The sequence below is a fragment of the Equus quagga genome, chromosome 17 (assembly GCF_021613505.1).
Source record: "Equus quagga isolate Etosha38 chromosome 17, UCLA_HA_Equagga_1.0, whole genome shotgun sequence".
NCBI lineage: Eukaryota > Metazoa > Chordata > Mammalia > Perissodactyla > Equidae > Equus > Equus quagga.
Genome location: NC_060283.1, coordinates 38,488,639 through 38,632,817, shown reverse-complemented (window position 1 = coordinate 38,632,817; position 144,179 = coordinate 38,488,639). Strand labels below are relative to the sequence as shown.

Below are 144,179 nucleotides of genomic sequence, written 5' to 3'. Positions count from 1 at the left end.
TCGCTGGCTCTGGACGGGCTGACGGTCCCTCCTGGGGGCTCCCTCGCAAGTGCCTGCCCGCTCTGCAGCGCGTCCTGTTCACTCTGCCTTTATGCCTGAACCTCTGCCTGGAGTTCCAGTTTTGAATGATGAACGTCTTAGTGGAGATGATGCACGACGGCTTCATGCTCAGCAGCCGGCTCATGGAGTGCAGCATGCCCGCGTACATGTCGCTGATGGTCACGTCGCAGATGTCCTCGGCCTCAAAGGACTGGCTGCTTGAGAGGCTGTTACCACCGGCCCCTTGTAGCAACAGACTGTCATTTCTAGGCACCACGGCCAGGTCTGTGGAGCAAGAATGAGAAGGGCCACTCTCTCTGGGAGATGACGCTGGCTTGATCGGGCTCCCGGGACTCTTTTCAGAGATAATATCGCAGCATCCTGGAGAAGAACACACACACGAGGTACAGGTGTGTTACTATTCAGACCTGTCCGCATGCAGAGGTCACGGAACCAAAGAGTGAGTCATGACCGTAATGTGTTTTGTAAGCAATATAAAAAGAATAAAAGAGAAAAACTCCATAAATACTTGGGAATAGACTCCTCAGATTTCTTTCTGGCTATCAAACTTAAATTTCTACTCTCCACCTGAACTTCCCAAAAAGACTCTTCCTTCCCCACATGATGGTTTAGAACTTGGTCACCTTTTCAAAACTAATTAGATGCCCGAAAATAATGACGCCGTTTACCTACAGGGCTGGGTGGGGAAGGCATAAGTCCCGTGAATACACCTCTTTATACGGCTTTGACCTGTGCATCATGTTAAATGCTTCCATATTAAGAAAAAATAAAAGTAAACCAACAAGGATAGGGATAACTCTAAAAGTGAATAAGGACCAAAAAAATGAACCTCACTGTGTATCAAATTGATAACAAATGAAAGAGAAAAAAGAACCCAAGTAACTTTGAACACAACACTCTGAATGTGCTCCCTGGGTGGGATATTGTCTACGGGTAACAGAGCGGAAATCTTGAACCTTCATCAGCAGATTGAAGCAAGTGGCCACTGGTGCCGTGATTCTGAAATTACTTTGAGTTGCACAACTGACCAAATGAGCGTACGTTATTGGCGCTGGTGACAATGGTGGGGGGCAACTATAGAATCAGGGGTGGGGAAGACAAGTGCTCAAAAACCAATGGGGACAGGTCAGAGGACATAGAAGCCAGCATGAAAGGTGCTCCTTTAGGCTAAATCTGGGATGACTTGAGCATCACGCTGAATACTGGCAATGGATGCTAACATGTGAATTAAAAAAAAGGTCCATGAGTTCTTACTGATTCTAGAAAAGTAAAAAAAAAAAAAAAAAGCACGTGAGAGAGATAAAGGAAGGAAAAAAAAGAAATGGAGGGGAGACCGCACTTCTTTAGAGAAGAATGCCAACAAATGCACGCAGAAGGAACGGCAGAGCCAGAAAAGGACTGGTTTGCAGGCACCAACTCAGGTAACAGTCATGACTGGACCTAAAACCCCGGGGTGGGAGGTTTCTGGGGAAAAGGCCTCCAGGTAATCTGAAGGGATTGCCCTCAGGCGACTCCAAAGAGAAGTGAGAAACCTGGCAGATCCCTCCTGGACTCAGCGACCAAGCTCAGGAGTCACCAGCAACAGGACAGACTGACGGGACATCCTGAGAGGACGCAACATCACCTGTGTAGTATTTTTGCCAAAAATGTTTAATGTGAACTTAATCTAGAGGAGACAATCAGACAAGTCCCAATGTGGGGCACATTCTGCAAAACTATTGGCCAGGACTGTCTGAGAGTCAATGTTGGAAAGACAGTGACGGTGACGGCAGCAAGGCCAGGGAGCCCACCTGGACTGAAGGAGAAACTGAAGCAACGATGATGCCCGGGTGGCTCTGAACGGGTTAAACAAACAAGAAAGGCTCCAAGGGACACCACTGGCACAACTGGGCACACTGTATTGTGTCAATGCTAAATTTCTGGCATGTGCCAAGTTTACTGTAGTTGTACAGGGAGATCACCTGTTCTCAGGAGACACTTGTGAAGCATTCAGGGATAATATAGATAGGAGTGCAAATAAATATATGTGTGTGGGGGGGGCGGTGATAAAGCAAATGTGACAAAATGCAATTGTCAATGCAGGTGAAGGATGCTTATTGTATGAGTCCTATGTTTCTGGAGATTCAGAAACTTTCCAAATGGTAAGCTGGGATAAAGAGCTGTGCCAGAGTCCCAGAAGGAAGAAGCATTGCATTTTTTAACTCTTCATAGTTTACTATGCAGTGCAGGAGTCTCTGCTGACGTTGATGACACACGCACAGGGGGCGCCCAGCGTAAGGGGCACGGCTGCTCTACCAAAAGTGAACGGGTCACGGTTTATGACAAGTTTCTGTCACACTCACCATGGGCAGGCCTGGCGGGCAAGGTCAACGAACGGACCAGGGTCCCACATGTGTCCTTTCCACCTCCATAACTGGCACGCTGAAATGAAAGCGAATGGCTGTAACAGAGGACTGTCAGGAGTTGACTCCGTGCACGAAGATGCTCCCCCTGCAATGCCACGCCCGCAGGACGGCGTGAGAGGCTGCTCCCCTCAACCACACTGTGCCTCCCAGCTCGGCAGCAGCGGTAACAAGCCTGTGACCACAATGACAGTGGCCAGTTGTGGTGGGAAGAAGCATCTTGGTAAACTCCTAAAACTTCGTCCACGTGGCTTCCAGGGTGCCCCCCCACAGAGGGCCACCAGTCTCTGCCAGGAGCCCCCTCAGTTCCTCCTCCACCGTCACACTCTGACAGCAGGAACACTGGGGCCAGGTGGATGGTGGGCAAGGAAAACCCGCCCTGAGATGACAGAGCTGTTCCCAGCCCCGGTGTCCTCCCGGACTGACAGGGCAGCCAGAGGCCACTGTCCGCTGCCCTTCCAGTCCCTCTGCGGTCCTCAGAGACGGGCTTTCCAGCGGTCAGCAGCACAGTAAGAAAATAAATCCATCCCTCTAAGTTTGCTGCCTTCGAGATGAATTATTTGTTCCACAACACATACTTCCGAGTTAATCGGTATTGAAATCCCTTTTATTTAATGAAAAGATACTGACAGGACTCGGGACACTAGGAGTTGGCATCCTTATGGCAACTTCCAGCTTTAGCTTTCCAGCTCTTCTTTGGGCAAAGCTCGGGGAGACCGGCTGCCTGGAACTTGGAGGGCACTGAGCCTGGGAGGGGGCCGGCGAGGCCCCCACATCTCCAGGGCCTCACCGCTGCCCCCAGCTCGCCTCACCCCAACAACACGGCTGTGGGGCAGGTGGGACAGGCACCTTGCAGCCAACACCAGCCCCGGTCACACCAGGAAAGGGGGTGGTGGGAGGTATGGCTTCCCTTATTACGCAGCTTAAAACCCCTCCCCCCAGGGGTCGGGGCCCAACGAGATTTCTGTGAGCTGCCCCAGAACAGAGTGGGCAACAGAGGGCGCACCCCCCTGGTTTCCCCGATCTGACGGCCCTAGTGGACCCGAGGGTTTACTCCAGAAGAGCAGACACCTGCGAGCCTGTGAATAAAAGAGTTTGGAAACAATTGCTCAAAATGCTCTTTACAGGCTCTGTAGGGAGTGAACAAGAACTTGACTGCATCGCACTCAACATGTCTCCAGTTCATGACGTGATTGTATAGAGACATGTCCTGGCAAGCAGGTTACCTGGAAATACCCTTCGTCCTGCAGGAGGATATCCACTTGGGTCAAGTACTTCCTTCTCAGCTCATTTTTCAAAGGGTTCCGAGGCACTGCAGGCTGATAAAAGAGAGAAGTCAGTGTTCGTAAGAGCTTCTAGGTATGGCTCTCTCTTGAAATCTGGAACAAATGGGCAAGCTCGTTAAGGTGCAAATCATTATACGAAGTTTCCAGTCACTTTCCCACCTCCTGGTGTTAACAGTGCAGAGTGGTCCAGCCCCTCTGAAAGTCCACCCGACCCAGAAATCTGACTTTAGGGAATTTACCCAGTGGTAATAATGCAAAAGAAAGTAAAAAGACAAAAAAAAAAACAAGTCTGGAGAGGTTTATGACAGCATTACTGGAATAGAAAAAAATTTAAAACAGTCTGAATATTCTTAGTTGAGTTCAGGACTCAACCAATAGAAATGACCCCACGTGGTATATTTTTAAGAAAAAAAGTCCAGGGTCCCAACTCAGGGGGCAGGGATGGTTGCCTCTCCCTCCCTCATCTGCCACCCACTGGAGACAGGGGGTCTCAGCCTCACTCTGCCCTGAGTAGGGCTGAGTCAGGGATGGGGACGCAGACGGCGGGTAACACACACACACACACACACACTGTTCTGTCTGTTACTGTTGGGGCCACCTGTATCCCCTTCACTGTCAGCCATACCTAATACTTCAAAAAGTGCCCCTCTCCCCCCAGAGTCATCTCATTCTAGTTAGACACCAAAGTCACACGTGGGTGCATGGGCTAACCTCTCCACAAAAAGCGATTTTAGAGGAAAAACCACACGCTAGCTATCTGAGCATCTGCCATGGGGCCAGTAAGTCGCTCTAGTGGATTATGTTCTGTGTACTCTCGTCTATTCCAGCAGAGAGCGAAGGTGAGAATCAGGTCCTGTGAGGAGACAGGTGGTTTCTGGGACCACTGGGACCCTCTGGGAGACAGACGTGGAACAACGGCCTACCCGGCTATGTGACCTCGTGACGAAACGGGCTTTCAAGGGCTGACCTGGAAATCCTTCCTAGAACACCCTCCTTATAACACTGCCTCTACGGGGTGAGGCCGACTCAGAACCCAGCTTCCAATGTGTGCGCTGGATCAGGCACACGGCACACTGTGAACCACAGCTGGGCTCGTTGTGTGCACAGGGACCAGCATCCAACAGCTGCGTAAGTTCAGAAAATCAGGCTGGAACCGGGGGCAGTCAGGGCGGGCAAGGGCTAGACTGGGAAGGAGCGACTTGCTGCCTTGGGGGACGAGAAGGGGAGACCAGAGACTTGAGGGGCGGGATCAGCAAAGAGCGAGCCTCAGGGGAGGTCTTCAAGGGGGATGCACACTTGCCCCCTGGCCTCGACTGTCCCATCATTACAAAAGGCAGGTCTCACCACCAAGGCCCCGGCAGCCAGGTCTTCCTGGTATACAGTTCCATCAACATCGTCACTTTTCGAATCTAAGAGTGAAAAAGGAAATCTCAATCAGAATTTTAAAGAAAGCTTGCATTCTTCTTTCAAGGATAGTTTCCGTATCACTTGAGTCTGTTCGACAGTAAACATTCCTGTTGCTTCAAGGCTGCTCCCTTCAATGAGGACACAGCCGTCTGTCGCTGTCCTGGTTATCAGGCAACCTCCCAGAACAGGAAGACGCCTCAGGTGGAGGGAGGGAAATCAGCCTTCATGTCACCTCGAGCTCTTTCAATGGCCTTGGATCCTAGAAGGCACTTCAAGATGTTCCAGCTTTTAAAATGCACCTTAGAAAAAGTCCTAAGGAGGAGTCTAGACTTGAAATGTTGTAACACAGGCATGTCAGGCCAGTCCCTCCCGACCTTGCTGGAATTTCTAGCACGGGGCCACTCACCCTCTCCCAGGGTTGCTGTGCAGGCCGTGGGAAGCTCGTGACCTCTGGCTGCGGCTTGCTCGGGGTCGTCTTTCCTGCCTACTGTCCTCACATGGGAGTCCTCAAAGTGCAGAAGGCGACAAAGACATGCTCGTGTCAGTAATAACACATTTCAAAGCCACTGTAAAGTAACAAACCTACATCCTTCCTTTAGCATGAGAGAAAACAGGAGGTTCACAAAGCTTCTCTTCTAGTACATTCCGGGATAAAAGGTTCCTAGGAGGTGGATAGTAGAGGTTCCCCTTGGAAAAGGAGCAGAGCTTTCTTCCTCCCGTCGTGCCCAGGGCTGCGATGTCAGAAACCACTCGGGTGGCGTGTGATGAAGCAGGCGGGGGAGAAGCGAGGGAAAGGGAGCGGGCCTGCCCGGCCCACGCGTGGCCGCAAACGGAAGCCAAAATGCAACAGGACAGGTCCGTCACTGGATCAGCAGGTTGATCCAGAGGCCCTGGGGGCCTTTCCCTGATCTTGCTTGTGACCCTGCACGTGGGAGCCAATTTTAGCCTGAGCTCCACTCCCAGGGGTGGCCAACCGTCCTGACCAGGACTCATGCCACGGGGTGGTCAGTGGGCCACCCCTGGGGAGGCTGTGCTTCCTCTGGTGCCTGATCAGCACCACTGGCCTCACTAATAATCATGACAAAGGCCATCAGTGGGTCCCCACTAGCGGAATTCAAGAATTCGGGATAACAGACTGGCTACAATATTTTAGGAAGCCCCCAGCCTTGCAAGCACAGGAGTGAGGAGTGGGGAGCCCTGTCCCTTGAGAGGCAGCCCTGAGGCGTCATCTCTGAGGGGATTTGGGGTTGCCTGGGGACACTGTAACTGCATCCCGCCTTGGGAATGTTGCCCCCTTTGCCTCAGGTAATTTGGGCCTGATCACCTAGACGGACGGGCGGGACCTGGGGGTGGTTACAGAGCTGTTTTGTGGCTGCTGTGTCTGGATGAGACAGAAGTTGGCTTGAGGAGGGGGAAGCAGCCCTGGGCATGGCCTCTAACGATCGGCCCTCTGGGGTCTACAAAGAGAACCGGGCCTTGCATTGGGTCCAAACTGGCTTAGGTCAACGCATAGTCCATGGGCCTGCCTCCCACAGCCTCCAGGCAGCAACCTGGGGACGGGGGGCATCATGAGTATTCGGTTGTCTGGGAAAAGGAGGAGGCAGGGGGCTGGCCCCGTGGCCGAGTGGTTAAGTTCGCGCGCTCCGCTGCAGGCGGCCCAGTGTTTTGTCGGTTTGAATCCTGGGCGCGGACATGGCACTGCTCGTCAGACCACGCTGAGGCAGCGTCCCACATGCCACAACTAGAGGAACCCACAACGAAGAATACACAACTATGTACCGGGGGGCTTTGGGGAGAAAAAAGGAAAAAATAAAATCTTTAAAAAAAAAAAAAAAAAAGAAAAGGAGGAGGCAGATCCTGGCAGAGCCACCCACAGTAACTTCAGTGAGTGGTCATCCCAGACTACACCCAGTTTCCTAATTCCGGGAAAGGGGCCTATAATTCTATAGACCCCAGGTAGGGGTCCTCCTACATTTAAGCAAAAACCTTAAATAAATATCCAGATGACAACATTTGCCCCCTGGACCACGCAAGCACTGGTCGGATTGGTGGGCATCACTATTATGTATAACTAAAGAGGACATATTTTTTGACCTAATAATCCCACTTTCAGGCATTCACTGAACAGGAGCGATACCAGCACTGGGAAGAGACAAGACGATTCTCTGAGGACTGTTTGTAACAGGGGCCTTACAAATAAAGTTTTATTGGAACACAGCAACACACTCATTCACATATCATCCACGGCTGCTTCCCCCTCACAGCACAGAGCTGAGCAGCTATGAAAAGGGCCATACAACCAGCAAACCCTAAAATACTTATCATCCGGCAGGAAAAGTTTGCTAATCTTGATTTATAAAAAAGGAAGTTGCAAAAGGCTAAATGTTTATCAACAAGAGAGTAGTTAAAAAAAAAAAAGTGACTGAATTATACAATGGATGATGGAGGAGTGTGCACAATATAAAGTAGAAAAAAAGAGTAAAAAATATGTGTATTCATAAATATATGTTTTATAAACAGGAATTCCATTATACTGAAATATCACTAATGACCATCTATAGAAGTCAGGATAATTTTAAGTAGTTATATATATTCCTAACATTTCTATGACTAATTATATTGTATGTTATTAAAACAATTAATCAGGAAGAAAATTTGACTTCCCATGTGCTGTGAATTGCTAGGGAAGCCCAGTGCTGTCTTAATTCTTGGGTGCAGGTTCCTGGACCAGTGGACCATGAGGAAGAACCATGTGGTATCTGAGAAGCAGTGATGAAGAGAAACCAGACATCTTTGCAAAAGTTACTCTTGCAAAGACTCCCTGGGTCTCACAGAAGGAAGGCCACCTGTCTCAGCACCTTCCATAAACCTAACAGACTGCACAGCTGCAGAGTCCATGGACAAATTAGGGGAAAGCCCAAAAAACCCTGGGTCTTTTGAAGGCAGAGCAATGCGCCCTAAGGAGCGTGACCTGCATACGGTACCCTGTCCCTAATGTCTCCTCCTCTAAGCCCCTTCAGGAGAGGAAAAGAGGCCTTCTTCTTCCCTCGAAGGACCTGGCTTTGGCTTTTGCTATAAAGACTCAACAAAGTAAGCTCGCAGCTGTGGCTGAAGCTCGGGCTGGGAGAGGTCCATCCAGTTGGCCCAGGCTTACCTGGGGGGTCCTGCTGTCGGAGCCCCGGGACCTATGGCAGAGGAAACACAGGGGCACAGAAGAGCTTAAGCATCACACAGCTCCTCCCCGCACTTGGCAAGCAACAGAGCAAATGCTTGTCAGTAAAGCCTCACATACAGGAGAGGAGGGTAGTTAAGGCGAGAAAACCATGCATGGCACCAATGCCCCCAGCAGCTCACACTTTCATTCACACCAACATTCCCCCTCGGCAAGGCATGTTGGCAATAAAATTTGACCTTAAATACCTGGATGTGTCCTTCGTTTCTTTCCTTTACAAGTCCTCCACCCCAAATTCTCAACCCTTAAGAAAAGAAACCCAATAAAAATTACCACTTAAGTAACCCCAAACGCTGAACTTCTGTTCAATCAGCATTCAAAGAAATCTAAAGGGACCGGCAAAAGAAAGATATCATAGTAAAACCTGGCCGTATTTTTGATAGTCTGCGGTTTTTCATCTTTGTGATATTACTAAGAAGGGATCATTGGGTTGCAAGGCTTGAGATGGTTGTTACTCATCATAATGACAGCAAACATATACACAGTGCTTAGTGTTCCAGGCTCTCTTCTAAACCCTGTCACAACCTCACTGATGTCTGACTCCTGGAGCACTCTGACTTCCCTATGGGAGAGGCACCCACCGAGTTCACTGTGCAGAGGGAGACACGGAGGCAAGGAATTCAAATAACCAGCCCAGGCCACTCACCCACGTGGTGGAGCCAGGCTGTGAAAGCTGGGGAGGGCCTGTGTGCTCCTGACCACTGCACCATGCAGCCTTTCCAGAACAGACTGATGCTTGAGCAAACGAGTCTGGAGTCAAATCAAGGCTTTGCCCCTTAGGGTAAGTGACATGGGGCAGGGCCCTTAACCTCCCTCTGCTGTATCTCCCACTGAAACAAGGATGATTCTAAGAACAGCACCCACCTCGAAGGGCTGTTGAGAATCAAAAGCAGGAGACCGTCAGAAGCGAAGGGCACATGGGTAGCTGTCAACCCACGTGATCAGCTCTTACTTTCCTGCTATCTTCATCATACTCAGTGCGGGAGTGTTCGTTCCAATCCACCCCCACGGTGGGCCTTAAGTTGGGAATTCAGGCTCCAGGGGTGATCAGCTAGCGTTTATCAGAAAGGCTATTCCCTAACGGAGTGCCTCTCCGGGTTAAGGAACAGGTCAGGGGACCTGTGCCCTCAGCACCAGCCAGGAGCTTGTGAGAACGCAGCCCTACTGAGTCCGCCTCCAGCACTGCTGTCTGGGCCCCAGGAATCTGGATTTTAACAAGTTCTCCAGGCGGTCTTAAACATGCTAAAGTACAACTACTCTCAAGGTAGGTAGATGTTTCGACTACCGTTCTCATCAAACGAGTCAGAAATGAGTTATCGCTGGGGAAATGAGTGGTATTCAAGATTGGCCAAAATATTCCAGACGCTGCCCATCCTTGCAAGAACAGGCCATAAGAACATAGTGAACCCATTGATGGCACCCATAAGGATGATTCCTACACAGCCCTGGGTCCTGCCCTCAGGTAAGATTTGTCATCATCTGGCACAGACAAAAGCATAAAGAAACCTGCAGCTGGAGTACCTTAGCTTCTGTCTGTGTCAGCATGTCACCCAAGGTATGGCTGGGCCAGCTAAAAACTCAGAGAGCTGGGACGTCTTTTAATTTAAGGAGCAGATCTTATAAACCTTTTTGCGCCTGTCTGTCCGATGAGCAGAACAGGAACTGAGATTTGCTTTCATTAGTAATAGTGAGCTGATAACAAGGTTGAATGGGAGGGACTGACCTCACCTGGTGCAAACTTTCTCCACCTGGTTACCAGAGAATCCACGAGATTTAAGTCAGTTTGCAACATGAACCATTAAACAGAACGGCTCCTTCTCCCTATATTCAGGTCAAGTTCCAAGTACTCAGAAGCTCCAGGAAGACAGTTACTGCTCCAAGGCAAACAGGACACATAACGGTCAACAGGAGTGTTTCCCAGTGTTCCAGGAACTTCACAAGCACTCAGGGAACTGTCACAACAGCCACACCAAGTCGCTATTATTGTCATCACCTTCCCATTTTACAGATGAAGAAACTGAGGCACAGCCTGGCCCAAGCTGACAGGATAAGTGGCCAGCTGGATGCAACCCAGGCAGGGGATTTTTAACCAGCAGGCATCTATGTGCCTTCAGAATTCTGTTTTAATAAGTAATTCTGTTGGAAGTAAGTAATCTGTACATTCAAAGGAACTAAGAATGTCTTAGTTCCTGTTAGACGAACAGGGTTTCTTTTCATAAGAGAGCCGGGACTGCATTTTAAACTCTAGGAAAGACACTATTCTGTTCACACTTTTCACCGTAAATATTCAGAAGGGAAGGATGACTGTGTACCCTGGGGCGTCTCGTAGGTCAGCGTGGACATTTGCACCAGCGGGGCATCCTCGAAGGGCTGGTTGTACTGTGGAAGAGGAAGGGGCGGCTAATTAGGTCTCAGAGCATCGAGGAGCCCTTGACCCGGGCTGAGGAGGCGCCAGCGCGAGGCTCGAAGTCTGGGGGCCCCCAACCCCTAGTCTCTGCCCCCAGACTCCCGAGCCTGCCTCCTCCTCTTCGTCTCCCCAACCCCGCCTCCTCCTCCTCCTCCTTACCCTAGCCCCAACCCCGCCTCCTCCTTCTTATGCAGCCCCTAATCCCGCCTTCTCCTCCCCATCTCCCCAACCCTGCCTCCCTCTCCTTACCCAGCTCTGAATCCCGCCTCCCTCCTCCCCATCTCCCCAGCCCCACCTCTCGCCTGTCGTCAACCCCGACTCCTCCCTCCTTACTCCAGCCCCCAACCCCGCCTCCCGGCTCCTTACCCCCAGCCTCCAACTCTGCCTCCTCTCTCCGTAACCCCAACCCCGCCTCTACCCTCCTTACCCCAGCCCCACATCCCTCTCCCCAACATCAACTCTTCCCTACTTATCCCCAGCCCCCAATCCCGCCTCCACCCTCCCCGTACCCCTAAACTCCCCTCCTCCCTCCCTGCCCAAGCCCCGCTTCTTCCTCCCTCTCCACCTCTCTCCCCTCCGGGCCCCGCAGGCCTCGCGCCCCGCCCCCTCCTCACCCCAGCCCCCAACCCCGTCTTCCCCTCCTCCCTCCCCCCCCAGCGGGCGGGTGGGGGTCGCACCTTCTCTATCAGTCGCTGCATGCGCCTCTGGAAGCGATAGCGGCTGTCCCTGAGCTTCTGCTGCAGCGCATCCTCCCCCAGGACGTCGCCCTCCATGGCGCGCGGACCACCGAGCCGGACTCCAGCAGGAAGGCAGACCTAGGACCCGTCCCCGCGCTGCGGTTCAAATAGCGACTCCGCCCTTCCTGCCCGCCCCTCGGGCTTCCCATTGGCTGGCGCGGAGAGGCCGGGCGCTGATTGGGCCTTTCAAACCTGCGTACGCCGTTCTCTCCCGGCCAATCCGCGCCCGAGTTTCTGGCCCCGCCCCGCCCGGGGCGCGCGTCGGGCTGCAGGGAGAGTCCAGAGTCCAGAGTCCCGGGCCGCGTGTGCGGAGAGTGATGGCGTGGTCGCCCCTCTCACCGCTCCTGTGCCCGTTAATCAACAGTGCCACACCAGAGCCCTGTGAAACACATATGAGACGTCGCTCCGGGCTCTTCCCTGGTCCGGCTTCCACACCCCGCCCGCCTCGGGTCCCTGCTCAGTTACAAGAGATGGGAGTTTGGGGGCGGGGCGGGGGGGGGAGGCGGGGCGAGGGTGTTGGGCGGGGAGTTGGCGAGGAAGACACCGCCAAATTCGAAAACCAAAGGAGGCAGGAAACTGAACGTACGTTTAGAAAGAAGAAATGCCATAAACGTCACAGAATCCAGGGAAATAGAATATTGTCATTAATCTCCTGGCACACCATTTCCGTACATATTTTTTATTGCATACTCGGCCTCTTCATGGATATTAATTTTCTAATATTTTTCTAGAGTATAGAAAGATAATTCAGTCTTTCCTCAAGTATAGTTGATCGAATTTATTTTGTAGTTTTATTCAGCTTCATATCTTAGCCATATTTATGTGCTGGTGCTGATATGATTACCATGGGATGTGAGAAAAAAGCAGAGCATAGTTCTAAGCACCATTAGGTCCCCTAGATGGGGCTCCTCACCTCCTCTCAGCCTGCACCCCAATGCTACCATGCCATCCAGCAGAAATTAGGGGAGAAGGGAGGAAGGAGAAGCACCCCAGGGCGCATGTAGTGTAAGGGTCCAGGAAATGTACTGTGATGGACACAGATGTGCCGCCCAGATTTGCCTGCAAGATCCCCCAGGTGCTGGGAGGGAGGTCAGGAGCAGCCTTTGTCTTGCCTCAATTGCAGAGGGTCCCTCCCCCACGGTCCTGCAGCCCCAGGGCAGACAAAATCCCATGGGGGATCCATGTTGGAATATGAAGATGTGTCATTTTGGTTCAATGTGGGGACAGCCCTGATGCTCCTGAGCTCTCCACGGAATCAGCTGAATCATCCTGCCCAGTCTCGGTTCTTTCACTTCCTTCCACAGGTGTGGATCCCGAGGGCACTCCCTAATGAACATCCTGACGGCTAACTCCATCTCCCAGTCTGCTCCCTGGAGAACCCAACCTGTAACGAGGACCTTGCTGCAAGTAGCCACGGAATCTACACGCTCATTTTGTAGCTTGTCTAATCTTCACTAAGGCTGAGCTTTCTTCTTCCTCCTCCCTGGGGAGAGTCGAGAAATTTAACATGCTGTTCCTTCCACTCTGTGTTTCCACACACAATTAGTTTTCAAACAGTTAACTCGTCACATCGAGAGACTGACACCTTGGAAAAGATTTTCTTTTCCTTCTCTTTTAAGTGTTGGACAACTTTCTCTTTTATGACTCTCTAACAAGTATGACAGTGACACTTCAAAATTGGCCTCCCGTAGGGCTTGCTGCGCACTCGGAGAAACCCACTCCCGGGTTTCAGGGCTTCCCTGGATTGCTTTCCCGACTATCCAAGGATCTGCCTCTGTCTCGGGGCTCATGGGCAGCTTTGGGAGAAAGATTTCTCAATTTCAAGTTCTTGTCTTTAATTGAAGATCCAAAAACATACCCACTTTGGCCAATCCCCTCTGAGCCAGCTGAAGTCCTTGAATTGGCTCTTATCCTTCAGGCCTGGGGCTCTCCCAGTCCTCTGTGGCTTTCCCCATCCTGTGGTCCAACGTGGTGGCCCACCTAAGGAAGAAGGAGCCCTGCATGATGCTCCTAATTTGACACCATCCCCTACAAACACCCCCGCCCCACCTTAGCAGCCTGAACACGCGACTTCAGGAACCCAAACCTGCTACTCAAACTCCTTCCCCGCCGCTCCCAACTCCTGCGTAACAGGGAAAGATCACAAGTCAGCTCCTTCCCTCGGATGGATGGTGGATGCAGTGCCTCAAGGTCTCAGTGGGTTTCTATAGGCAGCAGAGACGAGGGGAGTAGAGGATGAGCGGATCCCTGTCGCAGCATCGCCCCTTCTGGCTGCATCTGCACAGCGCCTTCTTCTGGCCTGGCCAGAATTTTCAACCCTCGAAGTGCTGTTTCAAATTACGTACATAGGAAATGATTCTCATGGGAATTATTTTATATCTGCTCTCGTAAAATGTGCCTGAATTTTATAAAATTTTATATAATATCTGGGTATTTATTCTGCATAGAGTTTCCATGTACATAATTTTGTGTTGGAAAGCTGTGGAAATGTCACCACCCACTCCGTGGTTTGAAGCACAGCTTTCGGCTGGTCCCAGTGTTCACATAGAAGCTACTATGTAACAGTGAAGACCTTGGTTGGAGATGAATTATTAACCACAAGCATCAACCCTCATCCGTTAGGCTGCCAAGAAAAGAGTTTGCTCTCTTCTGTCGCTCCAGGGCTGATGGAAACGAAGAGACTGAAATAGCTGACAACAAGACTTTCCAAAAGGTGTCAGTCAAAGCTCACAAAACGTGTTTATTCTTCGATTTAATGAGTCTACTTTTTGAAATCTATCCTAAGTAATTAAGGATGTTGGCAAGGATTTAGCTGTAGGATCTCTAGTGAAGCACTTTGTAAAGTCCAATGCTAGAAAGATGGATGCGTGAATGGTGGAAGATATGCATGCATTCCGTTAACAATAATTTTAAAGAACTGTATTTTTTGGCATCTAAAATGTAACCCTTTGGAGGTTAAAAACATATGTATTTTACACTTGCATTCTAAAAATATGCGTCATATGTTTTAAAAATCTGAGTATGTACATAGCAAAATACTTCCAGTGTTATCCCTGGATGACAATATTATGGATTATTTTTAAGACCAGTTTACCCCAACTGCATTTTCTAGAATAAACATGTATTCTGTAATTATGAGAGTGTGTTACTCATGGAATAAAAAACACAGCGGAACTGATCATGTGTTTTTACCTTGGTTCTACAAAATTATTTATCCACGTAAGCCACACATGGCTTCAAACATTCTAAAACTGCTCTCCTCCAGCTGATGCGATACAGAGTGGAGGCAATGCAGTTCAGCTGTTGGGGATGCTCCTTTCTTTCTATGACAGCTCTGGAGTTCCTATGGTCCTCACTTAGAAGCCTTCTAAGGCATCCTCAGACCAATAGGTGCACTCTCTGGGCTTCTTGTGCCCAAACCCCATTTGACCTGCATATCTGCTGCCAGGTTGGTCAGCCTCAACAATGATCTGAATTCTCACCAGTTTCATTGAGCTCTCATTGCTGAATTTATTTTGTTATCCTAGGATTTGTATCCAAGTAGGTCTTTGCTTAAAGCAATTAGTTCTAGGCCTTTGTATAAGATCAGTAGACCTTTTGGTTTGCAGTGGAAACATTTGGAAAATATCCTTGCTTATTCTCTTGCTGCTTACTTTGTGCGTGTGTGTGTTATGTGTGTGTGTAAGTATTTTGAAGTCTTATTTAAATTGTTTTGTCCTAGATTATGTTGTGTCTATTGATTGCATAAAGGAGAGTTCCATAAGAAGCCTATGGACATGGAAGTTGATTATTCTCTGCTCCAGTCTACTCCGACCTTGAAGACAAATGATTGGAGGTCCATTAGCATGGTGAACAATTTGTGAAAAGGCAATTAGTCGAACTTAGCCTTGGGTGCCCTACAAAACCTTCATGATGTCATCCACCATCTTGTCAACTTGTGAAAGAAGGTCCCTTTGCTCGGTCTATATCTTAGGGCGAGCAATTAGTGGGTCATCGGCTGCACAGCCCTTCTTAACCTCTGCTTGGCCAGGGAACAGGAGACAAGATTCAGGGGCACGCTCTGTGGATGGACTGTATTGACCCATCTTCCTTGTGTGTATTTTGGTTGTGCCAAAATCTCAAACTCTGCAAGAAATTCTTATTCCTATATAAAGTCTTGCTATGATCCCAGCTCTTCCACTTTTTTGGGGTAAATGGCAGAAAAGAATGGCCATTTTAGAGAATGTTTGCTGTGTCACAATCAATAAATTCATATGTTTAAGAGGAACTCAAGAAAAACTAGGAGAAACCAACCTTTCAATAGTTAATGTCTTTGTTTGGTGTGCTGGGGCCTAAAACACAATTTGTCCAAGGATGCGTTCATCTTTGGAGACCTGTCTTACTCGGATCTGTCCAGTTTTATCTGCACTTCTCATTTCTTCCCCTTCAGTTCCTTCTGTTCTCTCCTCTGACCTTCTAAATGAGCAATCCCTTCCTCAGGTTTCCTCAGGAGAAGAGCAGTCACATAATGTCTAGACCAGAAGGCAGATCTATATAAATTGAATTTAAAACCTGGTGTGGAGCTGAGTTAAGGGTTTGTCTTGGTCAACCTGGACTGCTATGACAAAAGACCGTAGACTGCGTGGCTGAAGCACCAGAAATTTATTTCTATGAGAAATAAATGAGTTTTGGAGGCTGGCAAGTCCAGGTCAAGGTGCTAGGAAGGCAGGTTTCATTCTGAGGCCTCTTCTCTTGTCTTATAGGTGGCTGCCATCTTGATGCATGCATGCGTGACTTCTTTGTAGGCAAGAGGGGAGAGAGAGAGGGAGAGAGGGAGAGAGGAAGAGAGAGGGAGAGAGTTTACCTCTCTGCTATCTCTACTTATTAGGGCACTGATCCTATCAGATCAGGGTCTCATCCTTATGACCTCATTTTACCTTAATGACCTCCTAAAGGCCCTATTTCCAAGTATAGTGACATTTGGGGTTAGAGTTTCAATGTATGAACTTGGTGGGGGGACATAATTCAGTCCTTAGCAGGGCAATAAATAAGAATTTTCCTGTGGTTCTGGAAGATGGACAGACATTGGCAATAGGATCTTTGTTATATACTATCATCCTGGATGACCAGATATGTATAAATTAGTTCAATTAATTTTAACCCCTCAGATGGAGAAAATGCTTAAAAGCAAGAGGATAAGAAACGGAAGATTTAAATAATCTATCTGTGAAAATTAAAAAAAAAAATTCCTAGCAACTGGAAGAAAAACCAGGAAATCTGTTCTGTAAGGCCATTTTCAAAGTCTTTCCTGTAAGCGTAGGTTGGACAAAGATTCCAAATTGCAATAAAATGAATATAAATCAATGAGAGACTTTAAAATTAGGGTTTTTTTCAACAGTGTTCTAGGAGAGAGTCGACAGCTGAAAATAGGTTCAGATTTGAATGAGGAGGCTTAAATGAAAAGAGATTGTTCATAGAAAGTTGGGAATTTAGAAGATCTCTAATAGGTAGCTGAGTATTTTCATAGAGCTCTAGAAAAAAAAGCTAGAAACGAAAATAAATATATAGTTCTCTAGATTAAATAATTGGCCTCCCAAATGAAAACAAGAACATAAGGTCCTCTATGTTTTCTAAGAATCAAAAAGGTATAAATAAGGACACTTGCAGGTTTCAAGGAGAGAGCATGGGGAGAGCCAATGCCTTATGTTAACTAAAACACAGGGATGATGGTTCAAAATCTGTGCAATGATGCCTTTCTCAGGAAGGTGTCGGCACCCCCAAATTCCCCGTCCTTCTTCTAATCTCCTAAAGAGAATTGGCTATAACTAGGGATGGTCAATACAGTTCTTTTTTGGATAGGTGTGGCACTATATCTACAGGAAGTCCCAATGGCGTGGAACGTCATCTCCTTCAGCGTCAAATTTGAAAGTTGTCTGAAAAGCAACAAGGAAGGCAAATTGACTAGCAATGAGTAAAAAAGAGAACAGAGAGAGATTTGGTCTTAAACTAAAAATGTCTGGTTGTGCCAGACTGTCAAAGAAGATGAGAAAAGACGAATGTGAGGTATACAGTAAATTGTAGAAGGCTTGGGGGAAGACAAACCTGATTTATCTTGGCTTACTCAGACTATTCCCAGAGTGGAAATTTGTAACCATCCTAAGCCCTTTTCCAGGTTCCAACAAGAGACCGTCATTAGAAGAACACTCTTTTTTTGCTCTAAGACACAACCCGTACAAGGTTCAATGGGTAGAATTTTCTCTGAAAAGCTACGACAGGAAGATTATTTTAGAAGTTTAAAAAAATTATCTACACATTATTAAATTTTAGCTTATCAAGACATTAGTGTGCCTGCACTATGAATAATTCAAGAAATAACCAAAGAATTGGCAACGGTCCCACAAAGTATCCATGGGCCATAGACTAATTAACTGGAGCAGAGCCCATAAATGTCCTGTGCATTCTTCCTAGATTATTATCATTTTTTTGAATGTCCATGAAAGGGTAGGCTATGCCACAGGCCTGAGCGCTTGAAGTTGTGTATGTATAAATTGTATATGTATAAGCATAAGTATATGTTTAAAAATGTATGTATTAAAAATTTTAAATTGCCTGTGTGACTCACACTGTATTTCTAGTGGACAGCACTGCTCTTGGGAGTATTACCGCAATGACATGGCACCATCAACAACTCATTGTCCTTTATGGTCCATCCCTTCATCTAAGGTAACCAAGGCTTCACCATGTCGCATCCAAGCAATTACAGACCTCTGCTAAATTAGTCAAAGCATCTTCAGAGCTTGTCCTAGGATCACCTTTAAATCCACTGTTAACATATATAGTAAATCCTTACTGCTAATGGAAACCACCCAACATTTTTCTGCTAGTTAATTATTAAGAATGATTGGTACTCTCTCCTCACATTACTGTATCCCTCTGTAACACTCTCAATTCACCAAACTTATATCACTCTTACTCAGTGAAGGAGAATCTCAGACTTACGTTCTGTTGGTTCAGAAAGTATCCATGCCCCAAACAGATCTTAGGACAGTCCTATACAAAATCCTGATTTAATGTTTTTAGTTTGTGTTATCTTAAAAATGAGTGAAAAGGGAGGATACCAGGCAATCTAGGTGATAATTACTCTTCTTGCCTAATTCCAGCTTTTATTAGAGGCAATCGTCTTCCCAGTTCTATAATACAGCTTTCCTAAGCTATTGATCGTGCAGGCGGTTTGAAGGACTATTGACTTGTTGCCTTGACAACTCTTAGAGAGACTCAGATAATAGCCCTACCTATAATTAATGCTACGGATGTGGATTCTGACGAAGGTACATGAAGCCAGTTTAAATTCCTTACCCCAAATAGTTACAGATTAATAGAATAACCAGATTTTATTTTGGCCAGTTAAAAGAGAGTCTGGGCCATAGCAAATGCTTCTTCTTGTAGCTGGGTTAACCCTTCAGGCAAGTTGGAGCAATCTATGTGAAAGCTAAAGAAAGGCAATGTGAGCCATCTACGATCTACTCCGGAAGTTATTGGCATTTCTTTTCTTGGGAAATCTTCCAGTCCCTCCTTAAAATATTTCTAGCCGTGTTTTTTTATCTCACAGTAGTTTGAGGTTGGTTGTCCAGAGTCTACGCACGGTCAGCAGTCTGCTCTCCTCGGAGAGACTGTGTCTGGCCAGGATAGTTCTCTGTTACCATGATCCACAATACAGTCAGCTCTGTCTTTCTATTTGGGATATTGAGTAGTGGTCTTATCCTGCTTTCACAGTAAGTTTCCCTGTTATTTTGTCTCTAAATGAGTTTGTTCAGGAATAGGCAAAAGAAATGCAATTTGGAATGTGCATGCCGTGGCAAACCTTAGGCAAGTCCAGAAAACAAAGGAAGGGAGATGCTTTTGTAGAGAAGAAGGGGGAGCCGGGAGGGGCTGTTCTAAAGGAAAGCCCATTGGGGGAAAGTGGCAGTTCAGGGCGGACATGGCTTCTCGTTGGCTGGGCTTTTGCGAGAAGGCGGCAGAAATCTTCCTTCAGTCATAAAGTAGTTTTACTTCTTGTCCAAGATGCAGACATTGATCTTTTTCTGTTTAGTGTAATTGACGATGTCCGAAAGGATGCAAGAGCTCCCCTTACATGCCTTCCCGACTCCAACTTAGCTAAGGTTTCTTTTATTAATTTCCATAACATTTTTGTATTCTACACGGCTGAAGCCCTAATTGGAAGATACACCTCCAGTGGTCTTTCTGTTAAGATAGTAAAAAAGTCTACATCTTTTCTGTTTTATTTTACGTGCAATTTGTGGGCTAGAACCTAAAGAATTCCTGACTCCAAAGGCTAATGTTTATGTCGTCTAAAATTTATTTAAAAATATATCAGCATATACGATGTACCATAAATACATGGGTTAGTTTTAATTTTTACCCTTGGGGTCATCAGTTGCCACAGTCAGGAATACTTTTCTGGGGAGTCAGTTTATATAATGCATATTTTTCTAAGTCATCATCCATTTTGTCAATATTTTCAAATTTATTGGTTTAAATGAGTATACACCATTCTCTTATATTCTAATCTTCACTGTATCTGTAGTTATAGATTTCACTTGATTTCTAATGTAATTTATTTATGTATTCTTTTAAAGGAACTAGTGCTTATTATTTCTTGATCTACCCTACACATTTTTATTTTCATTTTCTTCAATTTCCTGGTTTATCTTTCTTTCTTTTTTTTTTTTTTAAGGAAGATTAGCCCTGAGCTAACATCTGCTGCCAATCCTCCTCTTTTTGCTGAGGAAGACTGGCCCTGAGCAAACATCCATGCCCATCTTCCTCTACTTTATATGTGGGACGCCTACCACAGCATGGCTTTTGCCAAGCGGTGCCATGTCTGCACCCGGGATCCGCACTGGTGAACCCTGGGCTGCCGAGAATGGGAACGTGTGAACTTAACCGCTGTGCCACCAGGCTGGCCCCCTGGTTTATCTTTCTTAACTTCTTCCTTTTACTTAGGTTCATTTGCTCCATCTTCACTTCTTGAATTGAAAGCTTAATTCATTTGCTTTCATATGCCCTTAGTGGAGACACATGAAACGCAGAGATCTCACTAAATTTTATTAATAAAAGTTGTTTTAAAATATTTTATACTATTTCCAACCTATATATTACCAATCACTGAAATAGTTTAGTAATATATTCCCAAGAAATTTTTGTCATGAAAGTTAAATATTGAAATAATTTCCTTTTGGATGCCTGGTTCCAATCCACCACACAACTTCCATATGACCACGCCATGAGTCACCTTAGAGCTTCTCTGTGTCCTCCTGGGTTCTGGCTTCTTTTTCCAGATCACTCTCTGTTCCCCATCTCCTATTAAAGGATGTGACTCCAGATTTTTCTTTTACTGATGGCTTAGCATTTGATAAGATTTGAAATCTCTGATACATCATCATTAGCTGGTACAGTGACATAAGGAAATTCTTTGACGTGACTCTGAAAATAAGGCCGAAATTGTTTGAGCAAATGTCAAACCGCCTAATTTTCTCCACTTTGACAGTCTATAAGTTGCCTTATCATCCTATTCTTCCTTCAATTAAAATTATTTCTTTCTCTTATCTTGTTCGTTTAAGAATAGTTTACAGGTACTCAACGCTAGCTCACTAGCTTCATATTCTAATATGCGTCAGTCCGTCAAGTTTTAAATTCTAGTCATCATTAATACCTCAGATATTTCATTTTCTTGTACTTTCTATACAGAATGGCTTTCAATTTTCTTTCATTATGTTTTTTATAGTAACTGAGCTTAAGTACTTAGATTCAGAAATGCATGTTATTTCACTACGAATTACGTTACCCTTTCTCTTTTGTGTTATCGTTAGGAAATTTTACAGACTCAAAAAGGTTTTGTATCTTTATAGTATTTATCTACTTTATAGTATAGAGGTACTTTGTGTTATTCACGATCATTTCAGTATTGTAAAGGGGTCAGGAAAGTCTTTCTGAGAATGACACCAAAGGCAAAAAATAGAAAGAAAAATACATTTTTTAAAAAGGTGGATAAATAGAAATGAAAAATTTTTTATGACAAAATACCTAAGACGAATTTCATAGTCAAACAGCAAAATGGGAAAAATTGTTCCATTATTTGTTACAAAGGATTGATAATATTAACGTATAAGGAGGAAGGTGCGAACCCCAAAAATGAAAAGGGAAAAGTCCATAAATTGACAATCAACAAAAGATGGAGTACAGATGGCCCATTAACATATAAAATGTTCTGCCTCAAAAACTAGATTAAAAGCTTTGAATCATCATTTTAAGCTATCAAATTAGTAAGGATAAACAACATTAGCAAGTATTGATGAGGGCATGAAGAAGTGAATATTTTTTCATACTTCGGGAGGGCATTAATTTTTGCAATGCCTCTGGAGGCCAATTTGGTTGTATGTATAAAAGAGCCTTCAAAACATGTTTATTCTTTGATGTAATGAATCCACTTTTTGAAATCTATCCTCAGTAATTGGGATGTTGGCAAGGATTTAGATGTAGGATCTTTAGTGAAGCACTCTTTATAAAGTTCAAGAACGGCTGAGTAAATGGCGATAAATATGTATCTGGATTCCATCAACAACAATTTTGAAGAACTGTATTTATTGGCATCTAAAATGCACATGATTTTTTTAGCGTAAGAGGAAGTTACAAACGTACTATATATCTGCATTTAAAAATATACATTATATATTTTAAAATTTTTAGTATTTACATATCAAAATGTTTCCAATGTTATCTCTAAATGATGGTATTATGGGCTATTTTTATTGTTAGTTTTCCTTAGCTGCGTTTTCTAGAATGAACACGTACTCTGCAATTACAGGAGTAGATTATTCACGCGATAGAAAGCACAGTAGAACTGCTCATAGCTTTTTACTTTGGCTCTACAAAATTAGAGGCCATTTATCCAAACATTCAAGCCTGCTGTCCTACAGCTGGGGAACGTTTTCATCATAACGATACCTCACCTCCAGCTTTTACCCAGAAATGTATTTTCCCGGGAAAAGTAGGTCTCCCACTCTCTTTGGTGATGTTTCTGCCTCAGTATCATGTGGTGGGAAATTGCTTTTTATTCTTCACCTTAGGCTTTTTGCAATACAAATACACTTTTAGGGTCATGATTAATGTGTTTTAATGGGCTATCCATTTTAAAAATCAATGAAAAGAATTCACATTAAAAATAGAAGGCAATTAGATTGATTTGGATGACTTATTTTTAATCAACCCCGTTATTTATGGATCTGAAAACTCTCAGGAAATTTTTCTCTGGAGCATTCAAGGATGAGCTCTTCTGTTATTACGAGTGAATAATTTTAAAACAAGAGTCACCAGGTTAATTGATAATTTGCTAAATGACCTACCTTAGAAAGGTTCCATATCCTTAGAAGTGTTCCAATCCTTAGAAAAGGATTACCCCCCCTTCTTCTTCTTTCATCAACCCTTTGCAGTCCCTTTTCTGTCCCACGGTTTACTGGAATATGTTTGAAAGGTACGGAAGACACTCTCTTCTGTTTTTTGAAAAGTTTTAGTGTGTCCAGTCCTTATTAAAATGAACTGTTAATGTTAATAGTGTTACCTCTTCTCTCAAATATCTTTATCTTTTTAGATCCAACCACCATCTCCATTGCTTCTAAGATTATTTGCGAGAAATAAGAATCATTTCTGCGTCTTTCTCATTTATCAGTTATTTCTTAACTTTGTTATAAAATGAACAGAATTTAGGTTTTCCAGGAATTCTCACTTGTTTTCTCATCTTCTGTATTTTTTTTTTCCTGAGGAAGATTCTCCCTAAGCTAACGTTTTTTTGCCAATCTTCCTCTTTTTGCTTGAGGAAGATTTGCCCTGAGCAAACATCTGTTCCAACCTTCCTCTGTTTTGTTTGTGGGTTGCGGCCACAGCATGGCTGCCAATGAGTGGTGTAGGTCTGCACCCGGGAACCAAACCCAGGCCGCCGAAGTGGAAGGCGCCAAACTTAACCACTCGGCCGCGGTCTGCCCCCTCATCTTCTGTATTTTTTATATCTTGATTATATCCCAGATTTTTTTCTAATGCTGAATAGGGATATGTATTTTAGAACTATGAATTTTCTTAATTCTATAGTTTTGGAAATATTTGACAGTAAAAAATAATAACTCACATTCCAATCCCTACTCCTTTCACTGGTCTATAAGTAGTGTTTTTACCACATATTGAATTTATTTTGAAAATATTATGTTCTTCATTAGCAGTCACTCCTCTGAAGTTAATAATATAATTTGCTAGTGTTCAGAGGAGAAGAAAGTATAGAAGCCAATGTCTTCTTTACCTGGAACATTCTGTAGTTATTTGCGGTAAGTAAGTACCATTGAGCCTGGTCACCCCGAAGGAACTGTGAGCTCTGGTACCCTGAAGAGTCCTTGAAACTTAAGTTATAGTGTGCTTAAGAAAGTGGACATGCAAACTAAAACCAAGACAATGCCCATCATTAAGGCAGTGATGGATAGCATCGTCCCCCGCCCCCGAATGGATCCCACTAATGTTTACTGTGGGTTTATGGTTCACCAGCCTGGGGCATTGTGACGGTTAATTCTATGTGTTGACTTGACTAGGCCACTGGGTGCCCAGATATCTGGTTAAACATTCTTTCTAGGTGTGTCTGTGAAGGTGTTTCTGGAAGAGATTAGCATTTAAGTCAGTAGACTGAGTGAAGTAGAGTGCCCTCCCCAATGTGCGTGGGTCTCATCCAATCTGTTGAGGACCTGAATAGAGCAAAAAGACAGGGGGCAGGTTAGAATTCACTCCCTCTGCCTGACTGATTCAGTTAGACATTGGTCCTCTGCCCTCAGATCAGGACGTATACCATCAGCCCTCTGGTTCTCATGCCTTCAGACTCAGAGCGGAACCACACCACCAGCTTCCCTGGGTCCCCGGCTTGCAGAGGGCAGATCGTGGGAGCCAGCTCCTCATAATAAATATCTTCATATATATGTAGATATATACATACACACATGCACATATGTATATATAATATATATTTTGTATATATTTATAATTTATATTTTATTTTAAAAAGCTTGGCATCACACATATTCAAGTATTACATCATAGTCATTCCTCAAAAGTGGCATTTTCAAGTGTTAAGCATTGTTAAATATCATAAAATACAACTGTTTTACAATGTAGTAGAGGCACGATTCAAAGCAGTGTGTCAATTGTAAAGAGCGTAATCAAGTTTCAAGCATATTTAAAGGAAAGCATCTAGACAACACTTATATGCACACAATTCATTATGCATATGTGTGCGTGTGTTCCCTGGCGGCTCATGCACACTTGACAGCACCTGCAGGTCCTTATCCTCAGCATCCTGTGTTGATTCCTGCTCACCTGCAGCCCAGCCTGGAGGGCTTGCGCCTCCACTTCAGAACACCGTGCTTCTCCTGGTCCTTCCGGGGCTCTTCTCCTTGAGATGGAGTACGCACCCTCCTCACTCACTTAAAAAAATTAACTAAAATCCATACCTTATTCAAATTTCCTTAGTTTTTACCTAATATCCTTTTTTTCCCTGTCCCAGGATCCCATCCCACATCGCAATTACATTTGCTTCTCATGTCTCCCTAGGTTTCTCTTGGATGTGACTTTCCTTGTTTTTAATGACCTTGACAGGTTCTTTTTTTAGAGCACTGTTTTTGTTTTTTTGCAGGGAAAGATTCGCCCTGAGCTAACATCTGTTGCCAACCTTCCTCTTTGCTTTTCCTCCCCAAAGCCCCAGTGCATGGTTTGATATCCTGGTTGTCAGTCCTTCTAGTTCTTCTAGGTGCGCCGCCACCACAGCATGGCAACTGACAGTGGTTCTGCGCCCGGGAACCGAACCTGGTCTGCCAAAGCTGTGAAAGCACTGAACTTTAACCACTAGGCCATCAGGGCTGGCTCTGACCTTGACAGTTTTGAGGAGCACTGCTCAGATATTTTACAGAACATCCCTCAACTGAGATTTATCTGACTTTTACTCATGATTCGACTTGAGTGATGGGCTTTTGGGAGGCAGACTACAGAGGTGAAGTGCCATTTTTTCCCCATCGTGTCAAAGGTACACATTATGACTTGTCGCTGTTGATGTTGAGCTTGCTCAGCTGGCCAAGGTAGTGTCATCAGGTTTCTCCACTGTAAAGTCACTCTTCTCTTCCTTTCTCTCCCTTTCCTGTTCTTTGGAAGGAAATCACTATGTGCAGCCTATACTTAAAGGGGTGGCGAATTGTCCTCCACTTCCTTGAGATACTCCTTGAGAGGTGTCTACATTCTTTGGAATTCTTCTGCGCGAGCGATTTGTCTGTTCAACCTCATTTGTTTATTTAATCATTTATTTATACCAGTATGGACTCGTGGATCCTTATTTCTATGGATTATAGTCTAACACTGCTTTATTTTGTTGTTTAAATTCTTCCAACTTTGGCCACTGGGTGCTCTTTCCGTTGGCTCCTTTGCCCCTTTGTCATACCCCGTCAACGTGTTTGTTTGTTTGAGCACTTCCTAACTTTCTGGCTCTACCCGACATTTTGGCTCATCTTGTGTATTTCTTGTCCCAGTCTTAGACTCGACCATTTCTCCAAGGAGCCTCAGTTCCTTTTATTGGAGAATAGTTTTAGAAACCAAGATCTAGGCACTTTGTAACCAAGGCCACCCTGAGCAATTTTTCTGAGCCTCAGTTATCTCATCTGTCATGTCAGTCTCCTAGCGTTGTGGAGATGAAATAAAACAAGCTAGGTAAGAGGTGGCATGACGCTTGGTATAAAGTAGAATGCTTGCTAAGGAACATAATTTCATAACTATGCACATGTGGGACCAGAGAGCAGGCAGAGAGAGAGAGAGGTTACGTCTAAATCATATCTCAATGCCATGAGTGACTGTGACAGGAGTGTGTCAATCCAAGGTATATAGTTAGGAAAGAAAGCTGGGTGGAGGCGCCATTTTCCAATTAACATCCCAAGTCTCACGGTTTTTCTGAGGTTGGAAAGAACTACAACTTATTTCAGAGAATAACTCTTGGATCAGCTTTAAAGTTTTAAAAAGCCAAATGGAAACCAAATGAGTATTAGTGCAAGTTCAAGGGCAGACATTTCTAAATGGCCCTGGAACAGGGCCTTGAGCTAAATTACTTTCCTTCTCCTCTTTTTGAAGGGCAACACTTTTGCATTTTCCAGGTGTCTGCTTTGGGCTTTCTCTCTTGGCTTTTACAGGACACCTACCGTGTTGCAGATGGAGCTTAATGGATCGTTTGCCCCAGTGAGGTCTAGCTATATCACACTTCTTTGCCACAACTCTGAATGACCGCGACTGGGGAATGTTGCCTTTCAGGCTGTAGCTTTCCTCTCTCCAGGAGTGTGAGGCTTTTACTAACTTTTCTGATGGCTTTGAGGATTATGGCAGGGACATTTCTAAACCACTGTCTTTCCTTGGGCTGCATTCCCTCAAGCAGGTGCTCTGTTGGAGAGATGAGGTTCAGCTCCAGGCCCATTTGTTGGATGTTACTATATTCACGTTGATGTCTACTTGTTCTTTAATTGAATACAACTCTCAGGAAGGGGAGAATGTCTGTTAACGTCACAGAGAGGGTCATTTGATGTGAAACTAACATCCTGGAAGTTGGGCTCATATATCCCATTGCTGGGAAGAACATGGAAGCTATCAGACGTTGCAGGTCAAGAGGGCAGTCACGACTTCGTCGGGCCACCCAGAAGAGCCTTCATTGCTACTTACCTACACTGATCTTATCTACAACTCCTCTGTCTTGGGAAACGTGGGTGAGAAAGTTTGAGAACATAGTCATCACACAGCTGCAGCTATACGTTATGTTTACAAGGAAACACAAATAAATGGTTTTTCCTTCTTCCTGCCTATTGGAGGGGACAGAACAATGGACAGTGCCATCACTAAATAATAACAATGACATTAAATATACTTTCTTTTGTTAAATCTTTTCCCGTTTTTTTTTTTTTTTTGAGGAAGATCAGCCCTGAGCTAACATCCGTGCCCATCTTCCTCTACTTTATGTGTGGGACACCTACCACAGCATGGTGTGCCAAGCGGTGCCATGTCCGCACCCGGGATCCGAACCGGTGAGCCCCAGGCCACTGAAGCAGAACGTGTGCACTTAACCGCTGCGCCACCGGGCCGGCTCTAAATCTTTTCCCTTTTTGATGAGAGATTTATCATTACAGAGGACCACGTAAAATATCCATGTACAGTCGAAAGAATACTCACAAAGCAAACACTCCTGGAACCTCACAAAGATCAAGAAATGGGACATTGCCAGCATCCCGGAAACTCACTGTGTGCCCCCGCCCACTTAACCTCTATTCTGACTTTGTGATAATAACATCCTCACTGTCCAGTTTTGCACATGTGAATACATCCTTACACAGTACCATTATTTTGGCCTGTTTTTGAGCTGAACATGTGCTTTATGGTTTCCTTTGTAATGTGCTGCCATCTCAGGCTGGTTTCCGGGGAAGAGGACTCTGAGAGAGAGTTTAACAGGGACTTTTATTTGAGGGTTCAACTTGGGATCAACCCCTGTGGAAGGGAGGGGTTGGTAAAGGGAGTGGACAGAGGGAGACGTCGGCTGCGATGCAGACCCAACAGTAGCCTTGGCTGACCCCACGCGAGCTGCGTACTGGATGGTTCTTCAGATTGTCCTGCGCTGGACCAAGACGGCCATCCGTTGGATGCCTACATTGATCAGTCATTGGATCTGGACCATTCCAGCAAGGGGCATGACTTTGGGCCGGGTGGCGGCTCTGCACAGCTGAAGCGATCCTGGAAAGGGCTGCAGTGAAATCCTCTGCGTGCCCAGCAGCTCCAGGGGCGGCTTCTCCATCAGCACAGGAGGACAGTGCTTAGGGCCACCGTGCATTTAGGGGTCATGAAAATATTTTAATTTCTTTTTTTTTCTAAGCACTCATTAAATGTTAGCAATTATTCTTTTATTACACACATGGCTATGACACAGTCCCAGCCTCCAGAAGAGTATAGGTTCTGAGGTTTAGATCTAAGAGTGGGCTCCAAAAATCTTAGATGTGTGATTATTTTTTTTTGCAGATTTAGAGGTTTTGCTTTGAATTCTTTTTTTTTCAATTATTTTATTGAGGTCATATTAGTTTATAATATTGTGTAATTTCAAGTGTACCTTATTATGTATCAGTTTCTGTATAGACTGTGTCGTGCTCACCACTGATAGTCTACTTTTTAACTATCACCATACAAATGTGCCCCTTTATCCCTTTTGCCAACTGCTGTCCTCCTTTTCCTCTGGTAACTACTAATCTGTTCTCTTTATCCGTGTCTTTGTTTATCTTCCACATATGAGTGAAATCATATGGTGTTTGTCTTTCTCTGTCTGGCTTATTTTGCTTAACATAATACCCTCAGGGTCTGTTCATGTTGCTGCAAATGGGACAATTTTGTCTTTTTTTATGACCGAGTAGTATTCCATTATATATATATATACCCCATATACTTTATCCAGTGATCAGTCACTGGGCACTTGGGTTATTTCTACATCCTGTCTATTGTGAACAACGCTGCAACGATATAGGGGTGCATAAGTCTCTTTGAATTCTTGGTTTCACGTTCTTTGGATAAATACCCAGTAGTGGGATAGCTGGCTTGTATGGTATTTCCATTTTTAATGTTTCGAGAAATCTCCATACTGTTTTCCATAGTGGCTGCACGGGTTTGCATTCCTACCAGCAATGTTTGCGGGTTCTCTTTTCTCCACATCCTCCACAACATTTGTTATTTTTTGTCTTGTTAATTATGGTCATTCTGATAGATGCGAGGCGATATCTCATGGTAGTTTTGATTTGCGTATCCCTAATAATTAGAGATGTTGAACATCTTTTCATGCACCTATTGGCCATCTGTGTATCTTCTTTGGAAAAATGTCTGTTCAGATCTTCTTCCCATTTTTAAATTTTATTTTATTTTAATTTTTGGTGAGGAAGATTCACCCTGAGCTAGCATCTGTTGCTGACCTTCCTCTTTTTTGCTTGAGGACGATTAGCCCTGAGCTAACATCTATGCCAATCCTCCCCTATTTTGTATGGGAGTCACCACCTCAGCATGGCTGATGAGTAGTGTAGGTCTGCACCTGCGTTCCAAACCTGCGAACCCAGCTCGCTGAAGCAGAGTGCACTGAACTTAACCACTAAGCTACACGCCCTGTGCGCCTCTGCTCATTTTTTGATCTGGTTGTTAGTTTTTTCTGTTGTTGAGTCGTATAAGTTCTTTATATATTTTGGAAATTAACCCCTTGTCAGACATATGATTTGCAAATACTTTCTCCCAGGTGGTGGGTTGTCTTTTTGTTTTGCTCATGGTTTCCTTTGCTGTGCAGAAGCTTGTTAGTCTGATGTTAGTCCCAAGTGTTTGTTTTTCCTTTTCCAAGTGTTTGCTTCCCTTGCCTGAGCAGACATGATATTTGAAAAGATGCTGCCAAGACCAATGTCAAAGACTGTACTGCCTATATTTTCTTCTAGGTGTTTTATGGTTTCAGGTCTTACTTACATTCGTCTTTAATTCATTCTAAGTTAATTTTTGTGAACAGAGTAAGATAATGGTCTACTTTCATTCTTTTGCATGTAGCTGTCCAGTTTTCCCAACGCCATTTATTGAAGAGAATTTTCCTTTCTCCATTGTATGTTCTTGGCTCCTTTGTCAAAGATTAACTGTTCATAGATGTGTGGTTTTATTTACGGGCTTTCAATTCTGTTCCATTGATAAATATGTCTTTTTTTGTGCCAGTACCATGCTGTTTTGATTACTTTGATAGCTTTGTAGAGTATTTTGAAGTCAGGGATTGTGATGCCTCCAGCTTTGTTCTTTTTTCTCAGGATTGCTTTGGCTATTTGGGGTCTTTTTTGGTTCCAAATAAGTTTTAGGATTCTTTGTTCTATTTCTGTGAAGAATGTCATTGGGATTCTGATTGGGATTGCATTGAATCTGTAGATTGCTTTAAGTAACATAGACATTTTGACTATGTTTATTCTTCTAATCCATGAGCATGGAATATCTTTCCATTCTTTATGTCTTTTTCAATTTCTTTCAATAATATCTTGTAGTTTTCGATGTATAGGTCTTTCACCTCTTTGGTTAAATTTATTCCTAGATATTTTATCCTTTTGTTGCAATTGTAAATGAGATTGTATTCTTGCTTCTCTTTTTCCTAGTTCGTTATTAGTGTATTGAAATGCAACTGACTTTTGTAAGTTGATTTTGTACCCTGCAACTTTGCTGTAGTTGTTGATTATTTCTAATGGTTTCCTAGTGGATTCTTTATGGTTTTCTATATATAGAATCATGTCACCTGTAAACAGCGAGAGTTTTGCTTCTTCTTTTCCAATTTGGATTCCTTTATTTCTTTTTCTTGCCTAATTGCCTTAGCCAAAATCTCCAGTACTATGTTGAGTGGGAGTGGCAGGAGTGGGCGCCTTTGTCTCATTCCTGTTCTCAGAGGGATGGCTTTCAGTTTTTCACCATTGAGTATGATGTTGGCTATGGGTTTGTCATATATGGCCTTTATTATGTTGAGGTACTTTCCTTCTATCCCTATTTTATTGAGAGTTTTTATCATAAATAGATGTTGGATCTTGTCAAATGCTTCCCCTGCATCTATTGAGATGATCATGTGATTTTTATTCCTTATTTTGTTAATGTGGTGTATCACTTTGATTGATTTGTGGATGCTTAACCATTCTTGCATCCCTGGTATAAATCCCACTTGATCATGGTGCATGATCCTTTTAGTGCGTTGCTGTATTTGGGTTGCCAATATCTTGTTGAGGGTTTTTGCATCTATGTTCATCAGTGATATTAGCCTATAATTTTGCTTCTTTGTGTTTTCCTTGTCTGGTTTTGGTATCAGGGTGATGTTGGCCTCATAGAGAGAGTTAGGAAGTATTCCATCTTCTTCAATTTTTTGGAATAGTTTGAGAAGGATAGGTATTAAATCTTCTTTGAATTTTTGGTAGAATTCTCCAGAGATGCCATCTGGTCCTTGACTTTTGTTTTTTGGGAGGTTTTTGAATACTGTTTAATCTCTTTACTTGTCATTGGCCTATTCAGATTCTCTATTTCTTCTTGATTCAGTTTTGGGAGGTTGTACAAATCTAAGAACTTATCCATTTCTTCTAAATTATCCAACTTGTTAGCATGGTTTTTCATAATATTTTCTTATAATCCTTTGTATTTCTGTGGTATCCATTGTAATTTCTCCCCTTCCATTTCTAATTTTATTGATTTGAGCCTTCTTTCTTTTTTTCTTAGTGAGTCTGGCTAAGGGTTTGTTGATTTTGTTTATCTTCTCAAAGAACCAGCTTGTAGTTTCATTGATCTTTTCTATATTTTTTTAGTCTCTATTTCATTTATTCTGCTATAATTTTCATTATTTCCCTACTTCTGCTGACTTTGGGCTTTGTTTGTCCTTCTTTTTCTAGTTCTGTTAGGTGTAGTTTAAGATTACTTATCTGAGATTTTTCTTGTTTGTTGAGGTGGGCCTATAATTGCTATAAATTTTCCTCTTAGAACTGCTCTGTATGATATAGAGAAAATGGAAACAGCTTCTTTGTTAAAAAAAAAAAAGAGGGGATATGATTAAAAATATTATGGTGGTTTCCACAATAGGATAATAAGTCTTAGAAATACATTTATTGACATAAAAATAGCCACGAAATGTTAAAGTGAAAAATGCAGGTAATAGAATAGTGCCCCTTGAATGATCCAATTTTGGAACATACACGTTTACTAAAATCCGGAGACCTATCCAACAACACGTGAAGGGCAGTTTTTTTCTGTGTGGGATTATAGGAGACTTAAATGTGCTTTTCTGTCCTGCTCTCTTCTGATTTCTAATTACTTGTGTACAATTTAAAAAGTTATTAACAGAAAAAGAATGTGGGAAACTACGCAGCACATTTTAAAGAGCTTTCGCGCAAGAATGGCTGGAATACCAGGAAAATCAGTGATGTGGGAGTCAAAGGTCATCCTGAAGCCCCAGCCCATGAAGATGTAGGTAAACTAGCTGGTAATGCACACGGAGTAAGAAAACAGCCACATACACTGAGTGTCACGTAATGGAGAGGTGACGTAAAGAGATTTCCATCCATCAGCTCGGTGGGTCCCAACGCTGCTTGCACATTAGAATCACCTGGGGGACTTTTAAAAATAGTGATGTCTGGATGGCCAGCCTCCACCCAGTTATCCTGCTATCATTGGTCTGGAGTGGCCTGGGCATAGCATTTTTAAAAAGCCCTTCCTCACCCCCGATGACTATTATGCAGAGTTGAGAACCGCAGCATTAATTCATTTTCTATCTCACAACCCTAGAAGGAAGATTCAGTTATCATCTCCAGTTTCTAGATGAGGGAACTGAGGCATGGAGAGGTTAAGCAACTTGCCTCGGGTCACACAGCTCATCTGTGATGAACGTGATTTGGAACACATGCAGATTGGCCTTAAAGTGGACCCTCTTAAGCAAGGTCCATATGGCCTAGATGCTATACTGAAATGCCAGACGCCTGGGTTTAATTTTATCTAGTCTAGCATTTAACTGAAATATGGGTAAATAAAAAGGCACGGCATGTTCAAAAGTACTTTATAACTGATAAAGAACTATTTAAATATGAGAAATTATTATTTCTGGTCGTATTATTTCCCATTTACAATCTTATTCTTTTACTGAATGAAATCTATGATTTGATCAATCCCAGGTCCTTTTTTCTTTTTTATGAATAAGGTCTTCAAATCTACTCTTCTGGTAGTAGGTTATTTTTACCAACTATCCACATTTGAAATGAAACTGAAATTTTAGAGTATTTGGGGAAGGAATCTAGCATGTGAATCATATGGACAAAAAGAATTCAAGTCCTGAGATTTGAAACCTATGAGGCATTTTTTCTAAGCTTGTCAATGAGAGTGGTTTCCCCTAGGTCCACGTAGGGTTGGTTTGTTTGGTAGGTTTTTGTGAGCTTCATTAAATACCTGACAAGCACTCTCTCCATATGACAGCTCTAGGAATACAAGAATGCCCTGAGAACACCAGGGTGCAGAAGACATCATCTCTACCGTCTTAGAAGTCCCAAAACAGCGGGGAAGCCTGAGAAAGGAAGTGGCAGTGATGATCGCCTGACGTATGACTCAGAGAAGCAACAGGATGGAAGAGGCTGGTGCCAACTGAGAAAGGTTCTTGAAAAAGGAGTTGCTCTAGTTGGGCCCTTCACAGCTGAGTGGTAGAGTTAGCCAGGCAAAGAAGGTGGGAGAGAAAACGCCTGCATGAGCGAGCGAGCCAACATGCCAAGCAAGGAGGAGAGAAAGAGCGTCAGGCTGGGGGGGCATCAATGGTCTTCAGCCTGATGGGAGCACGAGCATCAAAGGCAGTTCTGGAAAGAGAAGATATGCCTTGGCCAGCCAGCCTGCTCGCTTTCAAACAGAGCAGGAAGGCTGAAAGGAGTTTGTAAGGCGGGTTGGAATTCAGTAGGTTGAACCCATCTGGCAAATGGTTTTCCCAATTAGTGGGTCCACGCAATTGAGCTCATCTCGAAGTTGAGCAATCTTCCCTAACACTGCCAATGCTCCTGCCTCTATCTTTGGGCCGTCTTCACCATTTTCCCCTAATTCTTCTTCCCTGACACTCAGGAAGTTTCTGTTCTGTATAGAGCAGACACCTTTGTTATCGTTAGAGATCCAAGACCAGAAGACAGCATGAAAGTAAAAAGAGAATAGAATAAAACAGCTGTATGTTAACTATCACCAGCTGGACCAGAGTTTTGAGCTCACGTTGCCTAGAGGGTTGACGAGACGTCATGAAGAAACCTGGGGAAAGTTTGATCGTATAATTATGGATGTGGCCCAGAGACCCAATGAGTCATCCAGTCAGGAATATACCTGGGCTGGGACAATTCCTAAGATGCCCATCGTTTCAGACCACCAAGGACGTTGTCAAGAAAAGCATCATTGCTGGAGTTGGGGAAGCTAATGGCAAAAAAAAATTTGTAAAAATTTTCACTGTCACTCTAGGGAGTCGAGAGGAGAGGAAGTAACTTCACTCTAAGGATCAGGTTGATTTTGATCCCAAGAGCTTATTTTTTCTTTGCATGTCAGTCACGGGAGAGAAAAAACCCTCGAAGTGGAATCTACAGTATGTCCCTTTAAAGAACACATTAAAGCCACAGTCCTAAGTGATTTTAAGCACACAGCATCACAGGACTGGATAAATAATTGATATAAATTAATGGCCAATGAAAGAAACATATCCGCATTGATCTATAATTACTGGAAGCAACCTCATATATTTTTCATAAAAGTGTCGTTTCATTGCAGGTTTTTTTTTTCTCTAAAATTCAGTGTATTTAGAATTTAAATTGCCTTAATAATTGCTTTCAACTGCTTTCACTGGCAAAGCTTCTCAGTCAATACGGGCATCAGAGAAGTCTGTGATTTGAGTGTTCCTTTCTTATCTTCTGATTCTGCCCGACTCTCTGAGCTGGAATGGGGACACCAAAGAAGGGATGACCAGGAATAGCTGTGGGCACACTCCAGCTGCCTGTCACTCTGAGCATGGCTCCCACCAAGCCTCAGGGGGTCGTCATTGCTTCAGAAGTTTGTGGGAGCAGAAGCCAGGTCCAGGGTTGGGCATGAGAGTGAGTTTATAGTCCAACCAACGGGTGGTTCCATTGGGTGCGGTGTAAACATAAGAATCTGCAATGAAATGAACCTTTTAAGCAATGATTGAAATGTCAGCTGGTGTTCTGAATTAACTTCGCCAAAACAACCATTCAGACAAAACAAGAAGAACAGAAACCCGGTCCTGCTCTGGAAGCTGACTTTTGTTAGGAAGAGCGTGGTTTCTGGAGTCAGACAAACTTAAGTTCAATTCCTGGCTTGAGACTTACTAGCTGAACCTGGGCGAGTCACTTCATGGTTTTGAGCCTCAGTTTCCTCGTCTGGGAAATGGAATAATGATTCCCACTCTGTGGGGTGGTTTAGAGGTTAAATGAACTGACGTATCTAGGGCTTTTGGGGACAATGACTAAAAGTTGCTATTTGACAATCAGGACAACTGAAATTGATCATTTGAAAAGATCTGTCTCCAAGGGGTGCATGTGCCCATGGGTGCAGATGGTCCAGAGCAATAAAGAGTAAACGCTTTCTGGAAAGTTTAGGAAATCATGAAAAGACTACGAAAAATTTTAATAATCAGACTTACCAAGGAAGATCTAATTCATACAATATATTTCTTTTGATGTGTTTTTGAACAAACAAATTGCAAATTTTCTATGTATGGAACATCAGAAAGTCCTATTTCCCACCATTAAAAATGATTCCCGGGGCTGGCCCCGTGGCCAAGTGGTTAAGTTCGCGCGCTCCGCTGCAGGCGGCCCAGTGTTTCCTTAGTTCGAATCCTGGGCGCGGACATGGCACTGCTCATCAGACCACGCTGAGGCAGCGTCCCACATGCCACAACTAGAAGGACCCACAACGAAGAATACACAACTATGTACCGGGGGGGCTTTGGGGAGAAAAAAGGAAAAAAATAAAATCTTTAAAAACAAAAAAATTGATTCCCTATCAGTGTAGACATGCGCTGGGCACCATCCAATATTATACCCCAGCCTGAGCGTTTGGCTAATGGTTAACACAAACAAGAATTCCAGAAGACAAGTGTTTGGGAATAAACTCACTTGTATTTCTTCTTGTCCTTCTTCTTCCTCTTCCTTTTCCTTCTCCTCACCCCCCTCCTTTTTCTTCTTTTGTCCCTGATTGGCCTGGGAAATTGAACCTTCAGTAGCTTAGTAGGAGAAAGGGAATTTTTCTTATTTTGATTTTGTTGTGAAGCATTGAACATTATATCAAGGCCACTGGGATAAAGATGTGGAGCCTACGATCAAAGCGAATGAGACTCTTCATTTGCTCTACAGTTTCCGGTAGAGACTGGCTAGATGTTCACAGACCCCATTTTCTTTTCTTCCTTGTCACACAGCAAGACTATATTTTGCAGCCTCTCTGTAAGGTAGGTATGGCCATGGGGTTGAGTTCTGGCCAGTGTAATGTATTTAGAAGCGATGTTTGTCACTTCCAAGCCAAGCCTTACAATTTCCTGCTATTCCCTTTGATGGATTAATAGATAATCTCACAGAGGACTCCAAGGCCCAGGGGACACCAGAGCCACAGAATGGTGGGGACTCATGCCTGAATACTATGTGGATAGCTGCCTGCTGAACACCCACATTCAACCTGGACATGATCAAGAAATTGACTCTTTTTGCATTAATCCTCAGAGATAGGGGTTGCTTGTTACAGCAGTTAGCCTGCCTAGACTATTACAGAAGTAGCCTCCAGGGACTTCCACACACACACATCCCCATTATCTCCTCACTGTAGCCTGCTGAGGCACAGACATTTGCCCAAGGTCCATGGTCAAGGTCCCAAGTCCCATGGACTCTCTGAGCAAGAAGGCAGCTTTCATTTGTTGATTGGTAGACTGATGAGTATGATTCCATGAACATTTTTTCATGTCCCTCTTTGTGTGAAGCACTGTCTCAGGTGTTGGGGACTTAAGATGAACTGACCCTCAAAGCTCATTTAGTTGAGCTACACTGAATGCTTGCATTCCATCTATACTAGAGTCAAAAGTCAACTCTCTGCCAGGACCAGGTACTGATATCAATGTGTTAGTTGGCTTGAGCTGGATTTACGGGAAACCGAAGTGTGGAGGCATCAGCCAAATGGGTCCAAATAAAGGATCCTGAAACACTGTGCTGGGCTAACAGAAAATGGGTTTGGATTGGATTCACCCCACGAGCCCTCAGTTGGTGATCTCTGCTCCACAACGTCCCCAGGGATGGGCTTGTGATCTGGGCTCAAACCAATCATTGGCTTAGATTCAGTGATGACAGTCATTGGTGAGGGTGGACACATGACCTGACTCAGGCCAATCAGACATGTAAAGCCTCCATTCCAAGACTTCTGTTTGTGTGGTCTGGGAAGTGGACATACTATTTCCCCCATTTTCCTTGCGCATGAGATGATGTTAGACTTCGCTGCTGTGGCCATCCTGCAACCACGAGTGAAAACCATGTCTGAGAACAAAGCCCAGATAGAGAAGGCTGGACCCAAGAACATGACAGAGGCCAGGTCCTGGGGATGTTATCTGAGCCCCTGACCCAGCTGCTCCTTAAGACAGTATGCCCTTGTTACTTTCAGGTTCCTGAGCCAATGGATCCTTTATTTACTCAAGCTAGTGTGTGTTGGGTTGGGTTTCACTTACCTGCAACAGAGTGAAACTGATGTGCTGCTCTCTTTAAACGAACTGGTGAAGAAGATTTCTCTGAGCAACTTCCAAGTCTGTGTATCCGTGGTCAGGCTCAGTGGTTATACTGGGATTGCCAAGAATCCTGACACATTGATGAAAGAGAAGGTGAGAAAGGAGGAGTAGGAATGGATGAGAGATAGAGAGATAAAGAGAGAGAGAGGAAAATACCCTTTAAGGAAAAAGAATCAGGTTGTGAAGAAAAGTCCTCATACGCATTTCCGTTCCACCTTGCAGAGTGAACAAGATGGAGCCTGTTGTTAGTCCATGTTTGATGACTTTCTGGTACCTTACTCTAGAAGTAGAGTTGTTTGTAGACAAGAGTCTCCTGATAAAGGAGACTTCTTACCTTCAGATGAAAGTAAGAAAGGAACTCAAGTTCTAGGGAGGTGGAAGCACGGGCAGAGAGCCTGTATGTGATCTTAGTTTCACAACATAATACGCAGCACTGCCATTAGACCTAAGCCTGGTGGTAGGCAGATGAGATGACTCCATCCATCGATCAGCCAATATTTACTGGGCACGGGCTGTGCCAGGAACCGTGGGAGGCAGGGGTATCGTGCTGGCCGCCATCCTCTCTAACGCCTGCGGTTTTTTACACCTGAGATATCATATCACACAGGAACTAGTTTTCTAATTTTTTGTGGTTTATGGGAAAATGAACAAGAAGGCATTGAACGTGTTTGAGTCTTGTCTATTTATCCCATTCCTCGATTAGGGAAAATTTAGTCAGGGGCCAAAAAAGTGAAAACACACTCCAATGCACTTACAGTTCCCAAGACTCCACATTGATGTGTGTCCAGTCTTGGGTGTTAGAGTTGTAACTTTTTTTGTGTAAAGGCTGAAGATGTATGCATTGGGGTTGATCCTTACTTAACCCACACTCTGCAATTGATCCGAGATGATGTGCTCAAAAGAAAGTTCAAGGATTTCTTCTATTGCCTTTGTGGCTCTAACTGTTGGCATCCTGTGGGTCTTGAGTACAGATTCAGGCAGCATTGGCCCTCTTCCTCACGTCCTCTGGTGCACGCTGGGAAGCTGGCTGCTGTAGCTTCAGCTATGCTTGATTGAGCACCGCCCCGTGCCAGGTGCATTCTTTCATGAACTGAGGCAACAGAATGACAATCCCAGCAAACAAAGAGAGACCAGGTGCAAATAGAGCATTTCCAGACATGAAATATTGATTTCTGAGACAGCTGCACGCAGGCAGAGAGGTGTTACTGATTTGGAGCGTGGGGCTGCGACTTCTAGAACAGGCACCAAAGCTGGTGCTCAGACTCAGGTCTTTTGACTCTTGTTCACCAATATTTTTGGCAAAGAAATGCCACTTGCAGCAGAATAGACCCATGCTGCCTGGAGATCCACCACCACTGCCCACCTTTTCTTTGTTGCCATCATTAACATAATAATGACCAATAAAGGCAATAGTAGCAGAGTCAATAAGTAAATTGTACAGTAGAAGTGTTCTTAATTAATCTCCACTCAGCTGAGTTCCCAGATGTGAATTGATACTGTTAATCTGTTCCATAAAATCTGCTGAATTTGGCCCAGAATTCACCAAATTCTTGCTGCTACTAAGTCACTCCTTAGAAAGCCTTTGAACTTCTTTCACCACTAAGGGAGTCTGATAAAACAAGTGTCAGATATGTTTCTTCCAAAATTCTGTTCCTGCTGGATTTATTTGATGCTATAATGACATAAATTAATTAAATACCCCTAAAGAGATGAAAAATGAATGTGAAAATGGAGTTGCTCTTTCTATGAACTGTATTCATTTTCTATTGCTGCTGTAACAAGTTATCACAAACTTGGTGTCTTAAAACAACACAAATTCCATATTTTACAATTCCGTATATTAGTCTGACATGGGTCTCTCATGGGGCTAAAATCAAGTTGTCGGCAGGGCCATGTTCCTTTCTGAGGCCGTAAGGGAGAATCCATTTCCCTTACTTTTCCAGCTTCTAGAGGCTGCCCACTTTCCTTGGCTCATGGCTTCTTCCTCCATCTTCGAAGTCAGCCTTGCAGAATCTCTCCGACTGCTCCATCGTCACATCTCTTTCTCTCTTACTGAGTCTCCTGCCTCCCTCTTCCCCTTAAGAGGACTCTTGTAATTACCTTGGCCTCCTTGGATAATCTGGGAAAATCTCCCTATTTTAAGGTCATCTGATTAGCAACCTTAATTCCATTGGAAACCTTAATTCCCCTTTGCCGTGTAACTTCTCATATTCATAGGTTCTGGGCGTTAGGACGTGGACCTCTTTGGGGGGCCGTGATTCTGTTTACCATAACAGTTTAAACTGAATGCTTCTCAAGAGTCTTTAAATTTTTGCTGCTCTTCAAAGAAACTAATATCGTACTAGTTCTGATGGTGTTGGTAAGATGGTTCCTAATGCAACTGCAAGGAGCACAGGGATCATGAGTTAGAGGTCATTGCATGTAATTCCCCGAGCAAGGACTGGACAGCTTGGTTGAGTCCTCCTCCTCATATCCTATTGTCCAGCCTCTTTACATTATAAAGTCCATCCCTCCTCTCCATCATTACCATCACTCTCCCCATCACTTGTTGGGACCAAATTGTTCCTTCGTTTCCATTCCTAACCTGACCGCTGGGGAGACTCAGGATGACCTTCCTAAAACACAAATCTGGCAATGACCTTGTAATAAAGAGAAATTCCAAGTTGCTCTGCCAGGCTCACAAGAGGCACCTGCCCACACACCTGCTGGATCTCCTCTCCCACCCTCAGTCCCCACCTTTGTTCCAAACTTCAGCCACGCCTGTCTACTGGCAGGTTCCCATCCTCTGTTTCGGTTCCTGCTTCTATAGGAACATGGTGGAGGGCAGGTTTATCATTCTCCCTGGCTGTGTTGCTGCCCCTCTGGTATTTCAATTATCCATTTCTCTATCTTCCTCTTTGGCTAAATTGCGACTCCTACAAGCAGGTCCCAGGTCGTACTAGCCTTGGGGACCCCAATGCTCGGAAATAGGCTGGTACATGGTTGGCACTCAGTCATTGTTGGGCTGATGTATGACTCAAAGAATGAGTAAAGGAAGAAGTCAATGAGTAAAGAAAGAAGGTAAATATCAGAGGGTGCGTCTGACCTCACGTGACAAGGAAGAACTGCCATTGAACTGGTCATCCTCCACGGAGAGGGCTGCTCAGTGGCAGCCGCTTGAGAGCAGCAAAATGCACCCATGAATACAATATCAAGACCTGTCATTAACGTTTGATGTGCAGGGATGGCTGGTCATGAACTTGGGCAGTAGAACTGCTGCCAGCCTAGGATGAAGGAAGTCACCACATGCCCAGAGAAATGGTCAGATTTGGAGGACACCGAATCAGAATTGGAGGCAGAGCTGACAGCGGTTACTGATGGATTGGGTCATGGGGGAAAGAGGGGAACCAAGGCTGACAACAGGGTGGTGGTCAGCGGGGTCACGGGCTGCCATGGGGGAGGTAGCGTAAGGGATGGGGTGGCTTGGACTCAGACACTCTGATGGGGACCTATTAGGTCTGAGATGCTTATTAGACATGTAAATGGAGACATCAAGGACAATCCTTGGAAATTCATGAAAACATAATTTCTCCTACAAAAGTATGGCTGAAAAGGGTGGCTGAAACAGTCTAGAGCTTTCTTTGAGTTCTATTAGGGCCAACCTGCCTCCCTGTATCTCTTAGTCTCTTATCTGAGTAACTCTGCATGTGTGTGTGTGTGTGTGTGTAGGTGTGTGTTTGCATGTGTGCATGTCTCTATGTACATGTGTGTACATGCACACATGTATCTGTATCAGAGAAGATAAGCCAAAGGATCGTGGAAACAGACAGCCCGGATTTCACACCTGGCTTTCCCGGGTGCTAGTTACGGAACTTTGGGCCAGCGACTTAACCTGTCTGTGCCTCGGTTGCATTGTCTGAAAAACGGGGATGGTGTTCCTAGGGGCACCTGCCTCCAGGTGTGTTGGGGGTCTGATGAGTCAGCACACGTCAGGCATTTAGAACGGTGCCTGCCACAGAACAGGCACTCAACCAATGTTAGCTAGTGTCCCAGGTGAGTGTGTACACGTGTATATGTCGGGAGAGTTTACGATTGCAAAGTTTGTAAAAAAAAAAAAAAAAGCAATTCTTCATTGAGTGAATGGTCCCATACTTTCCTACTTGACATCTCATTGTTATAGAATGGATAGAAGGAAAAAAGCCTAGCAGAAAGCCTATCCTCGGTTGTTGGATGGAATGCCTCACCAAACCAGACCAGCATCCCGAACCATTGACACCTGTTTCTCCCTTACCTAACATGGTTTTCCCTGGACTGAGTTCCTGTGTGGGGGCTTTGCCTTCATCGTGGTTGAATTTGCAGCCCCTAGCCCCAGGGCCTGGCAGCCAGCCAATACCAGTCTGACGAATGGGGATGGGCTTCTAGGGGTCAGCCTACTGTGGTGCCCACTTTCCTGGTGGAAAATGTCTTTCCCGTCAGGTTACTTTTAGGGCAAATATTCAGTTATTATCTGGGGTCTCTTGGTTATTTTTGTGTCTGACATTTGAACCCTCTTCCACTCAGGGGCCACTCTGTGGGATGGTAATACTTCTAATAATCCTAATGGTCCACTGCTTTTCATGTTCTTTTTTCCATTATGCTTCCTCCCCTGTAGCCAACACGCTTTTAAGTATCATTCCAGCATCCCTCCCCTCTTGGGGTGGGTTTCTTGTCCCCCAAAGCAGAAGGCAGATGAAGCAGTTCTGCTAACCCAAGGGGGCCTGGAATGTGTTTTCCTCCCCACGGTGTTACCACATAAAAGTGGTCAGAAATCACTCAGAACTGATTTTGTCTCCTCAAGCAAAGTTTCGGTAATTTGGATAAAAGGGAAGAAATGGGCTCCTATTGCCCAGAACTCTGAAATGGGATAGAGCAAGGTCAGATAGGCCAAATTGACTACTATGTGAATATTTAATACACAAAGTAGTTTCATTTTCTCTCACATTCAGGAGCTGAAGCACGTTTGGGCTGGAGTCAAAAATATTTCCTCAAAAGACACCCCCCCCACCCCCGACTCCATTTGGTTTGTCTATGCGAATTGCAGATTTTTAAAGGCAGTTTCCTCTGAGACTCTTTGAAATGATCTACTTTAAGTCTCAAATCCTCTTTCTAGTTCCTTGTTCATCAACATCGTTGGCGAGCTTGTCTGGTGGTCCAGGAGCGTCTGTGCATTGCTGTCAGAGAGCACACAGACACGTACGAGGAGCTTCATCTCTCAGTGGCAGGGCACGTTCACGGGTTCTTTACTCTGCGTTGTGGCACTCGAGCTGAGAGCTTTACACGCAGTCTTATGGTTAGAGGTGAGGTTGGGGACCTTTGTCCAGGTCACCCAGGAGTGTGGACTTTAATTCAGAGCTGTCTACCAGAGATGGAGTGCTTAATGGTATTCTGCCTTGTTCTGAGCGATTTACTGTAAAAGCATAAGGCAAATTGTCATTATTTACATTTGTGTTGGTGAACAGCAAATACTTTGGTCTCTGACTCTCATTTTTTCTTGGTCCTTGACACTTTGGTATCTCTATCATCGCTATTTCTATCTTTAGTTCTCTCTCTCTCTCTCCCTTCATCTGCGTCCCCATTCCCGTCCTCATCCCCGTCCTCATCTTCATCTCCATCCCCATCTTCATCCAAATCTCCATGCGCATCCCCACTCCCATGCCTATCACCTCCATCTCCACCTCTATTTCTGTCTGTATCAACTACCGTTCATTCTTATTTCCAGTCCACGTCTGTGTTCTCATATGCAAGGCAACTTGGATGCCTGGCACAGAAAAATCATTGAGGAGCTTCCTTTAGCCCCTTTATGCCTGACATAACTGAGAAAGGCTCCCCATGAGCATGAAAGTTTCAAACTCCTACTACTTAAGATATCACTCAATAAAACCTTGATCTGTAGGGTCAGCCCCAGTGGCCTCGTGCTTAAGTTTGGCGCACTCCACTTCAGCGGCCCATGTTCAGTTCCCTGGCATGGAGCTACACAACTCATCTGTCAGTGGCCATGCTGTGGTGGCAGCTCACATACAAAAGGAGGAAGATTGGCAGTGGATGTTAGCTCAGGGCAAATCTTCTTCAGCCAAAAAACCAAACACCTTGATCTCTAAAGAGGCGTCGAGTCCACAGTTTCCTGGTGAGGTCACCTACAGTGGATTAGGGAAGATGTGAAGTTTAAATAAGGGACCCAGGGCAAGCCAGGCTGAGGCTGGCCAATGTTCAGATACCTTGCACTCAGGCCTCAACAGAAGCTTCTCACTTGAGACCAGAGGAGAGAACAGTGCCTGAAGGAGGTGTCTACACCTGATTCTGTCAGAGAGACCAGAGTTCTGGGGGCTGGGGAGACATCTCAAGAGCCCCAAATCCAGAGGGGCCCCCTTCACCCTAGGCACAGGTAGTCCCTGAGTTTACCTGGGGGACCATCTTCAGGTGAGTGACACTTTCTCTTGATCACTTTCCTTGCTCCTGCCTTGCTCATTGCTGCTGGTTTTGGAGCTAACCATGGTGCTGGCTGGAATCTGGTTCTTCCTGGGTCCCTGCTATCCAGAGAGTGACTGTGGACCAGTAGCATTGCTCACCTGGCAAGACCTTGTTGGAGATGTAGCATCCTAGGTTCTGCCCCAAATCTGCTGAACCAGAATCTGCGTTTAACCAGATCCTCGGGTGATTTGTGCATACAAGAAACTTTGAGAAGTGCTACTTTTTATTACTCTACTGCAGAACCCCTTGGGATGTGAAAGGGAATGCTAAAGGCAGAAGGGAATTGTGGAAGATAGGTGTAGATGCATGGAACTGGTTTACATTAGGATTGATCTCTTGAGTGGTCTAAGAAGGGTTTCATAATTTTTTGCAAGGGTGGGTGATGCGTGTTGGAAGCTGCACATATGCTAGGAGCTCTCCATTAAACTGTTGCTTCTGGGGCCTGTAAATGCATTCTTTGTCCTGTTTGTTGATGTGCTACAGGGTACTATGGATCTGTACGTTGGCTGGAAACTCCTCCAGGTACAAAATTTTTGTGGTTCAGAGGAGGAGTTGGGGTGGAAGCCACAATTCCTGTGGAATGGTGCATTCTTGATGGAAGAGTTGCCTAAGTCATCAGCAATTCTGAGCTGGTGAGACATTGGACCAGCCATGCCGATGGAGGAAGTGTAGCCAAGGATCTGATTTCTTTTTGACTGCCAGTGTGACAGTCATGTGGATCATGGTCATGCTTTGGGACCTGTCCAAATTGTGCACCAAAGCAAAGGTCTAGCACTCGTGTGCAGGCTTCCTCAGCCAGCCCCAGTGGTGGAGCAGATGTCCTACACTTGCTGCCCTGAGGGCTTCCCAGGGTGATTCTGGGAAGCCAGGAGCTGTGGCCAGTCCATGGGTTTAGAATGAACACACTCACTGGGAAGGACTCAGGTCTTAACACCGCATCTATTGCATATTGGACTTCTCGTGTCGTGGTAACCTTTCTCCTTAATGAGCTATGCGTATTTCGAAGTTCACAGAAGGTCAGTGGCAGGCATGGTTGGAGGATGCAGGTGGTAGAAGCCGTGGAGCTTGCAGAAGCAAAGGGTAAGCTGTTAGTTCTCCTGGAGAAGGCGAGATCTGGGTCTTCCGCCAGGAGAGGCCAAGAGCTGGGGTGAGTGTAACACCCCCTCCACCCTGGTACTAGGGAGGGGAGGATTTGTGAGTTGATGTGTCACCCATTTGGTGTGTTCATCAGCTGCATCTGTCTTCCTATGTGTCACGTGAGTTTCTGTACCTCCTGCACAAGGCCTAGCCTAAGAGACACCGATGCCCTTGAACAACCTGAGTTCTAACATGGGGGCAGGTTCCACCTCCATTGGTTGCTACCACTGTGCACAATTTTCTCCTCTGCTTGGCCAGGGCTAACATTCAGTGGGAGGAACAGAATGGGCCCTGATGGTCCTCCCTCTGGCTGCCCGATTTTGGGTTTCTGGCAGTGGGAAGGGGCCTCTTCTTGCAGTGTGGGCCACTCAGCTAGTACCTGAGGCTCCTCTCCTCACCCAAGCCTCCGGGGAAGCCTGAGTTCCAGGTCAGGAGGCAAAGCTGGGCCTGACTTGGGACTCCAGCTTCACGCAGACAGTCTGGGGCAGGGAAGCAAGTTCACAGGCTTTTGCAAGTGCAGCCTCCACACTAAGGGCGGACTCGATGTAATGCCCAAGTGGGCCTTTCCTGCCCTGGACCCGAGGCTGCCTCCTTCCAGCCAGCCCCAGTGGCACAAACTTGGCCAGAGGGCAGGGCTGCCATGTGAGGCTATGCACAATCTCCAGGATTGGGGACAGCCCGGCCTGAGTGCCTGGAGAGGAGGTGACCCCCAGTGGGCCAAGAAGCTGGGAGTTGAGAGAGGGAAGATGAAATTAGAGTGAGCAGGTTGGGGAGATGGAAAGAAGCTGTAGCGAGAGCCTTGGCCACCTGCTGATGTCTGGGGTGTGTTCCATGGCCTCTGTGTGTCTCCTGTAGGGCTAGAGGGTGGCGGCCACCTGGCTCTGGGATTGCCCAGGTGCTGGAGGTGGGCTGGGCAGTGTTGGTTTCAAGAGAGGGTCTTTGGAGGCACAAGTGGCTAAGAAATATCTCCCATGACTCATGGGGTCTGCAGTGGCTCAGAGCCACCATGTTACAGTAGGAACCCAAGCTCTGGGTGAACAGTTCTAATGTTGACCTTTTCCATTCCCTGTAGACAAGGAGCCTTGGGGGTAAAATCAGGCAGCGCCCCCTATGGAGTGAGGTCCCTTCTCTGTATGGTTGCCCAGCTCCTGCCAGCTGGCCTCTGCCCCAGGCCAGCATACTTGCCGCCACTCCGTGGGCTGTTTTTCCTTGCTCCTGCCAGGTGATGGTGCTTCTTTCGATGGCACTTGTTTCTTCAGAGCTGCAGTTCTCAAAATCTGGAGGGTGGTTAGGCTCCTCTGATTCCACCTGGAGACGATGGTTCCACAGGTCTAGGGTGGGGCCAAAGCGTCATTTTCAACTTGTGCCCCTGAAATGTTGATGCAAGTTGTCATGGGCCACCCACCCAGAAACACTAATGGAAGCGCATTGGGGCACACTATGGATGCGGGGTGGGCTTCACACTCTTTCAGCGGGGGCTCAGCAACAGGGAGAAAGGTCCCTTCCCCCTGCCCTCATCTGCCAAGTGAAACCGCAAATACCTGGACACTCGGTTGGAGGGACAAAAGAGATCAGAGGGAGGAAGGACACTAATAAGGATGGAGCATCCACCATGGCTGGTCCTTTCAGGATTCTCCCCCAAAATCCTGACACAGCCTGAGAGGCAGGTGTTAGGACCCCATTTGACTGAGCAGGAGCTGGGGTTCTGGGGGTTGAGTGGTTTGTCTGAGCTCCCCCAGTTAGCAAAAGCTTAGAGCCGGTGTTCCAACCCACAGCAGTCTCATTCAACATTTTCAAAAATTATTTTCGTTGCGGCAAAATACACAGAACATAAAATTCATCATCTCACCCATTTTTAAGTATACGGTTCAGTGGCATTAAGTGCATTCACATGATTGTGCAATCGTCACCTCTATCCATTTCCAGTTCGTTCCATTTTGACATGTTTTCTCACAGCACAGAAAATAGGAAAGCAAAGCTGAGAAGCTGGGTCTGCAGATTCAGCAGGGAGCATGCTGACGGGCTCTGCTCGTCTTAGTGGGACAAAGAAGGGTCTGGAGGAACACGCCAGGCTAGCATCATTATCCACCTATGAAACCTGCTTTGGGGTGTAGTTGGATGAACTGTCTTTACCTTGGGCACTGCTTTTGCTCAGGGAAGCCACCTTCTGGTGCTGAAGGATCATGCAGCAACCTAACATCGAAAAATTCTTAAAAAAAAAATCTCATGTTTTCCTTGGTAGAGGAATTTGGGCATTTTGTTAAGTCTTGGATAAAATGGCAAACTTGTAGGTTATACGCCTGGACCTCTACCTACACATCTCCATACACTTACACCGACACATCTACACCTATACATCCGTATCTGGACCCATACATCTGTATCTCTCTCCACCTCCATCTCCGTCTCTATTCCTCCCATTGCATGAGGGCGTTTATTTACAGAAAGGATCTACTCACTTAAGACTTTCAGGACCTACTGAAGACATTTGAATAGAACTTGTTTAAGCCAGATGATACTTTATTTGTTGTGGATCTAACAAATTTGGAATTAGAATGAAAATTGGGATGGAACAAAGAATTTGATGGTTTAATGATCAGAAAATGAATGAGAGAAGTCCACACTAGCTTAATTAGTCTCGCTGCTTTGAGACCAGGACAGGGTCACTTGACTCCCAATATTTCTAACAGTTACAGCCAAAGCCCATTTTGCCGCTCCTCAGATGGACCCGCTCGGCTGTGCAGTGCTGTAGACGGAGGCTGGGCTGGTGGTGGTGGTGGTGGGGGGAGGGCGGTGATGATGCCAAAGGCCCCCAAGGGAATTCTCTACTCTTCCCTTGGGTATCCATGGTGGTCCTGGCTGTCCCGAGGGAGGGATTGACAACTCCTTCTACACCTGACCATGGGGGCTATATTAGTCTGCTAGGGCTGCCTTAACAAAGTAACAAAGTACCACAGACTGGGGGCTTAAACAACAGAAATTCATTTCCTCACTGTTCTGGAGGCTGGAAGTCGGAGGTCAAGTCAGCAGGTTGGTTTCTTCTGAGGCCTCTCTCCTTGGTGTGGAGAGGGCCATCTTCTCCTTGTGTCTTCACATGGTCTTCCCTCTGTGTGTGTCGGTGTCTTCATCTCTTCTTCTAAGGACACCAGTCATGTTGGATCGGGGCCTACCCTATGGCCTCATTCTAAGTTGATTACCTCTGTAAAGACTCCATCTCCAAATACAGTCACATTCTGAGGTACTGGGGTCCAGGACTTCAAATGTAAATTTGGGGGGGGGGCACAATTTAGCCCACAACAGGGGCCGAATCCAGCGTTCTGGGGGAAGCAGCAAGGATGAGCCATGGTCGCAAGAAGCATACAGTAGGAGCAGCTTCCAGGCCTGGAGCTTGGACCTGTCCTCTCCATGCTCGGAAGGCACTGGCTTTCCCGAGACCTCATAGGACTGCATCCTCCTGGAGACTCTCCTTTCCCGCAGCACTGACCCCTCCGGTTCATGCTGCTTGTGATTTTCAGCAGACACGGATCTCTTGCTCTCACTGTTGAGGATCTTCAGGGGATCACCCACCAAATCAAATCTGGACCCCCAGCCCAGGACTCTGAGCCGTCATTCGTTTGTTCTTCAGTGCCCTGACGTCCTTCCCGTCCCATCTGGGCTTCTTCAACACAGTCCCTCTACCCAAGTGCCCAAGCCAGCCTCCTTACCCATTGGTTCTTTCCCTCCAGGTATATTTCAAACCCAAGATGAAATTGTATACCCTGTTCTGTAACCTACATCCATCACTTGGCAACATGTATTTTGAAACTTTTTCTGTAAATATAGCTCAAATCAAGATGTGTAATGGCTCTAGAATGTTCCATCTGATGAAAATATTTTTCACCCAGTTTCTGTCATTCCCACTTCATGCTCATTTCCCCTTCTGCCATCAGCTTTCTTTCTGCCAGCCTGGGATCATTGCTCTGTCACTTTGCACAAGGAGTACTCCTTCATGGCGTATAAGTGTGCAGGTTGCACTTCAATCTCTACAGTGTTCTAGCTTTCAAGTTTTTTCCACTTCATATTTTTGGTTTTCAAACTAGATTCTAGGATCTGCTTTCCAATTCCTTTATGTCTCTGAAAATACCTGGAAGGATGCTGCAGACTGCAGGCTAAGGAAAGAGAGGACCAGATCTATTAGCTCTGTCTGTATGTGCATGTGCATGGGGTCTAGTGGAGGAAATCTTAGGGATATGAGAGTTTTTAGTTCTAGGATCTGCGTGAAGGGTAGTTTTGAGATTTCTCCAATTGTCTCTCCATTTTGGCTAGATCACTTCTCACATGGGTCCTCCTTCAGATGCAGCACCTGTCATTTCCAATTTTCCACAGTCCTTACTATTCCCTATGGCCTCACACTTGGTCACTCCATTCATTGTCGTGACCTGGCTGACCTAGAGTATTTGAGTTTGTGACCCCTCTCCTAAATTTTTTGTTTCTCTTTGTCAAAGAGTTTTTCTCTCTGAACTGAAGATGCTCTCTGTAGAAGCCAGCAATATAATTAATTGCATCTTATCTCTCCTTTCAGATCTTGCTCAAATCCCTCTGCCTTTAGAAAATTGTCCCTTGACAATCGTGTTTAATCTCTAACCCCTTTGCATTTGTATGTCCTGTATAATCAATTTAAAAATTATAGTCCCCTTTTTCTACGTGCCTGCAGCATACACTTCCTGTATAAATATATAATAGAAATAAGTAATAGCCAACACTCAAGGAGCATTAGCTATAACAAAACTATTTAAATGATGTTTAAAAAACATTTAAATAAAATGACTCAAAGTTGCCTGCTGGCATTTGTTACTTTCCTCTTCTACAGGAGTTTCATGGAGGCAAAATATAGTTTAAAAGGAGCATGGACATTGCTATAAATTAATAAAGCTGGCCTTGCTGAGCCTGCATGCCACCTCCATCCCCTGCCTAGCTAGCCCAATAGCGAATATACATTAGTATGGAGAAAGTTAACAAAATCTACAAAAAACATGGTTTGTTAAATTTCCTCTATTTAAGCACTTTTTCCTCATCTTAATTAAAAGCTTATAACCTATTAATTAATTTTGCCCTTTCTTTCCATAATGAACATTTCCTATTTCATTTGTGGTTTTTAAAATGTGCCACAAATTGCAGAAATTAAATTTTAATACGATTTAATACTACGGCAGTACTGGCAAGCCAACAGCGGGAATTTTGTATTCTTAGTTTATGAGCGTTTAAAACATCCTGTTCTATAATTATGCATTCCTCACTCATATTCATTGCTAAATTGCTATCCTGTGCCGTGGCTTTAAGAGTCTTCTTCCAGGGGCTTAAGTTTTTTTGTTCCTCCTCTTAAAAGAACCTCAGGGAAGAGGGCGGGGCTGAGAAAGCTCAAGTTATAACAGCTCTCCCCTCCTGCAAGGAGAGGAGACAAGCGGAGTCTTTGGAGGCAAGCAAATCCAGCCTGACCAACCTCCACCGGTATGTTATTCACTTCTGCTTTTTGTCTCCGTAAATGTTGCGATTGTTGTAACTTGTAGAATTGATACGTGTATAGCCTGTTTGAGAAGCGCTTGTTCAGTTTTTCTATGAAGATTTGAAACTAAAGGAAGACAAAATTTGAAATTTCTCAAAAAGCTGTGGGGATGAGCAAAATATATATGAGATATATTTCGTAGTCACTTGGCCTTATTTAGAAACTTTTGCTAGATTTTTGAACGATTTAAAGTATAATTACAGCTTTTTTTTCCCTGATCGACAGAGTCACAAATTTCCTCGAATGAGCTTTAATAATAAAGTCGCTGGCATCTTAACTCTGCAACTATCTAAACCAATCCTATTATCTCAAGCTTTGGGGAACATAAAAAACCAAGTTTTTCTTAAATAAAGACCATGGTGAAACATAAATTAACCTCAAGAAAGAATTCATTCAAATAGTCAATATTCTTTGATAGTAAAAGGAGAAAAGTGCATTTGACTTATTTTTGCATACTGTGGTTCCTTTAGTTTTGTCAGCCTCTGAAACATGCTCGTCACTTGTATTACTTAGAAGCAGGAGAGAAACATTGAGGGGTTGGATGAATAATTAAAGGTTTTATTTCTATTTAGTTTTGAATCCATTATTGCCAATGCTGACTTTTTCAGTGTGAACATTCTTAAGCTGAAAGTAAGGACATGGTTCTTCCTTAAATCTGTGCCGTATGTGCTGATACAAACATACTTATTGTGATAAGAGTTTCAGCTTGTCAATATCTTGAGCGTGTAAAGAACTTTCTTTCAAGGTTGTGACTTTTGATTTATAACTCTTTAAAATGTGGAACAAAGTTGTTATCATCTATTATTCATTTTTTTTGTCTTGCTTGAGAACTGATGCTATTCTTAGCACCTTTGAAGACAATAGGGCATCGTAGGGCTGCCTTGCCTCTCTCCATATTCTAGGAGACTCAGCAAATAGCACGTTTGAGCATCATCTGCTGCCTGAGTCCTACCTCCTGTCTCTCACCTCTACTCTTTTGGGTGGGATACACTGGGACCAATGACTTCAGAAGCCTTCACTGGCTTTGGCCATGTTCTCAGCTTTTATCCATCAATTCAAATTTTAAAAGGGTGGCTGACAAAAATGTGGCACTTACAAAAACAGGATCATGCCTATAACAAACCAAATCTCAGTTCTTCTCTAGGGGTGCGTGAAATGTGGGGGCGAAGGTAAACATTAACTCTTGCGGGTCCCTGTAACTCTTACATGCACCACTGCAGGGCTCGTGCCAAAATGGGAATTGAGAAGATTTCTCCCGACGGTGTCGTTTATATTTGAAGCCTCTGCAAGTGTCACACTCATCATTACGGTGAATAATTGATGGGCGCGAAGAGTGGAGAGATGTCTGGGGTTTGGTACGGGCCCTTTGGAGCATTCTCATCAGAGCACGAACAATTCAGTTCCTCTCGTTCAGTGTTACATATGGAGAGCTTCTTATCTACCCATTTTTACCCTAGAGAGACTTAGAACTATCCGTTTTGTTTGAAAATGACATCTTAGGACCGATGGGACCACAGCGACAGGCGGGCTAGAAGGTAATTTTAAAAACATGCCAAATGTCGTTCTTGTCCTAGGACAATAACATAGCAGACTGATTTTTTTTTCCCTTTTTTTGCAATGGGCTCAGGATACACTAGTATTCTGTTAATGGGTGACTTCTAGATTATTTAAAATTATTCACGAGCATCAATAAGAAAATAGCATTAGGCCAACTTCTGCCTTAATCAACAAAATGAGGTTTCCAATCCTTTATTTTTTTTTCATGGTGTATTAATATAGTAAAAATGATAATCTGTTTTTTTCACAAAGAGGTATTAAACAGCACAAAGTAGCTTGAAGTTTAAGGATGGCTCTCAGGCCAGCCTATTGGGATTTGAATCCTGTATCCTCCACTTATCAGCTGTGTGATTTGGGGGAAGTTATTTAACCTCTCTGTGCCTTGGTTTCCTAATCTAAGGAGGAAAATAATAATTCATGTAACTCATGGGGGGATTGAAAGAGCTGGCACATGTAGGGAGCGTAACACTGTGCCTGGCTCACAACAGGCATTACTTAAGACCTAGCTGTTACTTTTTCCTGGTGTTTGGCCCGTATTCCTGGCCTGATGAGGGTGCATGTTTCCTGTGCTAGCAGGACAAATTGTCTTGTTCATAAATTCAAGGTGTAACCCCAGAAGAACACTAGACCAAAATTTATATGGTACCACCTCTTAAGCATCCCGTCAATGACATACATGCTCGTGTTGCAAAAAGATTCGATTGTAAGCTTTGAGAAAATTTGATTGCAGCCTAAGATGAGGGAGATATTGGTGTTAAGACAAATAACCCCTAAGACATCAGTGCTATTCATAGCATCCTGGTTTAGCCCAGTGGTTCTCTAAAGTGGGACCCCTGACCAGCAGCATCAGCAGCATCTGGGGGCTTGTTAGAGATGCAGAATCTGTGGCCCACCCCAGATGTGTCCAGTATTTTGGGGGGGAGGCACTGGTCTGAGTTTTGGGGATGCCCCTAGGGATTCAGGGTGATCACATGTGTCCCTGACCAGCAAACTGGAGAAGCTGTCAGCCTTTAGCACGGAACTCCTGTCCCTCCTGATCCATATGGCGGTCAACATCTTCACCATCCATTGCAAAGTCTGAAAACGTGAATGGCGTTTCAGAGTTCATCGTGATTTTAATTTTTACTGAGTTAACCTACGTGGTGGGTATTAGGGTTCCACTAATTTTATCAGACTCATCTGCGATCTTTGAGAATAAGGACCATAAATAAAAATAATTGCAATATTGGTGAAAATATGAAAGCAAAGACAACAAATAGGTCCCAAATCCGGCCAAAATCTCAGATATTTCTATCCTGTGGGCCCATCCTTTGGGCCTGCCATAGAACGGCTTCCATTGAACTTGACCTTAGTGATATATCTTCAACTTTCATTCAGGACTTTATAAGAAATAGCCACACAGTTTGACGCGGTGGGTCTTGCATGGTTATGTCAAGGGTGTTTCCCACTGTGTGGCCCAGTGTTCTTTTTACAAAGGAGTTTTTTTCCTCTTAACTTATTTTGAAATAAGAATAGATTCATGGGAAGTTGAAAAACCAGTACCGAGAGGTCCCATGCACGCAGTTTCCCTCAATGATCACATCACATGTAACCATAATATAATATCAAAACCAGGAAATTGACGTTGATAGAATCCACAGGCTCTATTCCGATTTTACTCATTTGTGTGTGTATAATTTTATGCAATTTTAGCACAAGCAGATCTGTGTAACCATCACAATCAAGTTACAGAACACTCCTGTCGCTAGAAAGATCCCCTCTTTGATCCTTTGTAGTCACACCCATCTTCCCCACCGCCTGCCCCTAGCTGCAGGAGCTCTTTGTGCACCAGCCTCTGTATCAGAGCACGAGGATTTGATCTTGCTTGATGGATGCTGCGAAGCTTGCACTGGACCGTGTTCATCCTCGGCTTTGGCTCCTGGCAAGATTAGGGTGCAATTTCTAGCAGCCTCCCACAAACAGCCTTGTGTCTGTCTCTGGGTCCTTTTGAATGTAAATCTGTTTAGCTTCTCTGAGCTACTCCCAGTTTTTCACCCCACACGCAGCCCAGGAGCTGAGCAGATGAAACACAAGTTTCTGTACCGAGTGAGGGAGGGGAGAAGGCCGAATCACCACATTGCTTTTATTTGCTCTTGTTATGAAGCCCTAATACTAGTAATGGTAGTAATGATAAATGCACTAACATTTATGTTACTCAAAGACCTTGCCAAGCCTGCTGTCGGCTTGTCCTCTTTAATCCTCACAACAAATCCACGGGGAGGCGACACTTTTTTAGAGATCAAGAAATTGAGACCCAAAGGGACTAAGGTGCCATTCGGTGGTGGAGCCCAGCCTCTTGCTTGGTTTTTCCTGACTCCCAACCCCCTGCTTCTGTTTTGTTTTGCTTTTTTTCTGTACCACCACGGTCTTCATTTCCCTCCCAGTTTGATTATACAAATAGATGTTTCTTGATGTGTTTACTTGAATCCCTCTTGGCATTGTATTTTTCATTATTAAAGACAAATCCTTCTTTCCTTTTTGCCCAGACTTTTGAATTTCTGGCTTGTGGTATGATGCTAGAATTTTCCTGACACATTTGCCCATCCTACGATCTTTTAGAAGTAGAATAACATAGTGAACTGAGTTTGTGAGTTACGTGAAATCATCCTCATCAGATATCATAGTCAACATCATGGCGTGTGCTTGACGGCCTTTACTGGTGGATTCCTATTAGGGAGGTCCCCTCGGTGGGGTTAGTCTGCATTGAGCGCCATCATTTTCTTGACTTCATTTTCTTACTCCTAACTGAGGGTTCCATTACGTTAGAGAAATACGCTCAGATAGAGTTTAAGATAAAGCAAGAGGATGGTCCCAGACTCAAGCATTATAGACGTGAGATTAAGCGTTATACTCCACCTCCCTCCAAATGTGTGGAATGTCAGTGCCTCTTTTATGTGAATGCCAAAAACTGCAAATTGGATCCATTGAAAGAAGTAATATCCAAGAGGTAATTTTAATGAGGTTTCAAAGTTGTCGTCTCACTTTTCCAGTTCACTCCCCTTCAGGACCAGATCTTCTTCCTGAGGTTCTGGGGTCTTCTCTGGACCTCCTCTCACTCTCCGGGCCCTCCTTGGCGCCTCTCTGACCATTCACTTCTGTCATTGGCCCTACGTCCCTTCTCCTAATGCCCTATCTTCCTTCACACTCAAGCCTTAGCTCCTGAATATGTTTAGATGATTGATAAACGGTCTACCTGGAATACTCATCATGGAAGACATCATAAAGAATGCCTCGACTCATAATTAGTCAACTTGAACACACCTGGCCTCGGAAAATCAGTGAGAAACTAATACCTAATGCAGGCATTTGAGATGCCAGAACAGGGCGACTCGCCACGCATCTTACACGGTTTTCTCATTTAACTGAAATGTGATTAAAAAGTAAAAATACGCTTTTTCCATTGCGATGCAATGAGCAGTATTTCATTGTGAGGCAAATGAAATCATTTCCTGACCGTCAGGGCCTGACTCAGAAGCAATTTGCTGTATGGGGATCACAGTAAAGACCTTGCCAGATTGATTTGTGGTTTTGCCATAATGTATGTAAAGTAGCAATTAATACTCTGAGCCTCTCTTTGAAATGCCTGGGGAGAGAAGTAAAGGAAGCTCTCTTTGTTTTAAACAGCCTAGACCAACTGTTCCGAGAGAGGTTTAAAGAAGCTTCTGGTCTGTGTGGGGTGGGAGAGTTTTGAGCCTGGCCTGGACGGGCGATCTGGACGGAGGGGTCGGGGGCAGTGCTGCTGAGTGGTGAGTCTTAGGTCTTTCCACGTCCAGGGCTTAGGGCAGCCGGTGGGGAAGTAATTTGCAAATCGAAGGAGGATTTGGAGGGTGGGAGGGGGTGTGATCTATTCATTTAAATTGCTCAACAAATATTTATAGAGATCTACTCTGTGCGCTGTGCTAGACACGGTAAATCTGGTCCCTGCCCTCAGCAAGCTAACAGGGCCAGACAGGTCATGACACAGGTCAGGACACTCACGACTTGGTGGGGAGTAGAAGATGCTACAAGAATAGGTAACTTGGCACCTTCCCGATCCTGGTATCGTAGGGCACCTCCTGGAAGAAAGGATGTGCAAGTGAGCCCGGGAGGATGAGCAGCAAATAACCAGATGGAGAGGGTTTGAGGAAGAGGGTTCCGGACAGAGGGTAGGACCGCAGATGGGAAAGGCGGGGCCTACGTGAGGAGAAGGCCCGGAGGGAGACGGACGGACGTGGGCACTGTCAGGCTGGGAGCAGGGCCCAGGTGGCAACTGTGGGCCACTGGAGAGGCTGGTGAGGGGAGAAGGAGGTGGGACTGCCGCTTGGATGTGATGGTGACAGGGTAGGGGAGTCACGAGCAGCTGGGAGAGCTTGGTGCCAAGAGGAGACATGGGGACACAGAGAGGTGAGGTTGTAAGAGAAGGATGGTGCTTTCGCTTTAGAAATGTGCTGTGTCTGTGGACAACAGAGGATGTCCTGTAGGCCGTGGGTGGCTTTTGTCTGCAGCTTTGGAACTGTGTCTGAGTTAGTGTTTGGGAGACACTGTGGATGGCGAGCTCCTGTAGTGCGGGATGGGAGCATCTGAGCTTCAGAAGAGCAAGGGGGCAGCCCCGGAGCGTCTCCTCGGCAGCTGAGGCATCTGTGATGCTGGGCTAATGGCCTGCTCTGGAGCCTGAGAGGGAACTGCCAGCATCCCTGGGGCTGACGTGCCAGCTCCAAGTCTCAGGGTGACCTGAAGCACCCTGACCCTCTGGCCCTACTGCTACGGTCCATCAAGCTCCTTCTCCCCCGTCGCTTGGTTGGCTCAGGGCTGGGATTCCTCTCCCCTGCTGATGGCCACGTCCTCTCATCCTCCAGCTGATACGAGCTGCTGGTAGTTTAGTTTGGAAGTTTCTTTTACTCATTTACTTGGAAGTAGCTATTGCGAACCTCCTTTGTGTGGTAGTCTGTGATGCATGAGCCCCCCTGGGAGAGGGGGTGCCCAGGAGGGCCCTGCCCCAGGCGTGAGGGTTAGGGAAGAGCTACTGAAGGACAGACAGTCAAGCTGGGTCTCGGAAGATGAAGAGGAGGAGACAAGAGGAGCAGGGGCAGGGGAACCATCACCCCGTGGGGTGGCCAGCAGAGCATGGGGCACTCTGCAAATGGCGGAGGGGAGACGGTGGAGGGTAGGGGCTTTGTGACAAAGCTTTGCATGGAGCCCTTTTACTGCTTGTAGCCTAGACTTATGCCTCCCCCTATTCTCCACAGGAGAAGAGATGTCCTTTGAGGGATCCAGGCTCAGCATGAGAAACAGGAGGAACGGCATGCTGGACAGCACCCGTACCCTGTACTCCAGCGCGTCGCGGAGCACAGACGTGTCCTATAGTGAAAGTGTAAGTCGGAGTGGCGCCCAACCCCTGCCACCATCATGTTAGAAGGCATGGCTTTGGCAATTAAGATTATTTGGGGATCAATACTCCTTTAAAAAGATCATATCTCAACATATAGTATTTTCTTTTGTGAGCTATTTTTGTCGAATGTATAAGCATTTCCTTGTCTGTGCCATTTTTCCAGCATTCCTATTTTAAAGGTTGTTAATGTAACCATAATAAGTTATTAAATAGTGTATTTGTTATGAAATTCTAAGTGCTGCACTTTTAATAGTCATTTACTATTTTATGCTTGGTGTTCTTGCTTCCAGTCCTGTCGATTCACTTCAGAAATGATTCTTGAATCTAAGTGCTTTTCTTCAACTCTGTGGCCAGGGTCTCAGTTCGTGTCCACTTCTGTTCCTGCCATAGCTTCTGGCTCTTCTCTGGAGCATCCGTCTCTCTCATTCCAGGCTGGCATCCGTGTTGCCTTCAGGACGTATAGATGCACCCAGTTATCGCTTACTGGATGGGCGGGACTCAGCTGGGGGGGCTGCCTCTCCCACCCCTGTCCTTGCTGACACCTGAGTTGTTCTCATAGGTGTTCTGCTCACAGGTCATGGGGAGTACCCTCCTTTGTCCGGAAATGAAGACAACCTTGCAGTCTGACACCACGGTTCCCTCTTGACTAGTGTTAGACCGGGATAGTGACTAGCTTTGGAAAAAAGAAAGAAGGAAGGATGAGGAGTGGGGGTGCTTCTGGGGTGCTGGGCATGTCAGGATTTTGATCTGATTGGTGGTTACGTGGGGGCTGACTTTGTGATCCATCAGAGAGTTGTAAAAAAACAAACAAGCAGACAAAAATTCTGTCCCTCACCCTGCGTATTTAAGGAGGATCCGTCTCTTGGGGGCCGCCCCTGAACTGGCCCACCTGGACACGGAGCATCTCCTTAGATTTTGCACCTGGTCTGATGTTAGCCCTGTCCCTGTGAGAAATACACAGTGGGCAAAGGACAGTGGTGGCCTCTCATTGCTTCCCCCTCGTGCTGTCTTCCTTCATCCTCAAGCAATGAAGGACCGCTGGCTGGGCAGGAAAGCCCTTTCTAGATGGCACGTGGACCCAGGCCTTGATGTCTCTGGGAGATGGACAAAGGCCGGCTCGCTGTCTCACCAAGCTCCTGTGGGCTCCCACGGGTACCCTGGAGGGCCTTCCCACCCACTCAGAAATGTAGGCGGCCCTGTGGATAGAACTTCTGGGACCACCCAAGGGCAGCTCAGTTCTGGGGGGTCCTGTTTGTCCCTGAGAACACACACGTCTGCAAAGTGCATTTTCCGAGGGAACTTTTAGCAACAAAGCAGTTTTTATTTCCACCCCTCGTTCACGATCATTGATTTCACAAGCTCATGCGTCTGTGGAGTTTTCTTCCTCTGTGTTAAGTAGACTTAAAATTAGTTAAGAGGAGAGAAAATATTACGAGGAAGAACGGGCATTGCAGGTTTTCAAAATTTTTGCCTTAAGAGGAATGTAGAAATTATTTGTGCTTTTTACTTTTTTACTAGAAAACAATGCACAAATGTAAATTTTCAGCTTAAGGAAGAAGAGTAAAACAAACGCTCCGGTACCCACACCCAGCCTAAAGGAACAGACTATCACCAGGCCTTCAGAAGTCCTCCATGTGCCCCCCAGATTGGGGTCCCTCCCTTCTGTCAGAGGTGACCACTGTCCTGAATTCCGTGTCACTCATTCTTTGCTTTTATTTATAATTTTATCATTTGAATATCTATCCCTAAACAAGTTGTTTAGCTTTGTCTGTTTTTGATGTATGGCGTGATACAATGTCTCCCTTGTGAGTTTGATTTTGGGAAGCATCGTGCTTTGAGATTCGCCCACGTGGATGGGTGCAGCAGTTGCTGGTTCATTTCACCGCTGTGCAGCGCTCCATCGTGTGCAAATGTTTATCCAGTTCGAGGAGGGTGAACGTTTGGGTTTCCTGCTTGGCTCCTGGGAGCAACGCCACTCTGAACATTCTCAGCCGTGTGAGCCGGGCTCCCTGGAAAACATTCTTTTGGTTGAGGCTTGGTGGGTAAAGGCGAACGCCTTTCCCTCCTCCTAGGATGAAGTTTGTGTCTGGGTTTAAGACATAGGATTTATGGGGAAACTCCTTCAAAGGGCTGGGAGAAGGGGACAGGCGGCCCTTGTTCTCTGATGTCTCAGGATGTATGCTGGGTGGCAAGAGGGGAGGCTGCTCCATGCGCTGTAGACTTTGCTCCAAGAGAGAGTCTGCCCCCCATCCCCTTTCTGCCATGCATGCCTGGTGATGGCCTTGCTGTAGGGGACATGGAGTCAGGGGTGGCTTTGGTGCCGGTGGCCTGACTTGGGAGGCCACACTTGCGTGCAGTTCTCTGAGAACTGCAGCTGCCAACGCCCGGTGACCCGAGGGAAGTGGATTTGGGCTGCCAGCCCCTCCTCTCCGGGGCAAGACGGCCTCCTAAAGCTGACAACCCACTGCCAGGCACCTGAGCTAGCAGGCTGTTCACAGGACAACCCTACCTCTCTCTCCACAAGGTCCATTTCTAGGGGCTCAACCTTACTGGCAATGGCAGGTGATTTTCCAGAGTGGCTGTACCAATTTACTCACCCACCCACAGCGGGCATGAGGCCCCGCTCCTTGGGCGCCCCACCATGTTTGGTGTCAATTGCCTTTTTAATTTTTCCAGCCCGGTGGGTGTGCAACGGAATGCCATTGTGGTTCCGCTTCACATTTGCCTCATTGCTGATGAGCTTGAGTTTTTCACACATTCATAGCTTAGTCGCGTGTCCTGTTTCATTCAATGCCTGCTCCTGTCTTTTACCATTTTTCCATCAGGTTGTCTGTCTTATTCTTAGTGATTTATAGTCCTTTATATATTCTATTTACCAATCCTATGATATTAATCCATGTTGCAAATATCTTCTTCCACTTTGAGGAGTGTAGGTATTTTGGAAGTATTTTTCATCTGTTTCCAAATCGTTTGCATCTTTCAACTAAAGGGAAGCTTTAGGTTTATAAAGGTTTTTGGTTGGTGGTCAGAATGAAGTCCTGGATATGCCTTCCACCTTGCCCAAGCAGAAGCAAATACAACCAAGGAAGGAAGTTTTGGAATATATCTTCTTTGAAAAGCAAGCACAGGAAGAATGGGTGCATTGAAACATTACTTATGCTCACCTGTCAACAAATGGTCATGTTCCTCCAGTAGCCTTAGAGATGGAAACACATAATTCGCATGTCTATGATGACATTTATTACAAGACAACTCCAAGTAACTTTCAGAAAAATTTGCATTCAGTGATAAAAATTTAAACGTACGCTGCTTTTTAAAAACCGTGTACTCTAAAATCATGAACAGATGCTGGATGCTATGGATATAAGGTAAATTCTTAAAACCTTTGAAACAGGCCTGGGTCATATTTACTATTCATTAATAACAGCAGCGAGTGAGCATCAATTAGTAATGTGCTGTCCAATGTTCTTTCTCCAAAGGACCTGGTGAACTTCATTCAAGCAAATTTTAAGAAACGAGAATGTGTCTTCTTTACCAAAGATTCCAAGGCCACGTAAGCATCTATTTTCCCTCCGTATTTGCTTCTGAAAATAAATAATTAAAAAACCATTGCAACAAATAAACAAATATTTGCTAGTTCATTATTAAAGTTGTTTTCATCTTGCAATTCTCAGAAATGGCGTGTAGAAGAATTTTCTCAGAAGTGGTGTGTGAGCAGGAAGAATTTGGCAAGTAGCTTGCAGTTGATCCCCAGAGTGACATCATTTCGTTTTATATTTTTAACTTTGGAAATAGTTGGTAAAGGCTCCAAGAGAGGCTGTCGCTCCCTTCCATAGTTCCACGAGCCTGGGAGCCCACCTGAGTGGCCGCAGCAATGCATGTGGTTGTTTAGAGCAGGTGGCAGGTGACACCAATGGCGCCCATGGCAATCTGACCGGCTTCCCTGTCAGGCTGTCCTTCCCTTTTGTTGACTTTGAGGCTTGCCATCTAGTTGGGTTTTCCTCTGCTCTGAGTCTTAGTGTTTTGAAACATCAAGGCTGGTTACAAAAGCCATGGGGAGCAGCCCCCAGTGGCTCTGTACCCAGGAGGTCCTCAATAAATGTTCCTTAATGAGTGAGTGAGTGAATGGACTGACTGCTGGTCTCTCCCATAGAAGATGCACCGAGATCTAATGAAACAACGTTAGCCCTCCTCCCTCTCATCTCGTTCCTCTCTGCCCTGTCTTTTGTCTCCTGGTGATAGAAGAAAGAGCCCAGCTATTAACTGACTGGATAGTTGCTGCTGTAGTTTGTAATCAAAGCATTGACCTTTTGTTGAATGGAGGCAGTGGACAGACGAAGGACGTAAGAATGAGCAAGAGCAGAGACTTTAGAATCAGCCCTGGGTCCAACCTTGGTCTGGCTGCCTGCCCACTGCTTGACCTTGAGCCAATTACTCTCTTTTCTGAACCCAATTTTCTCATGCTAAAACTCTAGCAAAGCATACTTCATGGGTTATGGGAAGGAGTCAATGAGGCAACACATAAAATACCCACCACCGTGCCTCAGATCCTCAAAGGTTCTCAAAAAATGTGTTTTCTTATTTCATGTGAACTAGAAAATGAATTGGAAAAACTAAGAGATCTGTATTTTGTCATTGATATAAACTTATTCATCATGAGTCATTTTGACTCTATGAGTCAAACTCTATGAATCAGCTACTTATTTCCCCAATGTTTCACTGAAAGATTTTTCTGTTAATATATTTGTTTGACTGACAGAAAACACCATTTGGGTGCATTCATTTGTTTGACAAATATTTATTGGGTACTTACTATGTCACGGGGACTTTATAAACTTTATTATGAATTCTACAACCCCCTTGCCAGGTAGCTGCTGTTATCATTTGACAGACCAGACATTTGAGGCCCAGGGGCCTTCAGTATTTTACCCAAGGTCATGTGGCCAGTGGGCGACAGATGAGAGGTTGGACCCAGGTTTTCTGATTCCTAGGTTGTATGTTCTTTGTATCCCCAGCTCCTGCCCATTCTAAGATGGTATTCATCAGCAATTTCTTACCTGTAGATACCCAATCTAATTGGCTTAGGTGAGAGAGGTGGTCCCATCACTGGCTGAAAAGGACAGCTAGATCCAGGGCTCAACGTCACCCAGACCCTGTCTTTTCTACCTGTCATTTCTGCTATTCTCTGAGTGGGCAGGCTCTTCACAATGGTTACCAAATGGTCACCATATCTTTGACTTACATGTTATCAGCTTACCATTTTGCCAGTGGTGGGAAAGGGAGCCTTGTTCCTAGCAGTTCCACCAAAAGTCCTGGGCTGATGCTCATGGCTCTTATTGGCCTGGCTGGGGCCATGCGCCCGTCTCTGAGTTAATTCCTGGAGCTGCGGGATGGAAAGTGTTGACTGGCCAGGCTTGGGATATGTATCCACATGGACCCAGTGTGGAAATGGATGATTCCTCAAAGGGAAACTGAGGTGCACCTACCAGCAGAATGGATGCAAGGTAGGGAACCTGGAGCTGTCCACCTTAGCTGCTTGATTCAGCTTGAGTCTGGCCAGAATGAAGGGAGATGTGGTGAGCAGCCCTGCGCTCAACAACACAAGCAGAGGACAGGAACACCTCAGAGTCTTCCAGTTCCCGTCCCAGATGGACAGAAGGTTGAAGGCCAGGGTTAAGACTCTATACTCTTTGAACTTCCCTGTATTTATTATTTTTACTTCTCCACAGGTAGTGGGAATACTTTGTATAATCTAAATTACCCATCATGCAAGGGAATCAGATGAAGTGACTATCAATATTCTGTCCCAATTTTGTTGCTGCTTGCCACACTAGCTGACATATGCTGTCCAAAGTCTCCAGAGTTGTCTCATATGTGCTAAGCCCAGACTACCCATGTCTCTCCACCCTAACCCCTTTCGGATGTCTATTTCTTGACTGGTCACCGGAGAGTGATGCTCGACAATTGCCCCTGCTGCAGATGCCCTCTGAGACATTGCCACCCAACTCAGTGGCCCTCTCTTGGCACTCCTGAGGCTGTAAGCCCCTGATATGCCTTCGTTCTCTTCAGTTCTCACTGCCTCAGCCCTGCTGGGTTCCAGATAGAAACTGGAAGAACTCTACTTCTGCTGTACTTGCTCTGTGCAACAGAACTTCCTCCATGATAGAAATATTCTATATCTGCACTGTCCAAAATGGTAGTCACTAGCCACATGTGCCTACTGAGCATTTGAAATGCAGTTAGTGCAAGCAAGGAATTGAATTCATTTAATTTTAATTTTGACTGATTTAAATATAAAATTGAATAGCCACACGTGGCTAGTGACTACCTAATTGACACTGTAGCGCTATAAGATTCAGATTTGGCCTGAGAGGTAGAACTGGGGACCTGCTGTTCTCCTGCCCTCTTCATCTCTCCTCTCTGTCACCTCTATCCCTCCTCCAGGTATCTGGGTTCCTAATGCCTTCTGTCTCTTCTCCATTTGTAAAGCAATTCATGCAAATTGATGCTTAGAGGGCTACCAGCCCAGCCCGCAGACCATGAAGATGGAGCCACAACAACTCTCTGGCAAGGTCACCTGAGACACAGCCCTACCCTTAGAAGGAAAAAGGCTCAAGAGTCTATCTTCACTTGTAGCAGGATGAGTGGGCGAGGGAATTCTCTCCCCACCCTGCAATGAGCTTGGGTGGGTGTGGACAGACCCCAGAGAATAGTGGGGTGGTAAAAGCTAACGAGAGGAGAGAGGAAGCCATCTTGGACCCTAATGAGGAAGACTCTGAGACCATGGGCAGCACCCTCGGCTCAGGAAATGCCTGGGACTGAGTAAGAGAAATGACCCAAGAAACTGTGATCAATGATGGCTGACTTTTTTTCTTGGTCAAATTGAGTGATGCCCCAGGGAACTGTTCCAGAAAGGAGGCAAGAGTGCTGCTGGAGGTGTGATTTTGGATCCAGGCTCTAGCTCAGTTTTTATAGTTCTAGAAAATATTGAATGTTCTGATATATATTTTGAATACTGATAATTTCCATATTCTATAGTAATTAAGACTTTTGATTACAAGGAACTCAAGCTAGCTAAACCTGAAAGGGGGGATTTACTATAAAGAAACAGGAATGCCACACAGAACCTAAGAGAGAGAAGTGGCTGAGCATGTGGGATGGGTGGAACCATGGCCGGAACATGCGGGGACTCCAGAAGTCCTGTCTAATTTTATCTCCACCTCTCCTTGCACACCTGCTTTCTTCTTTCTCTGTGCAGATACAACTGTGCTGTATTGCCTGGATCCTCCATGTACCAGGTCTAGACCTGGAGACATGGGAACAGCTCTTTTTGTTGTAACTCAAAATTCCCAAGAAAGGGATTCCTATGTCAATCCTGGACTAACTTCCTACCTCTGGGCCCATCAACTGTGGACAGTGCCACAGGATCCGGTTATATGAACAGGCTTGTCTTGATCCAATTGTGTCGTTGAGGTTGAAGAGTGAGAACAGTCCCACCAGGGTCCATGTCAAATGTATCCTCTCCAGCAGGGACCCACACTGATGGATCACTGGCAGCCTCTCCCATAAGAGAGTGAGATGCTTTCAAAGATTCCCACCGGGATGCATTTGTGCCTCATTATAAAATCTCTTTGTTGAATGGCTTTGGCAGTTACCCTGGGCTTCCAGTACTCCAAAAAGATCTCTATCAGCAGAGTAAATCCAGGTCCATGTGACACAATTGAAGCCAGCTGCATCCAGGTAGCAGAATCTTGGCCGCCACTGGAATCCATCTGCTTCTGGTGCAGTCAAAACCTTGCCTACAAAGCACGTAGTTTCTGCTCCTATTATGTTTTTAGAAATAGTCACACAAATGCTTATCACTATTATCATCTTGTAAAATGGAAACGTGATCTACCACCACAGGGTGTTTTTAGAATGAATCCTACATCTTGCCATCTATCAATTGGAAACAAGTTCAATAGTGAGGAGGAAAATCTTGAGAACAGCCATGTTCATGGTCATGACAGCCATGTACACGTAAGCCCATCTTCTGGAAGGCAAAAATCCCTACTTCACAAAAATTACTCAGGCTGGATGAGGATACAAACTATTTGCAAGAAGACCAGTGAACGTATTCATTCACTATTGTGGGACCGGGGACACTGATAAGAGAGATGGAGGTACTGATGCTACTAGGGCAACAAGTATGAACTGGGAGTGTTGTGTGCAAATCAGGAAGTTTGGCCAGCCACTGGGGGTGGCCCTGTCTTGCTCCAGTGTCTTTGCTCTCTCAGAAAAAGGAGAGCTCTGCCCCTCTAGCCTCTTTCAGTGGCCAAACATGTCTCCCACTTGGCCACTCTCCAGCCTCCTTGGGACAGAACTCTCTGTTCTCCTTCTCCACTGGCCATGACCCCCTTCTGAATCTTGTCCAAAGACTGATTGGAGAGAGAACAGGGAGAGATGCAGAAGCACGTGGGTGGGACAGGCAGAAAGAAACCAGGAGGAGGGTGAGCAGTGTCTCCCTAGGGAGAGCTGCTCTGGCCACACTAGGATCTTTGTTGTGGTTCTTGTTCATCCATTTGGAGACCACAACCCTCAGAATCCAATATGGCCCTGGCGAGAGGGGCCAAAGTAGTCACGGAATGTATTTTTTGATTTTTTTTTTTTTTACTGCATTTTTGCTTCTTTTCTGTTGCCACTGCCTTTGCTATTCCTTGCTTTGCACATATGGTGCCACCATAACCTCAAGGCACTTGCCAGGGCATGTCTCATGTCCCAGCAGGATGCTCTGCATCATTTCCAACCCTCTCAGCAAGCCCGACAGGAGAGGGACTGTGCAAGGATAAAGGAGGTGTTCTGTCTGCTCCTCTCTGCCCTCCGCCTGGTGTTGTACTTAGCTATGCCCGAGAGATCACAGGAAGCCCAAGGGCAGGAATCCCATTCAGTTAATCTCTGGATGCGAGGAGCTCGGCCAGGTCTGACTCCAGGTGGATTTTCAATCCACGTTTCTTGAAGGATTACAGTATGTTGGGGAGGAGAAGGGGAAGGGGTTTTACCTCTTACTGCCTATCTTTTCATCCTCTCCCAATTTCCTATCATGCATAGGTGTCCATGAACAAACAAATTTAGCTCTATTGCACTGTTAATGGGAAGAAATTGTGTTCATTTATTGCACAATTTGTCCTTGTCTAGAAGAAATTATTCAGTCTCCCAAACAGCTGATGTCCAGCAGTGAAAGGATGGTCTCTCTAAACTCTGGAACCTTTTGGGCTCCTGCCAGGGGACCACCTCTCTCCAGGGAGTAGAGCCCATGGTGAAGGCTTGCTTCATTTCAGAAGAGGGTGATGGGCCAGGCAAACTGGCAGGGCTGGCACCAAGGCCTGCTCCAGGGCTCCTGTGTGTTATAAACCATGCAGGAAGCTGCATAAATAGTCTCCAGATTTCTAAGACTCTATCCCACAAGAACCTCATGTCCACTTATGTAGAGGACAGACTCCATGAGGGCAGGGTCTGCTCTCCTTATATCTCAGTTTTCAACACAGAGCCAGCTTTTTGGTGAACAGACAATAGACAACAGGGGGACAACACCAAGATAATTTTTGAACAGTCAACTGAGATAATGTAAATGGTCTGAAAATAAGACCTGATGGTCAAATCTCTTTTTGCGTTTATTTAAGCTGATAATGTGTGACATTCTAAAAACGTGACAAACTATTTAAGTAAGTTTAATGAAATCCTTTCCTTCCTGTGAATATCATTCTGCTCAGGGAAAACGTGTGCAAGTGTGGCTATGCCCAGAGCCAGCACATTGAAGGCACGCAGATCAACCAAAACGAGAAATGGAATTACAAGAAACACACCAAGGAATTTCCAACAGATGCCTTTGGAGATATTCAGTTTGAGACTCTGGGGAGGAAAGGGAAGGTAAGCAATGGCTTTCTACTTGAGCTGGCTAATTCATTTACCAACACAACTTGGGCCACCTTGAATTGTCTAATAGCGTGAAGGTGGGAGAGATAGGCAGTCAATGCAAAAACTTTTGCAGAAAAAGATAAATCCTGTAAAAGTCAAAAGCTGTGATTAGATTATGTGCAACTGGAGAACTCCAGAGACGATGACTGGCTGATCGCCCAGCAGCCTTTTTCTGCGAACACTGCAGGCATTCGTGTAGCATCCACGGTGACCCCCACTGCTACAAAAGGCCCGATGAACACTTCTGTGAATCACCCCCTTTAGTTTGGTGTATGGCATTCTTGAGAATACATATGGCCCGGAATAAGGTGACATTTCCCTCTGCACACCCACATGGCAGGCTCTTACACGAGGTTTGACAACAATGTTTAAGGATTGGAAAGTGCGTATTCTTAAACTCTCCCGTGTCCTCTGCTCAATGGCAGAAACATCCACAGACAGCTAGAAGCCTGGGCCTTGACTCTTCCTGTCCCCAAGCCCCATGGTTGCAGCCCTAGAAAGTGACCCAGCTCCGTCCACCGCTGTCTCTTCCCAGGGCCCCTGGCCCAGGATGGGTCACCGAATCGCTTGCCGCCCCACAGCTCTCCCTGCCTGTCTTGTTCCTCCATCTGTAGTCGACCCTACCGTTCGAGGGCTCCCTCAGGTGTAAACCTCAGCCCTCTCAGGTGTCCCACTGCCTGCAAGTCCCAAGTTCTCCCGATGGCTGGGAGGGCCCTTCAGTGGCAGCCACGTCCCCTAGTTTACTGCTTCCCTTGCTCTTCCCTGCCTGGGACCCTCTTTAGCTGCGGTCCCCTCCCCTCGCCCCTTCCCGCAGGGGCAGGTCAGCGGCTACACCCCAACCGCCAGGTGGACAGCGCCCACCCTGTCCTTTCCCTCTCCCCCACAGTACATCCGATTGTCCTGCGACACCGACGCGGAAACCCTCTACGAGCTGCTGACCCAGCACTGGCACCTGAAAACGCCCAACCTTGTCATTTCCGTGACCGGCGGCGCCAAAAACTTCGCCCTGAAGCCGCGCATGCGCAAGATCTTCAGCCGCCTGATCTACATCGCGCAATCGAAAGGTGCGCGCGGTCCCTGCGGTCCGGGAAATTGCGGACGGTCCCTGAGGTCCTGGGAAATTGCGCCAGCCAGTTAGTCCATCCTGGCTGCGCAGCCTCTTCGGAGACGGAAATTCGCAATGCAATTCATGCGCAGGATCCAGATGCTCTAGAAAGACATGAGTAATCATGATCTTTTTAAAGGAGAGATCCTCAAATGATGGACAGGCAGGGAGCTCTGGCACATGGTGGGAGGTTTCGCAAAGTAACTTTAAAATCAGCGTTAAGGTACTTCCTTGCGGGTGATTTTATATTTCAGTTAATCTTCTAAGGTTTTCATTTCATTTCTGCATATAATATTTTACCCGGAATACTCTGGCGAAAAGGAGATTCCTTTCAAAAAGGAAAGTTTAATTCGTTTGCTCTTTAATTTTGAGATCAAGGATGCTATTTTGGAAATAGTGACAGTGCCTGTGAGGTGGTCAGCGCCACGAAAGTCTATGATAGAGATCAAAATAAATAACAGTGGCTCTGTTACTACAGATGTTCAGCTTAGCATTTCTTTTTCTTTTTAACTTTTTATTATGAAAAATTTCAAACCTGCAGAAGAGTAGTAAGAATAACACAGTGAACATCTGCACATCCTTCATTTGGATTCACCAGATCTTAACATTTTCCCACATTTGTCTGATCTCCTTCCATAAATATCCACATATTATGATTTTTTTTCAATCAATTGAGAGTAAATTGCGGGCATCATGGCCCTCTGCCCCCAAGTATGTCAGCATGCTTCTCCTAGGAACAGGATGTTCTCTCCTATAACTTCTCACAATTTTCAAACCCGAGAAAGTTAACGTGGACCAATACTGTTCCCTAACAAACCGTCCATATTTTAATTTTGCTATTATCCCAACAATGTCCTTTAGAGCAAAAAACAAAAATTTTTTTCTCTATCTGGACTCCAATGCATTCAGCTTTTTTTTTTTTTTTATCATAGCAAGCTAAAAAACGTTCATTCATCTCGAACTATTCTTTGTCTTTCTCGGCTGTTCAGGACATTTCTGAAGACTGTAGACAAACTGTTTTTGCAGACTGCCCCTCAATTTGAGTTTGACTCATGTTTCCTTATGAGTAGATTTCATTTACCCAAGCCTAACATTTTAAAAGCTTCTTTATTAGGAATATTAGTTGACTGACAGCACTAAGGAGCTAGGTGGCTTATTTTAGATATGAGTTTTTCCTTAATGTCAAGAAGAAACTGAGATCCCCCACCATGTATTCCTCTCAATTTCCTGATGAACCAGAGAGGGCCACCGTGAGTAGTTACTTTGTCATGAAACTAACTCAGTTCCTTGTTAAATCCTGAACACACATCATTCATTCATTTAATGTTCTTATGAAATGCCTACTATGTGTCAGGAATTGTTTTAGGTGATGGGAATATAGCAGAACAAAACAGACAGAAGTTCCTGGCCTGGGACAGCTTCTTAGGTGAAGTGAGGGGCCAGAGAGGGGATGTTAATGGTCTCATTGTGCTCAGCATTGGCCCCCGGAGAGCTCCTTCACTTCCTGTTGTCTCATTTTAAAGGGGGGGAGGTATTGACTCTTGAAATCTGTCTGGAGGAAGGAGATTGGGTGCTGACGGGTCTGGAATCACATCCTCTGAGAACTGGCTGAATTTCGGGTATGAAAATTCTAAGGACTGCATCACATTTGCCTTAAAATGTTGGAAGTAAAATATTGGACATACTTCTACGTGGGAGTTGACTAAGCTTGTTCCTCACTGCTGAAGACAGCAGTAAAATTAGAGAACGGAGACAAATGGTGGACAGAGGCCCCTTCTGACTGTTGGAGCAGAGGGCTCCCTCACTCAGGATTCCTGACACTTCCATGACCAGAGCTAATGAAGGGAGGCTGGGACCGTCCCTCGGGCTGGATTCCTGCATGGGTAGCAGATTAGAGCAGAGTCATTTCCAACTTTATAGTCTATTATTATGCAAAATAATATTTTGTAGGTATTTTATTTACTTCAATTCGAAAACAAAAACAAAACAAAAATTCAAAACCCTTGACCTTGTGAAGATCATCACATCAAAACCTTAAGATAGCAGTATGCAAAATTGTGTGGTTCTAAAGTAGAGTTAAATTGTAGGCACCAAGGTCATGCCAGGAAGGTCACGGAGACCCACCCACGTGGGGGTCTGGGAGGTGGGGGTCGGAGCCTTGGGAGCGTGCTCCACTTTCCATGGAGGCACTGCCTAACTTGCTCAAAGGCTCAGGCCAGGTATTTATTATCCATAAAAAGATTTACCTGAGAGGCTGGTTAAAGATGCAGAGTCCCTGGCCCACCTGCCAGAGAGTCTGATGATGGAGATTTACCATGAGGTCCAGAATCTGTATTTTTTTAAACCAGCATCTCTTAGAAACACTGAGATCCTCTTCTCCTTCCCTTCCATACGGTCGTAGGCGAGGCCCTTTCCAAAGTGGGGTGGCAGTGCTGCGTCCTGGTACTCCTGGGACGGGAGCTTCTTTAGGGGTCTGTGAGCACAGGAAGGGAACCCGAGCCAGCTGAGCGCGTGCTCCTCTCGTTACTTGACAGGCGCTTGGATCCTCACTGGAGGCACCCACTATGGCCTGATGAAGTACATCGGGGAGGTGGTGAGAGACAACACCATCAGCAGGAGCTCGGAGGAGAACATCGTGGCCATTGGCATAGCGGCTTGGGGCATGGTCTCCAACAGGGACACCCTCATCAGGAATTGCGATGCTGAGGTACGGGTGGGTCCGGAGGAGGTCTGTGAGGTCACTCATGTGGGAGAAAGACCACAGCATGGGGCTCTGTGGCGCAGTCAGCTCCTAGGGAAGGCGGCCTTACAAGGAGCATCTTTGGAACCTCAGGGATTAAAAATAAGGATGACATAATCAAAGAACTCCTGGGAAGGAGTTACCCATGGATGTGTTTTGTTCATTAAGATTTGTTTTCAGCAAATTGTGGTAGAATCAGTTTCTTTATTCTTTATAACCATGAGCTGAATCTGTCCCCAGAGGGTTCCAGTCCTGGCTCCCATGCCTTTGTTGCTTGGCCACACTCACAGGAAGTGAAATGAATGCTGTGGCCCCTGGTTAATTTGGCATTAAGAGGGCTGTGAGATGCCCCTTCCCAAAATTTCCCGTTAGCATATTTAGAGAGTAATGAAATGCGAATTTCATGTTAGAAATACAAGGTAGATGTGGGGTTTTGTATCAAGTATGGAATTTTGAAAACAGCATTTCTAGTGAATTGAGGACCTCCTTAAACAAAAGGTGTTCTTTACTCAGAAGCTTTGGGCCAGATGCTCAGAAATCGCAGTTTACTCCACACTGTCTTGCATCCGGGACTCCTTACAAGTTTATGCAGTAAATGTTCGGGATTTGGGGAATCACTGTGGTTCTTTTTATTTTTAGAAATTATTTTACTTTTGTGTCTGTGACTATTGTTGAGGTTCCTGCGGGAAAGAGGAGAGTGGGGGGGCATTTCCTGAGTGTCTCCCACGGTGGAGTGGGAGGAGGGTGGGCTTTGGGGTCCCGGAGGTCTGGGTGCGAGTGACCGATCTTTTGACAGCTGCATAGTCTGAGCGAGATCCCTTCTCTAAGTTTTTATAATCATGACCTTGTGTTGTTGTGGGATAAATTAATTATGCAGGTTGAATAGTAGCTTTTATTGTTATTACCAGACGCTCGGCCAGGGATGGCGAGATGGCCTCACATCAAATGCCACCTTCAGGGTGAGAGCGGCCTGGGGAGGAGTCTGAGGACAGTGGACAGCTGGGTGGGAAAGAATGCTGTTATCTGTTAGCGATGTTTTGTTGTGTGCATAGGAGTCTACTCGGTGTTGTATAATCATCATCGCCCTGGTGGACACGTTACATATATTAATTCATAGAATCGCAAAAATGACCCTGTAAAGAAAGTATTTTTACCTGTGAATTGGAACAACAACAAAAGACTTCAATATTTCCCTGGTGGGAGTTTATAGGACCCATTCTCTGTCAAGAAGTAAAATCTGAAATGAATCTATAAAGATTAAACAGAAAATGCCAATCACTTGGAAATTAAGAACAAACAATCAAACAACCTTCTTATTAAATAGCTGTTGGGTCAAAAAAGAACTTTCAAGGGCTGGCCCGGTGGCACAGTGGTAAAGTTTGCATGTTCCACTTTGGTGACCCAGGATTCGCCGGTTCGGATCCCTGGTGCAGACCTATGCACTGCTTGTCAGCCATGCTGTGGCAGGCACCCCACATATAAACTAGAGGAAGATAGGCACAGATGTTAGCTCAGGGCCAGTCTTCCAAAAAAAAAAGAACTTTCAAAATTATGCAGTTAGCCTTCCATATCTTCTGATTCTGCATCCATGGATTCAACCAATTGCAGGTGGTATACGTACTGGGTTTACTAGTTGGATATTTGGATGCAGAGGGCCAACTAAGGGACTGAGCATCCTCGGATTTTGGTCTCCAAGGGGGGTCTTGAAACTAATCCCCCAAGGATGCTGAGTGATGACTGTAATTGCAGGTCACTTAGAAAGCAATGAAAATGAAAACATTTCATGTTAAGGCTAACAATGTATGGCCAAAGCTGCATCAAGAGTGAAATTCGTAGTTGTTTACCTTTATTAGTGAAAATAACTCAATAATAATAATAACAATAATAGCTAACACTTATTTAATAGTACTCACTATGTATTGGATTCCATTCTAAGTGTTTTATATATAATAACTCATTTAATCTTTGCAACAGTCCTATGAGTTAAGAACCATTATTACCTCTCATTATAGATGAGAAAACTGTGACATGGAGAAAGTAAGAAACTTCCTTAACTCACATGGCTGGTAAGTGGCAGAGCCATGGTTCATAGTCCTTTAACCACAGCAGTATTCAAATTAATAGGTTTGAAAAGTAACAACACCAACAAAACTTAAGAAGGGCAGGAGGAGAAAAATAATAATCAATCAGCAATAAATTAATTAGAAAAGAAAAAAGAGAAAGAATAGAAATATTCTTTTTTCTCTGAAATAGTTTTAACAATTTAATTTAAGGAATAAATAGGACCAAGAAATCAAATATAATAATAAATGTTGAGAAAAATTATGTGGATGCTGCATACAACTGTGTCTCAATAAATTTGAAGATCTCGTGGGAATTTATATTTTTCTGTGAAACTATAACTTTTAAAAAACTGATTCGAAAAGAACTAGAAAATCTGACTAGATGAATTATCAATGAATGAGCTTAAAGGAAGATAAAAAATTATCTCCAAAATTACTCTTGGCCAGATGGCTTCACCTAGTCACAATTTAAAAAAAGTCTATTAATAGCTAATTTAAAAAATATTTATAGTCTCCAGCACATACAGAAGCATGAGATCTTTGTAAATTGCTGGAGAATGAACAAATTTGTGCCCTTTCTGGAAAAATCTTTGGAGATATGTATCAAGAGCATGAAAGCTTCATAATATATATCCAATAATCATAAATACATCACTAGGGAATTTAATATTTGGACAAATATATCGTTAAAATATTTCTTATAGTAGCAAGAATTGACATGAACCTAAATATCTAGTTATATTAATAATAGGAGAATCTTCAGGTAGATTACACAAAACTTGAGGGAAAATTGTTGAACCTTTAAAATACTATTTCCAAAGGTTTTCCTAGTATGGAAAATATTTACAATTTTAAATAGAAAATTATGAAAACTATGTAAATCAATCCATGCCTGGAAAAGAAAGAAATGCACTAAAATCTTGATGGGGACTATCACTGAGTTGTGGAATTTAGTGTGATTTTAATTTTCCTTTTACTTTTCTGCATTTTCCATGTTTTCTACTATAAGCATAGATTATTTTTAGATACTCAAATTACAGTGCTAATTGTTATCCTTTTATGTTTCTGTTAACGATAGAGTAGTTTTGCAGGAAACCCATGACCTTGTGGCTGACTTCCTTGTTTCTTTTCTGCCCTCCACGAACAACGGCGTTTGATCTTTTGCATAAGTTGAACCTCATAATTGTTCATAATGACTTCGTCAGACATCTCTTTCTACTCATGGCCTCATTACAAACCTCACCACGGGGGCTCTACTGGGATCCAAATGCAGCTGGCTGAAACAATACTGCATTTCACAAGCACTAAAGTTTTACATAATTTTGAGGATCTTTTCTAGGGTTTTTTTCTCATCTTCCATCAGCTGTTTTTTCTTGAGTCAGCACTACACTTTAAAAATTATTGTCATGTTAAAAAGGATAGCTCAGGGGCTGGCCCTGTGGCCTAGTGGTCAAGTTTGGTGTGCTCCACTTCGGTGGCCCAGATCTGGTTCCCAGGCACGGACCTACACCACTTGTCAGTGGCCGTGTTGTAGCAGCGACCCACATACAGAGTAGAGGAAGACTGACAACAGATGCTAATGCTCAGGGTCAATCTTCCTTAGCAAAAAAAAAAAAAAAAAAAAAAAAGAAAAAGAAAAAAGATAGCTCAAGTCTCTACTCATTATTCTTGTTATTTAAACTTTAAAATCCCTTTGTAAAGATACAACCCAACACAACAAACACAAAAGACAAAACAACACAATAAAATTTCACACTCACTAAGTGGAATCAAATTAAACCTGTAAGTTGCTGCAGGAAAAAATGTGATTGTTATGCTATCAGGTCCTTGTCCAGTGACAATTTATGCAAGTCTGTGTCTTTCAGGAAAGTTTACAGTTTTCCTCTTTGGGTCCTACCTATTTCTTCTTAACGTTATTTCTAGAGATTTTTAATTTTTTAATTTTTGTGAATGGGGTCTTTATTCAATGTAATTTTTGAAGTGATTTTTGCTGGTGTGTATAAAAATAGTGATTTGTTGTTTTGAATCAAACATTTTATGAACTCTTGTCTTTGTTCTAATAGTTTTTCAGTAGATTGTCTGGCTGTTCTCTGTTCGCAAACGTATTATTGGTATATATTGTTACTTTTTAAAACAACTCTTCCATTTAGTTATATCTTGCATTTTTTGCTCATTTTGTTGCCTTGGCAGAGTAATGTCCGATAATAGTCATGATAACAGGTATCCTGACAGGTGGTTAGCGGTGAGTGTAGTGTTTCACCAGTAAATAGGATTTGTCTAAAAGTTCAATTTACATATATTTTTAAAAAGTATTGTAGGGAACCATCCTTTCATTTCTAGTGTATAATTTTTTAAAGTGGGAATGAATGTTGAGTATTAAATATCTTTTTGCCTCTATTGGGTTATTTTTCTCCTTTAAACCGTATTCTAACGGACTGACTCCTGGAAACAACACTAATTGCTCCTGAATAATCCTGCTGAGTTTAATTAGTGAACGGTGTTTTAAGAATTTTGTATCCTTGTTCATTAGAGAGCTTGACCTTTGGCTTTTCCTTTTCTGATTCTTTCCTCGTTAAGGTTTTGGAATCAGTGTTGTGTTCTGGAAGGATATAAGTGAAATGGGAATTAGTTGTTCAAGAAAAGTTTGTAGCGCTCCTCCGTGAAATGCTTGGATGCCTGCCTTGCAAATATTATCTCATCTGTCCAGGGCTCTCCTGACGGGAGCTCCTGCTGGGGCAAGGGCCACTGGAGAATAGAACTGTTACATATGAATTCTACTTTTCGTTCTGCCTTTCTTCTGATTGTGTATATTCTGTTAATAGAGTCAATAACCTTCCTCTTCTCACTGACTTTTCAACTTAACTTGTACTCTTGCAGTTTGGGTTGAAACACCTTTTAATGCAACCCTGATACTTTAGAAACTAAACACCTTTGAATGGGACGTGATGGTCAGGAACTCCTTTCTTCATATTCCTGCATCAGTTTTTTATTCTTTGCTGTTAAGTGTTGTGACAAAGTATCTGTTTGATTGCTTCTTTTTGTGGTCCTGTAACTATGCTCTTTGCAAGGGTGAAGATTCCATTTTATTCATTTTTTAATCCCTAGACTCTGGCACAGGTCTTGGCATATGATAGATGCCAGACAAATATGTATGTGATTATGTCAATGTCTACCTCTACCTGTGTCCAGATAGACACACTCAAATATATGTGTGTGTGTGTATATGTGCATATATACATATAGAGAGAGTGTGTGTGTGTATATTGTATGTACTTACATATATGTGTGTGTATATACATATAAATATCTGTGTGTCTGGATATATGTGTGTGTGTGTGTGTGTGTGTGTGTGTGTTCATATACATACACACTTTCCTGAATGCTGTCAGTTTCGATGAATTTATACATAAGAGCTCAGGTCAACGGAACAAGAACTGGATTGGGGATCTGATTCTTACACTGTCACTGGCCATTTATGTGACAATAGGCAAGTGACCTACCCATTTTCAACCTTTGTTTCTTCATATTTAGAATGAAAGCCTGCATTGTAAGATCTCTAAGACCCTTTTGAACCTAGGAATCTGGGAGGAGGCATCAGTATAGTTGAACCCGAAAGGCTAGCCTTCATATGAACATATAAAATATCATCATGCATCTTGTCCAGCTTATAAAATCTCAAAGGCAAGTTCCTTTGTGCATTTCAGGAGTATTTTTCAGCTCAGTACATTATGGATGACTTCAAGAGAGACCCGCTCTACATCCTGGACAACAATCATACGCACTTGCTGCTGGTCGACAACGGCTGCCACGGACACCCCACGGTGGAAGCGAAGCTCCGGGATCAGCTGGAGAAGTACATCTCCGAGCGCACTATTCAAGGTCGGTGTTTAGAAAGTGGGAGGTCAGCCACATGCCATAACCAGAGCAGCAGCACTCCCAACAGTAGCTCCCAATTACTGAGTGCAGCACGATGAACCTACCCAATTAGGTCTTGTTCCCAAAGAAGAGCCATTATTTCTCTTCTTTCTTTGACATCCTAGGAGTACTTCTGCCTGGGTCACTGTGATAGGTACCCTTCGACGTGCTGGAGCAATGACAAATACTGTCTTGTCCCACTCTGGTTGGTCAGCATAGAAAGCCTGCTGTCTCTTCTTCTGCGAGACAACACTTAAGAACAAATACCATCCACCATGGCAAATATGAGAGCACAAAGCAATGCAATTAACTAGGGTAGAAATGATAAAAACCAACCCACTAGTTGAACAGTTGATGGTTTAGTTCTTTGAATTTTGGCTACTTCTATATAACAGAACCACCTAAAACAATGGTTTCAAGGGGAGAATGCAACAATTGAGTGAAAGCCTTTATTTGCAATGGAAAGTGACGCTCTCTGTCTTCCTGTGGTTGAGATGTGTCCTGTTGTGGAACCAATTCTCTCATGATGTAGTGATAGACTCCATGACAGAGACTCGCTGGAGATGTTCTCAACCCTTTTCCTCTCTCAACGGGACGTACGCAAAGAAAGATGTTTATATATGCAATGCTCTCCCTTGAGAGAACACAGTTATGCAAATTTCTCACCCACTCAAGAAAGCATAGGATTATGCAAATGAGTGAGAGTATAATTATTATAAGGATAAACTTGAACCTGGCCTAATAAATATTAGCAAAAGTAAAAGACTTTAGCATTTTAAGTAGCATTAACAAATTGCGATGTGATACATGTCATGCCATTACTGGCTGGGATACAGAGACGTATCCATCCTGACCAGTGGGAAGATAGTCAAGTCTGATCTGTAGCCATCACCCCACACCCTGGACTCACAGGACAGAAGCTCCTGGTCCACCTCCTTCTTGAGGTAGGCAAATATTTCTAATAAACCCAAAATAAGTTTTACGCATTATGTTTTACAGATTCCAACTATGGTGGCAAGATCCCCATTGTGTGTTTTGCCCAAGGAGGTGGAAAAGAGACTTTGAAAGTGAGTTTTGGCTTGGTTTTCTAGAAGATCGGTCAATAAGCTTACTTAACAAATGTATATTTGCGGACTTTGGGGCTCGCCTAATCCAACCTGACTAACTTATTTTACTGCAGCATGATGGGAGCATTTTTCCCACCCTAGAATGTTCCTCTGACAGGCTTAGATTATTTCCTCAGCCGACAAGATTTAGGAAGAGACTTTGAAGCAACGTGAATAGCCTGTATATTTAGTGCTGGCTTTGGCCAACAGCCTGCCAAGGAGAAGGGTTGACGTTAACTCATGACACTTAAGGATTGTAAGCAGTATGTCCATTGGAAAACCATGGCCACCCCATCTGCACGGAGATGAGCTGTGACCATACACACACAGATTGCCCCCAAATCGGTGTTCCCAGACCAACTGAAGTCCATCCACATGCTTCCTCGGCCTGCAAGACTCCACCCACATGAAGAAATCCCAAACGCTAAGTGATTCTGAGATCATGGGAAGCTTCTCGAATGATTCTGCACCTGCAACATTGAGCAACTGAGGAAGAATTCTGCTTCCCATCCTATCCATGTAGACTCTGCTATTACTGAGTTCATCTTGCCTGCAGCCAGACTTCTGTTTGACTTTTAAAAAAGCATCAGTGCAACTGCATTTTAGTCAGTATTTGAAAGCATGAGCATCATTTTCAAGATGTCATTTTTCTAGGAATAGGACATTACAAGAAAGTAATTTTTGTGTGTGTGCTGAGGAAGATTCACCCTGAGCTAACACCTGTTCCAATCTTCCTTCACTTTATATGTGGGTTGCCACCACAGCATGACTGATGAGTGGTGTAGGTCTGCGCCGGGTATCCAAACCCGTGAACCCTGGCCACCAAAGCAGAGTGTGCCAAACTTAACCACTGTGCCACAGGGCTGGCCCCATGAAAGTAATTTTTAACTCCTCCTTTTAATTAATTTCCATATTGATTTGTCCTCCCCCCATATTCCCTGTCCTGTTTTAACTCTAAGACAAGGCTTAGAGCATAGCTATTGAAGATTCTTGATCTTCTCCTCTCTGTTTACCAGGAAATACCCCTGGAGTTGCAAGTAATTCCTGCCAAAGTTATTTAGAATTATAATCTAGTACCTCCCTTTGTTTATTATTTTATGTAACAATGATCTTTCCATGTATTCATTCATTCATCAACAGGTATTTATGGAGCACCTGCTATGAAATTGGCCTCTGAGACCATCACTAAATGAAAGTCTTTCAGGGAAAGACTTTTCAGGGAAAAATTAAAATAGAGATGTTTTTCGATGTGAAATTGTCAGTGTGTGAATGCTTAAAGCAGTAGCCACATAAAAGAGGAAGAGCGATGGAGAGAACATGATGGAAAGATGCATACATTGATACATACAAAGATGCATACTCTCTCTCTAATCTTAGATTTAGAATTTAGATTTCCAGAGAGCTGCAGAAGGCCTAGGGCGCTGTGTTTCTACAGCATTTTCCACAAATGTCTGCTCAGGCAATCCACAACCCACAGAACAGGGGATAGGAGAGAGGAGGGAAAGGCGCAGAAACTACCAGCTGAGCATCTCTTCATCTCTTGATCCCTTCATCTTCCAGCTCCCTCTCTTATCATCCCCACCCCCGCCGCAGCACAGCCCTGACATCCACCTTTAGTGCAGTAGGTGAGGTACAGATGGAATCCCAGCCTGATGGATGTGTCAGCCCTCTGCCTGTTCTGATGAGGGAACCACGCACTTTACGTCTTCTCTAAGGAAGACATTCACTCTTGGCTGAAGGAAGGGGCTTCACAGTTTCTTCTGTCTCTGTGTGTGGATCACTTTGCTGTCAAGTGAAGACAATTCTTGAAACTTGATGCCCCCGTGCTGGCCTCTGTGGTTTTCATAAAGGAAATAAAAATGTAGATGTTTATCCAGGAAGCAAATATATTTTTATTCTCTTTTCATCAAAGGGGTGAGAGAAATTATTTGACGAGAAAATATGTGAGTCAACATAATACAAAATATGTGGCTGTTGTTTGAAGGTATTTTCATATCTTAAAAGTATGAATATTGTTAACCTCTCTCAGATAAGCCATCAATGATAACACTGAATACCATCTTAAGAGTTTTCACTCCACCCTCTCATGTCAGTATGTGGAGTGGTTGATTTTGTCTATAGGGATGTTTTAAAGCAGTTATTTATGGAAAACCTAAGCTAGTCACACTTGTCCTTATTATGGAATTTGGTTTCAGCACAGGATGTAATACAACTGGCTTACATTTCTCATTCATGAAGCAATTGCAAACTTTTGGTTTGCTTCTGATTGAAAATAAAAGTCCAAAGGGAAAAAGGCAGGGATGTGTCCATATGTTCGGTTCACCAACTTGATTTGGAACTTGGTCCCGAGCTGGGTTCTGTGGATGCTCAGGGTCCCTTCCAACTGGCCCACCCTCTCTCCCCTCTCCCAGGCCATCAACACCTCCATCAAAAGTAAAATTCCCTGCGTGGTGGTGGAAGGCTCGGGGCAGATTGCCGACGTGATCGCGAGCCTGCTGGAGGTGGAGGATGCCCTCACATCTTCCATCGTCAAGGAGAAGCTGGTGCGCTTCTTACCCCGCACCGTGTCCCGGCTGCCGGAGGAGGAAACCGAGAGCTGGATCAAATGGGTGAGTTGCAGGGGGGCCAAGGTCCTGGGAAGGGAGAAAGCCTGAAATGCCCGGCGCCATAGCAGCTGAGGGTGTTTTATACATTCTCTGTGACTTTGAGACTCTCCTCTGGCCCAAACCACTTTCTTGCTGGAAATTGAAGCTCACAGAAGGAGGCAGGTCTTGATACCTCATAAAGGGGTGGCACATGAGGTTTACACTCAAGTCTGTCTGTTTGTGAAGCTGGTACTCCTTTTACACCATGATGTCCACCAACGTTGAGCTTCTGTGCTTTGTATGTATGAGTGGTGGAAAGAAGGAGGAAAGAAACCCCTGATAATGATGTTTAAGAAACGCGGATTCTAAATTGGGTCTACATCCATAGGAGAAGTTGTTCCTACAGAATAATTGCCTTTCTAAATTAACTGGCCTGTGACTCAATTCAGAATCTCTCACCTTGCTCTTTAGATCATGTAAGAAATGCGCACTTATTGGAATATCATTATGCTTCTTATTTTAACATCATGCTATGCCTTCTCATCTTTCTCTCTGTTTCATGACTGCCATTGACTTGAAATGACTTTCATTTTCTTGACTGCTCAGTTCGTTAGAAGCTCATGTTAATATCAGGAGGTGCATCCACATCAGCTCATTCAAAAATGACCTTTATATTTGGATCATGTGAGGAGCATGTGCTGCCGTTTGGAAATTTTCCCATAAAGGAAATAGCAGGCTGTAGTCAGTCAGAGTTAATTTAGTCATAGAGCCCATTTTACCATGAGAGTTGAAGGTTGGGTTTAGTATAAATAATAAAAAAAAATTCTTTCGCTAGATGGGCATTTCAATGATACTTAGTTGTGGAAGAACCCCAAAATACTAAATACAGCAAACTGAAATCCTGGAATAGCAAAGATCATCTTTTTTTTTTTTTTCTCCTTTATTTTTATTACACAAGTAATGCATGTTCATTGTGGAGAAAATATGAAATAAAGATAAACAAAAAGGAAAAACAAAATCAACAGAATTCCCTCCATAGAGATAGTTTCTTGACACTTTGGATTCATTTCTAACCCTTGATATTTTTTCCGTCCCCCAAAACAGGTCATTTGCGTGTCTAATCACATACATGTAAACACGTATTTCACATGCACACACATTTACACCCATGTTTTGTTAACCAAATGGAATCATGTGATATGTTCTGTTTTTAGCCATTTTTGAACTCACCGTTTCTCACAAGTGTAGAGCGTTCCGTGGGGTGGCTGTGCCATGGCTGATCTAACCACATCCTGCTCTGTGACCCTGGAGCTGATTCTAGGCTCTCACTCAGGCCGAGCTGGCTGGGCCTCCAGGCCCACCCTGCTCCCCGCTGGTCTGAGGGTGACTTAGGCTCCTGACCATCCTCCAGTGGCTTCCCCAAAGGGGCCTGGTAGGGCCCTCAGGGCACCGGCACCCATTCCCTGCCGAGCACCAACACGGGGATCCTGGGGTTCAGTCCTCGACAGTCTGACAGGCCAAACGGGCATCTCTGTATGTGGGAAGGCCGTCCCTGTGATGGAGATCATCTTCTTGCTCATGGTAGCCCTTGTCATTATTTATGGCCAGCCTGGACAACCAAATTCTTGTAAATAATGAGAGAAATCAACCCAGTCTTCCAGGCCACCAGGTACTCTGTAGTGAATTAACAGACTATGGGACCCTATTGGTCTTATTTAATTTCAGATAAGGGGGCAGTTAGGTGATAATCCTGATGACGTGCAGAGGGATCGAAGTGATTAGGAAGCAAGTCCTTGCTGGGTTAAGCCTCCTTGTCTAAGATTCAGAATTTAAAAATGCAGATGCATCTTCTTCCCAGGGCTGAGGGTCAATGTTGGTGCTGAATGATGTCCTGCACAACAAATGCTTACATGATATTCCTACTCGAGAAGTTACATTTTGCAGATTTTACTAAAAAAGGTAAACCTGGTGGTTTTGTATGCAAGTTTGTCCTGGGATTTCTTGTATATTGGCCACGTCCAGTTGAGAGACAGACATAAGAATCGGGGAAATAGAGATCAAATATCAGCTTCATTGATGATGGAGGTAAAGTTGAAAGATGTGGCTTCGGGGGGCATCCACAATGGGCCTCCTTCTGCTGAGCCCCAGAATGGGACAGATGAGCCCACCCAAACAGAGGCAACTGCTGGGCTCCCCGCCAGGCTAGGCATGTGGCTGATGGCAGACCATGGCACTAGCATTCTGCAAAGAGCAGATCCCAACGGAGAAGCAGGAAAGGGCTGGCTGGGCAAGGCCAAAGTCACCAGTCTGATGTGTCACCCCCCTACCTTGAGTAGCGGTAAGTGAAAGGGGTGGAGATGCTCCAGGGGCCTAATTGGCATGGAGATCCCTCTGCCTGGAGACGTGTGGGTGAGGAGAAGGAGTTTTCCCTCCCCAAAGTGGTTATGCATTTTCTGTTCTCTGCATTTTTAGACCTAACAGTCTGAGTCAATTCCAGACATGTGGATGGCACAGTCCCAAAGTGTAAATATCGGTGTAAGTTATTGCATGTTGAGCTCTGTGCTCAAGGTAATTTCCTGTGATGGATGGAAATTCAGTGGTTAGTTCAAGGATACGCATAGAGGAAGATATAGTCAGCTCCCAAGTTACCCACCAAAGATGGCCCTGGGTCCGTTCTAGGACTTTCCTCATACTCCTCGTACATGTTGGCTTGTAGAGTTGGAACAGGTCATATCCAAAAGGCCGTTCCACCTAATGAAGAATTTTGATTTCTGCTTCAAGAAAATCATTACAGAAAGCTCATCTGAAGCAGGCTAAGATCAGACACATTTCGCTTTCTGTGAATATATTATCCTTTCTGGGATTCGTGTCTAATTCATATTCATATCTAATATGTTAATGATATATCATAATTATAATCATATCAATCAGAAGATGTACATCATTAGTAAAAATTAGTCTGGCATTTTAATGATGTGCTCCTATGAGGTTTTGCAGTTGGTACAGATTTCCCAAAAGACCAAGCTTGAGAGTAGAACTATTAATTAATGAATGTATACATTCAGTCAAATATTAATTGAGCAAAGTCCCAGCATAATTGTGGATGACCTCACTGATCATGTGGACAACCAGCCCAGAAACCTGGACTCATACTTTGTCGACCTTTTCAAGAGATCCCAGGGGCCAGCCCCATGGCCAAGTAGTTAAGTTTGTGTACTCCGCTTTGGCATCCCAGGGTTTGCTGGTTCAGATCCTGGGCATGGACCTAACACCGCTCATCCGGCCATGCTCAGTGGTGTCCCACATAGAAGAACTAGGATTTACAACTAAGATATACAACTATGTACCGGGACTTTGGGGAGAAAAAAAGTAGGAAGATCGGCAACAGATGTTAGCTCAGGGCCAATCTTCCTCACCAAAAAGAAAAAAAAAAGGGAAGAAAAATAGCATACATTACAAAGAGACTTTGTATACTTCTTCCTGGGGTCATGCCCTTCTCTTCTACCAGTTCTCTCAGAGTTGTTCCCCCGTATCTACTCCTTGCCTTCTCAAAAAATTGACCCTTCATAATCTCCCATCTATCAGCCAACCTCGATATCATTCATTCATTCATTTCAAACTCTTTCATCTACTCATTTATTCAGTTGACATTTATTAAATGAGCACATACTCTAAGCCAGGTTCTGGAATAGGCACTTCAGAAAGAATAGTATACACAACAGAAAGAGTCTGTCTTCATAGAGAAAACAGAAACTGAAGAAAAGTTCATATTGAGTGACTACAATAGAAAGCATTGTATAATTTCAAGCTGAAATGGGTGTTGTGAAGAGAGGTAACATGAATTCAGAATGGCTTGAGCCAAGGGAGCCTGGCCTGGTATCAAAGTCCTTTCAGGGGAATGCTTCTCAGAGGAAGTGATGTGGGAGCTGTGATGTGAAGGATGAGTAGAGTTAAAGGGGTGAGGGTTGGAATTGAAATCATGGAAGCAGCATGTGCAAAGGTCCTGAGGTCCAAGGTAAGCATGGCCTACCTGAAAAGCTGAAAGATGGCAATGAGGATAGATATTGTGGGTGGAAGCTGGAGAGCTTACAAAGGGCCATGTCAGGGAGCTCCTTGAACCTCATTTTAAGGTTCTGGTTTTGTTCAAGTGTAATGAGAAGTCACTGAAAGGTTTGAAGCAGGGCGAGAATGTGATCAGGGTTGTGTTTGGGAAAGCTCACACCGGCTGCAGTTGGGGGACAGGATTGGAGGAGGCAAAAGTACACGAGTGGAGAAGCGGAGACCAGGTAGGAACCCCTGCAGCCGTCTCTGGGTCCCATCGGTTTGCTCTGGATCCATGTTCACTTTCTCCTTTTCCCTTTTCATTTCAAAGGAAAGGATGTTTCAGCCCCTCTGTGCTCCCACCATGTCTTGTGTCCCAGAGCAGTGGAACCTGGACCCCTCCCTGCCTGTCGTTTCTACTCAGACCCCTCTCCTTCTGCCAGCACGGGGAGAGGGCCTTTGCCCTCATGCACCGCCTCCCACTCTCCATTGAACCCACTACGGAGTGTATTTTCCTGAAGTTTTTATTTATTTCCTCCTCACCTCGGGCGCCTTTAAACCAAGGCCTCCAGCACCACCTTCCCCAGGACACTACAGCCTTAAAGGTCACCTCCTAAAGTCCAAACCCAAGGACACCTCTTGGTCCACATCTTTCATCCTCCCAACCTGACCTGAGACTTCCCTCTGCCGCCTGGCCCAGACACTCTGGGGGTCCAGGTCCCCGTTTCCAAATGTTGCCAGGAAAACCCACCACCACCTGGAAGGCAGTCTAACCAAAACCAGACTTGCTTCCTCCTCTAGAAGATGCACTTCCTCACCAGGCCTCCACCAAGATCACCAACACCCAAAACCATGGAATCTGGGGCTCTGTCCATCCCCAGCTCGTTAATTTTTTTTTTCTGGTGAGGAAGATTGGCCCTGAGCTAACGTCAATTGTCAATCTTCCTCTTTTTGCATGAGGAAGATTGGCCCTGAGCTAACATCTGTCCCAGTCTTCCTCCACTTTGTATGTGGGACACCACCACAGCGTGGCTTGATGAGTGGTGTGTAGGTCTGTGCCTGAGATTTGAACCTGTGAACCCCATGCCACCAAAGCAGAGCACACGAACTTAACCACTGCTCCACTGGGCCAGCACTCCCCAGCTCTTTAATTTTACAAAATATTTGAAGTTAAACATTACAGAAAATCACCAAGGATAATATAGCAAATTCCTTATCTCTCTAATCACCAAGTCCTCTTGGCTCTCATTCACAGCGAACTTCTTAGGTTTAAGCTCTTGTGATCACACTTGGATGATTTCTGTGGTTTTCTGGTACCCTTTCCTCGTTTATTCATTCATTCATTCAACAATTGAATTCGTTACACACACACACACACACACACTCGCCCTTAGTCAATGAGTCTCTCAGGTTTTGGACAGTGGCCTTGTATAACCGGTACTTTATTCTCATTATGGTAAAGGACTTGTTATTCCAGTTTAGAAAGGCGTCGTAGGTGAGAGAAGGAGATCTGGAACACCCCTGTCGGTGGTCTTTATAAAAAAAGTGGAATAAAAGATTCCTCACCAAAAGAGAGGAGTTTAGGCTCCTCATGCCTAAAATCAGTTGGCTGACAGCTCTGCTCTTTACATCTTGCCAGCTCAAAGAAATTCTCGAAAGTTCTCACCTATTAACAGTTATTAAAATGGAGGAAGCTGGGGATGAAATTGTGAGCAACGCTATTTCCTACGCTTTGTACAAAGGTGAGTAAAAATGGCTCATTTAGACGTTTCAGCTTTGTGTGGCTTTCCATGACTAGCATTTATTTTTTTTTAACAGCTTTATTGAAATGTAATCTTGCACTTAATTTTGATTATCATAGATTGGAAGCTAGAATAACCACTATTGACCTGCTGAGTTAAATCTCCTTAGTTGAATGAATTTAATACAACAAGAATTTGTATGTCGTTAAAATACTGGTCAAATACAATCATGGCAGTCGCCAAAGAGCTGTCTTTAACTGAAATTTAAAATCTTTATCTGAGCCTCAGACTCCATTGAGAATGTAATAAAAGCTATGGACCTTTGTCCTAAGGTTCCATGTATATGCACACACAGGCACACACACGCTTCACACACATAAATAATTTTACATTCAATTTCAGGGGTTTACAAATCTCTTGAAGCTTGTGAATGAACCTCAGTTTTCAAATTCTCATCTGTGGTCTTTGCTGTCTTAGAACTCCATCAAGGTGGATATTACCTGAGGGAAACAGATCCTCGGCAAAGAACAGCTGGAGCTGGGCCTCCTGATGAAAATACGTCAGATGTGCAGAGTAGGGCGAGGGAACCAGGACGTGCGATTTAAGCATCAGCTGTTTATTAGAATCATTCTTATTGTGCTGGCCAGAAATTTGGTCATAAGGATATTTATTAAAATGGCATTATATCTATAGAGATACATAGATACAGAAAATATCAGCTCTGGAAAAGACAAGTAGAACATTTTATAATGTGGCTCATTATTTCACAGATTTAGATATAGTGTAAGTCAGATGTGGTCCTTGAAATGTAACACTTATGGAATCTGAATCTATGCAAAAATATCAATATACCGTAGTTATACTGTTAGGATATGAAATGGAAAGATATTATTTTTGCCTGGATTGATCCTCATTATATGCTTTGGGACACAGAATATGGATAAGAATGAATGAAAATACAGTGAGATGACGGTTCTCAGTGTTTGTAAGAGAGATGCTTAGACTCTCCTTTGATAATTGGCCATATGAAATTGTTCTGACTCTCTTATTTCTGGGCCTTTGGTGAGGTGATTTTTTTCCTGTCCTCTGACAGCCTTTAGCACCAATGAACAGGATAAGGATAACTGGAACGGGCAGCTGAAGCTTCTGCTGGAATGGAACCAGCTGGACCTAGCCAATGATGAGATTTTCACCAACGACCGCCGATGGGAGGTAAATAAGAAGCCCTCCTGGGTTATCCCAGTGTCGCATCTGGTCCATTTCTGACAAAGTCTTCAATACTGAATCTTGCAAAGGATTATTCTGTTCTGGTGTATCAGTGTTGCTGAGCCTCATTTGCCTCATCTGTAGTATGGGATAATAACATTGACGTAGTAGGTTTGTTGTGAAGAGATAATACAAATAAATGCACCTCTGTGAGAAAACATCAACCCACCAACACCATCCAAAGTTTATAGCTCTTCAACCATGATATGAGAGGGGACCCTTTATCTGGGTGTAGAGGTGTAGATGTCTTCTGGGGAGCAGATCGGCAGAAGTATATAAGGAAAATATGTGCAGAATGATCGAAAGGAGTTTACCAGAAGTAGCTCAACTAAAAATCAAGACAGTGGTCCTCATTTTGCACCCTGCCCCACCTGCCTAACCTCGTTCTGATAAGAAAATTGTCAGCAGTGAGATGCATAAGGGAACAATAGAATCAGTAGATTGAAAACATGCAATGAATGCCTTAGAGCTAGAAAATTGAGACTCCCCCAGTATGGAAGTTGTATGTCTAAGGCCAATTGTATAATCAAAGATGAAAACTTGATTTATATTAACATATGGTCAATTTTAATAATAGAATGCAAATAAAGTAATGGCTTATGGATTTTTAAATTATTCATTCCTTTAGCAAACATTATCTTGTGTTTGGTCTTTGCAGTGTAATGAACCTCATCACACATTACAAGCCTTTATTTAGTTGAGAGAACATAGAATTCTGAGCAGATCTAGTTAATTGATTCATAAATGAATCTCCATGTGTAAAATGTCCTATTTAAGTAAGGTCAGATTGTGCAAATAAGCATAAACTCAGGCACGTATTGAATGGTACATTTAATTTTGTTAAGTTACCTGAAGATAGTTAAGGGTGAAGGCCTCATGGTTAAGAGAGTAAACCCTGGAGCCAGCTCATCGGCATGAGTTTACCTCTGCAAGTGACTTAACCTCTTTGTGCCTCAATTTCCCCATAGTGTGGAGAGTTGCAGCCAGCTCCTACTGGTCTTAGCAAGAGGTGACTGCTAAATGTTTAGGGGTTTTGTGAGTCGGTTGTTAAATACAGTTATTATTAAAAATTAGATAAACTTAAAAACTAAATAAATTTTATTAAAAACAAAAATGATAAATAATCAAGACTCAACACTTTCTGATTATTTTACTACGTTTACTGTGGTCTGTGCTCTGGAGGTTATTTATATCTATTGTACTTGTGTGCTGGAAATACTATATGGTGGTGTGCTGCTCCATGTCCATTTCCAATTCTCCATTCAATGATGTCACATTGGTAGCTGAAAACCGGCCATGGTGGGAGCGTGTACACCATGCCCTTGTTGTTATGTGCTGTCAAGTCATCTCTGACCCCTGGTGACCCTCTGAGTGAGTGATGTCCACAGTGTCCTGTCCTCAGCAGCCCTACTCAGCTCCTGTAGACTCATGCCTATGACTTCCTTGTAGAGTCACTCGTCTCATATCTGGCCTTCCTCTTTTCCCGCTGCCTTCTACTTTGCCCAGCATTATGGTCATTTCCAGAGAATCCTGCCTTCTCATGATGTGCCCAATAGGACAGCCTCAGTTTTATCATTTTTGCTTCCAGCGATAGTTCAGGCTTAACTTGCTGTAGGACGTGCTTGTTCATCTTTCCAGCCTCCCAGGCTATCCGTTGAGCTCTCCTCCAACGCCAGATGCCAGATGAATCCATTTCTCTCCTCTCAGCCCTCTTCACTGTCCAGCTTTTGCACCCATAGAGGGTAATCGGGAATATGAGAGTGTGGATAACCTTGCCCTTCCTCTTTAACGACACTTCCTTACACTTGATGATCTTTCCTAATTCTTTCATTGCTGCCCTTCCAGGTGACGAGCAGCAGAACCTAGCTCATCAGATTGTTCTGATGATCAAATCAGATAAGTTTTCTAAGTGCTTAGAACATTGGCACATATTAAGTGCTATATAAGTCTTTGTTTAAAAATAAATAAGAATCTTTGGAATAATAGTAATATTTGTGTAACCTTTTATGATGCACAGAGCGGTTTCATTGTGTTAGTTTACTTGGCCCTCACACCAGCCCGTAACAGGGACGATCTCATTTTGCTGGTTAATAAGCCAGGGCTCCGTGGGTACCACAGGACGCGGAGTGACTGATGTTTTTTTGAGGGTCTGCTCTGAACTTGAATCTCTGAAGGCATCTTGACCTGTATTTTGTCTCATCTCGTCCCCACCAGCACCTCTTTATAGAAGAGCCAACAGGCTCAGAGATGCAGTCTTCTTCCAGGTCACTCATCCGGGTGATGGTAGAACCAAGGTTTGGAAGCGAAGATGTGTCTGGCTGCAAAGCCTTCCTCTTTCTCATCTGCCAGTGTGGTCCCTGGACCAGTGCCACGTGGGCATAACCTGGGAGCGTGTCAGCAGTGCAGATGATCACACTCTACCTCAGACTCGCTGAAGCAGCAGCTCTGAGGTTGACTCCAGCAGCCTGTGTTTTAGTAAGCTCTCCAGGTGACTGTGACGGAAGTTTGAGAACCGCCGCCTTATGTATCAAATGTATGAGCACGGGCAAGGCCAGCGGATTTAGAAGGAAATGTGAAATGCCAGGCACAAGAAACATTTGCCATGAGGATGGGGGAGAAAGTGCAGCCGCTGCTGTCCCCAGAGCAGCCACCTCTTCCCCTCCCTATGCTACCTGGAGACACAGTGTGGGGCCTCGAGGCACTCTTGACAGTTCCCTCTCCAGGCAATGTGTGATCCCCGTGAGACCAACATTATACAGAAACATAAACCGATAATGCTGCCCTTGGCGGGAGTATTCCCCTGAACCAGGGGGCAGGCAAGTAAGACACTGGGTTGGACAGCAATGAGAAGTGCTGGGGACCTTGGGGACAGGAGAGACCAGGCTGTAGGAGCAGCTGCCACTTGGCTCCAGCTGATGGTTCCCTGTGTTGTCAGTGCTTCTGATTTTCACTCGTGAATCTGGATTTTAATGCTAGAAATGTGGATTTTTGTGAACCTTCTAATTTTAATGTTGGCAACTGAATCACATTGTAAGAAATATTGTGGAGGACAAACAGGACATATCTGAGAGCTGGTGTGGCCTGTAGACCTGGTGTATGCCCAGAGTAAACATTAATTATCTTTACTAAGATTTTCAATAAGCTTCCATGGGGTAAGTTTTATCAGGAGCCCAGAAACTAGAGATAAAGATAAATAATAACCTGGTGTAGTTGTCAAGGGTTCCAATGACTTATTGTTATGTGACATGACCAGGCGTTCACTTGGTGGCATGTGGAGGGCAGCAGGACGATTCCATGGCACAGAGTGAAGAGTTGGCCGGTGGTTGGCACACCATCAGTGTCTCCTGTAGACTCCAGAGAAGTGATGGGCACTATACTGCTAGCCCCCTGTGCCCTAACTGAGTGCTTCTTCTTGACCAACATCATGCCTACATCCCTACATTGTAATTATCCACGCTTTACAGTAACAAGAGCCAAGTAACTTCCAAGCCCACATCTAGCTGATTTCAAAGATTCCGCCATGCTACTTCGCCTGTCTAGATATTGGAACTATAATCCAGTATTGTGTACAATTAAAAAGATAAATTTTATTCCCAAAGCAGAATTGGAAGAGAGGTTGAAGATGCTATTACTTTGTGACTGGAAATTCAATGTGACTGGGAAAGAAAACACCTTGTGTTTCCTTTATTGGACTTAGGGTGTGAGTTCTCTCTCTGGTCTTTCTCTGTAGTCTGCTGACCTTCAAGAAGTCATGTTTACGGCTCTCATAAAGGACAGACCCAAGTTCGTCTGCCTCTTTCTGGAGAATGGCTTGAACCTACGGACGTTTCTCACCAACGACGTCCTCACCGAGCTCTTCTCCAATCACTTCAGCACCCTTGTGTATCGGAACCTGCAGATTGCCAAGAATTCCTATAACGACGCCCTCCTCACATTCGTCTGGAAACTGGTGGCTAACTTCCGAAGAGGCTTCCGGAAGGAAGACAGGAATAGCAGGGACGAGATAGACATAGAATTTCACGTATGTACTGGGGCAGTTGTCTGCTTGAATTCTCTGTTTTTTTGAGTCTTCCTTTAAAAAATTTCTCTACCTCCATCTTTCCCACTCCCTACCTCATTGCCATAAAGTAGCTAATGTGTTGGCATTGTTAATTTTTTCTACTGCCTTTGCTTAAGATAATGAGTCTACCTGGTGAGTTCTCTGATGTCTTGCTTTCAGCTTTGTGCTATATTTCAAACTAGTTGTTGCAGTTTTTCTAATTATGAAGCTTAGTGTGGTGCACACACTTTCTGAAGGCATCTGACAGGGAACAGGGACAATGGAATGGCTGCATGCTCTTGTCTTAGCCTTATGGACATGATCTGCTTAAAATAGTCCTCTGCTGCCCGTGTAGAGGACTGAAGAACTGCCAAGTGTTCTTTTGTGAATTAAAGAGCGGAGAATATTTCCAGTGGAATAATCCAGATTTCCATTTGAGAAGATGTGGAGGCACCACCCCTACTCTCTCAAGCTTTCCTATTTTAAGTACAGGCAGGCTCAGTTTCCAACTGCCAGCACCTGCGACTCTTTGCTGAAGGGTTGCTCTGGTCTGAGACCAATTTCTGCCAGATGTTGGTGTATAAATACCCCAGCTCCCTCCCTGCTTGGAGGAGATAATCCTGAGCTTGTGTTCTCCACTGGCTCCTAGGATTGCCTAAGGGATTAATCTCTAGTTACCTACCAAGACGACTTGCTGGTAATGCACCCTTTATGGGTTCTTACTTTTCTGATCTTGTTTCCTAACTCTCCTATTGGTTTTCCTGAGATCACCCTTCAAATAAACTACTTGTCTCAAATGCTTGATTGCTTCTGGGGAAACTCAAACTAGGTCATTATCTTTTATAGTTCTAGGATTTTAATGTGTACATGTGTGTGTGTTGCAAACATCTAAATGATTTTTTAGATATTTGAAGTAATTGGAAGTGTTTAGAAAGCTTCTGTTTGACATTATTCATGTTAAGACCCTCCACAGTATCCATAACTGTGCCTGAAGCAGTTTGGATGTTGATAAAACCTCTAAGGAAGTTTAAAAAGAATATATACATTTAGTTGTTTTCTATCTGAAAAGGTTTCATTGGAATATCTGGAATGCTGAATAGGAGCTGGGACCCCAATTGATATCTTAGGAATCAAAACTTTGAATAATGCTGCAAAGAAATAAGCATAGTTTTACGTTGTGATAACTGAACTTAAACCATAGGAAAGTTAGAATTCAGTCTGAATGATTTTTATAGGTGAGAGAAAGATTCATGTGATGAGAAGGAATTGCTTTCTCTTCGGCCTGCCAGATGTCATTCAGTTTTTAAATTGCTGTCAGCACACTTTTTCGCCCTTTATACCTTCCATCTAGTTGTGCATTGTCTTTTATGATAGAAAAAAGGTTTTGTGTCAAATTATACCACCTGGTGAGTTGCAGAGATGAAAATCACATCACTGTGCTGTTAAAATGGATTCATACACCGAGTTACAGAGCCCTCCGAGTGTGGGGTGTTCTCCTGGGGCATCCTGACCCCCATCTCCAGCCTCAGAGCGGTGCATCTACTACTGTGATGTTCCATTTGCACATGCTGACCTCATGCTTTAACTCCTCCCAGGACGTGTCTCCTATTACTCGGCACCCCCTGCAAGCGCTCTTCATCTGGGCCATTCTTCAGAACAAGAAGGAACTCTCCAAAGTCATTTGGGAACAGGTAAAGGTCCAACCCACGCCAAATGCATACTTTGTTGTGGTTGTTCTGACCTTCTCAGAACTCACATGCCTAATTGAAAATATCACTGATAAAATGGGATGTCTAATGTCAGGTGAATATGGTTGTGTGTGTTTCCATGGCAATGGAGGTGTGTTTGGAAGGGGAGGTCCCTGGAAGGCAGTATTGCTGGGTGGGCAATCCAGTAGACACCTGCTTCTCAGCTGTGTGCACCTGTGTGCTAGTTTTTCAAGAGAGTTTTAAGTTTAATTTAAAAAATTAAGTTGTAGCTTTATTGCATTATGGACAGGAAGTAGGGCCTGTACAGACTCTTCTTTGGGAAGCTCCCTGAGACTTTTCTTTGTGGTTTAGCACAGAATGGTTTTTGTAAATGATTTATGGACAGTTGTGAAGAAGGTACATTCTCCATTTTTAGAGCATAAAATTGGGTATTGAATATTGAGTTCATACACACAGTCTCACTACCTACGTTGTAGGTCTTCCAATCCTTACCACTTTTTCCTTCTTTGAACTATTATTACAGTACCACAGTGGGTAGTTAGGCCTCCCACAGTCATACTCCTCCTACCAGTTTCCTCCTGCATTTATCTGGATGTTTTCTTTTTATATGCTAATTTCACGTTCAAGACTGTGAGCGTATTCAGGTTCAAGTGTATCTTGGGCACATCACGAATTTTACTTTGAATTGTTATGAACAGTTCAGATTTTACCATTTCCTGCTTTTGCCGTGAGTTCACCCTCACCTGACATTAATGTTGACTCGATCACTTCAAAGGATCATGAATTAACCTGAACGTTCTCCACTCCTCCAAAAGACCAGAGGCTGTACTCTGGCGGCCCTGGGAGCCAGCAAGCTTCTGAAGACTCTGGCCAAGGTGAAGAATGACATCAATGCTGCTGGGGAGTCTGAGGAGCTGGCAAATGAGTACGAGACCCGCGCAGTGGGTAAGCCTCCAGGAGAAGGATGCCACACACATGTGCCCATGGCACTCACAGGCCTGATGGTGGTCAGTGGCATGGCCAGGCTCCCACCTGCAGATCACATGGTCATGGGTGCACACATTGTGGCAAAAGCCAGATGCCCCTTGCTCCTGGCACTTACTGACTTTTCCAAGAAAGTGGGAAAATGTGGGCTCTCATCCCACAACCGCCCAGGGCCAACCCAGGCCAGGTCTAAGTAACTTGATGCCACAGGGAGCTTTCGGGTGTTTTGTTTTGGGGATGCTGTTAAGAAATTGTGACACATCTGAGGTTTTACTTGACTTGCAAGCTAATGAGTTAGCCTGCCAGTTTCACGTGCATCTACTGACAGAAGACCCCAGACCCCTGGGTCAGGCACACAGATGGTTTATTACTGATGAGTTTTTATTGACGTCTGCTGCCATGAGGAGCTGTGAGGGGTATGGTGTGCCTAAAGAAAAGGCCTTGTTCAGGGAAGAAGTACCTTGTGCTGGCATCCTCTATGCCTCTTATAAACCAGGATGCTCACACCCAGGCTTTTCCTGAAGTCAGGGCTTGGTTGGGAGGGGTGGGGGCAAGACAGTTCGTGTGTCTGCCAGCCCTGCCTCCAGCTTCCCTCTCTCTGGTGATCGTGACACTGTAGAGCTGTTCACGGAGTGTTACAGCAACGACGAGGACCTGGCCGAACAGCTGCTGGTCTACTCCTGTGAAGCATGGGGTGGAAGCAACTGTCTGGAGCTGGCGGTGGAGGCAACAGACCAGCATTTCATTGCTCAGCCCGGGGTCCAGGTAAGCAACGTACAGGCACCCAACCTCACGTCCAGAAATGGGCCTTTGACATCAGATGCCATTAGCAGCATTAAAAAAATACGATATTAAAAACAGACCTTCAAAAAAACAAACCAACCTTCTCCTCCAACATAAAAGCCGTAGCAGGAGAAGTTGGGCGATGTTACGGGAGAGGGCAGCATCTAGACATCTGTAGAGATCCTTGCCTCAGGAGATGGTGCACGAGAGAGAATATTCTTTGAGTTTCCACAAAGTGAACAGTATGGTACCATAATTATGAGCTCGGTGTCTGGATCCCACCGCTCGGTCTCTGGGTCTCCATCCACTGTATCTCTGACTAGGTGTGTGCTGATGGGCTGGTTTCACAAGCTCTCTGAGCCTTAATTTTCTCATCTGTAAAATGGGCATACTAGGAGTTGAAGGAGGGGTTGCTGTGAGGATTCAATGAGATACTGCATCGAAGGTGCCAGCCCTTGGTGTTAGCTGTGACTTTTACAGCTATTTTTAGTGGAAATGGCGGTAGAGAAACTAGTATGAAGTGGGTAAAGCCAGTGTAGAGGTTTCCTGCATGGAATCAAATTAATAGTGATTTGCACCTGGTGCCTCAGGTTTTGGAGGGGAGATTTTCCACCCAGAATCCCAGTGGGAGGGGTCTGGGTAGGAGGAGGTAGGTAGGGAAAAGATGGACGGACTCAAACTTGTCTGCCACACCCATTACACATTTTATCACGTTTCATCGTCACAACACGGGCGGAGGTGGATGTCATCCCATTTTACTGATGAGGACTCAGGAGCTCAGAGAGGTTCTGGAACCTTCCCCAAGTTGCTACTAAGAAGTAGCAGTGCTGGGATTTGATCCCATGGTGATTGTCCATCTCATGGACTTTCCATTATACAAGGCAGCTAATCATTAGCTCAGTGTTTATGAAAAAATCTGTTTGCTACTGCAGCTACGATGGGTTAAATGAGTGTGGTCATCTATGATGAGGAACACGCAATGAAGGAGTCTTGTTATTGCTCCATTTTAGCCCCTGCACCACTGTGGGCTAGAGCGAGGCCGGCCTCGTCTTTGGGGTTTCCTGGGAGACGGGGTGGGGTGTCCGGGCAGCCACTTTCTGCTCACAGCTTCTTAGACCCCAAACCCCATCTTATTGGTGTCCCAGAGCTTTGGGCCCTGGAAAGACTGACTCATTGCTCCCCTCCAAGTTCACCAGTCCCAAGAGTTTCAACCAAGTGCCAGTTCATTGATGTTCACGGACAATCTCCCTGCCAGGCTCACGGGACCAGCGAGTTTGCTTCCTGTAGGCAGACTGCCATGTGGGGTCAGATGTTGCTGGTGGCTGTGGAACCCAAGCTAGGGAAGGGCTTTCTTGGACAGAGGGGCCTATGGGGGAGGGCCTACTGTGCTCCTCACCCTGGCAGGAATGTGACAGTGAGGAACACTGGACATTACCTGTCTTTGATTGGCGCCCCCCGGAGCAGACTCCAGAGCAAGGATTTGAATGCAAGTAGTTTGCTCTGGAGGCGAGCCCAGGAAGCACAGGAGGGGAGAGGGGGCAGGGAGACCGGGAAGGGAAGGAAGCAGACACAGGCGTGCTAAGGAGCAGTTGTCACTGTGCACAACTATGACTCAACACTGCTAGGGACTTCGGAGGACTGCATGGGACCTGCCCCAGGGTTGCCCATCCAAACACAAAGAAGCTGGCATTTACCCACCAACTACAGTCTGCCATTTGTTGGGGGTTGTCCCTCATGGGCCAAGCACGTTCCCAGCTGCCACAGCTCAGGCAGAGTGTGGCAGGGCTTGAAGGAGAAGCTGTCTTCTCTTAGAAAGAAGTGCCCAGGCGTGGGTGGCCCGTGCTGGTGCTAGCCCCATGGGCCAGCGCTCGAAGGGCCCAGGCTTCCCCTTGCTCTGCCACGAGACACACCAGCCTCCTTCCGACCGTTCTTTTTTGAGAGCTGTGTGTTTCTTTGATGTGGTCTAGTCTATGCTCACCCTTTTTTGTTGACTGAAAATACAACCTCAGCTGTCTAACTCCCACCTTCGTGGGAGGCCCTCGCCCCATCTGTCAGGGGTCGGTATCACCTGGGCAAAGCTTTTTCATGCATTTCAGCTCAAATCGATGTTGAGACACCAGTGGTCTCTCCCTTCCCACCTGTCTGCCTCCAGAAATGAGTCCTTGGGGACTGCAGGTAGCACTGGACGTGTGTGTGAATTCGCGATCGTTAAGGAGAAAGGAGCTAGGAAGACACTTGTTTAAATTTACATAGTAAGAATTAGAGTTGGTTAAAAATTATAGGTTTAGTGAATTTGGACTCATACCAGCTGTTGTAAAGTTCCCAGAAGCCAGCTTAGGGAAGGACTGCAGATCCAACAGCCCTTAGAATCCAGGCATCTAATAGAAAAGAATAAGGACTTTAATGCAGAGAGGGGTTCATTTAGGGGAAGTTCAAGGGCTGGGAAAAAAGGGTGCAGACCATCCCACATTTCATGGCATTAATAAGGACCCGTGTGCTTTGTCTTTGTTTTTCCTGTAGAATTTTCTTTCCAAGCAATGGTATGGAGAGATTTCCCGAGACACCAAGAACTGGAAGATTATCCTGTGTCTGTTTATTATTCCCTTGGTCGCCTGTGGCTTTATCTCATTTAGGTATGAAATGGAGGCACATAATCGTGTGTGTGAGTGTGCGTGTGTGTACATGCAACCACGTGTGTGTGTGTGTGTGTGTGTGCCCTTGTGTCCAGCATTGTGAGGTATTTGCTCTAGTGCCTACAAATTAGGTCTGGCATCTCCCCTGACTTTCCCCTGGTTTGATTTCAAACAAGTAGAGGGAGGGCCATGTCTTCAATCTCCAAGGCAGAATTTGAATTTGTTCATCATGAAATGCCAAGGGCTGAATTTGGGCCGGGCCAACCTTAGAACAAAATTTTGACGTGCCCCTCCTCCCCCACGGCAGTTGTGGTCTATACTCATCCATGTTCAGAAGGAGAATTATAGTCTACCTAGTGATGTTTCCAAGGATGGTAACGATGCTCTCACCTCTAGGTCCAGGAAGAAGCCCATTGACAAGCATAAGAAGCTTCTGTGGTACTTCGTGGCATTCTTCACCTCCCCTTTTGTGGTCTTCTCGTGGAACGTGGTCTTCTATATTGCCTTCCTTCTGCTCTTTGCCTACGTGCTGCTCATGGATTTTCACTCCGTGCCCCACCCCCCCGAGCTGGTCCTCTACGCTCTGGTCTTCGTCCTGTTCTGTGATGAAGTGAGACAGGTAGGACAGCTCCCACATAGGGCCCCTCCTCCTTTCCTCAGTGGGCAGCGTCTTCCTAATGCCAAGGAGGAGCAGAAGTTGCTTCTGAAGTCCCAAAGTCATTCTTTTCTCAAAATCAACGTTCTTGTTAGGTGGTCGCCCATGCAGATGCATTTGCAGCATCTCAGCACTCCAGTGAGCTCTCTTAGCACCAGGCACACTCTTTGTTCTCTAATTAACGTTAATTGATGGAGATGAATTCCTCAGGACCGGGAATGTGTTCAAAAAGCAGATTGATGTTGGACTGTAAACCCACTCCCATCGTCAGGAGCCATTTGTGTTCCTGCCACTACCATCACTGGGGGAGGCAGCATGAGAGTGGCAGGGGACTTGGGAAGACTTTCGAGCTAAGAGCATCTTAATACCCAGTGTATCAGAGTGATGGTGTTTGAAAGTCATTGAAGTCCCTGTGCATTTCAGGGAGTTTGTGTGAATTATTCATGCTGCTTTTCAGTAGTTTCTTGGGATCCACGTGTTTTGGCATCCACTCTCTACCACTGAATCCAAAACTTTAGCCCACCCTGGCACATAGCTGGTGCTCAGTTAGTGATGATTGAATAAATAAATACGGATGGTGCTGTCCTTAAACCATTAGGAAAGGTCACACGAGAAAATCCTTTTAGACTTCGTAGTTTACAAATTTTTTGAGAACTGCTGTTGCCGTCACTTCTGTTGTCCCTTCTGAGCCCAAACCCAACACCATATCCATTCAACAAGGACGGCCTAAGTGCTCACAGTGTATGAGATACTATGACAAGCACAACAAGAGATTTGGAGGGGCAGAGAATGCTGTTCTTGACCCCACACAGTGACTGCCTAGGATGGGAATCCTAAATTGGTTTCAACCATCATGCCAACTCTGATAGAATTTTTTTGTGGCTTCTAGGAGTCCTGAGTTGAGAAAGATTCCGAGGCTCTGTTTGTTCTCAGCAGGAGGATGTCTTGATCAATTAGTGATGTCTGCCATGGGCACCAGAGGTGGGAGGGCCCTGGGTCTGCCTCATAGGTGGGAGGTACAGATGTGGGTGGAGGGGGGTGGAGATGGAGGAAGAGTAACATATATGACACAAGTCAGTGTTGAGCACGGCAAGGTCGTGGGCTTTGTGTCCCAATAGCTCTCCCAAAGACAGAGTTGTGCTGGTGTGCAGAGGATGTCAACGACTTCAGATCAGCCCCTGGGAGCCCCACGCACTAGCTCATGCTGTCACAGCTCAGTCCAGGCCATGCCTTCTGTATTAGTCTGCTAGGGCCGCTGTGACAAAGGACCACCGGTAGCGGGGCTTAAAGAACAGAAGTTCATTGTCTCATTGTTCTGGAGGCCTGAAGTCCAAGATCAAGTTGTCGGCAGGGTTGGTTCCTTCTGAGAGCCATGAGGGAGAATCTCTTCCAGGCCTCTCTCCTGGTATCTGGAGATTTGCTGGCCATCTTTGCCGTTCCTTGGTTTGTAGGTGCATCACTTGATCCCTGTCCTCATTCCCACGAGGCTTTATTCTTATGTGCATGTCTGTGTCCAAATTTTCCAGTGCCTCAAGGACACCAGTCATATCGAGTCAGGGGCTCACTCTACTCCAGTGTGACCTCATTTTAACTAGTTACATCTACAAGGACCCTATTTCCAAACAAGGTCACATTCTGAGGTCCTGGGGGCTAAGACTTCAGTGGATGAATTTGTGGGGGGACCATAATTCAGCCCACAGTGGCTTCCATATAGTCTTTCTCTTGGTTGTCATCTTTCACTTGCTAATTATCTTTTTGACTCACTGTGTGTCAGCAGCAAGGGGTGAAAGTATCCTGTTTGAGGGGAGTAGAGAAAGATGGACAGAGAGCCAGCACTTAAAACAGGAGTGGGCCCAGGCCAATGTGAGAGAGTTAACCAAGAACCTCCTGAGTTCCGTCTTCCTAGGAGCTGGCTCTGCATGGGGTCACGCATGTTCCCTTCTCTGCAAATGGTGTGGTCGGTTCTGGGACCCTGGCCTCTTCGCTTTCCTTCACTCCTGGGCATGGTTGACCACTTCTCCAAGCCACATCAAAGAGGAAGAGACAGCGTTCCCAGTTTAGCTTTGGCAGAGAAGGGTCTCAAAGGGCCAGGTTGGAGGGCTTTGTCGCACCGGAAGAGGAAGGCCTGAATCTCACACCATCTGAGAGGCCGGCAGCCCTCTCATCCTCTGTGGTCAGGGGAGGCCCTTTCGGCCGCCAGTGTCCTCCTGATAGTGGGCTTTGTGCCCAAGGATCTTGACTGGTCTATGGGAGTCGGTGGACGTTGAGGGCAGCCCTCCCACTCCTGGCAGAGGCAGCGGGGCCACTGGAAGGTCACACAGGACTCTGAGCAGCCCCTGGCGGTTTGAGTCACACACATGAACCCGAAGTCCGTGGGCTTTAGTGGATATGATGGGGGAGCGGTGTAGGGGTCAAAAAAAGTGTGCGGGTTGTGTGAACTTGACAACACGCGTCCTGGCTCTGGTTTCTTCACCTCAGTTGACCAGCCTGACATCTTAAATGAAGTCACTGAATAGAATCAAGTAGCAGTGAGTTCACAGCCCAGTGGGGAAATAAGTCATTAGCATAAATAAGCAGAGAGACAGAGAAAAGGAGGGAGGAGGGAAAACAGCAGGAATTGCAAGTGGACGGTGGTAATTTACTTAACTTCTCTAATCTTCTGGTTCCTTGCCCTTAAATGGGCAGTTTTTCTACTGTAAGAGGTTATTAAGAGGAGCGAGAGGCTGGGATGCCTGACACGTGGGCCTCGTACAGCTCAGCCAGCATCACCTCCCCAGGGAATTCCTTCTGCTTCTCCAGCTCCTGACACTTCTCTGTTGTTGCCCAGAATTGGGCGGCACGGAAATAACCTGATCCACATGTTTGTTTCTTATCTATCTTTGGTCCCTGGGGGCAAGCTCAGGAGCTGATGTCTATGTGTTTCTTGGAAGTGTGTGCATGTTTTTTAACAAATGAATTGACAAGGGGGTTCTTCATGATTCAACCCAGAGCTGGGCTATGACTGACAGTGAGTGGGGGGTCAAGATAGTGGCTCATGAGACCAGAGCCGGGCAGATGAGGAGTACGTGGCACGAAGGAGCCCAGGGATAGCCTTCTGAGCAGAGGCTGCTTTGGTGGCTCCTTCTTGGAATGGTTGGTAGAAAGTAAAACATCCTTTCTCTGCTTCCTTCCACCCCTCACTCATGCTCCAAACCATTTCTCTGTCAGTGTCATTCCTGACTCTGCCTAGGCCTTAATGCCTTGCATTCAGACACAGAAGCTGCCGTTCCAGGCCAAATATTATTCGGTTCCTCCAGGCGCCTAAGGAAGCCATGAGGCCTAGAAAGAAGACTTCCTCTGGGTTGCTTTAGAAGGCAGAGCCTGGCCTGGATGAAAGGTGCAAAGAGACACATCTTGGCTTAAGCCAAATACTTCGTTCATGTATTCTTTCTTTCAATAAATATTTATTAAGTACCTACTATGTGCCAGGCACTGTTCTAGCCACTGGGGATACAGCAATGAGCCAAATGGGCAAATATCTCTGTCCTGATGACGCTTCCTACTAGTTCAAGATGACGAGTAGGGTCATTCCTGGGAGCTTTCAAGGAGAGGAGCACAGCACTGGGTGCGTGAGCCTCCCGTTTACAGGGAGGGTGGCCTAGAGGAGTTGAGGTCCTGAAGTCACAGACATCTCGGTACAAGTTCAGATGTCCATTTAACTACTAAGTCATTTATTCGGGTCGTGCAGGAAGGAGACAGGGCAGCTGCATTGTGCTTGGAGAAGGGTGGGCCCTGGGCAGGTGTTGCATGAGGGGTTGCCCGGGAGGGACACTGAGCAGGATGCCGAGTTGGAGCAGACGGTGGGCAGGGACCTCGGGGGAGGGAAGAGGGCCGTGGAGGTGCTAGTCATTCCTGGGGTCTGCCTGGAGGAAGTCGTGCCCACAGGGTCCCAGCTGTCTGTCAACCTTCATAGTGGGTGGCGTTTGATACGGAGGGTGACAATGAGCACATAGCACTTGGTCTAAGTGTTTCTTCTCCTTTTTCAACGTTGCTTTTGAATGGGCCAGTGTTAGCTCAGCCTGACAGTGTGTTAAGGTGATGGTTTGGGAAGCACCCTGTGCTTGCTTGGGGTTAGGAGTGTGGGTTCAAGTCCAGCTCTGCCATTTGAGATCTTTGCCAGCTGGACAGCTCTGATTCTGTGTTCCCTGAGCGAGTCTGCAGAACACGGTCTTGATGATCCTTGTCATTAAAGGAATCCGACACTCGGGGTCGCTGTTTCTCTTCTTGTCTGTGGCCTCCTGCGTTTGGAATCCTCCATTTGATTGGTTTCCTCCTAACTCACAGTTCCACTGGCCTGGTGCTGTCTTAATTAACCTACTTCACACTTGTTAGAGAAAAACCAAACCAAACAGGATGTTAGCTGTTTTAGATTGTATCTGAATGTCAAAAGTGTACCTTTCAGTATTTCCTGTCTCCTTCCCCAGCAGAGGATGTCGATTTGCTAAATTGGAATTTTTAACCAAGGCAGTCAATAAGTGCCAATGTCCATTAAACAGATTGTGGATGTTTATGTACAATGGGATAAGTTCCATCATCTCTTCATGGAAAACACTGCTCAATCTTGAGGCCCATTGAATCCCCAAATCCTAAAAGATAAGATGAAATATGGTCCTGGTGTTTTATAAATATAGCCTATCTCTGGCATTCCATTCAGATAAAAGGCTTCTATTCATTAAAAAAAAAAAAGAATGTTTTCTCATTGCAGTGGTGCCTCTGAGCCCCAGAATTGAGCTCCTTAGAGTTTCTCCCATCACTCAGGCCAGGATTCTGAAAGTCCTGTGGGCGGAGCTGAGTCAGGCTGGGGTGGGCGGGTTGACCTGTGCTTCCCTGCCTCCCAGACCAGAGGTTCAGAGGGGGAGCAGGTGGCAGGTAGGGCTTGTGCCAACCACCCTGTCTTGCAAATGATCCTTGGTGGGTGGCAATCAGTGTCTCTGGGCCCACTCAAATGGACTCCATTTCTGAGCCCACGAGTTCAGCCATCCCACAGTGGAATGTGGTCAAACTGGGACTGCTGAAATCCGGGCGATTTTAGTATTTCTTTGGTGCTTGATTTCATAACATCCTCACTTCCTTGGCCCACTGAAGTCGCTAGTTGCATTTTTAAGTGAATGAAAGGAGGTACTTCTTGAGAAACCCATGATGTTTCTTGCATCCCTTCCAAGTCTCAAGTTGTAGGATCTCTGTGGGCCCTAAAGAAGAAGGGTGATGCTGGGGAGAGGCACCTAAGATTCAGAACCCTGAGGCCCGCCACTTGCTGGCCGTCTGCCCTTGGACCACTTTCCAGTGCCCCTGGAATAGCATGGGGCCTGTGGTAGGCTTCACTTCAGCCGTCATTGGCTCAAAAAGGATCTGGAAAAAACTGTGTGAACATTAACAAATCTGGCAGTGGTTGATGTTTCCAAGCTGCTCATGTCCTCTCTCTGTCCCTTTCTGTGTGCAGTGGTACGTTAATGGGGTGAATTATTTTACCGACTTGTGGAACGTTATGGACACACTTGGTCTTTTTTACTTCATAGCAGGAATTGCATTCCGGTGAGTAGCCCGCAAGACTTGTCCCACTTATAGGTGTTTCTGATGCTTTTGGGAGAAAAGGTGAAGGAAAGATCTTTGACGTTTTGAGCCCACGATAAGCCCGCCCCCCCTGCCATCCCCCGCCGTTACAGATCATTGCAAAAGACCATCATCTCTGCCCCTTCGAGACACAGCTTGTTTGGCATAACGTCCTGTCTCATCTCCTCCCCTCTCCTGGTGATCTGTAATTGAAAAGGGGTTCTTCATCATTTTTCTCTTCATGCGTATAGAATTTGGGGAGAGATAATTAGAAATTGAGGAGAGTAGAGAATAACGAGAATGCTAAATATTGCTCAGCATTTTCATTTGGGGCCATATAATCTTCTAAAATGCGCTTCACTTTGACGCGAGTGCTGGCTATGGGCCTTGCGCTCCCAGCTACAAGCATATTTCAGTCCCAGAGCCAGAGCCTGTCATAAAAACCAACCTAAAATTATGGTTGAAGGCAAAAAGCAGTGTGCACTCCACGTGGTAGAGAAATTGGGGTATGCCCCAACCATGGCCCCCACTGCCTTTGCTGCGTCCCTGTAGGCCTGCCTTCCCCCGATAGCTTCAAGGCAGAGCTTGTGGTTCCAGCTGAGCCGATCGAGTGGTGTCCCTTTGTAGAGAAGCCTGACAATTCATATTTACACCTACCCAGAATGAGACGGTTTACAATGAGCGCTCACTCTACGATTTGAAGGGAGGAAGAACTCACTTTCCTCCTCCAATAGCTTCCCTTTCGGCTTGGGTTAAAGGCCCAGCATTTGAATCACCGTTGGTTGGACATGATTTCTAGAGCATTCCATTTAGCAAGCACATATGGCTTTCAATTAACACAGTAGCGGGTGGTCAGCTAATCAAATGATCTGGTGCAAACGAGGTAAGTTTCATTAGGGGGAAGCTGGCAGGGTCAAGTCTCTGGTGGTTGGGGTGGGGTGGGCACTGGGGTTGCTCTAGAAGCCTGTGAGCCAGGAAGTTAGCGATACGGAGATTGGGTTCCTGCAGCAGTATTTGAGGATGAAGGACTAAAGTGGCAGGAATCTCTGAAAGCTTTGTTGTATGTGATGTCCTTGCCGCTACTGGAGTCCACCAGGGCAGAAGATCATGGCCTTTGGTTTTCAGTGACTGACAGGTGGGTGATGTCCCTGGCCCGTTTCCAGTGTCAGTCCCCAGGCTCTCGGCTGGTGCTTCACGTTGGTCATTTTTCAAAGTAAAACTTTGAAATGTTTTTTCAGTATCTCACGGATTCCATTCCCCTTCTTTTCCTAGGCTCCACCCTTCTAATAAAACCTCTTTGTATTCCGGACGAGTCATTTTTTGCCTGGATTACATCATATTCACTCTAAGGTTGATCCACATTTTCACTGTAAGCAGAAACTTGGGACCCAAGATTATAATGTTGCAGAAGATGGTAAGTACAAAGAACATTGGTAGTCGTCATTCTTCTTGCTATGCTGAGTTCCTTTAATTGTTGATGGGGGGGTTGGCCATAGAGTGACTCTTGCATTTCGTAATCAGTAAGGTTTGCTTTCTTTGATGTGTTTTCATCAGGGGCCTCTCCCAGGTTAAAATTTAACAAAAAGTAACTGTGAGAAGCAGACAGTGTAATTCAGGGCATTGTGAATAAAGAAACTCAATCTGTTGTATTTATTTGGATTTTACACTTTACCAAGAGCTTTCATTTGAGTCTTAATAATTCACTAAGAGCATAGGCAAGATAGAGATTTTATACCCATTTTAGAGATGTGGGTAATCGGGTCCAAGGAGACTAGTAGGTTTGTCTAGAGACGTGCGGTGAGCTGGAAGCACAGTGAGGCTGGGACGTCAGTCTTCCAACCGTGTAATATAGATGCAGGCAAAGCACCACTAGACCCTTTTTATAGGGACCTATAACAGAAAGATGGTGGCCTAGTGGTTAGGGTCAGGTGCTCTCACTGCTGTGGCCCGAGTTCCTGTCCCAGTCAGGGAACCATACCATCCGGCTGTCAGTTGTCACACGGTGGTGGCTGTGTGTTGCTGTGATGCTGAAAGCTCTGCCACCAAGATTTCAAATACCAGCAGGGTCACCCATGGTGGACAGGTTTCAGTGGAGCTTCCAGACTAAGACAGACTAGGAAGGAGGACCTGGCCACCCACTTCCAAAAACACTGGCCCTGAAAACCCTAGGAATGGCAGCAGAGTGTCGTCTGGTAGGGCGCTGGAAGGGGCGAGGATGGCACAAAAAGACTGGACGGGGCTCTGCTCTGCTGTCCACGGGGTCACTAGGAGTTGGAATCCATTCAACGGCACTAACAACCAGGACCAGAAAGATAATTACACACTGACAAGGATGCTTTGCTGAGCTTTTTTCCAGATGCCCCAGCTTCCCGTGCTTCTGTCTTTAAATCAGATGGGAGTCAGATTAGCTCATCTGGAGCTTTCTTCCAACACCGAGGATCGTTGAGTTTGTGGTTTTAATTCAAAGCATATCTGAGGCATCCCGTCACCATGAAGTCATGCTGTGTGTGCAAAAAATTAAAACGAATTAAACTGTGCATTCTTGTTTAATAAGGGTAGCTTTTATATTGTTAAAAAAAAATGAAGGACATTATTTAGGGATTTAAAGAAGGTGAGCACCGTGAGATGTAGAGAAGGCGGAGTTCTCCAAAGTTAGGGCCCTCTTTTGCTCTCAAGCTGGTCTCTCATTCAGAAAGCTTCTATTGCTGAGCTGGTTTGGAGGCAGCAAAAATGCATCAGTTCGTTTCGACTCTGGAATAGAGATGTTCCAAGACCCAAAGGTGACGATGGCCTTTTTTTTAAAAATTAGTGAGGGAACGCTGGATGAGTTGGGTTCCCCAGACCTTGGAACCTCTGCCCTTCTCTGTGGTCAACTGAGGGGACGAGGCGCCTTTGGCGCAGTCCTGACTCCGTTCCCCTGTCCTCCCTTGACAGCTGGTAGACGTGTTCTTCTTCCTGTTCCTCTTCGCTGTGTGGATGGTGGCCTTCGGGGTGGCCAGGCAAGGGATCCTCAGGCAGAACGAGTATCGCTGGAGGTGGATATTCCGCTCGGTCATCTATGAGCCCTACCTGGCCATGTTTGGCCAAGTGCCCAGTGACGTGGATGGTGAGCCTGACTTGGCCCGGGGGGGCGGGGACAGTGGACAGGAGGCAGTCGCTTCCAGAGCCAGCCTCTGGGGCTTCCCACGCTGACCCTTGGGGATGTCACAGAAGCACACGGCGAGCCCTAACCCTCAAAACCTTTCCTTTGTGCCTGAGCGGGATTTTACGTCTGCCTTGCAGACGGTGCCCCAAATTCAGCCTGCCAGTTTCAAACTCTTTAAAAATCGCGTTTCTCATATTTTCAGCAGCAACGTAGCAATTGACAGCAACAAGCCCCACGAGTTTAGAAATGAGTGCTGTGAGTCATGCTCTCCTATATAACCGGGCACCCAGTTATTCCAAAAAAAAGCAATATTAAAGATTTTCCATTGGAACCTGGGAATTTAAACTTCCAGAGTTAGCCCACTGCCAGCTATGCTGGGGAGGCAGGCCGGTGGTGACGAAGATGGCGTTAAGGCTAATGGTGGCAGAGATGGCATTAATTTGCCCGCACGTATTTTACATGAGGAAAGCGTGGGGCCTGTGCAAACTGGTGTGTGTTTTGAATGAGCTGTTGAAAGCATCTTTACGATGCTGACAATGGTCTGGGCTTGTCATGTTCTGTCCTGCCACCCGAAAAGGATCCTGATGTCTTCCCTGCCCTCTTAGTCGTATTTCTCAGCTCCCTGGTGTTTTCTCGATTTTCCTCGGGGCCTCCTGCCGTCTCTCTGGCCTCCTCTGCTGCGGCCTCTTCCAAGATCTTAGAGACAGCTCTTTTTCCACGCAACGGTGGAAAGGCACTTTGTTATTATCATTCCTTGTCCGCACGTGCCGTTTTTCATAGATGAGCACATTGCATCCTCGCGACAACCCCGCACGTCGGTGGTTTCAGTCCTTTCGTGAGGCAGCTCATAGTAACCTAAAGAGCAGGTGGCAGGCGGAGTTCAAATCCTGCTCAGCCACGAGTGCCCTGTGTGCCCTGGGAAGTGACTCGACCTCTCGGTCTCTCCATTCTCTTATGGGTCAAACCGGCGTAGCCCCATCTTCCCCGCGGGGCATCTCACCAGCCACAGGACCTCACTCCCACACCCGGAGGAGGAGACTCTCTAGCCCAGAGCAGCTCCCAGAGGGCCAGATGCTTATGTCCATTGCCTTCTTTGAGCTTTCTCAGATGCACCTCAGCACATGCAAATGAAAGCTCCCCATCCTCCCTTTCAGACTCGGACTTCCTCCGAGGCCCCCCATTTAGGGTCTGTTGCCACCGTTCATGCAGTTGCGCAAATCAGAAGCCTTGATGTCACGTCCTTGACACCTCCTGTGATTTCATCCACCATATCCAGTTTATCAGCTACTTTTACTTGACTTTATCTCCTAGATGTCTTTGAAATTCAACCTCATTTTAGCATCCCCACTGCCACCCCCACAAGCCATCCTCACTGCCTTCCTGCATGGCTCTTAGTGTAACCTCCTCATGTTGCCCTCTGGCTCGTTATGATCTGTGCTGTGGCCAGAGTGGTCCTTTAATAGAGAGAACCTGATGTGTCATTCCTCTGCTTAATGCAGTCTAATGGCTACCCACTGTTTTTAGTATAAAGATAAAAAAATTAACGTCTGGTCGCTGCACATCTTATTCTCTCATGGCCACAGAAGTTTCCAACTTCCTACCACAGGGCCTTTGCATGTGATGTTCTCTCTCTGGATGCTCTGGGCGCCCATCTCTCCCCTTCGTGTAGTTGGCTCCTGATCATCCTTTTGCTCTCAATTCAGAGACCCTTCCTTCTTAGGAAAGCTGTTCCTGGATGAGTTGCCTCAGTTTATATCCACAGAGCATAGTGGGCATGTCATTCTTAGCATTTCTCATGGGCTAAAAATTTAAACATACGTGGTTGTTTATCTGCCTACCCAAAGAGGCTGGAAGGTCTCTGAGGGCAAAGATCATGCCCTTCCTTTTATCTCTGATCCTGGTGAAGTCCTTGGCTCATAGTAGCTACTCAATAAATCCCTATTGAATGCATGAATGAGTGATTCTACGTTGTTTGGATAAAGCACCTTAGAACAGTGCCCAACACATCCCATGATCATCACATGCCACAGCACTGCCCCCTCCAGAGGATCGTCACTTTGCCTCTTGGTTCTACATCCTCAGGTACCACATACGACTTTTCCCACTGCACCTTCACCGGGAACGAGTCCAAGCCGCTGTGTGTGGAGCTGGACGAGCACAACGTGCCGCGGTTCCCCGAGTGGATCACCATCCCGCTGGTGTGCATCTACATGCTCTCCACCAACATCCTGCTGGTCAACCTGCTGGTCGCCATGTTTGGGTATGTGCGCAGTCAGTTCCCTGGGTGTCTGGCTGTGCCAGGAGGGATGGAGGGGCTGGGAGCAAAGCATCCATGGTCTACCCTCGAGGAGCTTACGGTAGAGCTTTAGGAGACTGGTGGGCTGGACGGGGTGGGGCCTTAAAGGGACTGTATTAAAAATACATTGTATCCCTATTAGCTGTGCTGTAAGTTTATTTGACACCCAAGACGAGCACGTGTAACACCCTCCAGGGCGTTCAGACTCTGTATGTTCAGCATCCATTTCACAGTCTCCCTGGAGCGCCATGATGTTGATATGACATTGACTACAATGCAGTTCAGCTCATCTCCAAGGTTCTTATTTTCCGTGGACTCAGTGGTATGGATTCTAGGCCTTAAAGGACACAGCCTGTAGTTAGTTACTCCTTCACATTTTTCAGTTTAACTACAAACAAAAAGAGCAGAGTCAGGAGACTGAGTCTCCTTTGGGGCTCATGTCTAATCAAGTTGGGGAGAATATGATATGGACACTAAACTGTTTTTATTGCCTCTGGCCATTCTCTTTAATACTTTTAGAGAATCATGTTTTTCATTTCCCCTTCATCTCTCTTAGGAGGGTTTCAAAGAGCCCCACGAGATAGTTTCGGTGGGAGTACTTTAGTTTTATGCTGTTGCTTTATGGTGGGTGGTCATTTTGAGTATATGAATCCTGGCACAGATAGGCAGACAGAATAATTAGCAACAAAAAACAAATTAAAAAATTATTTGTTAAACCTTGGGGTGGAAGAGAAACCGTTAGTCAAAACCAGAAACCGAGTTACTATGAAAGGTAAGATAAACACATCTGATTTCATAAAACAAGTGTTGAAGGTAAAGGATAGCTCCGATGAAGTCACATGGTGAACGACAGACTGGGGGGGGATGTTGACCTATGGTGAGCAAAGGCTTTTAATTCCTAATATAGAAAGAGCTCCTGCAAACTGGTAAGAGAAAGATGGCCCAGTAGAAAATTGACAGAGGAAATGCAATTCAGAGAAGGACAATTCAAATGGCCCATAATGGTATGAAAAATTGGTCAACCTCGTGGAGAGAAAAGGTCAGATGAAACCAACAGTGAGATACCGGGACACATCAGATGAGCAAATATGAAAAGGAGCCCCTTTGCTGGGGACGATGCTGGGGAATGGGCCTTGCTGCTGGGAGTGTGAAGTGCCCCTAGCTCTTCGGAAAGAGAGATGAAACAGTAATAGCAAAAATACGCAAACCCTTGACCCAACTCCTTCACAACGGGAATCTATCCTAAGGATGTAGGTACAAAGAAAGATGTTTACTGGATCACTGTTTGATGCCTATCAATGGGCGAATGACCCAATAAAGTGCGTTATAGACTACAGAATCATAGGCAGCGATCAAAAAGAAAAAGATCTATATTTATTGACTCGGAGGGACAATATTTTGTTAAATATAAAAAGCAAATTGCAGACATTTTTATGATATAACCTTGTTTTCTTTCAATAAAAAAAAAGAAATTAAAAAAATCTGGTATATATTTCACTCGTTACAATGATCACATATTGCTTTTGTAATTTAGAAAAGAAAATAAGAAAAAGACAATTGTCCCGTAGAGCCCTGAGTTTCTGAGAGACACAGGATTGTAGATGAGGGTCAGTGGCCTCCCTTTGTGGGGCCTGAGTGGGGCCGTGTGCCTCTGGGGATGTCACTCATCGAAGGGGCTGAGCAGTGAGGGACCGTCTGGTCTTCCAGTGTTCAGAGAAATCCTCCTCCCGTCCGGTTTCTACCCTGTGGCCACAGGGATATTTCTAAAATGTCACTGCTCTGTTTAAAATTCCGGAAGACTTTCAGTATTTCCCCATAGCTTTCAGGGTAAATTCCAGACTGTCCGCTTCCCCCCAGGCCGTCCATGACCTGGCCTTTGAACATACCATCAGTCTTCACCCCTGCTATCTGTCCCCAACAGGCACGCAAGTGTCCATCTCTAAACAGGGCCATCTGTCACGCCTGATGCTTTTGCACATGCTGGTCCTTTTCCTGGCTTGTTCCATCTCGACCGTCTCCTGCCCCATTCCTGTTTGCTGTTTGAGTTGGCAAGCATCACTCTTTGCCCGAGTGGTCCCTGATGCCCTGTCCACTTTGCATAGAGGCTCCTTGGGCCCCTTGCACAGGGACAACTTTCTCTCCTGCTGGACAGTAAGCTTTGAAGGATGGAGCTGGGGCCTGTCTGAGCACCTGGCACTTTGTGGGTTGGTTGGATGAGTGAAAAGAACAGGCTTCTTTCCCATGTTTGGTTCATTATTTGGTCATCAGTTAGGAGTTTGGCTACCAGGTCTGTTATTTACCGAGAAGCATTGATGGTGAATAACGGACCAGCAAGTGATTCATCTCACAGATGTAGAGCATCTGCTCTGTGCCAGGTGCCTGGGCCTCAAAGATCTCGTGGTCGTTGGCGCCATGTGGCCTTACAGAGGGAATGTGCAGCTTCCCCGTCACCCCCCCCGACTGGTGGCCAGGGAAGGACTCCAGAATCGGGAAGCGTGTGTCACTCACAGGAACCTAGACAGTGTCATGCTGCCAGAGGTCCCCAAGTCTGAGCTTGCAGAGAGAGGTGGCAGGTAAAGGGTGACCATGTGTCCACTCAAGGGCAAGGAAGGCAGGACCAACTCCCAAACCTGAGGCAAGAGTGAGGAGGGCAGGGGATGGTTTGGGGTCCTATTTTATAGGGATAACATATCCTATAAGCCTTTACCTCAAACCTTGGATAGTCTCTGTAAAAACCGACCACATATATAATTTCTACAGAAATTAAACCAAAGGGCCGTCAGCTCCCACTGCCGTGACCTTTGCCCTCCTCTAATTCAGTCAATCTCCCCTAGGCACAGAGTAGAACAGTGCTCAGAGCTTTCCTGAGTCTGTGTGCTCTGAGCTGTTCACAGACTCTCGAGGACATGTCACGTTGGTAATCCATTATCAGGATTACAGTCGTGAAGTGACAGCATTTGGAGCCAGCCTGTCATTTTCACTTTGAGGAAATGAAAGTCGGGCAGCTCAGTGTCAGCGGCCACACTGCTGTGGACTTGGCTGTGTCCATTGGAGGCTGGAATGCAGATCTCCTCCCGATGAGCCCAGAGCCATAGCACCACACCCCACTGTTGCTCCTACAGTGCTTAAGTGTGACAACTTGGGGACATGTCCTCTCTAGGGGGGTGCCTCTTGGGTTTGTCCTGGGTTAAACCAAGGGCCTTTTCTTTGTTAACACCTGTCTGGGGACTTGAGAGCAGCTAGAGCGGTCCCCTTGCCATCCTTGGACGAAATCGTCAGACGCTGTTCTGATGGCTATGATGGTTGTTCTGGGCTTACTCCGCGAGCCGTCGGCCCCAGGCTGTGACCGCTGTGTGACAACACATCAAAGTATTCCTGTGAAAGCTTAACCATACACAATGGCCACCTTATGAGCTGCAATGTAAATGCACACTCGGGGATTTTAAAGCATCTTGGAGTGCTCTCTATGTGGTATTCACAGGGAGAGGAAAAGGGTGCAAACATCTAAGCTTATTCTATATTAATATGATTGATTATCAGAGGCCCTGAGTGAACTTAAAATCAGTAGATGACTCTGGGTTGTCTTAACGCGGGCTGTAGCCATTACAGGCACTGTGACCTGAAGATAAAGCCACCCCATGTGTTTCTTCCGAAAAGGACTCGTCAGACATGCCCTAATCTAGACTAATTCCTAAGAGTAAAATATTTTTTGAATCTTAGGAATAATGCATGTTCATTATGAATACACAGGAAAGTAGAAAAAAGAAAATGATCCCCTGGTACAGACTAAAGTTTTGGGTGCTATACTTCAGCAGTCAAAGGGAGGCTGTTGAAATGGGTGAAAAAAAGAAAAAAAGAGGGCAGGTAATTGTAATAATAGTAATAGCTGGGGCTGTCCCTGTGGTGTAGTGGTTAAGTTCACGTGCTCCGCTTCAGCAGCCTGGAATTCACAGGTTCGGATCCTGGGCACAGACCTTGTCAAGCCGTGCTGTGGTGGCATCCCACATCAAAAAGAGGAAGGTTGGCAACAGATATTAGCTCAGGGCCAGTCTTCCTCACACACACACACACACACACACACACACAAATACAAATAGTAATAGCTAGTATTTATTGATACTTTTCAGTACTAAGCACATCCACGTGCTACCTCATTTAATTGTTAATCATTTTGGCGTAAGTGTGGCTTTATTATCATTTTACAAATGAGGAGTTGGAGGCAGCAACCTCTGTTAAATTAACCTGCTGTTAAGGGAGTTGGTGGGCACATAAATATATTAACATAATATAATATAACATAATACAATATAATGTAAGCAGCCTGAAAGGCTATTTGCAAAGGACCATGGTGCACAGAGAGGGGGCCTGTGAATTGTGAAAGATAGTTGGGGGGGGAGCTAGGGTCAGCAGCAGCTAGCAGAGGTGACATTTGCTCAAGGACCGTGTGCCTGGAGCCCAGAGCCTGGCTGAGGAGGGAGAAGCAGAGGAGAAGAAGTGACTCTGGGAGAATTGGCAACCTCCAAGGGTGGAAGAGTATGCCAGGTTATGGAGGGTCTTTTATCCATGTTAGGGAATTTAGACATTTTCCTGTAGGTGAAGGGAGAGGGCACGGGTCTTTATACAGGTGCATGGCACAGGCTCAGTGGTGCTATTCTGATATCCTCAATTGAGTTAGCACTTCAAAGATCAGTGCGGTGAAACTGCTGGTTGTCTCTCGTGTTGGCTGCTGTTGGCTTTGAACTTGCTTTTTTGATGCTGTGGAAGAAGAGGGGAACGGGGATGTGCGGCTCATTTTAGCATGCATGCCAGCGGGCACTGCGAGGTGCAAAAAGTCAGGGTCACTAGGGGTCCTGGGGTGGCGCTGGTTGGATATTGCTGGTGTGTTGGGGATGGAATAATGAACAGAAAGTGCAGGAAATCTGTGAAAAGCTTGCAGGAGGTGTTTGATTGAAATCTAGCTGGCAAGTTTCTTGTACTTCAATTTATTCTAAAATTCTGCCATTGTTTTAGCATCCTCTTTTTCTTCATGAATTTTTTGCAGACTTTTCATTCTGTTCTGTGGATCAGTCTTTCTATTTTGGTTTTTATTACCAAATGGCTTTAATTACCAACTTTTAAAAAATCATTTTAACATCTGTTGTACAAGTCCCCTTCATTATCCTTATTCAAAACTTTCCTGGCTTTTCTTGTATATTTAACCACATAGAGGAGTCCAAGCCTTATCTTCTGAAATCCTTTTTTCTTTCCCATTCCAAAAAAAAAAAAAGCAACCTTGTGAATTTTATTGTAATGATGTTAACTTTGTAGAATCATTCAGGGAAAGCTGGCATCTTTAAAAAATGGTATCTTACCATCCAGAAAAAATAGTGTGATCCTTATTTATTCAAATATGTATAGTTTCTCAGTAAAGTTTTATGATTTTATTCATATGAATCTGGCAGGTTTTTTGTTACATTTTTTTCCTAGCCATTTGTGGTTGTGAGCGAGATATTTTTTCTATTATGTTTTTTTAAGAAGCACTTTTTGATATGTAGGAAGGCTATTAAAGTCTTGCTTATTTACTTTGGAACAAATCCCGTCTCTGGTCTTTCTTTTCTGTTTTTCTTTTATCATGTCTTGGAAGGATCCTCCTGTTTCTTATTTATTAAGCTCCTTTCTTTTTCGTCATCTTTTTTTATTTTTCTAATCAGAAATGGATGTTGAATGTGGCCAGAAGAATTTCTAGCAACTATTGAAATGATGTTTTTTCTTTTGATCTATGATGTAGTCTAAAAATGATGAATTATATAAATGATCTTAATTTTTAGTCATTCTTCTATTCTTTGCTCGTGGCATCTTATTCTTTTAACATCCTGCTGGATTTCATTTGTGTAGGAGACTGTCTGAATCCTAAACATTTGTTATCTCTTGATAACATTTTTGATTGCAGTGAATTCTTGAAAGTTTGTCTCTGAGGGGGCCTCTGCTTCCTTCTCTCCTGCTTCTTCCTCATCTCCTGCTTCCTCCTCCTCTCCTGCTCCCCTGAGGGTGTCTAGGTGGTCTTAGGAGCCAGAACTCAATTATCATCGCAAATCTCCTGCCACCTGGGTAGCTGAGGGCACAAGAGATCATGGGAGATGTAGAGTCAAAGGGAACGTAGCAGAGTCCCTCTCAGGGAAGATGCTAGATGGTCCGTGGGTGGCAGGGAGATTCTGAGAACCATTTGAGTTGGGGTGATGAGAGCCTGGATGGGAGAGACGGTCTCTAGGCTGCTCTGGACGTTGGGCTTTGCTGAGGGGTGGGTGTGCTTGTGTTGGCACTAGTGCGCAGCCTCTCCCCTACAGAAATGGAAACCAGTGTCTAAAGAACATGAAAATTATTCCAGCAAAGCAGTTTGAAGCAGTCCTCAATTATCAGCCTTCCCTGGGAAACGCTTGTGTCTCTTTGTCTGAGTCTGGAACAGAGTTGAGAGAAAAAGAACAGTTTGGAAGCTGCTGCCATGTGGGAAAGTGGACCTCAGTAAATAAACCTCAGCATGGCCAACCCCAGAAATGCATTATTTATGCATGATGGCTTTTGGGTGTTGATGCCCCGTAATCGGCTATCTCACCCACACCACCTGGGATGTGGATAAGGGTTTTTGCTGTTTGCCCAGGAAAGGAACACTGCTTGCTGGATCCACCTGGGCCCTGAGGTGCAGAGGAAGCAGAGATTCCAACAGGAGGCTCCTTGCAGCCAACTGGGTTGTCCTGAAGAACAAGTAAAACAGCGATCCCAGGCAGAGTTCTTCAGAATAGAGAATGACGCAAATGCAAAGCTTTGCTTTGTGGGCGCTGGCCTAAATATATTGTAGATCATGGATTGGCAACTTTTTCTGTAGGGGCCAGCTAGGGTCTTTGCTTGGGCCAGATGCCCCCATCCCCACTTCCTGCTTTATAAAAACCATTATTTGCTCACGGGCCCTACAAAACAAGTGGGGGGCTGGATTTGGACCCCAGGTTGCAATTTGCCCATCATTTTCCGAGATGACCCGGAAGATATGAGATGTTCTTACTGCCTCTGAGTGACTAGTTAAGCCAAGATGCAAATCTCTTTCCACTTGGACCCTTCTCAGCCACAGTTCCACTTTGAGCTCCCAAGGGAGGGTGGGAGGTCCACCTGCCAGAAAGAACACCTTCCTCTGCTCTAAGCATCATCAATATTTCTTGCTTCACTAGGAGTTATTAATTCCTTTTGGACAAAACCTCAGAGTACAACATTCACTGCATTAAAATGGATGCTGTTGCTTCTTTGTGTTGGTGTGTTGAGTTTTAGGCATGGAAGGAGCAGTCAATAAAATCCATTTTTGACAGCATAGAGAAAATTTTAAGATGCTCCTAGGGACAATAATTTGAATGGTGATTCTTGTTCTGGCCCAAAGTAGTAAACTGATTTCTGGCAAGTGCTTAGCCTGGACTCCATTAATTGGGGCATGTCCGTCGCCCTCTCTTACTGCAGTGGCCGAAGCCTGCAATACCCTTTGCAGACACAGAACCAGCAGAGACTAGCGAGGGTGGATAATGATGTTAGCCTCCAAGCACCCTGACCTACATTTGGAAGGAACGCCAGGCTAACTGCTGGATTCGGTTTGCTGCATTTCATACATCACAACCACTGTCTTTCATCTAACAAATCTACCACGTAGGGTTGACGTGAGAATCAGTCAAATAACCATTTTACATGTTTAGCATAGGAGCTGACATATAGTTGTTGTTCAATAAACATTAATTCCCTTCCCTTTAAAGACCACGCCCTGTGGAAGAGGCACTTGCTGCAGAAGCTTGTCCTGCACAAACCCAGGACCTGGTGTAGACCTCGGAGGTGTCCAATTCATCAGTAAACTCCAAGATAAGCAGAGCCAAGTTTATAAGCAAAGCCATAACCATTATCTGATTAGGTTTGTGTTTTCCTTGTGTGTGTGATCTTCTCGTGGCTGAAGATATTTAGTCTTGGATTGTCATGTGCTGAGGGTCAAGAATGAGGTCTTGCAACAAACGTATCTGGTTTCTCTGCCTTATCACTTCGTTCAGGTTTGGTCTGAAGTTTTCACCCAGAATTTGAAGAACTGGATGCCTCCCCCTGAGGATTTGCTTATAGGAGAATTCAAATAGTTCATGCTGTGTCTGTGGCTCTCTATTGATGTTAGCAATAAAAGTATCTTGGATGGTTGAGCTTCCCAAGTAGTAAAATGCTTCACTGTTATCTTTTACTAAGTAGTCCAACCAAATCCTTTTGAAATAGAGCATAGCTCAAAACATTTCATGCTCCCCTCTGTGGGGTGGCATGGTGTTTTTGCAAAGCAAATAGATGCTGGGTTGGATGGCAGAGTGCAAATCTTGGCTTCTTCATTTCCTAGTTGGGTGACTCAGACTATGTACCTACTCTTGCTGTGCCTCAGTTTCCTGATCTGGTAATCATAGATGAAAATAGGACTTACATCCTACAGAGGGTTGTTAGATTAATTGTCATCAATCTAAGTAGGCTACTTAGAACAGTACTATTGATGTTAGCAATAAAAGTATCTTGGATGGTTGAGCTTCCCAGTATATACCAGTACCAGTATAAGTACTGGTATATAATAAGTGTTAGCTATTTTATAGTCTTGGTTTACCTTGAAACTGAGAAATCAGTGGTATAGTCAGAAATTTTCCCAATAAATAGACATTTTTCTAATTCTGTAAGTAATTCATACTCATGGCACCATGTTCAGAAAGCAAACAGAAAGAGAACAAAGAGCATCCATGATGTGATGCCCGAGATGACCATCATTCACGAGGGGTTTACTGCTCCCTGTGAGTTGTGGTTTACTTGGTGGAGATTATGTTGTGAGCGCAAGTGTGAGCCTAGTTATTTTCACTTAACATATATGATAAGCATTTTCCCAGAGTATAGACGTTAGTCACCAACATAATTTTCTTTTTTTTTAGATTTTTAAAAAATTTTTTTTCCTTTTTCTCCCCAAAGCCCCCCGGTACGTAGTTGTATATTCTTCATTGTGGGTCCTTCTAGTTGTGGCATGCGGGACGTCACCTCAGCGTGGCTCGATGAGCAGTGCCATGTCCGCGCCCAGGATTCGAACCGACGAAACACTGGGCCGCCCGCAGTGGAGCGCGCGAACTTAACCACTCGGCCATGGGGCCAGCCCCCATAATTTTTAATGGCTGTGTAGTGTAATCCTATTGATTCACCGTAACACGTGATACATTGTCTCAGCATCGGACATCTTCATTGTTCCAGTCTGTTGGGTGGAAGGTGGGGACAGCTGTCCTTACAGCGCTTTTGCAAACAGCCGTGTGTGTCTATCCATTCATATATTTTCCTTTCTCAGTATCTCCTTAGTCATAGATTAAACTTCCAGAAGTAGAGTCACTGGATCAAAGGGATGAACATTTGTAAGGCTCCTGATAAATATTAATAGCTTTTCCAGACTGTCTACAATTAAACTCCCATAAATGATGTTTGAGAGGCAAGTGATTTCTAAGAGAGTTGACATCTTGGGCCTCTTTGCATCTAACACAATAACAGACTAACGAACAAAGACACTCCTTGGAAGATCTTGAAACAAAAATCATTTTAAAGTTCATTGGACATTTTTTTGGTGCTTGGGAGAAAAAACAAAAGCCAGACACAGTCTTGGCCCAGCATGAATTGAAGAGCGCCTGGTGCTGAGTTCTTCCGGGCCAACACTAGTATGGAGTCTGCTCTCCCATCTGGACTTAAGTTCTCCGAGCGATCACTTGATAGCAATATTACCGTATTTGGCAATTAAGTGATGAGGGCTGTGGAAAGCTAAGGCTGGACCTTCTCTCCTCTCCTCCAGCTACACGGTGGGCATGGTTCAGGAGAACAACGACCAGGTCTGGAAGTTCCAGAGGTACTTCCTGGTCCACGAGTACTGCAGCCGCCTCAACATCCCCTTCCCTTTCGTCGTCTTCGCTTACTTCTACAGGGTGGTGAAGAAGCTCTTCAAGTGCTGCTGCAAGGAGAAAGACGTGGAGTCTTCCGCCTGCTGTGAGTGGCTTGTGCGTTTGTGCTTGGGATCAAGGCAGTGATTAATTTCAGGGAAGCATGCCTGGTCCCTATCTCAACGGGCGGGAATTATTCGGTTATTTCACTGCTCACATCAGATCAGGCATCAGGCCAGCCAATGGATTACTCAAGAGGAAGAGCAGATTAAGACAGTGTTGTGGATCTGCCGGGATAGCCTTATTTTGGGAGACTAACTTTTGGACAGACACAATAATAATATAAACAGTATGTTGAACAAGCACCAGTTAGGGGATGTTGTCAAAACATGACTTTGCTTTTGCTCTCTGTTGCTTCTATGAATTTATTCTCTGGGAAACATGAGCTTTGACTCCAGAAGGGCTTATGACTTTTTTGATTGTTCGGGAAATAGAAAATCTTACACTAACTTAACTTGGTAAAACAGTTTCAGTTTAGGAACTAGAACTAATAGTCCAGTATATTAACCTGCCCGTTAACCAGCCTTCAGAGGGGAGACCCCCACCTTATACTCTCCCAGCTGGCAGAGTTGTCAAGAAGCTGTTGGCTTTCCCTCTCTTTCTTACTCCCTCTCTCCCACTCACCAGCTGTGTTAGGGGCCCTCTGTGGGTTGGAGCACAGTGAGGAAGGAAGAGAAGGAGCAGGAAGTCCTTTTTAGAAAGAGGTACTGTTCGAGGCTGGCTCCGTGCTTTCTGCCCTGGCACATGTTTAAAACTGAGCCTTTAGCGTATGGGTGCTTGGTGGGTCCTTCAGTGGGTCCATGGTGGGCACCTCCACCCACACCCTCAGCACTTGGTAATGCTTTCTCTGGCGGCTGCTCCCGGTGAGCCTGTGGTTTCCAGGAGTCTGGTCAATGCAGGCTCTCCCTGATGGGGACCCACTTCCTTCTGGAAGGCAGGAGTCAATGTGTCCGCAGGTCAGTTTGTTCTTGCTCTTGTGTGGTCATCTGCCTTCTCAGCCCTGACAACTCTGGGCGGGCGTCCTCTCCTGACCCTGCTCTGGGAGCCAGAGTCTCTCACCGTTGGATTCTCAGTCCCACCCAGGGCCAACGTCTCCTTTGACTACAGGGAGCACACATCCATCTCTCTTTGCTGGGTCAGGCTAGGTTTTCTTAACATCTGATCCTGGAGCCACTAAGCCCGACAAGTCTTCCTAGCCCACAGAAGCATTTCAACCAAATTCAGCACAAAAGGAGGAATAGGCCTATTTTTACTCATCTGCGTGTTTTGACACAAAGGAAAAGATAGAAAGGGCACCAGTGGCCCCTTCACCCTGCCCTCTAACCTCAAATTTAAGCCAGGAGATCCATCTCCGGGGTGGGGTCAGGGAGCCACTGCAAAGCCAACTTCTCCATCAGGCACAGCACCAGCACCCATGTGCTTCAGGGTCCATGAAAATCTTTTAATGTCTTTTAAAAATCAGGAGAACTGTCTTTAATACCAACCCAGTCACAAAATATTTTGAATATTTCCTTTATCCAGGAAGGGGCCCATGATGGCAAAGGTGCTCAGGCCCCAGGGTGGCCAACTTGTCCTGGTATGCCCTGGATGTCCCCTTCTTAGTACTGAAGGTCCTGCTTCTTGGACATCCAGTTAGGGTGACCAGTTTGCCAGGGACTGTCCCGATTGTAAAATTGCATGTCGTGTATCCTGTCAGTTCTGGGGCCGCTGGTCACCCTACCAGGGCCCACAAAAGTCATAAAATGGCCCCGTGTCCTGACAAGGAATGTTGAGTTAGTGACTCAGGTTGGACCCAGCTTGGGTAGCTGTGGGATTTCCATTCTCAGCCTCTTTCTTAAGGAAAAAGTGAAGAAGGGCCACATTAGGTCCCTAAGCAGATCCATTGTATATTAGTGTGTAACAAACACCCCACACCTGGTTGCCTGAAGTAACCAGCACTTATTTGCTTGTGATCCCACGGTCCTTGCTCAAGGCGTGGCTGGTGGCTGGTCTATGTTCCTCGTGGCGTCCTGCACTTGGCAGGTGGGCCGTGGGCTGAATGGTCCTGATGTCCACATGCACCCACATGCGTGGGGTTGACTGGGCTGTCAAAGGGGAGCCTCAGTGTCCCCCAGCTCAGGCTCCCACACAGGGAGGCTGGGTTCCCACAAAAAGCAGTTGCTGTGCAACCTCTGAGGCCTTGACTCAGAAAATCAGATGACGTCTCTTCTGCCGCTTTCTATTGGTTAGAGCAAGTCAGAGGCCCACCCACATCCAGGGAGGGGAGAATGAGGCCCCATTTCTCAATGGGAGGACAGCCTGCCTGCGGGGTGGGGGGGAATCTGTGGCCCTGTTTTGCCATCTGCCACACCAGGTTTCCCCAGAGCAGGCTGGAGGAGCTGATACTGTGAGACGGCCTGCCCCACCCCAACGCTGGCCTGTCAGAAGAAGGCGAACTTCTCACAGTCCTCCTGACCCCGCCATTCACAGCTGCAACGAGCCGTGCTGCTGGAGACGTGCGGATAGGGGCTTACCTCTCATAACTCACCTGCCACGTTCAACCTAGATTCGACACACTAGAAGTGAAAACATTTCTCTAGCCAGATAGTTCTGAGAAGTCCAAAGTCATCTTTGATGCCTTGAACAGCTTAAAATAAAATTTTTTACACTATTACAGCTAAGACTGCATGCACCATTGGGAAACGCTCAGTATGTAGGCTGACCCCATGTACATACGTGACACTATTTGCTGTGTCTTTCTTGATCCTCATCAAGCCTGGGCAGGTGAGCACAGATCTTTAAGAAATAGCTTTTTCATCTTTCTCAGCGCTTACCTGATTTTCCTTTTCCATTCTTCTAAAATTGATACACTTTCACAAATCATTTGAATACATTCTAGGTTTTCCTTCCTTGAAAAAAACCTTTTCTGTGATCGATGTGGATGTTATAGAAATGCACAAACTTGGTTCCAGAAAGTGAACTTTAGCAATTTGGGATAGAAATGGGTTGACTTCTTCAATATGTCTTATCACTTCCATTCTAGACTGCCACCGAGAAGCAGTGAAAAAATTCTCGTAAACTGTCTAAATAGGAGGATAAAAGTGAGAAAGGAAAGTCACTGAATTCTTATAAAGTCCAAAAGCAAGGAGCCCACCCCCCTCACTTCCTGCCACGGTCCCCTTTGGAAGAGCTTTGTAGAACCCACCCCACATTTACTGCAGATCTGGGTTTAAAAACAGAATGAGTGTCGGGGCGGAGGGACACTGTGTGTACGCAAGAAGAGCGACGCATGAAAGGGCCAGACCCTAGATCAGCACGTAGGAAAGAAACACCGTAAAGCCCTTATGGGGATACAGCTATGAACAAAGGCACATGGGGGCTGGGCTCGTGGGTCACCGCCTGGTGTGGAGCCAGACCTGAGACAAGGCGGTTAGCGTCATGGGGAGCCTGCCATATGGGGAAGGAAGGGGGCCTGGGAGCATTAATTCAGCAAGTACGTGTGCCGTGTCCACCATGTGGCAGCCAGGCACTGTGGATACAGCGCTAAATAAGATAGAAGCTATCTTAGCCTTTAAACAGGGCTCATAATCCAGGAGGAAAATGAAAAAGCTTTAGTCGAGAAGTGCAAGAAGGGCTAGTTTAGAGAATGTGCAGGCGCCGTGATAGCCGCACCGTGGACGCTTAAACCCCAGACTAGAGTGAGTCGGGGCAGACTTCCTGGAGGAAGCGGGCCTTTAAGCTGAGCCCCAGAGGATGAGTTGGAGTTAGCCAGGCAAAGGGGCAGAGGTTGGGAGGCAGCCACAGAGCGGGGAGTGGTCAGAGAGAGGCGGAAGTTATAGAGGTCAGATGAGAAGAGAGAGGGGTCCACAGGGTCGAGGGCTGAAAAGGGACTAATGAAAGACCGTGGGCTGCATCCCACAGCCAGATGAAGCTCCACACAGTCCCTCTGCCTCCTGCTGCCAGCCCATCATGTCCCAATGAACCATCCTAGATCACAGGAGGACAAAACGTAGGCAGAAGACATGATAGTGTGAGAAACGAGGACATACATCATGAAGCCCACATCACAATGTCCCTTTGCAGATTGAACTTGTTTCCTTCAAGGCAGAAGTGAACCAAGAAACTCCGGGGGCCTGTTTTGGAAATCCTCAGATCACCACACCAAGGGATTCTCTCAAATCCTGACGCTCATTCTCGTGCCTTGTAGAAGAGCTGTCAGTTTAGGGTTTAGCGGGTGGAGCAGAGTCTTGAGCTGTGTCCCCCAGCACTGGACCACTACTGGGAAAAAGGAAAAGTCTCTGTTAAAGGGGGAAAAAAAATGGGTGTTGAGGGCAATTTGAGGAGAGGATAAGCTAAGGGAGAATCCAGTACAAATAGTTAAAGGAATACGTTTAGGTTGTTCTTGTCTCCATATTGGTAAGTTAGACATTTTCTTCTTTGTTTGTGCCTTGTTCCTGCTATTCACAGGTGGTGTGTCTCCCAGTGGCTGCTGGGTGTGTGCTTATGTGTTGCTCTCGGGTCTTTTCTTCACTGAACCTGATAAAATGGTCACCCACTGCCATCATTGGGTTCGTGGTCCATGTTGGGCTAGTCCATCCTGTCCTTTTAGTGTGTCCCAAATATTTTGATGGTTCAGAAAGTAAAAATATGAATTTTACTAACCTAGACATGATAATCACTGGTCATTAAGAGAAATCTAACTTGCCAAGAACCATCATTTTTTGTAGGATTCCTTAACTACATAGAAGTGGAGAGAAGATGCTCGTGAACGTGACCTTCAATATGGGTCATAATACTTCTGCGATGTCCCTGGAGCTCTGATCCCCTCAAGTCTGGTTTTCAGAATGTCGGTGTACCAACGCCCCCCAACTCATGTCACAGTTGAAAGAATTGTCATAGTCAACTCTTTTAATAGCATTATTTCAAGACATTAAATGGCACTTTGGGGATGTCATTAGCTATCACACATGTGTAATTGCCTTTCTTAATAAGAAAGGTGTTTTGACAATTTGGATACGTTGCTGTCTTTCTCCCCATCATTTTGCCTTGGAAGACAAAGTGAGTCATTTCTAACTAAAAGAATAAAAATTCTTTATAGCAGAGAGGGGAGTTGGAAGTTGAGGTCTGGAATTTGACTGTGCTCAAAGACCACAACCAAAGACCCGAGGCACGGAATGATGTGTCCCAGCACTGTCTCTGGCTGTCTTGAAGCCGTGTTGTGGACGAGTGTCTATAGGACCTGGGAGGAAGGCTCAGGGCACAACTGGTGCCTTCAGATTTGGAGGCAAATGCAAAGCAAATTTAGAAAACAAATTGCCTACTAGAGGCTCTGGCAACAAGTTTTATATTTTTTCCTGAATGTTTCCAAAGAAAAACAAATAATGGATAAAAGTTGCAGGAAGGAAGATTTTGACTCAGTATAAATTAAAAACAATGTCTGACAATTAGTGCTATCTGGAAAAAAACGACTAGTTGTGTGAGGCAGTGAATTCCCCGTCACTGGCCAGATTCCGGTTGGGGATGGATGGCTGGAGGGGCCATGTGGGATGAGGGTCCACTCTCCAGAGATACATTAAGCTCCGTCCAGGATCCGTGGAACAGGAAACTCAGTGTAGAAGTAGGGACAAACCAGTCCTCCAGATTTGGGATTATATCCCCCCAAAATTTATTTAATGATTAAGCATAATATGAACATAAAAATGGAAAGAAATCCCCCAATTTGGCCAGCAAATGGACAGGAGCTTCAGTGCGAGCAAGCAAACAGATAGGTCAGAAATGAATGGTCTTGGTTTGGATCCATCTCTCCCATGGACCCTGGGAGAGTGATGATCTTACAAGTGGAGAATGTGAAGGTGTTGGTATTTCCCCTTGTCAGGCAGTTCTTATTCTCAGGAAGGAACCAAGCAGTAGAGGGAAATGAGAGAGCACAGGGCAGGATCTTCTCCACCCAGCATGCAGTAATGACGGGAGAGAGGGAGTCACGAGCCCACGTCCCTCACTCGAGACTTCCGGGCGCGCCTGGTCACCGCCCGCTCATTTGTTTCTCCTTGGCGATCTCTAATTCCAGAAACCAGAGCTCTCTGTGCTTGCCAGAGCCTCTCGCGCTAATTCATTTCCTAAATTTACTTTGCATTGGCCTCCGATGATGGGGAAGTCATGAAATTTAAGCTTTAAATTGCCCCTTTTTGGAGAAAAATGCAAGATTTTTCAAATAACTTTCAGAAAAGGTAGAATCCAAACTTCCGCTTTTGGTACTTTTTGGATGACATCTTCAAATAATAAAAAAAGTGTGCTACCCAGTAATTGCATTTTTACAAATTTTTAATTTTTGATGATTAAAAACGTATCCATATTCATTAACAGAACATTTGAAAAATATAGAAAAGCACAAATAAAGAGCAAAGGCATATATAACCCACCATCCAGAGATAAATATCGTTAACCTACTGGTATTTATTCTATTATTCTTGTATGAGTGTATAATAATTTGATTGCTCTGTGCATACACATTCATAATCTAATTTATCCATTTAATAATAACACACTGTGACCATTTCCCATAGCCATAAATAGTAATCTGCATGGCAGTTTTTAACTGTAGAATATTCCACCACTTCAATGTACCATAATTAATTTAACCAATCCCTTATTGTCAAATATGTAGCTTGTTTCTACTTTTTTGTTATTATATAACACTATGATAAACAGTTGCGTGCATTCGTTTTGAGCATATCAGTGATGTTTTTCCTTTGAGTTATTTCTAGAAGAGCGATTTCTAGATTATGGGTATGTACACATTTAAATCTTTTGACATTGGCTGCCGCCCCCCCTCCTCCCCCTTCTCATTCCCCATCCCCCAAGGCTGTAACAATTTGCAGGTTTTCCCCAGTACATGGGAAGCCTGGTTATCCACATCTTTGCCAACCCAGGGTGTAGTCATTACTATAGATTCTGCTAATTTTCCAATTTGATTGGTGAAGAAGCTATGTTATCTTTTCAACCAGCATGTCCTTGACTGCTAAAGAGGTCAGCCATTTGTTCTTGGTCGTTTGTCATTCTTGCTTTTCGGCCATCTGTATCCTTTCTGTGTTGATTTTAAGTACTCTTATCACACTTCTACACACATTTTAGTTTGAGGAAAAGATGTTGGAAACCACTTTGCTGGGAAAAATACGTTGGAAAGAAGTTCCTTTAGGAATTATTTTCTAAAGTGAATAATCACCAATTAAAAATAAACCCGTACTTGCCGTGTGGGATTTGCTTCAGTCCCGTCACTAGTGTATGGCTCTGTCTTTGGGTCACGATGAATTCTTTTGAAATGCAAGGAGATCTTGTAATTGTTCCTAAACTCTAACATGTTGATGAACAATTTTAAAAGATAATTTAAAAATGAAACTAGATAAATTGGTTCCAGGTGCCCACCTGCACGAACATACGTGCTTTCTTTCCCCCGTGAATTCGTATGGAGGATTGCTGTCCATTGCACTAGCACCTGAAACACAGCCCTCATGTTGATCTGTTCTTTTGTTTGCTCGCCATCTGAAAGGCCCAGGCGTGGTAAGAAATGGAACTAAGAATCTTACTGGAAGATGTCCCAGTCCAATTTTACGGCATGCCCTGCCTTAGGTGAAAGGAGAAGACTAGATGTAAGAATTTCCCTTGAGGTCCACACCCAGATCGCATGTTTCAGAAGGGTGGGAATGATGTCTGGTGCTTATTTTCCTCTCCTTCAAAGTTCCTAGTCCAGGGTTGAGAGTAGGCAGTCCATCAGTGATTAGCCAAGTGAATGATCGGTTTAGCGTTTTCATGTCATCAAAATGGAAGAGGCGCGTGTATGAGCTGTAAGAACCAAATTCATTAGTGAAATGATTCTGCTAAGTTCCAGAACACACAGACAGGCTCTAGATCAATCTCTGTTTGGAATAAAGATTGCATTCCTGTTTGGCGCAGGCAGCTGCAATTCCTCAATGTTACCGAGAAATTCACTGATACGATGTCACTCTGCTGCTGTCACTAGTAAGTAACGTTAGTCAGATCAGCCTGTGCAGGACGAATCGAGTTCTCCTGGTTCCAGAGTATCAGAAAATGCCTAGCAGGAGTTGACTGAGGAGCTAGGGGACAAATGAAATGATTTGAATGTTTTTCTTTGTCTCATTATTCAAGGTTTCAAAAATGAAGACAACGAGACTCTGGCATGGGAGGGTGTCATGAAAGAAAATTACCTTGTCAAGATCAACACAAAAGCCAACGACACGTCAGAGGAGTATGTCAGTCGTTCCTTTCTGCTTTGCAAGGCTCCCCTTGTATACGTAAGCTGGCAGAACATAGGCAGCGTATCTGAGCAAACTCTGTAAGGAGAATTTTCAGCAGAGAGCAATAGTGCCAAAAAGATATTACCTAGGGAACTGAAGATGACAAACATGTAAGCGTGAGTCAGCCTTTTGAGAAGGGCAAAGCCACCCATCTACCATCCTTATTGTCCTTTAAGGTCCTGGGAAAGAAAAAGGTATTTGGAGTCTGCAGGGCAGGGCAGGAAACACGTAACAAGTGTGTAGGTCCCTCTGCCGTGGCTGCAGAGGTGGATTTGGAAAACCCACAGATCATGGGCAATTGGCATCATCCTGCAGGGGCCCCATGTGTATCTCTGTGATGAAGATGTAGAGAGGTTAGAAGATGGTAAAACCGTTTGGTTGATCTGTTACAGGCTGAGAAGTCCTGAACGTTGTTTATGAATTGCATGGAGTTTTAATAAACATCCCATACAGCTAGATATGTGACTAAATCCACGGATGGTGCACAAAGAATGGATTATGCAGGGTCTCTCAGAATGTGACCTTCTTAATGTGAAGTTACTCTGGGTAACAGTCAGAGCTCCCAACACATCTTGAAATTCACTCTAGCAAAAAAAGAGTAAATATAAGCACAACTAATCTGTTTGTTAGGTTTAATACAGCTATTGGGTTGCACAGGACACATGGCGTGCTCTCTCTCCTTGAGTAACAAGGCAGACGCGCTAAGCTCTTCTCCATTCCTAGACTCTGAGATTTTGAGTTTGGAAGGGAGGGACGGACCTTACAGGTCATCTCCCACCACCCCATCAAATAAAGGCTCCATCTCTAACTGGGGAGAAAGCGAATTCTGCTTTGGGTATTAGGAAGAAAGTCAAAAAGATAAATGCAGCTGATGTTTAGCTGAAAATGAAAGTGATCTGTATTTCGTCCTTTAAAAGACTGTAAAATGGAGTCTCATAGATTTTTCTCAATCTCTCTCTCTCTGTCTCTTGTTCGCTCTCTATTTCTAACTTCCTCGAAGAATGAGGCATCGATTTAGGCAGCTGGATACCAAGGTATACTTCTCTTTATAGTTTGGGAAATATATGTTTTTATCTCTGTTATCTTTGAGCTGTCACTGAGAGGCCAGTGATCACGGTCTGAAAAGAAAAAAATTTACTAACAAAAACATAGGTGTGACCCCGTTCCACATTCAGCTTTCTTCATCCAGTGCATAAGGTCTGGGTGCTGGAAGGGAATTGCTTCTCGGATGCTCCCAGCCCACGTGGGGAATAGTGCTGAAGTCCTGTTTCCGTGAACTCTAGAGTCTTTTCTGTTTCTGTCTAGCACAGGACCCCTTTTCTCTTTCGCTCGGCTGTAGAGGCAGGTGGAAGATGCTTACAATTACAGGGAACATTAGCGAGGCTCAGAAGAGCAATGTGGGAGCCTGAGAGCCTCTATGCTGGTCTTTGATGCCACTCTAATTTGTAACCAATTTGAAGGGCATTGCAAATACCTGAATACACATTTGAGCATCAGGCACAGGAAGAATGTATTCACCGCCAGCCTGAGCTGGGAAGCCAGAAATCATGATTAGATTTAGCAGAAATTAGAATCGATTCATAAGTGCTGGATCCCTGTTAGACTGTGAAGAGGAGACAATATCTGCTATTTCATCATGGTATTTTGAGAATGGCATCCTGGACGATGGCGTTCATCTTCCCTCCCAGCACTATGAGATTTGACAGCCAGGCCACACCTGTCTAGTGTGGCAGAATCTCCAGCACCCAGTACTTCACCCTATGCAGGGTCTCAATGAATGTTTGTTGAATGAATAAATGAACAAAAGGTGCCCCTCATGGAGCTCCAATGTGAGAATTTATCCAGTTCACAATTTCCTGTTGACTTATTTATGTATTTACCATCAGCATTTTGGAAAACCGAGGCCGTGTTTTCATGGGCCTCCTCTCCTGAGCTCTGGTGGGTCCATGCCTCATGCCATTCTGCCTCTCCCACCCTCCAGAGGGGCTCTTCTCTTCCATCCCAGTCTTCCTCTCCTTTCCTTCCCCTGGAACTTCTGGCTTTATACACGGGCGTCAACTACTGAGTGTGATGGTCCATTCTGCACTGACAATCGAATATTTTAGTCACAGTTCTCTTTAGTTACCTATCGCTGCACAGCAAACAACCCTACACTTCAGTGGCTTCCAACAATCATTTTACTTTCCCCTTGTTTTGGGGATCAGAGTTTGGGACGGGTTCAGCTGGATAGTTCTTCAGCTTCCTGTTTTCTCGGGTGGGTTTACCGGGCTGGATTCAGCTGGTGGTGAGTCCAGGATCTGGCAAAGTGCCTTTTCTCTCCCACCTGATGTCTTGTCCATGTGGCTTGGGCTTGTCACAGCCTGGTGGTCTCGAGCCAGTCCCCCTTCCTACGTAGTGGCTGGCTTCCAAGAGCGAGGAAGGAGAAACTGCCAGTGCTCTGGAGGGCTAAGCCTGGACCTGTCACAATGTCACTTCTACCGGTCTATTGATCAAAGCAGTCCCAGGCCAGCCCAATGAGGTGGGGGAGGAGTAACCCACCTGTGATGGGGGAGTGGCACACGTGTACAGGGAGAAAGGAACCGGTGGCAGCCCTCTTTGGAGACGCCCATCACATAAGAGTCTATCCTGTTACAGCTGCTCTCATTCTGATGTACTCTTGCTGTTTTTCACTGAGGGGCTGGGAAGACTCCAACGTTATTGGAGTTGAGTATCTGCATGAACGATCACGCTAGGGTGTAGATCATGGCTATAATCAGTGGAGAGGAGAAAGAAAAGTGCTGGAAAGTTTTAAAGATGAGAAAATTGAAAGAATATTAAAGAGAATGTATGAAATGAAGAATAAGGGATTGGATTCTAAGATTATTTATATTAGACATATAGAATATGTAATAAATAATGTATATATAAAACCTTATGTGACTATTCACTTTTCCCATGTCATATATTTATATTTCAATATATTGCCGGCTGCATCTGTGGCTAGGCCACATGGCAATAGTATTTACTGAGCCCCTGCCATGTGCCAGGCATTGGGTTCAGTGCCGTCGAAGCGCAGCATGGCCCCCGAATTTCATGGTTGGGTCCTTTGCTAAATGGTTTGGGTGTAGGAGCATTTTCAAGCTGAATTAGGTAGGACTGGATGGCAGTAAGGATGTTGTGTGCAGCATCCAGCCTGCATTCCAGATTGCCAGAGTCTACATTAGCTGGGGGCAGGGCCAGCCGCTGTCTGATGGCCCTGAGTCCAGAGAATCAGGGAATGTTTGAGGCAGCTACGGAGGGGCCGCATGAACCGGGAACGTCGAGTAGGGAGGCCGGGTCATCCTGTGCGAGAACTTACTGCCTCTTTAGGCTCGATTTTGGGTGTTTTAGCTCAAGAGGGACTTATCTGGCATCCTCCCTTCCAAGAGCCCTCTGAGCAATCAGCGTGGCCACATAAGAGGGGCTTAAATAGTTTGGTTCAAGGAATAGAGGTGCCAGGGGTTTGTCCAGTTTTTGTTTGTTTTGCTGTGTTGTTTTACTTGTGGCTCCGCTTGGCGTGACTTTGGAAGGAGCTCATGGAAAGTCAGCCTAGGAGATGGGCTGGAGATTCTGAAAGCCACGCCTTGATGCTCTCCTTCCTCTGGGGCACACAGAGGATGGACAGGCCGGCAGCAAGCGTGGGCGGGGCAGGGAGCGACAGGGCAGGAGCCTCAGCCCTCTGGACACCTGTAAGGCCTAGGTCAGAGGTCATTGGCAGAACCAGGGCACTGCACCAGCTGGCCCAACTCCCAGGGGCCAGGGAGACCGCCCAATCAGTGGGGTTTGGGCAGGGCGACACGGTCAGTGGGGACGGGGCCTAAGCATTGGGGTTGTGGGAGGTGGGGGCTGAGGGAGTCCCGTATAATTGAAATCATAATTGAAGGCTGTTCACACGCATGTGCAAGCCAAGGGTCTCGGGGACCTCAGAGAAGTGTTTGCAGGTTTGATACCCTGTGCATCCCCCTGGCTGTGGAGCTCAGCCCCTATGCCAGTTCCCACAAGAAGCCCACCTACACCAGGCATGTGGTAGGTTTGGGTAGAATTGGGGTGGATGCTGGGGAAGCCTCAAACTGTGCAGCATGGAGCCGTCCGCTGGCTGTCACCCGTGTGATTTCAGACCTCTCTGCCCCCGCTTCTTTCCTGACCCCAGCCCCTTCTCCTCCTGCTCCCCCGCCCCTCCCTCTCCTTCTTAGTCCCTCCTCCACCCTCTATCGCTCCTCTTCTGAGCAACAGGAAAGCCTCTCCTTTCTATCCACAGGGAAGTTTAGGGGTCATCACTGTTTCTTGAGCGAGCTCTCGGAGTCTGCCATCCCACTTCAAACAGCTCATTCAGTCATTTTACTGTCAACAAATACAGGGCTTTCCCAAAAGCTCCTCTAGTGAATAAGAAATTTCTCCATCTCATTATACCAGAAAGCAAAGTCATTCACAATTGACCTTAGGTCTGTAAGTAGGGATCTCACATGCCTTCTTTATTTGGGGCAGCCATTCGTCCTTATGGCTTCTTTTTGTTCTTTTTTAAAAAGAGTTAAATGAAGAGGTTATGACTGGAAATAAGCCCAAGTTAAACATGGATTTTTGCCTGAGTAAGTGACGTAGCAAGTTAGAAATCAACTGTATGGAAATGGCATTGCGTAGCTTTTATCAAGGGTACCAATGTGGCATGTCATTTAAAATGAGCTTTGTGCATCTGGTGTAATAAACTTTTGAAATATGCATTATCCAAAATAATTTTATTTTGCCTTTTACTTAAATTGTTTTACTATTTATACTGCTTTGTTCTGAGGGCAGCCACTTTATTTGCAAAAACTTGATTTATGAGTATTGTATCATTTTAATTGTCTTAGTATTATACTTTTATCAAAGCAAAACTTCATTGGAATCTTATAATTTTATTAGTATTCGTTACATATAACATTATTGTTTCTATATATTATTTCTCTGTGTTGTTAAAATCTGTCATTTCTAGATAGGAACCCTAGGGACTTGCCTTTGAGTAAAACCAATACCAATTGGTGCTAATGATTATGTGCTAGTGATATGACTTCAGAAAGTAGGCAGTGGGCAGGGTCTGAAAGAGCGTATCACTCATTCTGCCCTATTCCAGGCGTGTCTTATACTTGCTGTTTAATATATATGTTTCATAAAGTAATAATTTAAAAGTCATAGAGTAATGGAAAAGTCATGGAGTAATAGTTTAAAATTTAAAGTTGGAAAATTGATCTTAAGACCAATGAAAAAGTCATGGAGTGATAATTTAAAATTTAAAGTTGGAAAATTGATCTTAAGGTCAATTCTCTTTTTTCCCCCTTTCCAAGCTGAATGATCTCAAGGGTCTTCTGAAAGAGATTGCTAATAAAATCAAATAAAACTGCACAGATGCTGATGGAGGAAAATCTCATCATAGAAGGTAAGTCATTTTAATGAGTTTTTGCCCTGAAAATTGACATGTTTTAAGATGAATCCAAAATCATGGTATTTTTCTCAGTTCTTTTATTTTCACACTTGATCAGACTGGAAAACAACGCATTGTGTAAAAAATTCAAACAGTACGGGGACATAGGGAGGAACAGTGGAGCCTTTCCTCACGTTACTTTTCCCACCAGTTTTGCACTGGCCAGAGGCTAGCAGTAAGGTCCAAGTATCCCTTTGGATCTTTTAAAAGCACCTGCAAACTCTACAGCTATTTTGGAATTAATGGAATCAAGGTCACACTGTTCTAAGATTTGGTATTTTTTTTCTTACTTAACTCTCTATTGTGGATAGCATTACAGATCAGTGCCTAAAACCTGCACTTCATTCTCACAAGACATTATTTATGTTTATTGCTATGGACTATATAAATGTATGTTGATCACCTTTTCACTACCAGAAATGTTTTAGTAAGGCATTCAAGGTTTCTGGCAGTAGCTCATTTGCACAATAAAAATGTAATTCAATTAACCAGCAGAATAGAACCCAAGACTTTGCACCATGATCTTCCCATTTGCTTTAATTGTGTCCCATTACTTGTCCCAATTCTGAAACCAAATGTTAAAAGTGTTGTTAGGGACACGTGGAGCTAGGAAAAACCAGCAACGGGCATTCCATGTGACTAGGATTTTTTGAGAAAGTGAATTGCAATTAAGACTTCATTTCTTCCTTCCTTCCTTCCTTCCTTCCCCCTTCCCTCCCTTCCTTCCTCTCTTGCTACTAAGTGCTGGCAGAACTGTGTTGGGATCTGTGCTGAGGCTCAGACACCGATTACTGCCTATGCTGTGGATACTCACACTGCAGAACTTCTCTCCACCGAGTGACTGTGTTATAGGGGTAATTGTGTTGCCTCAGCTTCCTTTCAATATTTCTGGTCACTTGGTACTTTTCCTTGGGTTCTGACAATTATCAATCATATTAAAAAGCCCTCTCCTATGGAGGACCTTGTTTGAGCAATATTGATGCATATTTTATATAATCTGAAAGACGAGTATAGCTCCGTAGTTGCTCAAGAGAATAAACCTCCACATATTTAGGAAGAATGTATTTCAATTCTTTCATAGTAGTATTTAATGAAAACAATATTATACCTTACAATAAATTATAATTTGAGTTTTGAAACATTTGCCATTTTGTTTAATTGGTGAGCTGAAATAGAGAAAAAACAATCAGGGAGAGATAAAACAATTGAAAGGATTTTGAAAAGTCACAAAGGTGTAATAATCAGAAAAGATTCAAAATGAGATGCGCACATCTGCCTTTTTGAGCTCTAATCTCCTTGTCTCTTGTTCTCTTTCAAATGTGTTGACTGTGAGTAAAATGAGCAGACAGACTGGCTTCTTACCAACTTGCCCTTTGCTTAAGCTGAACTTTTTACGAATATATGGTGAGCTAATTAATTGATGAATGAACTTGCATTGAGAGAAGGGCCTTACATTATTTCTCTGTGGGCCGTCCGTGAAAGAAAGAGGCTGAGAGGAAGAGCTTTGAGAAGACAGGTGCCCCGTAAATTCTTAACCACTGATATCTTTAGACGCAATGAACTTGGCATGCCCAATTTTTTTTTTTTTTGTATTATTTCTTCTTCTGGGTGTAAGATCCACTTTCTTCTTTTTGGTGTTGCCTGGCTGGCATAGCCTTGAGAAGTTCTCTGAAAGTGAAATTTTATAGGTAACCAGCTATATGCTGCTAAAACATCATTCTTCTGGTTGTTCCTTGATACTTTATCTAGTGGGGTGAAGGTAATCTTTCCTTGTGGTAGGGCCAGGGGAAGAGGATGACAACCCAGATGGGAGTGAACTGGCACCAGTGGAGGTAAGGCAGGGAGCCAACACTCTGAGGCAAGCCTTTATCCCTTTGCCCTCCTGAGCTCTCCATCCCTGCATTAGCCTTTGATCCAGTAACTTGGGATGAAATCAATAGACAATTGCACAGACATTTTTCTTTCTCCCACGCTAAGGTGGAAAGGAAATAAGAACCAGGATGAGAGTAAAGCCATTTGTTTTTCATACCTTTATACTTAGGACTGGACACCTTCCCTAAGGACCATAGGGGAAGTAAGGTCACTGGAAATTGTTCGATCCCTACATAATAGTCCATTGAGTCTTGGATATGCTGCACTTAAATTCTAGATCAGTGAAGGAATTTGAAGTTCCTTTGGGTGTCATCATAAAACTATTTCTATAAATTATTGCAGCTCTTAACTTTATTATCAACTCACTCTTTTATTTACATGGAAGCCACTCAGCAGATAAAGTCCTCAGAAACTTTCTGGGTCCTAACCTAGGCTGAATGAGTTGAGCCTTGACCATTCAACTGTAGTCGTTACATTCACGCTGGCAAGCTGGTCAGAACTCACATCTTTAAGAGAACAAATGGTCTTGTAGCCAGTTCAATAGCAAAAGAAAATCTCTCAGTTTTTGGTGGTGTATTTGGACCCATGCCCAGTGTATCACCAATGTATTTTGAAGCCGATCGTATCCTGAGAATGGGAGTGGGAAATCAATTCTTAACACAGTGTTCTTTCTCTGTTTTCACAGGTCATCTCAGCTATCTAAGGGAGAAAGGTTCAAGGAATGCTGACTGAGCAACAATTTTCTTATTGCCCTAACTGAGATTGGTCAGGCCCCGGGTACACAGCAGATGGTTTTAATCACTCTAGCGTGCTCAAATCTGAGAATAAAACGTGTGATTGATTTCACATGTGAGGATGGACAGACAAGAAGAACATCTCCTACGGCGGGCTTCCCCTGCAAGTGGCCCTATTACTTTGAGTCTCGGTGACTACTTCTTGCTGTTGATCATTTTAAAGTGTGTTCCTGCGTCCTCGTTTTTCCTTCGCTTTTCTGACTTTTGACCCACACCTATGATGTAACATGTCTCCTAGGAATGAGAACCTGGTCGTGCTTCCCTGCGGTAGCGTTATTTTGTTTATCTTCAGTTGATTCTCCACTATTTCCTAAAGTTTTGTATTATGTGACTAATTAGTTGGCATAGTGTTAAGTTTCCCAAATCAGGTCAGACTCCAAAACATACTGGAGCAAGAGGACTCTGCTCTTTTTAGGAGAAATTATTTTCATTTCTCTTTATGCTTTTTATCTATCAAAGGCTGTCAAAGCATCTTTCCCTCTCAACATTCACCAGGAACTCCAATGGAAAGAAGTACCCCGTTGTTAACCATGTGAAAAATCACCACCAATAAATGGAAACCTGAGAGGCACCACTGATTTTGTTCTCATTGGGTGCTCCTCATATTTATGATTTTCGGATTAAAAGTAATTCATGAATATTCTAGAAAATTTAGACTACACAGAAAAGTAGAATGAATATAAATAGTCCCACTACCTGAAGATAATCACTCTTAACGTTTCTGGATGTTTTTCCAAGTCTGTTTTTTTCTATGCATGTTTTATTTCTCTTTTAAAATTTTACCTAGTGTCATCATACCACATAGAGAATTTTACATAAGCTTTTTCACTTAATATTTAACCAAAGACGTTTTCTTTATATTCATGGTCTTCTTAAACGTTATATTAATAATTGTGTAATATTCAACCTCTAATGATTTCTGTAATGTTGGTCACTGAAGACTGTTCCAGTTGGCCAGTGGAGTGAGCATCTTTGTGCATGAATCTTTTTCTACATTTTGGAAAATTTCCCATGGCTAGGTTCCGAGGAATATGTATTGATCGTCAAATCATTTACAAGGGTTTCTCGTAAGTGTATAGCAAATAGGAATTATTAACTTGAGTATAGGATATGCCATACATGAACCTAGAACTATTAACATAAAATATTATATTTAATCCTTAGTTTAGGAAGAAGCCAATATACTTATTTAAATATAATAGATGGTGAAGGCGTTGGTATAGAATTGGAGAGGCTATCTTGTTGAACACTCTAGTCTCAGTTTTCTCTGGAAGTAGTGGAACTTTGCCCAAAAGAGATGTGCTGGAAGTATATAAGGCAATCTAAATATCCATAATTAGTTATTTCAGCCTTGAATAGACTGTAAACTCAGCGGCTGAAGAAGGAAATCTTAGAAGGAAACTATTAAAAGATCATCTGATTAGAAAAATTACAAAGGCATGAACCAAAAAAAGGTTTTTTTTTCATTTTGTCTGGGCAGTAGTTAAAATGACTACTCACAACATTCATAACGTTTGCAGGGAACGAACACAAATAGAAGGTGTCTTTTTACTTAAATCTCATTAATGGCCTAAAAGGGAATCTTATTCAATGGGGTTGATCCGTTGTGATTTTGGATGCTGAAAGTCGATGGGAGAAATTTTACATGACAAAATTTGTCAGTGAATGGAATTTTCAGAATTTCTCCATGAGGGAATCTCGCTTTCATTTCACTGTGGCAACTAGGATATCTGCCTTTCCTGAGACCACTAAGAAGAGGCTTATGTCATCTCCATGTTGACTGGAAAAATTGAAGTCTATGGCATTGTACGTAAGATTGTGCAGGGAGAAAAAACAGTCCCAACCTCTTACCCTTGATTTAAGTAGTGAATTTGAAGAAAATTAGTAAATAAAATTGAAAACCTCATCATAGCATGATTCACAACAACCAAGGACGTGGAAGCAACCCAAGCGCCCATCAACAGATGATTGGATAAAGAAGATGTGGTATATATATACAATGGAATACTACTGAGTCAGAAAAAAGACAAAATCATGCCTTTTGGGACAACGTGGATGGACCTTGAAGGTATTATGTTAAGCAAAATAAGTCAAGTGGAGAAAGACACTGTGTGATTTCACTCATATGTGGAAGATAAACAAACATGGAGAAGGAGAACAGATTAGTGGTTACCAGAGGGGAAAGGGGTGGGGGTAAAGGGACACATATGTGTGGTGATGAATAAAAACTAGACTATTAGTGGTGAACATGATACAGTCTGTACAGAAACTGAAATAGAATAATGTAACCTGAAACTTATGCAATGTTATAAGCCAATACGACCTCAATAAAATAATAAAAAAAAGAAATGCCAAAAAAAAAGAGAAAATCTCCCAGAAGACAAAATTTAGCATTGCTATCGGCTGATCCCCTTGAATGTGTTTGTCAGTATATTCATACTTCCACTGAGCGTGTTTTTGTTAAGGAGATAGGTCTGTGTGTGCATCAGTATCAACATTAAAAGAAATGACACTAAAAGCTGAGCACTTGAACCCTACTCAGAGTTTGCTCGTATTAGAGAGGGAATTGTTGGGTGTTTTCAGCTCAGCATGTCTGATCGATGTGTTTGTATGGTTACGCTATGTGATTTTTGTGTGTGCTGAGTCCTTATTTTAGGTGTCGCTCAGGAAAATAGCGCCTGGATTGAATGTACCTCTAATGAACGTGTTGTCTTTGTGTAGGGTACCAAGTGTGTCCTGTGTCCCTGCACACAACCCCTGATGATCACGCAACTTGGTTCCAATGAGTGTGTCCACCAATTAAATAATGAGGAGGAACTGTCCTGTGTTGCTTTCGTCATTCTATTGGGAGTGAAAAAAGAAAATTCCTTAGTTCAGTCAGATTCATTTCTATAGAGATTGGGTCCCCAAGTTACATGAGCTGACTTCTCTTGCAGATGACTAGAACATTCTGCTTGAATGGAAGTCAAAGGATGTGCCCTGTGGTTCTGGTTCTTGCCAGCATGGCCAGATTCGCCCAGCCACTTTTCAGTCCCCACAGTTAGGCCTGTAGCCGTCTGTAGCCTAAGGGCCCGTCTGTAGCCTAAGGGCCCCCACCTTTACTGACTCAGAGCCACTCCTATAAGTGACCACCCCTCAGATACACCTAGCTGTTTCTGAGGTGACAGGGGTCTCCTGTGGGCCCACAAACAGGTGCCCAGGGTCTTGAGGCCCAGGTGGATGTCCATTGTCCACAAACCCACGTGATGATGGAGCCTCAGGCCCAGCCTGGGACACAGTTTCCTTGCTGAAGGCAGGGTCATCCAAAAGCCACATTTGTCCCAGGGAGAATTGGGAAAGTGTGGCTTCCCTCACTCGGTTGCTTTTGGTCCTCGTGGGACTAAACTGTGTGGTTGCCACGGAGACAGCCGCTGCCTGCAGCCTCTGCCTCAAAAAGGAAAGCTCCGAAGTGAGGCCCTGGGCTGAGCCCGAGCTGGATTTCGGAGACAAGCATCCCACCGCCCTCCCCAACCCCTCAACCCAGGCATGAGTGGACGGGCCTTTTTTCTCCTGAAGGTGGATGTGGCTGGGGGAAAGCAGCCTTTGGTGGCTGGCCCCGTTCATTGGTCAGACCGGATTGGACATTCTGAACCACAGTTAGCTTAGGACCAGCTGGGGCTCTGGGGCTGCACGGACACATTTATAACATCAATTCTTTCAAATCAGTTTTTTCCCCCCTACAGAAGTCCTGTTTAACAAGGAGATAGTTCCCTCATTCTCTTTTAAGTGCAATGTGTCGTAATTAAACGTCCACTGTGGGACCTTCTTGGGGAATGAGGATGGCTCAAAATAAATGACAGGAATAGGAGGCCTCTGTTACAACCTATTAGAGGAGGTTGATTTAAGAAACAGGACACTGACCCTACGAGGCCGTACGCCCAAGGCAGAAGCAGGTGCGAGGGCAGTGGGACGCAGACTACAGAAATCCCCGGGGCGGAAGGATTCGAGAAGCACCTGCTTGTGCGACAGGTGGAGGAAATTGGCTTCCCCGGACTTCCTCTCAAGGAGACCACTCCCATATCTGTCGGCAGAAATGCCCTGAGAAGCCCCGTGGGCTAGAGAGCAGGGCCCAAGGAGCTAAAGATGCTGTGCACAGGCAGGGCTGAGGCATTTGGAGTCGCTGGGGCAAGATTAAGGAGGATTCATTGAGAAGGGGGGACAGCAAAAAGGGCGGGCTAGGAGGGGCGTGTTAAGGGGAGAGCAGTGTGCTCTTCTTGGGACCCCCTCCTGAGATGGTGCAAATTGTCAGGAAGGAAATATACAAACCATGAAGCAATCACGTGATCTTCTAGCCCATGGACCACGCCATGCCCGTGAGCCCCGCCAGCCTCCCGCCACACTGGGTGATAGCAGTATCCTTCCAACACGTTTCCATCGAAGCTCTCACCTCTCCTCTTGATTCTTGACACTGTTCTGAGTTATCTTCTCGAAGCTCAAGATGGAGCCCACCATCCCCTGCCCATGAGAATCAATGGCTCCCTATTTGCTAAGTCCTGCCCAACTCCCTAATATGGAGTTTGCAACATGGATTGCCTGGCCCTTACCCACATCTGCAGACACATGGTGCGACCTCTCTGTCTAGTTCCCAAACTCCAGAAACAGTTGCCCGGCACACACTCCATGCCAACTGCCCGTGTGGCCCTCCTGGCCCAAGCTGGATGCTGTGTCCTCCTCCCCGCCCGTTTCTCATCACTGACTGCCCAGCATTCCAAGTCCCAAGAAAACCACGCTGCTCATATTGTCCTCCCTTCCTTCTGGATTTTTTCCCCATTCCCCCCCTCACCCCACTTTTATGCCTCAATGCTTTTCTAATAAGAGGTGGCATAGTGCCATAGTCCGGAACTACAGGACAAATTTGCCTGGTGTGAATCCCAGCTTCACTGTTTGCTGGCTGTGTGACTTTGGGAAGGTTGCTTAAACTCTCTGTGCCTTGATTTGCTGTGGCATTTCATAACTGTTCAGTGAATGTTCTTTTTTTTTTTTTTTTGGTGAGGAAGATCGTTGTTGAGCTAACATCTGTGCCAATCTTACCCCACTTTGCATGTGGGATGCTGCCACAGCATTGATTGATGAGTGATGTGTATGTCTGTCCCTGGATCCGAACCTGTGAACCCTGGGCTGCCAAAGAGGAGTGCCTGGACTTAACCACTATGCGACCAGACCAACCCTGTGAATGCTGTTTTTATTGTTACCACTCTCAGCTCTTCCTTTGTCCAAAGTCTCTTCCACCTTTCTTGCTGGTGAGCTCTTACCCTACTGTCAAGGTCCAATTCGAGAATCCTCCCCCCTGGAAAGCCTGCCTTGATCCTCCACTCCCAGGGCAGCTCCATCCTGTGAGAGCTTCCTGACTCTTCCTCCTCACGGCACGTGTAGAAAACAGAAGCATCTGTGGGTCACCTGGGTGCTAGCTGAGGACTTCTGGAGACCACAGGGCCTGGCCAGGCCCCCATCTAGCCTCCTCACACTGGAGGATCAGCACCCGGGCGCACTTGGACCCCATTCCTGGTTGGGCGTCCTGGCTGGGAAGTCGCAGCTCTCAATTCCCGTCATGGTCAGTTTATGGGTCTCCCTCCCTCCCTGGAATAGGAAGGGAAGAGACTACGTCTTACGGGTTTGTCTGACTCATTGAACCTAGACAACACCTGGTCTACTGCAGGAGCTCATTCGGGTATGTGTGTGCTTGAACGGAAATATTCTTCACTGTTCTCCAACGTGCCCTGTGCTTTCTTCACTCATATTGTTCCTTCTCCCTTCTTGGCTGGTTAAAATATGACTCATTCCCGATTAAGCACCATCCGGTCCTTTCCTTGTACCTCCAGGCAGAGGTCACTGGTCTTTCCCCATGTGAGTTTGCAACCTGATTTATAAACTTGACTCCGGCCCCTGTAGCCTGTCTACGAGGTGTCACGGTCATTGTATGGAAGCCTGTTCCCTCACTGGGTTAGGAGCTCTTGTGGGACAAAGGCCTGGTCTTTCTCATTATTTCATTATGTCATGCATTCAGATGCTTGAGTTGTGTGCCTTACTGTGCCTGGATATAACCCTGACCCTGTCCTCGCGGACTTTAGTGTCTACACTCCCTGTGTTCTTAGTGTCTACAGGGAGAGGCAAGTCCAAGGTCATTGCAGTCCTGAGTTCCGGGCTATGATGGGGACTTTAGCACAGGGCTTCAGAGGAGCAAGGTGGAGGCACTCCTAGCCCAGCTCTGGGAAGGAGACAGGAAGGCATCCCCAAGGCGGCCAGCGGTTGAGAGCACAAACTTGAACTGGCTCCCCTAATTTCAAGTCCTGACTGAAATATGCTTGGACCCATGCCTGGCAAGGAGCCCGTGCCACACAATGTGAGCTATTGTCTGTGAAGGTCAATTAGTAACTTTGTTTAAATTCTGTGTTCTGGGCAAAATGTTTCACCAGGAGGTTATCCTGTGACATTTGCCCTCACATGTCAGGAAAGATTTTGCCAGGGAAAAATGAAAACAAGCCAAACCCCTCCAGGAGCCATCCTTGTATAGAGAATGAGGATGGGTGAGGCGGGCCTCCTGCAGGGGCGCAGGGAGCTGGGGCGTGGGCATGGGGGGGGGGCACTGAGGCACATCTTCACCAGCTCCTTTTGCTCCTCAACCCCAAAGTGCATTCCTCACACAGCAGAGGGCTTGTTTTTATCTTAAAAATAAGTGAAAAGGACACAGCTCCCAAATTAAGATCTTTAGTAGCTTTTTTCTTTTTCTTTTTTGGAGTTATGAAGTGGGGGAATAGTGTTTGCAATAATTTTGTACGGATGAAAGTGAAATTCCACGCCCTCGTTTGCCTTTCTGCTTTTCCACAAGTGCAAAAGAACAAATAATGCTTCCAAGGGAGTGCTGGCTTCCTAGGGCTTGAGAATTAACTCCAGCTCACGTGACAGTTAATGGTGAGGGGTCTCTGTCTGGGTTTCCCACCTCCTTTCACTTTACCCTGAAACTTCCTGCATCCTCTTTCTTCCTCATTGTCTCCCTCCTTTCATTCCAGCGCTGGCAAATGGCTCTGATGTCAAGTTAATTTTTCTCGGTGATGAATGAAGAATAAAAGAAAAACTTCCTTTCTAGGTTGATGGCGAGGGTTTTTGCCTCCAACTTCACCTCTCATGTCCTCTGGATAAACCTCCTGATACAAGCAATATGACGGCAGAATGAAAATCCCTCCGGGCTTCCTCTGCTTTCCCTTGAATCTGCTTGGCAGAAGCTGCGGCAGTCTCAGATTATTCCAGAAATGGATTTCTTTTCAAGCCGCACTGTCAGTTTCTTTCAGGCGGATCAGTGATTTACGCATGCTTTACTCTGAGCCGTGTGCCTTCAGTGACCCAGA

General features: G+C 45.1%; 2 protein-coding genes across 2 annotated transcripts in view; one reads left to right on the top strand and one right to left on the bottom strand.

The window, feature by feature from the left end:
- Positions 1-15,457, bottom strand: part of HJURP (Holliday junction recognition protein) — a 20,201-nt gene extending 4,744 nt beyond the window's left edge. Inside the window, exons 1-9 of the mRNA XM_046643112.1 lie at positions 15,437-15,457; positions 11,472-11,609; positions 10,700-10,766; positions 8,576-8,631; positions 5,562-5,661; positions 5,093-5,157; positions 3,689-3,781; positions 2,403-2,481; positions 1-420 (exon numbers count right to left, since the gene is read on the bottom strand). The exon at positions 1-420 is cut by the window's left edge and continues 1,169 nt beyond it. Of these exons, the coding sequence (XP_046499068.1) occupies positions 1-420; positions 2,403-2,481; positions 3,689-3,781; positions 5,093-5,157; positions 5,562-5,661; positions 8,576-8,631; positions 10,700-10,766; positions 11,472-11,609; positions 15,437-15,457 (1,039 nt within the window). The remainder of the gene's footprint in view (positions 421-2,402; positions 2,482-3,688; positions 3,782-5,092; positions 5,158-5,561; positions 5,662-8,575; positions 8,632-10,699; positions 10,767-11,471; positions 11,610-15,436) is intronic.
- Positions 15,458-57,899: 42,442 nt separating this feature from the next.
- Positions 57,900-134,045, top strand: TRPM8 (transient receptor potential cation channel subfamily M member 8). The gene is made up of 24 exons (XM_046644347.1): positions 57,900-58,016; positions 61,514-61,587; positions 67,784-67,940; positions 68,875-69,052; positions 71,628-71,800; positions 77,601-77,775; positions 78,811-78,878; positions 81,329-81,526; positions 87,183-87,285; positions 88,379-88,497; positions 92,282-92,572; positions 94,186-94,281; positions 95,115-95,244; positions 95,903-96,048; positions 98,587-98,699; positions 99,102-99,318; positions 104,834-104,925; positions 106,216-106,357; positions 107,878-108,049; positions 110,171-110,348; positions 120,223-120,413; positions 128,510-128,609; positions 129,659-129,692; positions 133,995-134,045. The coding sequence occupies exons 1-24, from the start codon at positions 57,900-57,902 to the stop codon at positions 134,043-134,045; spliced, it is 3,315 nt and encodes a 1,104-aa protein (XP_046500303.1).
- Positions 134,046-144,179: the final 10,134 nt, after the last annotated feature.

Excerpts from the sequence above, each read along its gene's own strand:
- TRPM8 (XM_046644347.1), top strand. The coding sequence starts at position 57,900 with ATGTCCTTTGAGGGATCCAGGCTCAGCATGAGAAACAGGAGGAACGGC. Across the intron at positions 67,941-68,874 it reads CTCTGGGGAGGAAAGGGAAG|TACATCCGATTGTCCTGCGA; the intron begins GTAAGCAATGGC and ends TCTCCCCCACAG. Across the intron at positions 77,776-78,810 it reads CTCCGAGCGCACTATTCAAG|ATTCCAACTATGGTGGCAAG; the intron begins GTCGGTGTTTAG and ends TATGTTTTACAG.